The sequence below is a fragment of the Aethalodelphis obliquidens genome, unplaced genomic scaffold (genome assembly GCF_003676395.1).
Source record: "Aethalodelphis obliquidens isolate GAN/ISIS:26980383/991018 unplaced genomic scaffold, ASM367639v1 scaffold70, whole genome shotgun sequence".
NCBI lineage: Eukaryota > Metazoa > Chordata > Mammalia > Artiodactyla > Delphinidae > Aethalodelphis > Aethalodelphis obliquidens.
The window spans coordinates 8,949,724-9,093,902 of record NW_020838014.1 but is presented as its reverse complement, the minus strand read 5'-3'; the positions used below and the strand labels follow the sequence as shown (position 1 = coordinate 9,093,902).

General features: G+C 45.0%; 2 protein-coding genes and 2 long non-coding RNA genes across 5 annotated transcripts in view; 2 read left to right on the top strand and 2 right to left on the bottom strand.

The window, feature by feature from the left end:
* The first annotated feature begins 27,865 nt into the window (after positions 1 to 27,865).
* Positions 27,866 to 44,274, top strand: GJA5 (gap junction protein alpha 5). Its single transcript, XM_027091153.1, has 2 exons — positions 27,866 to 27,958; positions 40,749 to 44,274. Exon 2 carries the CDS (start codon positions 40,765 to 40,767, stop codon positions 41,839 to 41,841), a length of 1,077 nt encoding a protein of 358 aa, XP_026946954.1. The 5' UTR covers positions 27,866 to 27,958; positions 40,749 to 40,764; the 3' UTR covers positions 41,842 to 44,274.
* On the bottom strand, positions 41,349 to 108,998 carry LOC113611796 (uncharacterized). 2 transcript variants are annotated; one of them, XR_003429599.1, is made up of 3 exons: positions 108,858 to 108,998; positions 103,625 to 103,714; positions 41,349 to 41,453 (listed from the first exon to the last, which is right to left on the bottom strand). It is a non-coding gene; the product is annotated as an uncharacterized LOC113611796 (long non-coding RNA). The 2 variants fall into 2 exon arrangements; XR_003429600.1 differs by lacking the exon at positions 108,858 to 108,998 and adding an exon at positions 105,012 to 108,851.
* Positions 108,999 to 109,096: 98 nt separating this feature from the next.
* Positions 109,097 to 127,917, top strand: ACP6 (acid phosphatase 6, lysophosphatidic). The gene is made up of 10 exons (XM_027091151.1): positions 109,097 to 109,767; positions 116,645 to 116,773; positions 116,892 to 117,022; positions 117,606 to 117,685; positions 120,772 to 120,859; positions 121,713 to 121,845; positions 123,090 to 123,190; positions 125,312 to 125,407; positions 126,908 to 127,073; positions 127,718 to 127,917. The coding sequence occupies exons 1-10, from the start codon at positions 109,570 to 109,572 to the stop codon at positions 127,859 to 127,861; spliced, it is 1,266 nt and encodes a 421-aa protein (XP_026946952.1). The 5' UTR covers positions 109,097 to 109,569; the 3' UTR covers positions 127,862 to 127,917.
* A 7,844-nt stretch (positions 127,918 to 135,761) lies between these two features.
* The window catches only part of LOC113611719 (uncharacterized), an 11,205-nt gene continuing 2,787 nt past the window's right edge, over positions 135,762 to 144,179 (bottom strand). The window contains exons 3-4 of the long non-coding RNA XR_003429560.1: positions 139,644 to 139,770; positions 135,762 to 139,242 (exon numbers count right to left, since the gene is read on the bottom strand). This is a non-coding gene — a long non-coding RNA (uncharacterized LOC113611719). The remainder of the gene's footprint in view (positions 139,243 to 139,643; positions 139,771 to 144,179) is intronic.

Sequence of the window (144,179 nt, the reverse complement as noted above, 5' to 3'; positions counted from 1 at the left end):
TTAAACAAATAAATTAAAAAATATATATATATGGTGTGTCAAAAGATGTATAAAGCAAGGGAAGTTTTGGGTGGTGGGGTGTCGCTGGGATTTATAATTTTAAACAAGGTGGTGAAGTATACCATTCTGAGAAGGTGACATTTGAGCAAAAACGGAAGGGATGAGGATGTCTCTAAAAGGTAGTGGGCAGTCTGGGTGGGGGTGGAGCTGGGTAGACAAAGGGTAGAAAAGGTTGTTACCAGGTCCCAGCTTCAGTCCTACTGTCAGTGTCTGGTGACATTGGAGAGAGCCAAGGGCAGTCTTCGTGCTCATGATGTTTTTGTATAGGACAGGTTGGCAGGGATCCTCTCTGCTCCTTCCCGTCACTGCCCCACTGGATCTCTGCCTCTGCTGCCTCTCCAGCAGCTTCACTTTAACAAAGCAGATGGGTGAGCCCTTCTCCGGTCAGATTGCTATGTGTGGTTGTGCAGGTTGAGTACTGTAAGGATGACACATTGAAGGAGGTTCCATTTATACTTTACACATTCTCGATTTGTACACAGTATTACCATTTTCTGGCAGGTGGCAGTAAAGTGTGTGTTCTAAAGAAACCAGTATATTACAGTCCTTTTCTGACGATTGGAATAAAGCATCTCGAGGGCTTCCCTGGTGGCGCAGTGGTTGAGAGTCCGCCTGCCGATGCAGGGGACACGGGTTCGTGCCCCGGTCCGGGAAGATCCCACATGCCGCGGAGCGGCTGGGCCCGTGAGCCATGGCCGCTGAGCCTGCGCGTCCGGAGCCTGTGCTCCGCAACGGGAGAGGCCACAACAGTGAGAGGTCTGCGTACCGCAAAAAAAAAAAAAAAAAAAGCATCTCGAAGAAGGGGGGGACCGTTTTCCCAATTCACATTTAAGACACCTTGGAGCCAAGTGGCAGCCCTGAAGTTCCAGATTTTCAAAAGGTCCCACCAGTGGTTTGTTGGGGATAGATTGATTGGTTAAGTCAAGTCCTTCCTCTGCTGAAAATTCTACTGTGGCTCCCATCGCATAATGAAGAAAATGCCCCAGCGAGGCATATAGCAGTGGAACTTCTAGAATTTCTATGCTGAGGAGGCTCTAGGTAGCAATCTGATTGGAAGGATGGAGAAGCCAAGGAAACACAGGGTGAAGGGGCACTATCGGGACAAGCATATAGTGTTCATTTAGTTTGGGGAGCAGCACAGCACACTATCCCTTGAGCCCAATTCCTTCTCAACTTGGTCTCCGCTACTTTCTCTTGCCTCATCTCTCATTAGCCCTCCACCGAATCTGTGGCCCAGTGGCACTGGCTACTAGAGGTGGCAGATCATTTGCACGCAAGGCGCAAGATATTCACTCCCCTTCCTGCCCCACTGTGGTTGCCTTTAATCATTGCTTCCTCTGCAGAGCCTTCCCTGATGCCCAAATCTCGCTCCATGCACACTTGGTCACTCTATTCTTGTGCTCACAGACATTTTATAATAGTCCCTTTTAAGTATTGTTTTCTCTCTCTGTAATAAAGTGGCAGGTTCATCTGTCTATATACCCCACTAGACTTGGAGCCTGGACTGTGTCTTATCAACCTTGGTAAACCCTCCCTGACCCTGTAGTAGCTCAATAAATGTGCCAACAAGCACTGTTTCTCAAGTACAATTCCTAAGCATCTTCTGGTGATAATAAAGAAAACGATCTTTTAAAATCATACATCTCAAAACTGTGGCACATGTCACAAGCAGCTTCTAAATCCTTTAAGTCCTAAAAGGCTGTTTTTTCCATCTGTCATGTCTGCGTTGAGCCTGATAATTTCTCAGGAACTGAGATATAAATATACGTCAAATGAGTACACATGCAGAGAAGAATAACACCTGCGATTATGGGGTCATGGATCAAATAGCCCAGGCTACAGTCTTCATACCTGACGGTATATGTTCAGCCCCCTTTGGGATTGGAGAGAAATCCCATACCCCAATATGGCAAGAATGGGTTACCGAGAGCCCTGGGTCTGTACCACTGGGCAGCCCCCTGGGTCTCATTGTAGCCGTCTCTGTAGGCCTTGATCACTGGGGAAACGTACAGAGTATGTGGCCTTTGTAACCCCAACACATAAGTCTCTTCGGAAAGTTGCCATTCTCAGGCGTCAAGTTCGTCGATGGGCCAAGTCCCAGGGTGACTCTGGGGCAGAAATATCCCAATTTAAAAATATTCTCCAAGTGGCTTATAAAATGTGTACAAGTTCATTTACTCTCCAGCCCCATGTGCTGTGGCAGCTGGCCTGTCTGTGTTTATTTGTTCCTCTGACTCGTGATTATGCAGAGGGACGGCGTTTGTCTCAGTCTCCCCCATGAGAGGCAGGGAGCCCCTTAGAGCAGAGGTCAGCCACCTCACATGAGTGGTGGGCCCGGCTGTGGACTCTTGTACTTCAGGGGCGGAGGTCAGGAGAGTGTTGATCTTCCTGAGGAGGCTGGGGACAGGTTAGGCAGCAGTGGACAGGGCCGGGTATCATCTAGGTGGCAGTGTGGCCACCAAGAGAGGACAGTGTGTTTGTGTTTTTTCCACTGGCCGTGGAAGCCAGCCCTGGTGCTACCTTAATTCCACTTCCTGTAGGTGGCCAGTCCTGCCTTTGCTGTGTCCTCGGAGACACAGTGGAGGGAGTCAATAGTCTAATAAGGCAGAGTGTCAGAGGATAGTTGGCAAACATGCATATGACTTAAACAATAGAACCCACAGAGTTGAGAACAGAGGGCTGTCTCTACATTCCCTTTGGCTGGCAAGCTGACCTGGGGATAGCTCAGCTAGTGGGCCAGGGCTGGAGAGGGAATTCCTCACCTAAGGTTTTGGGGAATGCCATCCAAAGAAGACGTTCAAATAGGCTGCAAAAAGCAGGGCGACTGGGAAGATCAAATAAGGCCTGGCCTCCGTTCCCCAGTCCATGACCTCAGCAGCCCATAGGCCCCGACTGACCTGAAGGGGTCCTGGACCCGGCTGTGACTACAGCCACCTCAAGTGCCCCTGGAGGGATAAAGGGGCCATATTTTAAAGCTTGCCTACGTGACTTCAGTTGCAATTGATTCTCTACTTCATGCCTCTTCTCTCGTGTTTGATGTGATCCTCGAACTGAACTTCCTGACCTTGGCTTTCAGCTCTCAATGCCAGGGCCGTAGACGTCCCACCTTGGGTTGCTCTGATTTGCTCCTCACCTCTATGTGGCTCATTACTGTTTGTAAAGCCTTTCACATTCCTGACCTCATTTGATCAACACATCAACCCTGAGACGTAGGTAGAATTACTAGCCTCATTTCATGGATGAGAAAAGTGAGGCTTGGAGAAGAGAGGTGACATGTATGAGGTCACTCAGCTGCTAAGCAGTGGAGCCAGAACCCAGACTTTCTATTTCTGTTTTGACATGTCAGTTATGTCTGTACATCACCGATAGCCACACTTTTTTTTAGTGTCGTATGTTTGAGCATGCCCTCCAGTGTATGTATGCTTAATAATCTATAAAGTGTGTGAGGGTGTTAATATAGTAAGTACCTTATACAACACGTAAAAACATATTCAAAAGGGGTTAAAAAAGGAAATAAATAATATTAAAAAAAAAAAAAACCCACAGGGGCCAGCATTCGTTGGCAGGAGCTGGGAACTTGGGGATTAATTTTATTATTTGGATTACTGTTGCATATGTTTGAGATCTTCCATAATAACACTTTAGAGAAAACAAAGAAAGAACAAAGAAACAAGAGAGGACCAACAAACAGCCATGGAAGCTTTGGCCGGGAATCTCAGACGCAGGCCACGTAAACAGAGAGGGCCTAGGAATTGCCCCCGGCACCACCTGGCTTCTGTGTGGCACTCTCGCCGGGCACGTGGGGTGACAAAGGCAAGGGCTCAGTTAATTCTGCTTCTGTGACGTCAGCAACATCACTGGAGTTTGTCTCAGCTCCTCCCTTTGCGAGAGGCTCTGCGGTGTGGTGGTCAAGAGGCTGGACTCCAGTGTTGGACTGCTGGGTCGCTCTGTCCCTCACCAGTTATTTAATCCTGGGAAGTTACCTAACTTCTGGGTGGTTCGGTTTCCTACTCTGCAAAGAGGAGATGGTAACAGTGGCTACTTCACTGGGGTGTTGTGAGGATCAGATGACATACGTATCATTTACATAAATTAACATATAAAGTAGTAAGGCAGGGTTTAAAACATAGTGAGTGCTACATGCACGTGCTATTGTTATGAGTTATTGTTCTCTCTGCCCTTAATCTTCCTAGACATAACGGGATCTGAATTCTCAGGGACTCTGCTTTCCCTGTTTCCATCCCTGACTCAGTCTCTGAAAACGTCTGAATTAAGAAGATGCCAGCCCTATCTGGGTAAGTGCAATTTGGAAAAAGGGAAAACGACTCTGCCATACGTTGCACATCATAGGAAACAAAATCTGGTGGAAAGAGGTAAGGTGGAGATTCAGGAAAGCAGATTGTAATATAAGTTTGGCCCCACAGGACACGCTGTCCACTTCAGTGGGTCCCAGTTTCATCATCTCTGAAGGGAGTGATTTGGAGCAGGTGGTCCCAGAGGTTCCCTTCAGAGCTGACTTTTTTTTTTTTAAAATATTTATTTATTTATTTAATTTTTGGCTGTGTTGGGTCTTCGTTTCTGTGCGAGGGCTTTCTGTAGTTGCGGCAAGCGGGGGCCACTCTTCCTCGCGGTGCGCGGGCCTCTCACTATCGCAGCCTCTCTTGTTGCGGAGCACAGGCTCCAGATGCGCAGGCTCAGTAGTTGTGGCTCACCGGCCTAGTTGCTCTGCGGCATGTGGGATCTTCCCAGACCAGGGCTCGAACCCGTGTCCCCTGCATTGGCAGGCAGATTCTCAACCACTGCGCCACCAGGGGAGCCCCAGAGCTTATGTTTTTTGACTGTGTTCTGGTTTACATTCAGCTGTGATCACTTAAGATTTTGAATTTCAAATACTCTCTTAGGTTTAGAGCCCGATCATAAGCTCTCCCGACCTATGGTTCTGACATAGGCCATGTTCCCATGTGCCCACACACCAGGTTACCCTTCAACACAACAAATCATGAATTATGTATTAAACTTTTGAAAGAGCAAATGTATCATATTTTTTATTATATGTACATGATGATTGATTGATAATGTAGGAATTCATAGCAGAATTCCAAATAAAAATACACATGTCATATAAGCTGATCTCTATTTAGGCAGTTATACATAGCTAGCTATATAAATCTCTATCTACTTATAGATATTTTATGATACATATATTAGTTATATACAGGTTAGATAAATCTGAGATACATATCAGATACCAACCTATTTCCAAGATCCTTGTGTCACTAGGAATATCTAGAATACTGCACTGAAGAAATAAATGGTATTCATAGTTTAAAAAATTTCATGAAAAGTCACGAAGTGTCTATATATCTATATAAATATAGATGTTGATATGTAGATTATATAGATATAATCACTGTTAACGGTGATAATTTCAGGGTGGTGGCATTTCAGGTGATTTTCTACATTCTTCCTTATGGTTTATGTATTGCGGAACTTTTTTTTTACACTGAGTATCTATTATTTAAATAATCAGAAGAAAAGGTCCTTTTTGTGGTGAAAAGTAGAGTATCTAAAGGACACTGATTAGATACTGGTATAAAAGATAAAATTATTAAAGGAAAAAATTAACAAAATGTCTGATGTAATAACTAAACAAAGAATACCAAAATCTCCTGAGGTAAGAAACCTCTAACACATGTTTTTTTTGTTTGTTTATTTGTTTATAATAAGAAACTTTATTTATTTATTTAGGCCACACCGCATGGCACGTGGGATCTTAGTTCCCTGACCAGGGATTGAACCCGAGCGCCCTGCATTGGAAGCACAGAGTCTTAACCACTGGACTGCCAGGGAAGTCCCTCTAACACATGTTGTTAAATGCAGTGTTTCAGACCTTTTTGTTTACGGTAGAGTTCTAGGGCTTCTTGGATCTCTCAGAGGACTGACTACAACTAGGAAATGCTAGAAAATGTTCGAAGCTGGAACAATTTAGCCTTTTGAGGACGATCAAGAACTTTGACACTTGGGTAAAACATTTCTTAGTGTAGACTGCTAATTTTCTTTAGTTTCATGAAAGTATTCAATTTAGTCATTTGTACTGGGTGTTTCAACGTGTTAATACTGGGGCACCCTTACACTGGTCCCCCATCTCAATCTGCCTTCCCTCCACAACACACACACACACACACACACACAGAACTCAGTGCTCCTTTGGAAGAGAGCCCCTCCCCAAATGCAATCCCGCCCCTGCATTGACCCAAGCTGCCATCTGGGCAGCAGTTCCCACAGCCAGGCTATTGGGAGAGCAGTGAGGGCTAAGCAATAGCAGAGGAAACTGGAGCAGCTCTGAGCTGATAGCCTTCCAGACGTTGCATCTGGGGCAGGTGAGGGACCTGGGCACACTTCCTCCACAGTAGAGCTTGTGTCCTTTGCTCCGGAGCAGGTTCTTTTGGGGAACAGAGTCTCGCTGAACAGAGTCTCAGTTCTCTCTGCTCTGGGGGTGGGGGCAGGGGATGATGAGGGCTCACATCACAGGAGCTGGTGCCGCAGGACTGCTTTGGAGCTGCTCATCTGTCCCTTGTGGCCTTGGGTGAGGACCCCCCCCAGAAGCCAATCAGGCAATATCCCATTTGGCGGGAGAAGAATTTCCCTTAGCCTCATGCATTCCTCTTACCTGAACCCACTCTCATTAAAAAAAAAATTCTACGCAAAATACTCATTTAGTGCTTAATATAATAGTAGCAGTGAATATTTACTATGCACTCATAAAGTGCCAGGGGCCAAGGTAAATGCTTACATGTGGGGGCTCATTTAACCTTTACAATAGCTCTATGAGGTAGGAACTGTTATCACCCCCATTTTACAAATGAGAAAACTGAGAAATAGAAGTTGCTTTCTCTAAGTCACACAATGAGTAAGTGGCTCAGTAGAACTCAAACCCGGGTCTATGTTTCCCCTGACCCATGCTCTTAACTGCTGATCTGTGTGTAGCCACAGACTCTGTTCAAAACTGTAAACAAGACAGGCATTGTCCTTGTCTTCATGGAGCCCATAATCTAATAGGAAGAAAGGACCCCCCAAAAAAGAAGAGTTGATTATGTGTGTGAAACAGGAATGAGAGAAGAGAATGCAAGGTTTATAGCACTCACAGTAAAGAGAGCTGACCCAGGCTGGCCAGATGGTTCACCCATATGTGTGAAGGTGAGGCAGAAATGCATGTAAATTCAATATGGAAATTAGGGACTCTCCTGCAGATCCTTTACTTCATCTTGTCCAACAATCTTGGAATTCCATCTGGCAAGGAGAGTGGGGGATTCTTTTCTCTCCAAAACATTTCTTTTGGCAAATATTTGAAGATTCTAAACTTGATCAGTGATCTACTGGGACTTTGTGTGAGAGGAAACAGTCCTCTCGTAATCATAGCACAAGCACAGCCTTTCATCAGTTTCATCCCAAAGCCTCTTTCCTTTCCAAGGCTCAGTGTGGAAGTTTGCAGACCAGAGACATTAGGAAGGGCTAATCTTGAGTGTTGGCCTCCTGGAATAGAAATTTAATTTCAAAAAAGTACATGATTATTCATATTTCTGCCTGTCTCCATGAAAATCAAATGTATTTGTATTCTCAGTACTCTGATAAAGAAATGATTTTTTTCCCCTAATCTTTTCCTTGCAAAGATAGCAGAAAATAGGGTCAAAAGATGCTACATCTGATGGAGCTTCTTCAAGGCAGGAAAATGGATTGGAACTTTATGAAGCGTCTATTAAGGGAATGGTGAAAGTCAAAGGTTTCTCCTGAAGCTTGTAATTGCCAAGTCAACAAGTCTGGAACATTTCAGCCAAGTTCTGTGCTGCCTGGTGAACATGCTTTTCACCATTTTGATTCATTTTAACACTCGTTTATTGAGCCCTTACTACAGAATGCAGTGGGAGAAAGGAAATTTAACTTGCAGTCCAAAAACCTAGGTTCTGAACCCATTTGTTAACGGCTTGGCCTTGATTAAATTCTTTAAGCTCTCTGTTCTTCGATATCTTCATCTGTTGAATAAAGATCAAGCTTACCCGACAAGGTCATTTAAAGGATCAATACAGTGATCTCAAGGGACCCAATAAATGACATCCCCATTTTCTGCCCAAGTTGGTTAAAATGGAAGAAAGAGACAGAGGGACAAGGAGTAAGGAGGACAACATGTCTTTCTTACTGATGAGACGATGTTCGATCCTTAGCTTAGGGTGTATAGCTACAGTGGACTTTTCTTCCCAGTCACCCAGCAATGCTGGACACAGCTGTGCCCCTGTCAAACGGTGAGCATGGAGGAGCGGGCTCAATGCTTGCTTCCCGCCCTCAGGCAAGGCAGCTTCCCAAGAGGAAGGCGGGGAGGGGCTGAGCTACCCACGCCCACAGAGTTGCATCGTAATGTGTGTGGGTAACAGGCACTTTGGCCTTCGGGGCCCTTTCCCCCATAAAAAAAATGTTAAAAATTATATATGCATTGGCATAAAGATGAATATATTAATATTATATTTTAAAACACTTTCTTTGACTTAACCTAGACATTTATTTTTTTCTTATTTTAAAAGAAATTAAAACATTTTTTAGGTTTAGGGTGGGCCCCTAAAAGTATTGTGGACACTAGCCACTGTGCTGAATGGATAAGTCAGCCCTGCATGCCCAGTCCTTGTTCCCAAATTTCCCAACTAGATCATCCCCTCCTGCCGTCTCGAGGAGGATTGAGCGAGGCCAACGCGGAGGCACTAGGTGTTGTTCCAGATAGAGACGTGAATTCAGGGAACAGAAGGCTCCCAGACCCCCATGAAAGTAAAGTGCTAAAGAGAAATGTGTGATGTAGCCTGGACTGTGAATAACGCCAAGGTGAGTAAGACGTTCTCTCTGCCTTCAAGAACTAATTACAACACAAGGCAAAGGGAAATAAGTGCGAACACAAGTCACGTGCTGAGGCAATTTCCAGAAACAAATGCTTGAGGTAGCGATATTTGAGCTTGGCCTTGAAGGATAAAAGACTTTTTCTAGACAAGGTATAGGATGGGGAGAGGTCATTCCAGGCTGTGAGACTGGCTAAAGATCCAGATTCACTAGAACACAGGGATGTTCTGGGAATTGAATTCAAAAAGCATCCACTCACCATCCTCTTCCGGCTTCCGTGGACTGTCTGTTTGTCGTATCATTATTTTATAACAATGGATGGGAGGGAGGAAAGTTATCATTTATTCAATACCTACCGTGTTCCCAGTGCTTTATGGGCATCACCTCATTTAATCTTCACCCCAGTGGTTTGAGGTGGATATCGTTATCCCCACTTTTTTCAGACAAGGAAGTTTGAGACCCTGAAGGTAGAAATGACTTTACCCAGGGCCCCAGAGCCTAGCTGGCATCCGCGGAAGCCAGAACCCAGGGCTCTTGACAGCCAGCCCAGGGCTCTGTTCCCCACTCCTTGGAAACTTCAAAGGGGTGTTCCGAGACTATACAAAGAAGGGTTTTTACAGTAATATTCTAGGTAGAATGTTGTCTCAGAGCTTTATTTCCAGTGTTCCACCATGCATGCTCTCAGACTCCTGGGATGTTTCTCCTCTCCTCACACTGATCGCCTGTCTGTTGACCTTGGCCTCCCATGCAGGATCCAGACCTCTGCTGTTCTAGGACCTCTGCTTATGATTCCCCAGGAGGGGCTCGTTCTAGGCACCCGACCACAGGTGTTCCTGCATGCCGGTCCCAAGACCACCGTGGGCTCGTGGGAGCTAACGTCTAGTGGTCAAGTAGCTAATATTCAGGTACTGTGCTTAACACATTCTTACTCGCTTAATCCTTTCAACATTCCTCTGACATAGGCATTATTAAAATTTTATAGATAAGGACTCTGGGACTCGGAGACACCATGTAACTTTTCCAAGGTGAACTGGAGGCAGGGTTTAATCCCTGCAGCCTGACTCCAAACGTCCACCCTGAACCACAATGGGGTCCAGCCTCTTGTAACACTCAGAGCTTCACATCGAGCCTTTAATATTTGGGAGAAGTTGACCTCCCTGCTTTTCTCCAATTAATTTCAGTTTCTCAAAGTGCTTCAGTATTTGGGATCTTTTCTTTGTTGTCTTTCAAGTTATCTTTCATAGGCATGCCTTTTATTCTCTTAGAATTTTGTCGTTTGAACAATTTCTTGTTCAGAAATTATTCCCTTATATCTGTATTTCATCCATTCCTTTTGTTCTGGTCCTTTTGTTATTTTCTTTTTTCTTTTTTGCTCCTTGCTTTTTTCATCTTCTCCTTGCAATGGCCAGGGGGTAAGGATGGAAACTTGAACGTGGAATTCTTGGGCACAAAGGCACCTCAGAAGTCCTCCCTTTTCCCTCTAGCAGGACCAAGCCATAAGGAAGCATCTGTGGACTTTACCTCTTAGCATCCGTCACCCTTCTTCATCAACACCAAAATTCTGCTTTGGGGGACCTGACCTTTCCCTGTTGATAGTCAAGGAAATGTATCCTGGGGGCGTCACATTGCCTCTGCTTGAATCCCAGCTCTGCCACTAGACCATCTGTGCAAACTTGGACTGCTAGTTCAAACTCTGTGGCTCAGTTTCTTAATTACAATAGTACCTGCCTCCTAGGGTTACTGTGAGAAAAAAAATATGTGTAAATATAGTGCTTAGAACAGGGCCTGGTAGAAAATAAACACACCATAAACATGAGTGGTTTGTATCATTGATCTTTTCGAAGGCTTGGCTGAGAGAATGTTCTTTCCCTGGAATTTGAATCTTGAGCAGAATGACAAAAAGACAGAAAGCCATTAAAGCTGATTTACTTGGATAATTGTGCCCTGAAGAAGTGGTTAATCGGTTCCTGCTCCCTGGATCCTAGGGCCGTCCTAGTTCCGGTCCTTCTTGAACCTGGATCTGCAGAAGTTTCTTTTCTTCTGCATCCCACTCCCAACACTCTGCCAACAAATGTGCCCCCCTCCTCATTTTGCTCTTCCTCTTCAAAGATCTTTCTTCTCCTTCTCCTACTTTCTCTCCTCCTCCCTAGTTTAAAGTAGTAAACGTTGGTATCAGTGAACGTTGGTTTCTGATACTTTTTGCCAAGGAAATTTACCGTGCCAGCATCCCTTGAAAATGGTCCCTTAGCCTTGGCTTAAATACCTCCATAAAACAGCTCTCTCTCTTTTTTTAAATTTCTTATGTTCTCTCCTTTTATTTTTTATACATCTTTATTAGAGTATAACCGCTTTACAATGTTGTGTTAGTTTCTGCTGTACGACAAAGTGAATCAGCTATATGTGTACATATATCCCCATATCCCCTCCCTCTTGCGTCTCCCTCCCCGCCTCCCTACCCCACCCCTCTAGGTCACCACAAAGCACTAAGCTTATCTTCCTGTGCTATGCGGCTGCTTCCCACTAGCTATCTATTTTACATTTGGTAGTGTATATATGTCAATGCTACTCTCACTGCATCCCAGCCTCCCCTTCCCTCACTGTGTCTTCAAGCCCATTCTCTACATCTGCATCTTTATTCCTGCCCTGCCACTAGGTTCATCAGTACCATTTTTCTAGATTCCATATATATGCGTTGTCTCTCTCTTTTTTTAAATTGGTAAACTCTAAAAGTACTTCCTCATAGTAGGCAGAAAGCCCTTATAGGACCCTGGAGGCAGAGTGCTTGGGTTGGGAGCCTGGCACAGTCATTTACTTGCTATGTGGCTTGGACAAGCTATTTAATCTCTATGCCTTGGTTTCCTCATCTGTAAAATAGAGGTTAATAATAGTAACCACTTCACAGTATTGCTGTGATGATTAGCTGTCAGAATACTTGGGAAGCACTTAGATGCCTGGGAAGAATAAGTTGTTAGACCCCTTCATCCTCCTCATTCCCACCTCGGGTCCTAGCTCCAGCCTTTTGAGCTGCCCAGAATGAGCCAAGTCTTCCTCTTCATGCCAACCTTTCAAACACCAAGATGCTCTGTTCCTGTCCCTCTTTCTTGCAGGCTCAGCCCTGCTTCCTCCTGACCTCACTGTGGACCTCCTCCCAGACAGGGCAAGCCCCTCTTTGTGGGCTATGCTGATCAAACTGGAGAGATCCAAACCCTAGTCTTCAACTTGCCTGTCTCATTACTTTATCAAAAATAAAACACAAACAGACATCTTATAAGGCTTTGTGTTAAAATTTACCCACACCCCCCCTACCCTTGGAGAGGGTCTGTGCCAACAACTTCTGGACTCCAGCGTCTTTGAGCACGAATTCAGGAGAAGGATGATGCATGAAGGCGCAGAGGCACAACAGCCGTGGGAAAACCTTCTTCCTTCCCTGCCTGGCTCCACCCTGGCTTGTGCAGAAGCAGATATACTTCTTGCATGTTGCCTGCTCTGCTCTAGAATCATGGGCACGGCTCTGTGCTGAGCTGTTTCTGGTTGCTGACATGCCACTGACAAGCCTGAATGGTTTCCTCTCATAGGAAGAGCTTTCCCCACGACGTGGAGAGCAAGACTGATTGATAATAACATCAGTTGCATGGTACTTTGTAGTTTGGAACACATTAGTTCAGTACAGTATTGTGATGGATTTGTCAGAGCCAGAACAGCCTTTTCACAAAAGGAAGACCCTTTTTACCGTGGGGGCATTGAGGTTTGGAGAGGTTAAAGGACTTGCCCAAGTCACACAGCCACCTAGTGACAGAGGTTGCATTTGAGTTGAGTTTAGAGTTCTTTGTGACATGCCTTGTTCCGAAGGCTTTGGGGCTGCTGTTGGATTCATATTCCTGTGATTGCATCACTTTGCCCTTGAGGCTGCAGGACCTCCAGTAGCCTCTTTCTCCATGGTCAGCAGAGACACCAAAAAGCAGGTGGCCTAAGAGCCTTGGGACCTACAGATTTTTGAATGTAGAGACACAGCTTGTGATCTTAAAGACTCATTATGCTTGGTAGGTCTGCAGGTGTGTCCGGGAGAGAAGAAGAATAGACCGGTGGATTGGAAATCATGTCCTGGGGAAAGTCAAGTTCCATTGTCTGTTCATTATTCCACTTAAGAAGGGAGGCTTCTGACTGAGAGGCTTGTTCTTTGAGATCTTTACAGAGATTTTAGGGAAAATAAGTTCTTTGTTGGCTTCTACTCGGGTTTTCTTGGATTCAGGGCTCCCAGGATGAAAGAGGAGCCCAGGATTCTATGGTGGAAAGGTGCTGGGGTATCCTGCCCAGCTCTGTCTTTGACCAACTATACATCCCTCACCTTCCAGCCCTGGACTGGCAGTAGAACGGAAGTTACCCAGCCCTGAGCTCTACCTGTAATTGCTGGGTGGGGAGGAAGGGGAGACCAGAAGCGAGGAACAGGTGGGCAAAGCAGAAGTGATTTCACATTGGGTGTGATCCAGGATAAGGCAACTGGGAAATCGTCCTCTGGATCTCCGAAAATGGAGAAGAGTCCTGACTCACCCCTTTCCTCAGCTCCCTGCTGCCTGCGGAACAAATTAACGTGGTTTGCAAAGCTCTTAACAATCTGGTCCCACACTTTGGCTTCTTTGCAAGCCAAGCTCTCACATACCTTTCAGTCCATCTGTGTAGAATTATTTTCTGGTCTTCAAAAATGCCAATTTCCTTTCTCGCCTCAGGTCTTTGCTCATGCTGTCTCATGCTGCCTGGAATGGACTGCCCCCCATTCCTCTGCCTGGAGAACTTCTGCTCACTCTTTAAGACAACACAAATGTCACCTCCTCTGGGGAGTTTCCCTGGCACTTTTATTACTTGTTACTTTCTCGGTTCCCACAGCATTCTGATCTTAGCTCTATTTGTAGCCTTTCTCATATTTATTTTGTGTATAATTTATTCTGTCATGTAATTTATTTTGTGGTTAAGTGAACAGACATTGAAACCAGACCGCCTGGATTCAAACCCTAGCTCCACCACTAATCAGTTGGGTGACCTTGAGCAAGGTCTCTGTTCTTGCTTTCCTCCTATGTAAACTGGGGATATAACACCACAGAGGTATTATGAAGATTAAATGAGCTCATGTGTATTAAGGACTTAGGTCACCGTCTGGCACTATAAGTGTCAGTTGTTATTATTATTATCATTATCTATTTGAAGTCACCTGTCAGGGTCCCCTCCTATTCAGGTCTACCTGTGCTTCAACCTTCATGATTTGGCCTCTTGCAGGCCCATAGTCAATAAGCCAGACCTGGAAGTGAGTGGGACTCTCTCTGCACCCTTGCGTGTAGGTGAATAGTTGCCGACATGCATGGCTCCTGATTTCCATTCTATGTTCCTCTGAGATCAGAGCTCCAACTTGATCCCTTCTATGTTCCTTGCCAGTTCCTGCATTGCCCAGCCCCCTCAATCCAGGTACACCTGTTGGATATCAAAATGTCCTTGTAGACTTGGCAATCTAAACCAAGATAGCATTTTTCTTCCAAATAGTTCTCCATGCCTGTGTAACTCCCATCTGGTAACACCACTCAGAGGGGTCTAGGAGCACCTGGAACTTTATTACACCCTTAAGTTTTGGTCTCTTTTAATGTATATGCTATGTTTGAGCAACTTGAATATCTAGTTCTCAGCACAGTACCAAACTCTGCGCATTTTTTTAAATAGATGGATGGATGATGGAAAGAATGAATAATAAATGGATCAGTTATAAGTGAGCCATCCATTAGCATTAACGCACCCTATACATTCCCACCGTATAATGGTGTATGAGGTTGACTGCACCTGGATTTTCCGTTACTGACGGCTGAAAGCATCCTAATTAAAACACACCTCTGAGCGTTTGCTCATTTCTATTCTCCTTATCTGGAATAACCTTGAGTTTTCAACACAGTGCCATCATCTGGAAGGTTCTAAGAACATATTTTGTGCTCCCAGACTGCTGGATGGGTAAGGGAGGGGAACAGCTCCAAGAGCAGAACAGTCAGACATCCAAGACAAACTTCAACTTCTTCCAAGCTCTGGTTTAGTAGGGAGAGAACCAGTCACTTAGAATCATAGAGATGTTGAATTTTAGAACTGGAAGGAACAGTCAATTTAATTTAACCCAATTCCTTCCTTTTACCAAGATGGAAAGTGAGGGCCAAAGAGTATGAGTGACTTCTCAAGGTCACTCTGTTCTCTAAGTGTCAGTTAGGACCTGAGCTCAGGTCTCCTGAGTCTGTGATTAGTGCATTTCTGCCCAGCCTCTCACTGTCCCATCAGCCTCTGTCTTCCACACATGTCCTCACTGCCACAGGCACAGCTGGTACCTCAACCTGAGGGATGCGTGGGAGCTCATGGAAACCTGGGCAGGACTGGAAGCAGGAGGCACTGGTGGTAACTGTTCTGGGGGTAGTGGGCTTAATGGCGGTGGCAAGGGCTTTGACAAAGTTTGGTTTAGCTGTTCAGGATTTAAACACCTACTCCTGTTTACCCAGAGAAGTAATCTCCCAAGATTTTTGAAGGGTTTTCTCAGGATCTGTCAAGGTCACCCTTATCTCTCCCAGTGTTTCGCCACTCACCCAGCACACTTCCTTTTGTGTGTTATGTTGTGGTGGGGAAGGGGTTGTTGAATAGGGGAGGCCAGTATTTTTTGTTTTGTTTTGAATTGTTTTGTTCAGAAATTCTGCTTTTTCCCACGAGCTGTCTGCAAGGCTTTGAAACGAGGGCTGAGAATCACACGGCGTTAATTTTTTTGGGGCAGAGAAAGGAATGTGTCAGCAGCACCAAATTACCTTGTCTTAGAAATTAAAAGTGTGTTACTTACCTTCAACACGGTGATATTTATATTAACAAGAAAGTTGAAATGCCCAATAATAGGGCATTACATGAACTTTGTTAAATCTACAGAGTAAGAAATTATGGAACCCAAGAACTTAACAATAGTTGGAGGGGACATATCTGCTGGAATCAGCCTAGAGGGTCCCACTAGTCTTTGGGAATTCTAGTGCAGTGCTAACATCCTTGTAGAGAGAAGCCACAAACATATTATATTGCCTTTGGGTGCCGTTTCCTCTCACTACACTCCTGATAATCATTAAAAAGGTGAAGATGAAAAAAAAAAAAAGGTGAAGATGATGTATATCTATTGACATAGAAAATGTTCCTGACATATTGTTAAGTAAAAAAAAAAAAGCAGATTACAAAGCAGTGTTCATAATACAATTCTAATTTTGTAAAAATATTATAAGAATTAAAATGTGGTGCATAAAAAAGTAGATATCAATATTTTAACAGTGGTTACAGGTGATTTTAACTCCTGTTTATACTTTTTCTGTATCACTAAATTTTTACAATAATCTGCTATTACTTTTCATAATTAGGAAATACTATAAACGTTTGAAAAAAAATAAAGCTTTCTGTTTGTGGGTGGGCTTAGGGATTGGTTTATGAAAGGAATATTACTGAGGGGGGTCAGTCCTTGCGTTAAGAAACTTAGGTGGGGCTTCCCTGGTGGCTCAGTGGTTGAGAATCTGCCTGCCAATGCAGGGGACACGGGTTCGAGCCCTGGTCTGGGAGGATCCCACGTGCTGTGGAACAACTGGGCCCGTGAGCCACAACTACTGAGCCTGCGCGTCTGGAGCCCGTGCTCCTCAACAAGAGAAGCCGCAATAGTGAAAGGCCCGTGCACCGCGTTGAAGAGTGACCCCCGCTTGCCACAACTAGAGAAAGCCCTCGCACAGAAACGAAGACCCAACACAGCCAAAAATAAATAAATTAATTAATTAATTAAAAAAAAAGAAACTTAGGTGATCAATGAATGTTATTATCCTTTCCTATGAAGAGAGGGAGGCAGGGGGAGGGTATCCTTGGCATAGTGTGGGGTAGAGATTCTTGAATCTGAAATTCTGGAGAGGGAGATGTACTCCTGGAGTCCCCAGTCAGAGCTTGGCATCATTACTTCCCACCCAGAGACCATCTTAATTAGTTTTCTCATCTCGATAGTTAAACATTAGTCCTTAAATAAATGTTTAGGGCCTAGCCTGGGAAGCTAACTACCCTTTAAGACATTATTTCTATGGGAAAATATGTTCCAAATTCCACACCATCAATTCACATTGGAGGTTTTAGGATGCAACCATTTTCAGTTTGGAGCCATACTCACCCCTTTCCCCTTAATTCACTAATTATTTCAAAAATCCCTATCAGTTTGTAAAAGATTGCAAACTTGTGAACAAATCCTTTGGCTTACGCTTCATTTGTTAGTCCAGCACACAGTCAAAGGGTTTTCAAGACCGAAAGGGATCTTAGAGATTGGCACCAGTAACTAATTTTTGAATGAATATTACTTCTCATTGGTTGAGCTGCCCAGGGATCAAGCAGTTATGCTAGTGATTTATGTCTTCCTCAGAATTCCTCCTATCCTTACTATAATAGTTAATTTTATGTGCCAACTTGACTGGGCTAAGGATGCCCAGATAACTGGTAAAATGTTATTTCTGGGTATGTCTATGAGGGTGTTTGCAGAAGAGATTAGCAGTTGATTCAGTAAACTGAGTAAAGAGATCTGCCTTCACCAATCTGTGCCGGCATTACCCAATCTGTTGAGGGCCTGAATAAAACAAAGAGGCAGAGGAAGTTGGAATTCTCTTTATTCTTGAGCTGGGACATCCATCTTCTCCTGCCTTTGGACATTTGGTCTTGGGCCTTCGGTTTTGGGGACTTATACTACCCCCACCTACCCCCACCCCGGTTCTTAGGCCTTTGACCTTAATCTGGGAGTCATACCATCAGCTCTGTTGATTCTCAGGCCTCTGGACTCGGACTGAATTATGCCACTGGCCTTCCTGGCTGTCCAGCTTGCAGATGGTACATTGCAGCATATCTCAGCCTCCATAATTTCGTGAGCCAATTCTCACAATAAATCTTCTCTTATATGTCCATTTATCTCTATATATCCTATTGGTTCTGTTTCTCTGGAGAACCTTGACTAATACACTCCCCTTTCCCCAATTGTTGAGAGAGGCTTTAAAGAAAAAATTCTTTGTTTTAGGCAGGTGCGTTTATTTTCCCAATACATTTACAAATTCACTGAGGTCAGAGCTGGGTCTTGTAATCCTGAAGCTCCTCTAGCATTTGGGACAATTTCATGACCATCTAGAAGGTGCTTAATAAACACTTGGAAATGTTATGAGGCAGTGGAAAGAGTGCTGGATTAGGTGTGATGAAAGGTGGGCTCTGGTTTTGGATAGCTGTGTGAGTTTAGAAAAGTTATAAAAAGGAAGGAGTGGACAAGCTGATCTCATAGGGTTTTTCCAGACCTGACAGATGAAGATTGAACAGAGAAACTCACTTCATGTCAATGGGACAGATTTCATCCTGTTTGCTAAGAGGCTTCTAGGTCAGGGGAGAGGTAGAACACGTTGGCCTCTGTTAGATTTGTCAACCGTTTCAATTACTTTGGAGGTTGGTGGCAAATAACCTTTCCTGACTTTCTAGACCTAGAGCAATGATCTTTGACCTTTTCTGGGGCAAGAGTGTTTTGTGAATCAAATCAAGAATATGGTCCCTCTTCCCCTAAAGCTTTGTGTATGAATATAGGGGTTTCTAGGCTCCATGAAGCCCACCATAAATCTTCTAGAGGTCCATGCATGTAATAGTAAATTAAAATCCTCTGGCTAAACTCCAAATCATCAAGTACATGATTTGGCCAAAGATGTTTAAAAACACCTGAAGATCCAAAGTTTTGCATCTCCTCTCAGAAACCTTCAGGATCTAGAGTCATCTTCTAGCTCTTGGAGACAAGTTGTTCCAAGATCTACAGAGGTCAGGAAATCATGTCTTTTCCCTAGTTTTTTTTTTTTTTTGTTTTTTTTTTTTGCGGTACGCGGGCCTCTCACTGTTGTGGCCTCTCCCGTTGCAGAGCACAGGCTCCGGACGCGCAGGCTCAGCGGCCATGGTTCACGGGCCCAGCCGCTCCGCGACATGTGGGATCGTCCCAGACCGGGGCACGAACCCGTGTCCCCTGCATCGGCAGGCGGACTCTCAACCACTGCGCCACCAGGGAAGCCCTCCCTAGTTTTTAATAAGTTAAGCTCCAGTGACTTTCAGCTAAACGCCCTAGCAGAGGTCAGAGGGTCTATTATCAATCAATTGGCTTGTTCAGTCCCAAGGGAAGTCCCAGGTTTCCTCTATTCTTTGAGAGATCTGGCTTCTGCTGCTGAACTTGGACAAGCTGCTTCCCCACTGGGGGCCTCAGGATCCTCATCTGGTCCAGTCGCTCTTTAAGTTCTCTTCAAGCTCCAGTGTCCTGTTATCTGTGAGTCCTTGATACCTGTGAGACACCCCTCTAAAGGAGTCATGATTCTGGATCCTAACTTTGGTCCACTCCTGCTACTGAGGAGATTCCTGCCCAGAGAAGAATTTCTAGAGCACCCTGCCTGAGAAGCATTTGGCTTCCCAGAGGCCTGCAGCGGGAGGGCAGGCACAGGGCTTTCTTTTGGTTTTCTGTTCTGGGAAGAAACTTACTAAGAGCCATCTCAGAGAGCAGATGTCCACTGGCACGTTTGTATCCAAATGAAACCCTCACCCAAAGGACCAGAAAAAGCAGGCCAGCATCAGGGATTTAGCTATACCCTGAAGAAATAAAAATCTCTTCTCCACTCTCAGGCATTCTCCCACTTCCATGACTCACCTCCTGTCATTCCAGAAAGTCCTGCACAGGAATTAATTTATAGGTCCTGTCCAGAGGTCTTTAAGTAAACAGTGGTACCAGTCCTTTCAGCTACCCAGAGGAGCTTGATTTCAGGCCCCAGGGAGGAAGCTAATGACTTGTAGTTACTTTGCTATTGTTTTCCGAAAACAATTTGACTTCCTTTCTGATAGCTTCAGAATTCCTTCTTTACAAATTAAAGCTCCGGAGCCCGGGAAGGGCTGAGCTCACCAGCTCAGTTGCACAATGCTCCTTGCTCAGCAGCAAGATGTCCATTCTGTGAAAAGTTCCAGAGGCTCCTGAGAGGATGGTGGGCAGGTATCTCTGGGGATGCAAGACCTGTATGAGAGTGGAAGGGACCTCTGTGTCTCTGCCTCTCTCCTGAGATCTCACCTCCAGCCCAGAGCTTGCAATAGTAACAAAGGTGTATGGTGTCCAAAGAACAAATTTGTGAAGATAGTGTTATTATGACCATTTTACAGACAAGGATGTTGCAGCTCAGTAGTTTGCCCAGGATCACACAACAAGTAAGGGACAGGGTTGAGATTCCATCTCCAGCCTTCTGACTCCAAATTACGACCTCAAAGAGGCTGTGCAGTTGCAAAGAGCGGCCAGTTGTCCAGAGCTGGCAGACTTCAGTATATCATCTGAGAACTGAGCCTTCATGTTAGACCAGAATCAACATTTGAAATCCACTGGATTTGGGATTTAAGTGATAGATGCCTGTCCATTCTCCAAAGCTGGGGCTGGGTTGGGTCTGGTGTTGAGGGAGCTATTTCCGAACCTTCCTTCTGCCAGAGAAACTTGATGGAGGTTCTCAGCAGAGTGGCCAGTCCTTTCTTGCCATAAACTATGATCCTCACTGGCTTTCTCTGGCGGTCTGGACCCATTACTTTTTTTTTTTTTTGCGGTACGCGGGCCTCTCACTGCTGTGGCCTCTCCCCTTGCGGAGCACAGGCTCCGGACGCGCAGGCTCAGCGGCCATGGCTCACGGGCCCAGCCGCTCCGCGGCATGTGAGATCTTCCCGGACCGGGGCACGAACCCGTGTCCCCTGCATCAGCAGGCGGACTCTCAACCACTGCACCACCAGGGAAGCCCTTGACTCTTTCTTATTAGGGTGCTTGTGGGGATTTTATTTTTTTATTTTTATTTGTTAAAAAAAATTATTTATTTATTTTTGGCTGTGTTTGGTCTTCGTTGCTGCACACAGGTGTTCTCTAGTTGCGGTGAGCGGGGGCTACTCTTTGTTGCGGTGCATGGGCTTCTCATTGCAGTGGCTTCTCTTGCTGCAGAACACGGGATCTAGATGTGCGGGCTCCAGTAGTTGTGGCACACGGGCTCAGTAGTTGTGGCTATTAGGCTCTAGAACGCAGGCTCAGTAGTTGTGGCGCACAGGCTTAGTTGCTCCATGGCATGTGGGATCCTCCCGGATCAGGGCTTGAACTTGTATCCCATGCATTGGCAGGCGGATTCTTAACCACTGCACCACCAGAGAAGTCCTGGGACTTTTATTTTTGAAGGGAAGTAGACTTTCTCACTTTTTGCCACTGTTGATTACCACTATGCCCCCAACCCCACGACTACCACCACTTAGAAGGAAGGCTGGTAACCTTCTAACCTCTTGCACCTCTTTGGTGCATATTGCTCACTTTTGCATTCATTACACTGCATTCAGCTTATTGGTGCACTGGGCTGTCTCCCAGCCTTGCGGAACATCAGGGCAGAACTTGCATCTCATTTGTCTTTGTATGCTCTGTCCTCACATATAGTAGGTCCTCAGTATACCTTCACTGAATTAATGATTAGTGAATGAATGACTCTACAGAGCAGGTTCTGTTCCTGAGACTCTGGGAGGAGGATGCTGTGAGGGAAGTACGGGTCTGCCTGGAAAAGCAGTCGTCACGTGCTCTCGGGTACAAAGGGAAGGTAATATGTGAGTGGCACTTTTGGATGTGCGCAGTGCACAACCTGCATGGCCATATCTGGTGGCCTTGCTTAAAGGTGGCCATAATAGTTATAGCTATGATAATAGTCCTAACACCATGTTCCACTGTTCATCTTTCATCTCTTTACAAAGTAGTCTCCCACCTATAATTTAATTTTCATCTTCAGAACAGACACGTGACTCATAGTATGCTGTATGTTTGTGTGTATCTATCTATATCTATTTATCTGTCTATCTGTCTACCTCTCTCTATGTATTCTACATGTGTGAGAGAGAATATTTATTTATTTAGCACTGACTATATGTCAAACATGATATACATCTCATTCGATCTTCGTAACCAATCTATAAGTTTGATAGTTACTAGCGTTATCCTTACTTTAAAAATGAGCCAGATGTGGCTGTCAAGGAGAAAAGAAAATTGTCCTCTATCCTTTAGGTTCAGTAATTTGGGGGCATGTGAATTAAACTCACGAAAGAGACTAAGAGCAGAAAAAGAGATTTTTTTCATATGCATAGGGGAGCTAACAAAAGTAGTTAGCTCACTAAATGGTTAAAGTTAGGGGCTTATGTATTTAATTTAGGGAAGAGAGGGGTGGAGTAAAGACTTCTACAGGAGGAATAAATAGGTTTCTTTAGAAAAGACAAATAGGTTTTTAGGAGACCAAATGGGAGATAAGAAAGTTTGTGATAGGGACTTCCCTGGTGGCGCAGTGGTTAAGACTCTGCGCTCCCAACGCAGGGTCCCCGGGTTCCATCCCTGGTCAGGGAACTAGATCCCACAAGCCGCAACTAAGAGTTCACATATCACAACTAAGGAGCCCACCAGCCGCAACTAAGACCCAGCGCAACCAAATAAATAAATAACTATTTTTAAAAAACAAGAAGAGGTTTGAAAAAGAAAAAGAATGTGTGTGATAATGTTTGTTCATGCAAGTAGAGTGGTCTTTCCATCTTCTTCATGGCCATGAAACTCCCCTGGAGAGGGTATTTATAGTAGCTCATTTCCCAGAAGTTTCTGTTTCTAGTCAGATAAGGGAAGCTCCAAGAAGGCTTCTTTCTGCCTCTGATGAATCTCAAATATCTTCCACTTAAAATAATCATTATACCAACTCTGAGGTCCCAAATGGGTCCCCACATGGCAAAAAAGGTCCCATAGCTGCTGAATGGAGTCGAGATCTGAACCCAAGCACTCTAACCACAAGCTCTTTTGCCCCAAGTTCTGTCTGTTCTACCTTGAGTATTTAGCTGACTGAATGTGAGACCAACCTTTGGGGAAAACAAAACAAAACAAAACAGGGAAGAGTCTTCATCTTCTAAATGCCTCTAATCCTCTTCAATAACTTGACCCCAGGAGCCAGAGCTGAATGTAGACACTCATTTGGGAGGAGATGTAAAACTTTTGCTCTTGAATTGGGTTTGGAATGTTACTGGCTAAATTATCAAGACAGGCATGGGGTATTGTATCTCTATTTTACATGCAAGGAAATACCTCTACTTTGGAGCGATTTGTCTCAGGGCACTTGTGTTAATGGCATATTTGACGGAACGTTTCTTGACCTTGTATTTTAAGAGACTGGCCAATAGATCACCTAGCACCATATCTTGGACTTGACTGAAAACACCTTTCAAAATAAAGGTGAAGCAAACCCTTTTTAGTCCTTGTGAGGCGGGTAGGTGGGGGTAGACCAAGGATGCATCATTTGTTAGAAGAGAAAGGGGTGTGCTCCGAGTATACACTGCACACTCTAGTCACTGCTTATAATTCAACCAAAATATCATAAGACTCCCAGTCTTCTTGCTTTCAAGGACTTCCATTCCGATCTAGAGGACAAATGCCGTTCTAAGATTTCCCAGAGGAAGGTCCCAATTTTTGTCATAGGATGCAATTCTTGGACCTGGGACTCACAGAGCCCCAGTGAGGCTGCATCCAGCTGTTGCCTTCATGTCCTGACTTCAGTGGGAGAGAATCAGGCTTGGCTGATACTGGATTCCCCCTCCTCCTTCTCCTCTTCTCATTTCCATGGAGGCTGCAGGCCCAAGCCCACCACAGAGTTCAATTTGTGAACCCAAAAGATCCCATCTGCTTTAAGCCCAAGAAGAGGTATGGGTATGACTTAGACCTTTTCTTTGGGGCTAAAACTAGAGATGTGTGGAGAGTAGACTCATAGGTCAGAGTACCAGGGGCAAGGAAGTCTGTGTTTCTTTTGCTTTCTACTTCTTGGAACAGGGTGTTCTTTCCCATTTTAGCCACTATCCGGAAAGTAAAAGTCTTAAAGGGGACAGCTTATGCCTGTGGTGTCTGAATCTCCACTGGCAGAAAAGTGTGACCTCAGCCCACAAACCAGGCCTCCAATTACCCATTTATGCCCTCCAGTGAGGCAGGGGCGGGGGGACTCATCACTCTCGCACGTAGATGCTGGCAGAACTTATTTGCATGCGTTATCCTGTAGGCACTAAGGGAAGTGGCTCTTTAAACATCTGGACCTCAGCGTCTTGGGAAGGAAACTCATAGTCAGAGATTCATTGGATAGAGGAGACATTGAAAGGTTTGTTCATTTGCCCTCTTGTCTATAAGGAGACGCAACAAAGATGCACTTTTCAAAATGCCATCTTCAAAAGACTCGTAGAAAAGGTGACTGTGTCTCTTCCCGGAAATCTCAGATGATGCTGGACCACCTTCATAGTCATGTCAAAGACAATCTCTCCTGCTAGGGCTGGAGCCCATCCTTCTTGTGCCGTCTGCAGGCCTGTTTGCTCCCAGCTGGAGGGCCCCGTGCTCCCCTCTGTGACCAGATAAACGGGTTTCATGAGAATTTCCTCTACAGCCATGGGGAGAACGTGCCTGGCCTTTAGCATCAGGCAGACATTTTCTCCACCTATTAACTGAATAATCTTGGGCAAGTTGCTAAACTTCTCTGAGTCTGAATTTTCTTTTCTGTAGAATGGAAATAATAACGCAGTGTTGTGAGGTGAGAATGCCTGGTACATAGTAGGCTTTCAGTAAATGTGCCTTTCCCTTTCCCCTTCATTACAGCACAGCAAAGACATTGCTCTATATGAATCTGTTTTCCAAATGATTTTTCCTTACATAATTTAACAGTTTATTACATCATTATGCATTGAGGACAAATACATATAGATACTGCCATTTATACTCATTGTTTTGTCTGAATAGCTCTTTTCTTCAACTAGAATGTCAGCTTCTTGTGGACAAGGGATGGTCTTGCCTCCCACTTAGCATAGGCTGGGCCCATAGGAGTGGCCAATGAATTCTTATCCAGGAGACCCTGATGGATGGTTCAGGTGAGCTTTAGAAGGTCATCTTTCTGTCTTTTCCTCTCCAAGTACAATAATGTGAAGTGTGCCTAGAACAAAGCCTAGCACATGGTGAATGTAGAATGAAGACCATTTTGCCATCCCACTTCTACAGCTTTCCTTACAGGTATTCTTTGACCAGATTTTGGCTTTCTCTCTAAATCCTCTGAGTTCTCCATATGTTTTGAGTGGAACACAGACCTTGGCACCCCTAAGACCCTTCCTTAAGCTGAACGTGAGAATGACGGGGAGGACATGACAGAACCTCCGTGCCCACCCCTGGCTCTTTGCCTACACCTTCTTTTCCGGGGCATCGGGCATCCGCTCACGGCATCCTTCTTAATATGTGGTGATAGCCGGATTCAGCCCCTTTAGACAATCACCTTGGATCTATAGCCCAAATGACAAAAGTTTCCTAACTTTTGTCAGAGGCCTTATGGTGAGGAATAAACCAGAGTTCTGAAGACCTTGCCAAAGCGGCTTAGCTTTGGGCCATCAAATACACTCTGTCCTAGATGCCATCTTGAGCAGAGTACCTGGCTGGAGGGCTGCTCGACTTCGTTGAGCTGGGATGATCTGAGTTCAAGAACTCAGTCTTCTCTCAGCACTTACTTGGACCTCCTGGATCACCTCTAGCAACCCATCCAGTTTCTTCACTGTCTTATTCTCTACCTGCCAAGCAGAGTGGAAGCATTTATTTTCTGTGCCCTGCACTTGCTCCAGGATCTTGGGTGTACCTACATCTCGGCAATTCTTCCCTTCTGGGCACTCAGAGGCAAATGGCATCCTCTCTTCACCTTCAGCCATGCCCTCAGCTGGACCCTCCTTTGACAGCTGATGATCTAGGAGTTAATACTCCACTAAAACTTCCCCACTCTCAGATTATCCTTCAAATGAGACTTATGGGTTCTTTAACTGGCCATCTCCTGGCTGAAGATAATAAGATATTCCCAGGAACCCACAGCCTTTTCGAGTGACTGAGATGTAAGGACAAAGCCATAGTGTGGAGAAAATCTCTGCTTTGGAGAGGAAACTTGATATCACCAGGGCTCCCTATGTTTCACATGTTGAATTCCATCCCAGGAGTTTGCACCAGCCATGGGAAGTACAGGCAGGAGGAGGCAGGCATTACATTGTATTGCATTGCATTGTATTGCATTGTATTGTATTGCATTGTATTGTATTGCATTGCATTGCATTGCATTGTATTGTATTGTATTGTATTGTATTTTGCAGTCACATCCACAACACTTACCATGTACCAGACAGGTGTCTTACACATCTGCATTAGTCCTCATGATGACCTAGGAGGTAGTTATTATTATCCCTAATTTACAGTTGAGGGAACTAAGAGGCATAGAGTTTATGCTAACTTGCCCACTGTTACATAGCTGGTAAGTGGTAGAGACAGGATTCAAACCCAGACAGTCTGGCCCCAGCACCTGCTCTGAAGCTACATAGGAAAAGAGGTGGGGAAACTCTGGCTAAGGAATCAAGAATCTTGAGTTTGTTTTCAGCAGGGCTGCTGTCTCCCGAGACACAGGAAATTTGGCCCCGTGTTCTCTCCCCTCTTGCTGATCCTAAGCTCATTCACCCATGAAAAATATCACCCACTAAAGAAACAGAGTTTTGCAAACTGTTGGAATATTTGTGAATATATGTGAACGTGATGATGTGGAGCAAAGGAATGGATCTGGGTTCTGGTCCTGCCTCTGCCATGTACTATGTGTGACATTGACGAACGGCCTTGAGTCTTCGGGCCTCAGTTTTCCTGGCTGTCCCAGATGATCTCTGGGGTTTTCTTCTAGCTCTCACAATCTGTGGGCTCTTGGTCATTGGTTTGTCTGATTTCAGTCCACTCGTAGTCACCTCTGTCGTTGACTTTTATCACGGTCCAACTGGGTCCATGGCTAAGCATGTAAGTTGAGGAGTTGAGGAAAGTAGTTGAGAATGAGGGGAGCTTGAGGTTAGAGATGCCTCACGGTTTCCAAATTTGCCCACCTGTGACATGTGATTTAATAAGAGACAGCCTTACTTCCGTCAGCTCAGTTCCAGCTGGGAGGCCTGTATGCTTTTGTGGAAAGAGCAAAGAGGTGACTTTTGGCATTGGCTAAAACTTCTAATCCGGACTCTCCCATTTACTAACTGGGTCACCACGATCATGATTTCTCTGAACCTCAGTTTCCTCAAATGTGAAATGTAGAACTGTCTACCTTGAGAACTGGACATCGGAATGATTAAGTGAAATAAAAATATTATATCTAGATCTCTATCCATATCCCTCTCACCCCTAGCCCAGTGCCTGCCACATAGAAAGCACTCTCTTTTCATTAGAGGAGAAGGAGAAAGGAGTCCTGGCCAGAGGAGATGCCCTCTCCCTGCCCCTTTGAGCTTTCAGGTTACCTCTGGTGTCTGTTCTGGGTGTGGGTGTTTGTGACTTGTGAATCTCGGCTCACTCGTGTGGGCATAGTAGAGGTTTCCCAAAAGACCCGCTCTGGGAATGAGCACTCTTTTTTTCTGATGACAGGAAAAGGATGGGGAAAAGGGATCTCCAGGGTAGTGCCAGCTTTCCCGCTGACGCCCTAGGAAAGTGGCCCGGCAGAGGTTGAGCAGGCAAAGACTAGAGAGGCAGCGCACCACCAGCCGGAGGGAGAGGGGGCCAGCGCGAGGACTGTGGTGACGGTGACAGGGGCAGGGCAGGGGGGGGAGGAGGAGGACTCAGTCTCCTTCTGGGGAGAACGCGGCGAGGAGAGGCTGCAAGGAGGTAGACGGGAGAAAACTCATTAAATGAGCAAAGATTCTAGGAGCACAAGAGAGAGAGGGGAGGGAGGGATCTCGAGGGGGAAGGGGGAGGAGAGAGAAAGAGTAGGAAGAAGTGGGCGGAGGGAGGGTGACAGATAGCGATTAAAAAGAGGGTGGGAGAGGAACGACCGACAGGCTGGAGAGCAAGGAAGAGTGGGCAGCGGGGGAGAGGCGGCCAGAGAACCAAGAAGCCAACTGGAATTCCAGACAGGAGGAAAAGAGGAAGGTAAGGGGAAACTTGAACTTTAAGAGATAAAACTACCAGTTGATGGGAGAGAGGCAGAGAGAGAGCCTTGAATCTCCAGCTTTGTTGCTGGATCACAGCAAAACTCTCTCTCTGCACCTGTGGGTTTCCTCCCTGCCCCTCTCAGCAGTCCCTGTGATGGTGAGCTTTGGGTATATTAAAGAGAACAGCTTATGAAGCAGCAGATAAATCACTTACTCAATTTAGAAGGAGCTGTAGAAATGCAAGCGGAGGGCCTTTGCCGTCCATCTACCTCTCACAGATGCGCCGTGCTCCAGGGGCATCTTACAAGCAGGACACCAGGTCATTTCCAGGCACTTTTGTGAAGATTGGCATTGGCCCTTTAAAAACCCAAGCCATCGCTGTTTTACCATGCTTCCTCTAGGCTTGGAATTCTTTTTGAAATGCTTTCCACAGCATCTAGGAAAGTGTTTTGATTTTTCCCCCCCCAGGGCATGTTGGATGGTTTAAAAATATTCCCTGCTTAGTTTCCTATGGAGTATCATGTCCCCGCTGTCCATTGTGAGCAATCTGGTCACTTGCTGTTGGAGGAAAGAGGCTGGTGAGATCCGGAGAGGAAGCCGGGGAGAGGTGCCCACCGCAAGGTCTCCTTTCCTGCTGGGCGCAGGGCAGGAAGGTTCCTGACAGCCCCTTGATCTCCCTTCCGAGCATGTGGTAAAGGAGCCTGGACTCAGGGCCCAAGAGACCTGGGCTCTGGTGCACTGAGGGGCTGTGTGACCTTAGGCCAGACAGTTCCCCCTTCTGGGCCTCAGTTTCCTCATCTGTAAAATGAAAGGTTTGAAGTAGCAGGATCCCTCTGGTTCCCTTCAGCAGTAACACTGTCCAAGGCTGAGATTCCTTAGCTCAAATGCACCTCAGAACCACTACAAAAGGGGAGGCTGACACAGGAGTTTACATCCTTACTGTGCCTTTGTTCACTTTTTCCTTCGTCCCCCCTCTCTCAGTATCCTGTCATAATGGAGGAGTTCTTGGTTCTGACCCGTCAGCATCTCACTGGGCTGTCTCCTGAGCACAGCTCTGGCACAGCGGGCCCGACTGGCCTAAGAGAAGGAAGGGCAGTGTGGGGAGCGCTGGGCAGGGGGTCGGAGGCCGGGGAGGAAGCCAGTGACACTGAACAGAGAAGAAACCAAGGCCACCCCCATCTGCCTGGGGTGGTGGCTTCACGGCTGGGGACACAAGCTGGTCTTTAGAAGCATCCTAGCTTAACTTTCACATCATCAGGCCAAGTGGTCGCCATCTCTTCCACCCACTAATCCTGGAGTCACAGCCCAGCCCAGACCCTGTTCTCGTGGGACAGCTCTCTCCACCCTCCGGCCAGGTTCCCTGCGGTGGCATTGCTGTCCGGAGCCTTCTCCCCTCGCTGATCCTCCAAGCCTTTTCCTCACTCAGCAGCTGTAGAGCAGCTCCAGTGACCACTGGGCATACGGCAGGCAGTACCGGGACGTGTGTTTCCTGGTTTCCAAACCGGCACCCTCAGGGCATCCCCTCCCCGAGACGCGTGAAGTTCAGAGAGCCACGGCAGTAACGCAACTGTGTTGCCCAGCTTGGCCGCTGGCTTGGAACCCCAGAGATGTTCTTGCTGGGCTGTTGAGACTGGTTATTGTTCTTGTCTCCTAACTGCCTCACTCCTGTCCCCCTGCCAGGTACTGGTCTAAAGTCCTAGGCCATTAGAACCGGAAGAGGTCTCCTAGATTGCCAGTCAACTTCTTCTTTGACAAATAAGGAAAACAAGGCCTAGAAAAGGCAAGTGACTTGTTGAAGACGACACAGTGAGTCAGGGCCAGTTGAGTTGGGAGAACATCCCGCTCTGTTCACGCACACCTAGGGCTCTTCTGCCTTCCATCCTTGGCTGTGTTTTCTGAGCCTCCATTTCTCCCCAAACCTCCCTGCTTCCTGCATGGAAGCATCTCTGTAATCCTGCTTCCTGGCAGTGACACCACCTGCCCACCTGCTCCTGCTCATCTCCGCCGGCTGGTGGGGGGCACATGCCGTGGAGGGTCCTGGGCTCTCGCAGCCAGCCGGGCTACCGCAGGGCAGCCTGGCCTCTTGGGTCCTGACTGATCCCCGCTCTGGGCCCAGCCAGTTAACACAGGGCAGGGAGCCTGTCTGTGTGGATCGATCAGGACAGGAACTAGAAGACCTGCAGTCCTTAGGGCCAGGGAGACCCAAGGCCCAGGCTCTGCCTTCCGTCCCAGGAAAGAACTCCCCCACCGGGGAGTCCAGCAACTCTCTGTATGAACTGGCTCCACTCTGGGCTCCAGGATTGAACTGACTGAAGGGGAGAGATGCCCACTTTCCCGGGAAAGCTTCAGTTCTCCTAGGAAGGAAGGTGACTTCCTTTCTACAGTCAGAAGCTGCTGGCTCCTGGCAAATGACCACTTTATGCCACTTCGTGAATCAATTGTTTCTGACATTTTAGCAACTCATGGGGAAGAAAAATTCAGCCTTCAATAATCCACTCACCTTCATAAGGAAAGGGAGTCAGGAGGTCTCAGAATCAGAGGTACTGAAATAACACAGAGGCATCTTAGAGTTTATCTGATTCAGGGGTAAGGCAGAAGGAAGGGCCTAGGCATTTGGAATCACATTTGGGTTAAAATTTCAGCTGTGTAAACCTTGGGAAAATTATTTAATGTCTCCGATCCTCAGTTTCTTCATCTGTCAAAGAGGTTAATAATAAATAATTTCCTTGTAAGGTTTTATGAAGATTAAATAAAATAATGTATTTTAAATGGCTACCCCATAGTAAATGCTCAATGAATAACAGAACAATAGAGTGGAATCCAGGTCACCTGGTGCTCAGTCCAAGTCTCTTTGAATTGAGACTCATTTGATGTAAAGGCCTTTCCACAGTGAAGGCTCACCATGACATGAAATTCTGAGAAGGTACTGCTTGGTTTTTATGACCACAGATTTTTTTTCTGGGTCGACTTTTGCTGACCTCTAAGTTGAGAGCCAGAATATCTGGATTCGCCTCTTGGCTTTGTCACTTTGCCACTAATTTGCCACACCATCGCAATTGGGCGAGTCACACATGTTCCCCAGATGTTCTAACTTAGAGCTGGAAAGGCCTTAGCAACCATCCAGCTCAACCACTTAGTTTTACCCATGAGTGAACTCAGGCTCAGGGAGGGGGAATGTCTTGACTAGAGTCACAAAGAAATAGCTGGAACCAGAAAGAGCCTCTCTTCTGAGGCTCTTTTGTCCACAGAGGACTTAGAGAATCTTAATCCAACCTGGCATCTTCATGATTCAGGACTTCAGGAGAGGACAGGTGTGTTTAGGGGTCAGGATGCCTCTTCTCCTCAGATCACAGAGTAGACAACCTCCTATTTCTCTTTCAAGTAGAACTGAGCTAGCTTCAAACCTACACTTGTGGACATGCCTTTGGATTGGTGATCAGATTCCAAAGTGCTGCAGCTCCTCAGAAGGAGGGAATTATATGAAGCACATATTTTATAATATGGACTCATGTGGAGTCCATCTCTAGGCCCCAAAGCTCGAGTTAAAGAAAAGTTCAGGGGCAGGACAGGCTCGACCAATTACGAGAACACAAGGGACCTGATTGGAGTGGGTTTCTACACCTCCCTTCCTCTCCACCCCGCCTCTCTTCTTTCCACCTAGTGAAATAACTGATTTAGAGTTAAATTAATATCCTTCCCGTTGCCCATGTTTTCCCCACCTCTGATAGTCACCCTCCCCCACTTGGTGGCACATAGGGCGTCCTTGCTGTGTCCCTCTAACCGGCCTGCTGCATGTCAAATGCTGCATCAAGTTGACTAGTTGGGTCATGTTTGAGAGGAGTTTTTACTGGAAACGGCAGAAAAGAAAACAAGGAACTAACATTATTGAGTGTCTACTATGTGCCAATTACTGTTCTAGATGTTTCCACTTACTCACACATTGTTCAATCCCCATGAGTAAACATTCTCCTTTTTTCAGATGTAGAGGAAACTGAGAGGTTATGTTACTTGCCTGAGGTCACACAACTAGAGGGTGATGGAAGCAAGGTTCGATTCCCACTCTTCCTGGGAACCACGAGTCCCACCACCTAACTCTTTCTGTTCCCGTTGCTGTTGTTACGATCTGACATCAGGGGAACACCAGAGCCTGCTGTCCGGCCAGCCAAGAGCCCGGCAGTCGACACGGCCGCAGCCAAGAACACTTACTGGCTAAAAAAGGAAATAACTTTCTATATGTGAATTCTGGCCAAAGGGTGGCAGATGCTGCAGAGTCTGGGAATCCTGACCACTCTGGGCTGAAGGCCTCCACGTGACCATCAATTCTAGGAACAGCATATGCAAGGGACGGCCAATCCACAAGCCAGAGGCTAAAAGGAAAACCCTGGGCCTCTGACGGGAAAAGATCTGCTGGGGGGTTAAGACACTGGAGCTCTGGTCACAGGTTTGTCACCAGCTGTCAGTCCTATCAGTCCTAGGGCCTCTTTGCTTTTCTTTCCCTTTAAGAGACACAGGGTGAGCTGTGACAAAGCGAGAGAGAGGCATGGACATATATACACTACCAAACGTAAGGTAGATAGCTAGTGGGAAGCAGCCGCATAGCACAGGGAGATCAGCTCGGTGCTTTGTGACCACCTAGAGGGGTGGGATAGGGAGGGTGGGAGGGAGGGAGACGCAAGAGGGAAGAGATATGGGAACATATGTATATGTATGACTGATTCACTTTGTTATAAAGCAGAAACTAACACACCATTGTAAAGCAATTATACCCCAATAAAGACGTTAAAAAAAAAAAAAAGAGAGACACAGAGAGAAAGGCAGGAGCCAGGCAGACCAGGTTCAAGTCCCTGATGCAGCATTTGCTACTTGTGTGACTGTACAAGTTACTTAAATTCTGAGTCTCAGTTTTCTTGGCTGTAAAATGGTATAATACTGCTTTCCTAGCAGGGCTGAAGTAATGGTTAGAAAGTAATGTTAATGTCATGTAAGAGTTAGTATAGTTAGTATAGTTATATAATACTATATATAATAACTATATATAGTTATATAATATATATATAGCTATAAAGTATAGTTATAAAATGCTTCACACATGGAAAGCACTCAACTTAGTGATATCTGTTATTATGATTACTTAACTTCCCCGGACCTTTGTCTTCATCTTGTATAGAAATAAAGGGTTGAGTTCGCTTGATCCCTAGATCCTTTTTAGCTCTACTGTACTATGAATCAATGACAAGATGTTGGAAATAATAAAGCATTTCGTAAATATAATTTTCATTAATAACTGCATAGGTATTAATCAACCCCTTCCGGTAATTAATAAAGACCTCCTGATAGTTCATTGTAATTGAATATCTCCATTTGCCAGCCCCTCCCAACCATTCCTTGTAAATATGTCTTCTCCTAACTTTTTAAGAAGAAAATTACTTATCCTCGCATAATTCTCTTTCTCTACTTTGCCTGCTCCCTTCTACCTCCTTGGCTTTGAAACGACTGTCGGCCGGCAGGATCTCTGAGTGGACCACTCTGTCCTTACCATAATCAAATAATAAAATTTAAAGAGGAGTTAATTATCTGCCTTGGCTGGAGTAGCAGGAAGACTAAAGTGATAGTTAATCTCCTCCATCTGTCTCTTTTTCCCTCTCTCTCATCTCTAGCTCCCTCTCCCCTCTCTAGTGGTCAAGGTTCAGGGGTGCAGGCCCCCTCTGGACTTTTCATTCTGAGAAAGTTGCCCACACTGCCCAACTCGGTAGCTGTAGGTATATCATACATCTATCTGGTTGAAGTAGCTACCCCAAACCTAAATCAGGAAAAGAATGAGAATTCTAAATGTAAGAGTTACCCTTAACCCTGCACAAATCAACTCTGTATTCTAATAGTTAGCTCACAACTATCCCTGTGGCAGTTATCTTGTGTAACAGAGGCCAGCTTTCGATGAGTAAGGCTTTTCAAAGAAAGGAACTTAAGGTGAGTTAGATAGAATCTAGTACAGCTCTGAAGGCAGGGGCATCACTGTCAGAAGAGACAACAGCTGGCTTTGGTGACAACTTCACCGCTTACTAGCAAGTCATCCTCAAGTGATTTTGCTCAAAACACCCTCTCTGAGCCTTGTAAGAAGGGGACGGGGGCAGTCCCTAGTTCCTCCAATTACTGTGAGAATCAAATGAGAATACATATATATCAAGAAACTTGCAGAGTGTCTGGCACATAGAAGGGTCTCAATGAGTGTTAGGTTTTCTTATAATTATTGTTATTATCACCTAGATTCAAATTCTCTTTTTGTGTAACTCTGGGTAAACTAGCAAATGAAGCTGAGAATCTCGAAGGATAATAAAGATTGATGAGGTAGCTGAGGACCAAGACCGCTCTCTCATGTAATCCTCCCTACATATCATCTTAGGGAGAAACTACTGGGGTGAGGGAAGATTAGAAAAATGTACATTAGTGAATAAGCTCCAAAAGAGTTCCAAGATGATGGTTATAGTTGGCACTTCACTTTATAAAGCCACCTTTGATGTCTGGTGTAGCATTGGGGCGCACAAACACTTTCTGAACCGAGCTGCACTGACATGATACCATGTCTAAGGCATCCTTTGAGTGAGGCCCTTTGGGTCCTTTTACAACAGAATTCTCTTCATTGGGAAGCAAGTCAACCCTGCCCTTGCCGCATTCCACTGTATGGTGAGAGGAATTAGAGCATGGGCCCAGGGGATTGTTACTATTACTGTGAATAACAATCTTTATTGAGAACCAGAGGTCTGTTAGATACTATCCAGTACATGTGTCATTGTCCAGAATTAGACTCAGCCTCTGCAGAGTGGTCTTAAAATCTAATGTTGACAAACTTGGGTGAGTTTCCCAGTGATGTGGGGGAGGCAGAGAAAGAATAGTCCATGGTGACCAAGTCTCTGCTCTAGACATGTTCAGTCCTGCTGAGCCAAGTGGAGGACTCTCTCATGGGCAGAAGGACGGCTCAGTGGCTTTTCTCTCCCTGGTGTCCAGGTCACCATAGTCATTGTGCAGATGTCCCTAGAGCCAGCTTCCCAGGGAGGTGCCTCTAGTGGCATTAGGTGTTTTGAGTGACCTGAATGCTGTCATTCATCCACTGTTGTTTCTAAAAAGTACACGAGGTCTTCCCTGGTGGCGCAGTGGTTGAGAGTCCACCTGCCGATGCAGGGGACACGGGTTCGTGCCCCGGTCCGGGAAGATCCCCCCAAAATGTATATGAATCGACCTGTCAGGTGCAGGGCAAGATATTAAGCAATAAGGGGGAAGAGAGGGTAAGGTGATTCGGGGGAGGATCCAGTGATGAACAGTTACGGGGCTTGTCTTCAAGGACTCAGGGTTGAGTTGGAGAGATAATACACAGCAGAGCAAATAATTCTCCTTAGGTGTGTGAAATCCCAATGGTTTTACCATTTAACCCAAGGCCCGGCTGCTGACGTGGGGGGCCACAGAAATTGTTGTCAAATCGTAAGGGCTGTTGTATTTGGTTTCAGAGGACAGAATTAGAATCAACAGAAGGAAGAGAATTTTCAAGGCATCCCCATGGTAGCTTCTTGCTCACTTGCAACATGTCTTCTTGAGCAGGAGAGATGGGGGTGCAGTTTCAGCTGTGTGGCGCACCTGTCACCTGCAGCCTGCCTAGCTTATGCTGCAGCCACTACTAAAGGACTGCAACGAGCGGGGTGACCACCGAGTGCAGTGCCTTATGTCCGCACCCCATTTGGGGGCTTTGTCAGAGGTAATGCAATCTTACTGCCAGACCAAACATTTTTTTTCAATTATTAAGAAAGCATTTATTATGCACCTAATGAGAAAGCCTAATGCAATAAGAATACAAAGCAGAAGACAGGCTTTTGACTTTGAGAATTCTACTACCCATCTAAGGCAAAAAGCCGTTAAATCCTTGAGGGCAGGAATCATGCCTGATCTGTTTATTAATCTAACAGATATCGCTGTGTGCCTAGTATTTGCCAGGCCTGGGACCCGTGAGGTATTATTTCAGTACCCAGAACGGTAGTAGACACATAGTAGGGACTCAGAAAAAATACTTGCGGGTTGGCTGTTAGACAAGAAGCTTTTGGAGAACAAGTGTAAGGCAGCACATAACCCAGCGTGGGAATGCATCCTGCCTGCTGCATGGTAATTTAGCATCTTCAGAGTTCGGGAGACGTCCAAGAGGGACGAGAGCAATTTGCAAAGACGTCTCCATTTCCACCTAGATCTGTGGGGTCAGAAGAAGAGGTGCTGGCTATGAGCTCATGTTAATTTGGGTTTTGCTCTAAATTGGTTGTCTTTAAAAACAGTGGCTACCTAGGGTGGCAACAGTGCCCACATGGAGGAGCACCAGACTGGGAACGTAGACCCTGAATTTTATTTCTAGCCATATAATACATGAAGTAAAGGCACAAAATGATTCATGCTCACTATGCACAAATACCTTCCTCTGGCCCTTTCCCTCTTCTCCAGGTGTAATGTTACTATTACCAAAGACGTTCCCTAATGACTTCTCCAAAATGTTTGCTTTGTCCCAGGACATGACGCATTAAAAGAGGATGTGGAAGGTCTTGGAGTAAAGAACGTTCAGAGTTGGGATGTTCTTGTCCAGGTTCTAGGGAACATCTCTCTTTGCCTTGGGGACTTCAGAACTTGCATCAGTTGCAAAGGGCTGTAGAATTCAATTACCCAGGGCTCTATGGAGGGTCCAGGCCCCACCCTGAACCAGAGTCAACCCGCCTTACATTCCCATAGCCCCCTGTGTCTCCCTAATGTCAACACACATCGTGCTTTCTTGCAATTATGTGTTTGTTCTCTCTCCTTAATTAAGGGAAATAAAGGCAGTTAAGCTCAGTAAAGGCAGGGACTCCTTGCTTGTCTTTTTAATTGTTGCATCTTCAGTGCCATCATCACTGCATGATACCTGGTAACTGGTAACCACTCAACAAACTTATTAAATGAATGAACGAAAGGGAAGGACATCGTAGGCAGAGGCAACATGGGGAGCCAAGATAAAGAGGTGAGAAACTGTGGGCCATGAATACACGTGTGGGGAGTTGTGTAGCTTAAGTACTGAGTATGTGAGGGGAACAGCAGAAATAGAATGGATGAGGCTGCGCCGTGGAGGGTCTCAAGTGCAAGTTAAATCGTTTGGACTTTATAAGCAGTAGGAAGCCAGTGAAGGTCACAGATAAAGCAGTGGGGTATACTACCATTTTTATTTGACAGAATTTATTCATGGCATGGGCGGCTGCCTTTGCCCCTCCTAACACACTTCCTGCCAAGAAATGGATAATAATCTACAAAACGTTTTATGTGCTGTACACCCAGAAAACTCAATCAGTGTCTAATCTACAAGTTTCTTTGGCTGAGTTTGTCGGGGGTCCAAAGGGACCCAGAGGTGTTGGGAAACTGACTTCAGCCGGGGACCTTTCATATTATAAGCTGAGCAGCTGGTACATGATAGCAATGTTAAGTTTCTCTGACCTTGTTTGAGTCATCCAGGATGCAGCAAACGAGAGGTTTTTCACCCTATATACTGCTGCCAGGGCCCACGGGGTCTGCCCTAGCCCACACCTCCCCAGCTAGTTAGTTTCTCTTGTTCTCTCCCGATGAGGCATCCTAAGACTGTCTTTCTGATATTCTGCGACGTTCCTTTCTTGTACCTGTGTTTTACTTCTTCCAGGTGGGACTCCTTGGGCTACAAGTGAGGCAGTCAGCAGGCAAACCTCTTGGCAGACTAGACCAAAGCATCACATTCTTTGCCTTGAACTATTTATATATTTCCTTGGGGACTTGCAAGGAATGAGTGACAGAGTCAGAAGATCAAGGGGAAAATCTTCAGAAGTTGAGGAGAGTTTGGAAAACTTGCCCCAAATCCTGGAAGAATATAACATTTGTTTCTCTCTTTCTTTCTTTTTGATTGCCATTTCTCTTTCCTTCTGGCTTTCTCCCCTTCTTCTCTTCCATCTGTTTCTCTCTTCTTGGTAATGCACATCTCTCTACCTTCCACTTTCTCCTATTCTTGTCCTGCCCCACCACTTTCCTTGCTAGTCATGGCTGCCTTTTATTCAGTTCTTATATTCTGAGCACTGTGCTAAGTGCTTTTCACCTATCGCCTCATAATACTCTATGAGCTAAATGATAGTATATCCATTTCACAGGTGAGGAGGTTGAGACACAGATCCAGTAACTTCCCCAAGCTCAGCAGATATTCACAGGGATTTAAACTCCATTTAGCTAACCCCCAAATTAACTTCCCTTAATGGTTACAGGATCTCTTTTCTCCCATTTCCAACTCCCCCTTGTCTTTTCCCTCTTTTTGCTCCTCCTCTCTCCCCTTCTCTCCCTCCCTTCTCTCTGACACTCGCCACATCCTGGCCTTCACATGCGTGCTGATGACCCTGAAGGTGCTGAACACTGCACACGTGCCCAGAAGGGATCACAGACCATTCAGACTCTTATCTAATCAGTCATTTTCCTTTTGGACTAACGCGCCACAATTTTCCACTTTTGGAGGCGATGGAGGGGGCCCTTCATCATGTGAGGAAAAGGGCAAATGTCTGATCACAAACCAGAGGAAAGGGCTCAAGACTTGGAAGGGTCTTTGATATGGAAGGGAACAGAGATAAGGCCCTTTCCGCTTACTCATGGACTCTCTCATTCCCGGGGACGCTGTGTACTCTCAGGGTTGGGGAGTGGAGGGCTGGGAGAAGACAGAGCCGGGAGGCTGGTCTCTGTCAAGGTATCAACTCAGAAGCCAAAGCCTGGACCGTGAAATATGGAACCTCGCCCTGTCCCTCCTCATATGCATAAGGATAGGAACTGGGATAGGATAGGAATCAGGGGCACACTGGCAGCAAAGATGTGAAGGTTAAAGTTTGAACTTGACAACCTCTAAGGTCCCATCGTTATCAGAGGTTTTAAGATTCCAAGAAGAGAATATTTACCTTCAATTCCCACCCCCACCCCCACCCCCGCTTTTTTTTTGGTCATTCTGTTGATTAGGACTGGTTGATTAAAGGCTTAAGCCATGAGGACATTTATTGTTCATCAAGTAAGAATTCTGGAGGTAGAAGATTCAAGAGTTGATTCAGACGCCTCAGGGCACTGGTTGGCATTTCTGAGATTCTCTGGGAAGCTTCAGGCATCTTGACTCACACAAACTGTCCACAGGCAGGAAGTCGTGGGGGTGAAGAGGACTTCAAGTGAGGCTCTATTTACTGGGGATGGTAAAACATTTTCTAGAGCAATCCTTCCACATCAGACTCTCCCCACACCTCACAGACCAGAACTAACTGCAGTGGAGGCTGAGAAAGTGATAGCTGGCCTTCTCATCCTGCTTATGGGACACAGCAAGGAACAGGGGATTGGTTTGCCACCGGGTAGAAAACACCAGTGCCTGCCACCCCCTCCTTCATTCACTCAACTAAGATTCACTAAGTACCCACTCTGGGCCGGGTGATGATGGTACAGAGGACAAGAGAATTCCTGTTCTCAAGGAGCTCCTACTGGAAGAACACAGACAGGCAGAGGATCACAAAACAAGATGGCAAGTGCTGGGAGAGGACTGAGTGTCCCCAGGGCCACCACAGAGCTGAAGACGCTCAGCTTGAGGAAGCAGGGAGGGCTGGGAAAGCAATGACTGGGTTAAGTTTTGAAGGGTAAATGGGATGCAGCTAGGGGTGAGGGAGCATGTAGGAGGTGGCTGAGCGGAGAGCATTTGGGAACCTTCCAGGACTTGGCATGCTGGACACAACAAAGGCAACTGAAGGGGATAGGCAGGAAACGAGGCTGAAGAAGCATGCCAGGACCTGATGAGGGAAGGTTCTGTGTGGGACTTAAAGGTTTGGGGCGTTTATTCTGGATGTGTGGGTGAGCAGGTCTGTGTGTGGGAACCTTCTGTCTGCAGAAAGACAAGCCGAGCTGTACAGCTGGAATGGCTGCACTGCAGTGAAGTGTAGATCAGCACTGCCAGCTGCTAACCAGCTGGGGGAACCTGTGAAACCTTTGAATGTTTTTGTTTCCCACCTCCCGATAGAGTTGGCCCATGCTGGATGGCTCTGATCGTTACTGAAATAGAAATAGAAACAGAAAACGCTTCCTAAGGGGCCAAATTTGCCTCTCCCACCCTCACCTTTTTCTCTTCCACCTAGTTCTGGCCTCTGGAGTCAGAAATATATATATATATATTTTCCACCTGACAGCAGCTCAAACACATGGAACACGTGAATTATGATTTTCAGCGTATCACATACCTCATCTCATTTACCCCTCCAAGTCCTCTGGTGTAGCTCTTCCCATTTTACAGACAAGGAAACAGACTCAGTGAGGTAAATGTCCAGAGTCACATTTGCAGGCTCCTGTCCTGTGCTCTTTCCACTACTCCAGTGTTTCTCGGGTGAGGTCCTTGCACTGCCTGCATCAGAATAATCTAGGCTTCTTGCTGCAAGTCCAGATTCCTGGGGGCCATCCCAGACCTCCTGGAGTAGAATCTCTGGAGATAACAGCACAGAATCCACATTATAACACACATCTCAGGTGATTTCTAGATCCATTAAAGCGTGGGAATCATGCTCTAATCTTGCTATCATGACTGCTTTGTCTTCTCTTTCATTTTTGCTGCGGGTGGGGGAGGAGGAAGAGAGCTTTTTAGGTGAATCTGACTTCTAAGCTGCACTCTGTTAAGGAACGCATTGGTATGGGTCAGTGGAATCACAGAGCATGATTGGACCTTCCAGATGTTTGCAGAAAGCATCCCTCTATTTTTCTCTCTGTCCCGTTTGCAGGAGTCTTGGCGTCAAGATGGGTGACTGGAGCTTCCTGGGAGAGTTCCTGGAGGAAGCACACAAGCATTCCACGGTGATCGGTAAGGTCTGGCTCACCGTCCTCTTCATATTCCGCATGCTGGTGCTGGGCACGGCTGCCGAGTCCTCCTGGGGGGACGAGCAGGCTGATTTCCAGTGTGATACGATTCAGCCTGGTTGCGAGAACGTCTGCTATGACCAAGCCTTCCCCATCTCGCACATTCGCTATTGGGTGCTGCAGGTCATCTTCGTCTCCACACCCTCTCTAGTGTACTTGGGCCACGCCGTGCACACGGTGCGCATGCAGGAGAAGCGGAAGCTACGGGAGGGCGAGAGGGCCAAAGAGGCTCGGGGCGCTGCCTCTTACGAGTACCCAGTGGCCGAGAAGACAGAGCTGTCCTGCTGGGAAGAAGCGAATGGAAAGATTCCGCTCCGGGGCAGTCTGCTCAACACTTACGTCTGCAGCATCCTGATCCGCACCACCGTGGAGGTGGCCTTCATCGTGGGCCAGTACCTCCTCTATGGCATCTTCCTGGACACCCTGCACGTCTGCCGCAGGAGTCCCTGTCCCCATCCTGTCAACTGTTATGTGTCCCGGCCCACGGAGAAGAATGTCTTCATTGTCTTTATGCTGGCTGTGGCCGGACTGTCCCTTTTCCTCAGCCTTGTTGAACTCTACCACCTGGGCTGGAAAAAGATCAGACAGCGATTTGTCAAGTCACAGCAGGGCATGGATGAGTGCCAGCTTCCTGGTCCCTCTGCCCGCATAGTCAAGAGCTGCACACCACCCCCTGACTTCAATCAGTGCCTGGAGAATGGCCCTGGGGGGAAATTCTTCAATCCATTCAGTAACAAGATGGCCTCGCAGCAGAACACAGATAACCTGGCCACTGAGCAGGTGCGAGGCCAGGAGCAGATTCCTGGGGAGGGTTTCATTCATATCCGTTATGCCCAGAAGCCTGAGGTACCCAATGAAGGCTCCCCAGGTCACCGCCTCCCCCATGGCTATCAGGGTGACAAGCGCCGTCTCAGCAAGGCCAGCAGCAAGGCCAGGTCAGATGACCTATCAGTGTGACCCACCGGTGTGGCGGAACCAGGACCAGGTGGGAACAAAGGAGGCTCAGAGAGGGAAGGTGTGTCCCTTCTGACCCCATCTCTCTCATTCTCATCACTGCTCTACTCAGTTTTGGCCCTGGATCTCAATGGCATTGCTCATTTTTTCCAGAAGCTATGACCAGGTCTTTGTGGGTGCAGTAAGAGACATGGCTACCTACCCAGGCTCCTTCACCCTCCACTCAGAATCCTCAGTGAAGCCTTTCATATTACTCAGCGAATGGGATAGAGGAGGGGACGGGGACCATGGCAAATCTGACCTGGGAGGGACAGCCAGGGGGATAGGATGACTTTCTACATACCAGCCGCACACCAGATGGATTCTCTAAGCCCCTCTGGCGTCCTTGACCCGATCACCCTTCCTCCTGCAAGGAAGAGCCCAAAGTTCCTGGCCAGCAATGAGCATGAATCAAGGAACTTGCATTATATGTGCTCTTGAATCTGTTGTCTCCTTGAACCATACCTTGGGGTGGTGGTCAGGTTGCCATGGGATGCCCTTGGCTGCCCCTCCCTCTACCCAGTCTTACTTAAAAAGAGGCCCTTAGAACTCGACCAGCAGCCTCAACTTTACAAGTGCCTTGGTATGTACCTCTGGCAAATGTCTCACCTTGATGATGTTGCAGCCTTTCCTTCTGCCAGGGTGTACAACGAGGGCGGGGAGGGGGGTGAAAAGCTCTCCTAGGGAGTCACTGTGCACACTGACTCCACCGGCATTCCTGCCACCACGTATCAACCTGCAGCTCTTTTACAGTTCAACCTGATGGTAGAAACCATCCCTTCCAGTCCTCCCTTGGCTGTCCATCCAGTGCTCCCCTAAAAACCTTATTGACCAGGATGCCCAAGAAGCCATCATCCTCTCTCACATTCTGACCAGATCACTAGCCATGGAGGCCAGTGGAATTTCCCCAGGTCTTATTAAAACAAAGAGGGCATTGTGCTTCTCAGATTCCCCTTGGGAAAAAAAAAATAATTCTGCTGTGAAGATAAAAATGAAAAAGGAGAGAAAATACTGGAAAACTATTTTTCCCTCCTGTTTGCTTCCTTGCTGACTGCCAGCTTAGAGTGCCAAGAGGAGGTGTGATGACAACTATGGAGGCCCCCATATCTCTCTTTCCCTGGAGGATTTAGCAGGGGCACGAAAGCAGAAAGGGAATCTCCAGCTCTCTTGGCAGGGCCCTTGTTTAAGAGCACAGAGATGCCTGTGTCTCCCCAGTGCTCCTAAAGAGACTGCCAAAAAAGCAGTGGGGACTGCAGAAAAGCCCTGCCTTCCCAGGGACTGGCCAGGTTTCTCTCTTCAGTCCATCTGTAATAGGTGGTTGCCATTTTGGATGAAGGTAAAGGATGCTCAGAAGTGGCTGCCGAAACTTGTAGGGAGACAGTTACTTTTTAAGATGCATGTGTGTGTTTGTGTGCGTATGTATATGCTGATAAGCTGGGGGAAAGGGAGGGAAGTCCTGAAGTAAGGAAAGCATGCCTTAGAGACACTTGTGTCTTCCTGCCCTTTCCTCCAGATGCCTGGCAGAGGGGCTGAGTCTCACTGTTTTCAGTGTCATTAACCTAAAGAGAGAAGCATGAGAGGTCGGGACAGAGGCTCAGAAGGAGGCTTCAGCCTCTGCCCCACCTGCCCATCTCTGGGCCCCTCTGCTGATACTTGGTTGTTATTGGTGGGTGGGGAGAAGGATGAGGGTAGAGGGGTGGAGGAAACTGACTGGGATGCCATTTAGGGAAGAATGACTGGTCATCCCAGGTTCCTGGAGGGGACACCTTTTAATCTATTCTCTGGCACTGGCATTAAGACTCTCTCTCCAAAACAAAGCAAAAAAACTCTCTTTCCTTCCATCTCTGAAGTGTGTTTGTTTTGTGAAATGAGTGTTCTTGGATTAGAAATTCTGTGAGATCAGTCCTGATGATGGGGCTCTCAGGAAGGAAAAAGGAAATAATATGTGTCGTTTGTCCTAATAAAGTCTGGCCCTACATTTATCTCTCCTTTGTGTCCCTTTCATGCTGTGACTACAAGAGACTTGGTGGGGGAGGGGAGCATTTGGAGCCAGTCACCAGTCGATCAGTATTGCGAAGAGCTTTGGAATCACACATGCCAGCGTGAAAATCCCAGCTGCTGATTTGCAGCTGGACTCCAGCAAGCTCCTTAATCTCTGAAGCTTGGTTTTCTCATCTGTAAACTGAACCTAGTAATATCTACCTCATAGGTTGTTAAATGAGATACTATTTATAAAGAGTACAGCAGAGTGCCTGGGAAATAATAGTGTCATTAAATGGTTATTATTGTTATTATCTTCATTATTTTTGTTGCTATGTTGAATACATAGTATTTGAAAACCTGGGATGCTGAGGGATGGTTACAGAACTTGCCTTTATGGAGCTCACAGTCTACCTAAGATGATCAACTAAACCACATAGAGGAAACAATTAGAATAGAATGAAATAGGAATTCATTGATTATCAATTCTAGGAACTATAAGGCTCCAGGAAGTGATACATAGGAAAATACTAAATAGAAGAGGACAGACCTGACCTGAGCCTTAAAGAGTGGCTAAGGTTTTAGAGAAGTGAAGACCTCAAGGATGACACTGTGAAATAGGTCTGGGTATCCCCATTTTACAGACATGGAAGCTGAGTTCCAGGAAGTTTCTCTGACAGTGGGCAGCTTCTCACTGGCTTCTTTGGGTGAAATCTCATCTCTTTGGAAGAGCAAAAATGATTCTTGCTCCAAACAAAGGGTCCAGGGACCACTCAGTCCTTCACCAGCAAATGGGTACCATTTCCTAGAGGAAGAAACAAAGGCTGGGAAGAAAACAAATGGAAGTATTATCTGAACTACCAAGTGGTCTTGTCTATCAGGGCAGGAAAGCTCTTATGGGGACTTCCCTGGTGGTCCAGTGATTAAGAATCCATTTTGCAATGCAGGGGACTCCAGTTTGATCTCTGGTCAGGGAACTAAGATCCCACTTGCTGCGGGGCAACTAAGCCCACGTGCCGCAACTACCGAGCCCACGTGCCACAAGTAGAGAGAAGCCCACACACCGCAATGAAGACCCAATGCAGCCAATAAATAAAAACATATTTTTTAAAAAAAGAAAGCTCATGTAAACAGGGTTAGCAAAGAGGTCATAGAACACATCTTGTGACACCAGTGTTGAGATTCAAGGGTGTTCCTAACATCTGGAGTCTATCCAAGGGTAAGGTGCTCAGCCCAAATGTGCCTGAGCAGTCTAACTGGAAAATGCACCTGGGATCCATTTTTCTTCCTAGAAAAGAAGTAGAGAATCTCTTGGTTTTATAAACATAGCTATTAACATTTGACAGTTTGTGTAACACCGAGACTGCAAAAGCCAAGGGACTTATTTTATAGTGAGTAAGATTTCAACCTCATGTATCTACTCTCATTTTATTTCCTTTCCCTCTCTAAATGTCCACCACTAAAGAGGTAAGCTGAGTACTAATCTAATGAACACACTTTGGGTTGTAGGCTCCTACAGGCCCCTTTCCTTAATTTCCTTCCTCCAGTGCCAGATAAGACCAGAATTTCTACCACTAGTGTTTCACTCCTATGACTGAAGTGTTTAAGTGGTTAATGTTAATAACACTACTATGAAGAATCATATTATGAATGAGTTTTCAGATTTCTTCTTAATAGCAGATTTTGATAGCAGAGGGGAAAACGAAAGAACAAGGGCACCAGGTACTTGGCAGGTGTCTTGAAGGATTGCTTTCATGACGTAGAAATGAAGAAAACAGCAAGACTAAAGAGGGGAGCCAAAGATAAGGTGCCCACTTCCCAGTCCCCGGTAGATCCTGGAAGCGCCTGCATTTAAGTCCATGATTTGGCCCTTACTGTCCATGTATTGGACAAACAAATTTACAAATGACAGCTACGTAAATAGAACACGATCGACAGTTTATCCCCATTGGTCACCTGATGGTCAGCAGAGATGAGTATGGTCTATAGTTTTTTCTTGTCATTTCAATTGGAAAAGAGAAAAACTTGCATTCAACAAATATTTATTGAGCACCTACTTTGAAGTGGCACTCTGTTGGGCTTTAGGAATACAATTTTATAGAACAGGTACGGTTCCCTCCTTTTGGAGCTTATAGCCTAGTGGGGAAGACTCCCTCACAGAAGTAAATGAACAAAATAATTACAAATTGTGATAAGCGCCTAGAAAGAAACAGACTGGGGGGCGGGGTAGCTAATAAAGGTGGAGGGAGAGACCTTCTTCAGATAGGATGGGCGGAAAGACCTTTCTGAGGAGGTAATTTGAGGCTGAAATCTGAGCTGAGAAGAAGCCAGCTACTGATGAGTAGGAGAAGAACTCAGGTAGGGGAACGCAAGTTCCTTCCAGGAAACTGCAGAATCCAGCTGTCCCTGACCTCAATCTGGTCCAACATTTTTGAAAGACATAATTCAAGCAGCACCTAGATAGCACCTAAAACAACACTGTTGGGCACCAACTGTTGCAAAACACACCAAGCCTCAAGGGACAGAGAAGTCTTTTTGCTCAGAGAAGCAAAAGGAACATACAAAAGGTCTTAATTAAAACAACTAAATATCATATGTTAACATTCTAGAAAGCCCTATATGATGTTGCAACTATTATTTCCATCAGTATCAATTCCTGTAACATACTTGGGGCCTTCTAAACTAGGCCTGTTTCCTAGAGTCCAGGCTGGTAGGCAGAAGACTGTGTCCAAAGGGGCTCGGAAGGAGCCAGCAAGGCATGGTCCAGAGGAGCCTTGGCATCAGAGGAGTCAAAACAGCAAAACATCGAGTGCACAGAGAGGGGGAAGTGAGGAGGGAGGGGGAGCACATCCGCAGGGAAGCCAGGCTACAGCAGCCGTGCAAGACGCTGGTCGGGCAGGCCCCGCTGGGACATCTTTCCGCTGGATCTGGATTTGGAGCTAAACCTCCAGACTCAGAGGAGGCAGTTGACATGGGCAAAGCAGGGCTTCATCCTAGGGGCTGGATTACTAGGCGGACCATCAGGACAGAGTCTTGGACAGAGTACAAGGTGGGCGCACATTATCAGCCTCAGTAAGGTGCTGATAAAGTCATTGCCAGTAATATACATGATTTAATAGATGCCTTCAAAACCTTAAACCACAGGAAGGACCAATCGTGAGACTTCCAGGCACCTCAGCAAGCATGGTGGTGGGCAGGGAGATGATTTTTGGCCTGGAACCTAATATTGCTCTGAAATCACCCCAAGCTGGTATCTACTTCCTTCACCTACACATAAGGCCAGCACAGCCCTGGGGAAGTCATGGCTTGGACACAAGGTTTAAGTCCCCTCTGTCCCTTCAACCTTTTCCATTACCCCCATTCAAGACCCTTGTGTGAAAGGGCACCCGTACTTGCTAACAAGGGCTTCCTCAGAGAGCAACTGAGAGCTATGTGAGAACCCATTCAGGAGAGCGCATCGCCCTGGGCACTGCAGCCTGGCCACTGCTAAATCCCCTTAGGTGACAGCTGCTGTTCCAACAGGGGACGTTCAGGGCAGGGTGGAATTGCTTTATGCCTTCCTGGGACTCTTCTTCAAATGAGCGGGAATATAAATTGGAGGGGTTTAAGCTTACAAATGTTTGAGGTAAAATTCTGCATTCGAAAACCAATGTAAAAAATGTTTGGGGTGTGACTTGCTAGGGAAAAGTCCATTTTAAAAACCCTCATATTTTGATAATAATTATGAAGCACGCTTGTAGTTGTTAAGTGCTAACTCTTTTCTAGGTTCTGTGCTGAGATTTCATGAATTACCATTTCATCCTTACGCTAATCCTACAAGGTCAGCTGACCCCACTTTACAGATAAGGAAAAAGAGTCAGTAACCTACACAGCTAGTAGGCGGTAGAGCTGGGTTCCAAACACTCATCTCTCAGTCTACAGTGTGCTTCACTTAAATGCTTATCATATATTCTTAAGTAAAAAGGCGAGATACAAAATTGTATGTACACCATGATTACAATGAGTAAAATAGGTATTTATAAGAACAAAGACCTGAAAGGAACAAACAAAAATGAAAGCAGTTTTGCCAGTATGGTGGATCTGTGGGGGTGCTTTAATTCTCCTTATTTTCTAAACTATTTTAATATTATCATGCTATTTTTGTAATTAAAAAATTTTAATTATATTTATATTCAACCTTTGGTCTAAATTTGGTGTTCCCCTGGGGCGGCTGCCAGGAGCTGCCTCTCTTCGTTTCCGCAGTTCTCATGCCTGGGAACATTTTTCTTTCTTTGGGCTCTGACTGCCACCCTTAAATGGAATAAGATTAAGCAGGAGGCACCCACCCCAGGGTCTGGGCTACCGACCGTGTGACAGTGGATGGTCTGCCTCCGGAAATAGCTGAGCATCAGAGGGAGGGTGGAAGGCACCGTGCGCACCCATGAGCTCCTGCACACCCTCAGTGTGGTGGGTGTGGACAGTGTCCGCTCCACGTCAGGTCAGGGCCATGAACCATGCACTGTTTGGGTGGTTTAGAAGGATATCAGCGGGAGAGAAGCCTGCCCTCAGATGCTCAGACCTAGTAGGAGAGGAGAATGGTGCCAAAGCCCAGGGGACAAGCTCAGTATGGTAAGCACGAGAAAAGCAGCAGTGCGGTTCTCAGAGCAGGGAGGGGACCTCGGGAGAGGGAAAGCTCGGGGAAAGCTTCACAGAGTAGGTGCTGCTTGAACTGGGCTGTGAGAAATGAATAAGGTTTTATTGGGCTGGCCAAAAATTTCGTTCGGGTTTTTCTGTAACAGCGTATGGAAATACCCGAACGAACATTTTGGCCAGCCCAACATTACATAGAGAAAGAAGACTTTCTAGTGAGAAGAAATAGCGTGGTATGTTCCAGGAGCTGGGAGGAGCTGAGAGGGGAACACTGGGGGAGATGAGGGCAAGAGGTGGGAGGATTCTTGAAAGTGTGCCTTTCACCTTGTAGGTGGTAAGGAGCTATGGAGTTTCTTCGGGCATCTGGGGAGTGGGGTGATCAGTTCCTGAGGTCGCCTATGGCAGCAAGACGCTGCGGAGGGAAGACCCTGGAGGCTGATTATCCACGAGGCTCCCTTTAATCTGGGGATGAAGTGAGGGGATACAGACAGAGCCTCAGCCATTGGGACTTGGTGACTGGTGAGGAATGGGGTGAGGATGGTGGTAGGAGAAGGAAGCCAGAGATAACTAAGAGGTTTCAGGTCTCTGTGAACATTTATTCATTTATTAAACAAAATTCACTCCAGGAGAGGGTAATGGGTATATTAGACCACTTTTATGTATCACTTCAGATCCTCTCAGTCTTACCTGCCTCTTATTCCAGCTGCCCGTGGGTGTGGACCAGCTGCACACAGGAGCATCTGACCTCCCTCCAGGGTGCACCTACTGACACAGTAGTAGAGATCTGCTCAGCACCTATGCCGGCACATGGACACCCAGAAGTAGGGGATAATCAGTGCAACACAGGGCAAACCTCTGAACAGGGGGAAACAGAAGCCCTTCCTCTACCCCTGCTACCACTACCCTGGTGGTTCCAAGGCCTGGTTATTAGGGCTTCTCCAGGGTGTAGCCCTTTGGATTGAGCACCCCACTTAGCAGTGCCCGGTTCAATAACACATCTTCCTATGGGCTCCACCTCCTTCCCTGCCTCTCTCTCCTTGCTCCCAAACTGTACACCATGATGAAGTGTAAACACAACAGTTCTGCCTCAGGCTCTGCTCCCTGGGGAATCCAGACTGAACCAATGATTCCATTTTGAAATCTAGTGGTTTTCACTCTACTCAGAATTGTAGAACATTCAGACCAAGCCTGGAGCATCAAGGTTGGTAGCGATACTGCACTCCTAGAACAAGTATCGGTATGTAGGTCACAAATCCTGACATTTGATAGAATTCTGAAGTCCAGCATTTATAGGGATTCTCATAGTTTCTTGTGTGTTAGTCTTGTCCACCTGGATAGATCTTCACCTCCAAGACTCTGTACCTCACAGCATTTAGGACAATGTTGGGCAGGCAGAAGATGCTAGAAAACATCTGCCAAGTTGAACTGCACTTGTTCTCTTTTATTTCCCTGAATTCCACATAGTCTTCAGCCGCCTCACTTAATCTACAAACTAGTTTCCAAAAGGGCATGTCCTTCTCTTTGTACTGCTAGCGCATGGTGAAATGGCACCGACGGAAACTTCCACTGCGTCAAAGTGTGACGTGACTGCGCTCCAACAGACACTGTGTGATTATACAGTGGTTTATCCAAAGAGCTCCCCTCCCCGTGGATCTGGAGCTTCTGCCTGGGAAATATCCAAGCTGGTTGCGGCTATCGTGCCCCTGCGTCCCTCTTTCCAGGACATCCCCCCTCCCGCCCACCACTGACACACCATGACAGCGCCCCAGTTTTGTTCGAATTTTCAGTGGGAAAGGAAGTTAAAAGTGTAGAAAGAAATTATTCTCCCCTCCTCAGTTAACCAAGGACTTCATTGCCACTAACTTGTCTCTCTTCTTCCCCATCCCTTAAATGGTCTCAAGATTTGGGGAAAATAAAAAATTACTACACACATACACATACACACACGTGCGTGCATGCACGCGCACACACACACAACGGGGCCTCTATCTTAACATTTATAGCAGCCTTTAACCCAAAGGACTTTCTGGGAGAGGCAGGCAGCCAAAGCGATGCTGGCCTTTCTCTGGGCCTCCTGTGTCAGGCTCAGGCAGGAGACCATGAGCATGGAGGTGTTGAGTTTGGACCGTCAGGGCACTTCAGCTGGTAGAGAGTGAAAGGCGCCCTCTGATAGCTGGGGCTGGGGGCTGTCAGGGCGTGGAGAGAGCTGCTCAGGTGGCAGCTAAGCTTTCAAAGGAAAACACCTCTGGCTTTTCAAACGCACACTCTTTCTGCTTCCTTTTCCTGGCACCCACTTAGACCCTGCCATTCCAAGTCCCCTGCTCACTCCTTCCAACACCTTCTGTCCACCCTGCTGACTTTCCCTTCCCACCCAGCAGAGCACTGGGTCATGGGCAGATGGATTCATGTGCATATGACTCGTCTTGCCGACTAAACCCCAGGACGTCAGAGTACATCTGACATTTCTTTTCTGTTGCTCACTGTCCCTAGCATAAGAATCATAGGATTTTTAAATAGGGAGAGGCCTCTAGCAATCAAACTTAACTCTTATTTTCCAGGAAACTGAACCCTGGAGAATCAAGGGTTCTAGAACCTCAGTGCTGAGCTGCCATTCAGCCCAACCTCCTGATTGCTGCTGTGACCTTCTCTCCACTGCCTGCCAGAGGTCGTCCAGCTTCTCCTGGGCACTTCCATTGGCAAAGCCTGCGAATGGTTAGGTTTAATTGGCCTGGCTTCCCAGACCCAGGGTCAGAGCCCGGATTTCTACTTACATGACCTCTTTGAGCTCTATGAAATAGTTTAATAGTATTTAACTCATAGGATTGCTGTGAAGAATAAATTAAGCAAATAATACCTAGTATCAAATGATTACTTAATAAATGTAAGTTATCATTATGCCATTTTCTAAGACGGCCCAGCCTGTCTTCAGATGGATCCGTTAGAAACTTAGTTTTCTTTTAGTTAAAGTCTTTTTCATGTAGTTTCCATCTTGTGTGAGTTGCCCAAAGTCACCCAGTGAGTTAGTGGCAGAACTGGGACCAGAACCCAGATCCCTTCACAGGCCAGGCTCTCTCTGAAGCACCTGCTGCATAAATGAAAAAGAAAACAATCTGCCATAATAAAACACTGTTATCATTATTCCCTTTTTTTTTTTTTTTTTTTTTTGCAATATGCGGGCCTCTTACTGTTGTGGGCTCTCCCATTGCAGAGCACAGGCTCCGGACGCGCAGGCTCAGTGGCCATGGCTCACGGGCCCAGCCGCTCCACGGCATGTGGGATCCTCCCGGACCGGGGCACGATCCCATGTTCCCTGCATTGGCAGGCGGACTCTCAACAACTGAGCCACCAGGGAAGCCCCATTATTCCCATTTTAAAAGGTGAGATAACAGAGTGATTTTTGACTAGCCTCAGAGCTAGTTAGGGACAGAACCGGTAACCATCGTCTCCTCTCTAGTCCGGTGCTCAGTCCCACTACACATGCAGCTTTAATGGGGCTCTCTCTCCCCCTACCATCTTAGCAGATCACACAGGATGGCATTTGTACATGTAGATAGATAGCAGCCTGCCCTGAGATCACACCCATCTCCCTGCACACCCTTTCTCAGGCTGGTGAGTTGCTTAAAGAACAGGAATAGTTCTGGCCAGCAAGTATGTTGGAGAGACAAGATTAGTCCTTCAGTTCTACAGGTGGTCTTGCATCAAAACCATAAATAATATTCTGCTTACAGCTCTATTTAAGGGTTGGCCCTAAAGGACTGTAGGAGAGAAATCCTTCCACTGTGCAGAGCTTTGACTGGTTCCTTTCATGGTGCACCTTGTCTAGAAGGGGAAATGACCTGACATCTGGATCGAAGACAATTCTAATGACTGATGATTTGGAAAAATAGGGAATTTGAAGGGATAAGACCAAAGGATGTATGACAAAGAGTTCTGGGAAAGAGGTATATGAATGGACCAGTCATAATGAGCCCAGGATGTGAAAATAGGTTTGTTCCATGAGAATGTTCTCCCAAAGGTGTCCATAGTGCAGGAGGCTCTCAAACAGTGTACAAGATATCCTGCCCTATGAATGTTAGTCAGCCTCTTTCCCAGTCACCTCAGTATTTGCTCAGTGAGGTTATGAACCTCAGCATGGTGGCAGGGTTAAGCTTATAGAAAGTCTACAACATGCAATAGGCTTCATCTAGGCTGACCTGGCCACAATCACTGCTGAGTATCCAACTTCCCAGAAGCACTGACTAACCTTGAACCCTCAATATGGTACCACGACCTAGAGGTGCCTGTCTACCACTTGCCTGGAAGGCTGACTACATTAAATCCTTTTATCATGAAGGGGGCAGAAATTTGCTTCTCGTTGGAATAGATATTTATGCTTTTGCCATCTCTGCCCACCATGCTTCTGTCAGGAATATCACTTGTAGGCTTAATGAATGCTTGATTCAGTGTTGTGGAATTTTACATGAAGTTGTTTCTAGCATTATGGTAATGCTAGTTTCTGTAACAAAAAAAAAATAGTAGTTTAACACAAATAAATATCTCTGTCTTGATCATGTAATTGTCCAATGTACATGTTTCTTCTTGGTGGGTTGCAGAATTCCTTCATGTAGTGTTTAGGAGCTAGCTTGTGGCTCCACTCTTCCCTAGAAACTCAGAGTTCTTAACGTTCACGTGGCAGACAGGAGAAGAAAATATGGATTTCCGCCGTCAGCTCTTAAAAGTCTCAGCCTGGAAATGACATCATTACTACTCATATTCCATTGGTGATAGCTAGGTACATGGATACAAGGGATGCTGGGAAATGTAGTCTACCCCAGTGTCAATTCCATACTATATGAATACTGGGTGGACAGCTAGCCATCTAGGTCTAATGTTATCAGTCTGAAGGCAGGTAGACTGGTCATCAAATATCAGCTCATATCTTTCTTCCCATAGTTACACACTTAATGCGTGTACACACACACACACACACTCAAAATCCCATCTAGTCACCTTATCCAGCTCAAAGTCCAGGATGTCTGGGTGAGGTACAGTTCTCTCTTGCAAGTCTGGATATACCTCCTTGTGGTTCAGAACTCAAAGACAAGTATCTTCCCTCCACTAACCACCACTCAAAATACAATGTGGAGGCAGAAACAGGACAAATGCAACAAAATTCCCTTTCAGAAAACAGAGGAATAGGAGCCACATGGTAATCACTTGTTCATACCAATGATGAAATCTTGCTGGGTAGACACAGTAAGGACTGTCTGCTCCAGTGTGTGGGTGAAATTCCTTGCTTAGACCTTAATTCTGATCTCTGGAGGAATTTCCTTGTCCATTGTTCTTCCTGGTACCTGACTTCACCTTTGGAGGGTTTGTCCATGTCCATTTTCCTCCATGGTCTCATCAGCAGTGAGTATTGCTGGGCTGGCCATCCTTGGGACTACACAGCACTCACAGATTGCTTTCAGCTAGTACAAATTTGGGAGCCTAAGACCTATTTTATATTACAAGGTGGTTTTTGGTTTTTGTTATATTTTTGCTTTTGTGTTTAGGTGGTCAGCATCATGATTTCTCTGACAATGCAATTCTCTTAAAAACAGTAGTCTTGTAATCTATTTGCTTCCAGTCAATTTTATGTGCCAGTAGCCGTACCCAGAAGTCTCTCCTAGACATAGGTCTCAATGCTGCCTTATTTCTTTGTTTCTTCATCCTCATGCTTCTCTCAACTCATTGGCGGCTACCCTGAGGTACTCTGAAGCAATAAACTTGAGTACAGAGGTAATAACTTGATCTTTTGAATAGACTACATCACTCTATGTAACTGAAATCTGAATGAAACCTTGTTTCACAAATATATTTCCATCTTAACTCCCATTGTTTGAGGCCCAGCTGGATTTTCCCATCCCTGCACAACATCCCATATCTCTTAATTATCCTTATCAGCTTTAATTTCCACTTCATTAACAGATCACTAAACCGAAATCATCTCAGTGTCTGCTTGTGAGAAACTTGACCTAAGATCCTGGTGTATGTCTGTCTCCCTTTTAAGATGGAAGTTTCACCATGGCAAAGACTTACTCTGTCATGCTCATTACTCAGTGCCTAGACCAATATCTGGCATGTTAGTTGAGGTGCTGAATAATATCTATTGATTGAAAGAATGGAATAGGCACAACTAAACATTTATTTAGTAAATGAATGAAACAAATTTAGTGTTCTCCTTGAGACATGTTCTGATAAATGTATTTTCTTTCATTTCATTACATTCAGTGATGGTTTACCACCCAGTAATGTTTTGGCAACCCTTGTAAACGGCACTTTGGAAATCTGCCTGGTTGGCCCATGCCCAGCCCTCATTGAGTGAATGAACATGGTGTGGGCCTAGGTCTAGGAAGAGCAGAGGACACACAATGGGGGGAAATGAGGTCAAGCAGGGCTTGCCTACTAGGTTCAGTCCAGTTGGGGCAGCTCCACCATTGGCAATCAGTATGGAGAGAGAGCTTTCCAAGCTGCCACCACCCCTCAGTACAAGGAGCCTCACTTCCTTCTGGCCAAGCAAGGAAAAGGCAGGTTTCCTTGAGGAGATGTGGGAGAGAAGGGAATATGGCAGTTCTAGATGTTCCCCTCTGATAAGATTAACCTCTGGGGCCTGATGTCTGGTGCCTCTTTAGAACTTTGCAGAGGGTGGAGCAGGGCTGGGTGCAGTTAAAATTGACTAAAAATAAACGCTGAAACAGACATTGTCAGGAACAGGTGCTTCGGGGAAGTAGAGTTTGACTCCTGAAAACAAGTACCTCATAGGGCTTTGTGCGGGGAGGCGGGGCACCTGGCGGCGGCAGTGAAGTTTGCTTTCCTGCCCAAGACTTTCATCCCACCCTCCACCTCTAACACCACCACATACCACGGCCCCACCACGGCTCTCCCCCCATTGCTTCACCACCTCCTGCCCAATATAGATTCCCGAAGCCATCACCTTCTGACACAAGGATTATAGAGTTTCTCAAAATAAGTTGTACTGAACAACTGCTGTCCCCAGAAACAGACCGAGTGGAAATTCCAAGGCCCTTGGACAGGGTCTCCCACTCCCTCATGCTTAAGCCCCTGCCCCCGTGCCCCTGTAGGCGCCTGACCAAGAAGCAAATGGAAAGAGCAGGTCTTTCCAACCCTGTACTTCCTTTTTACATCAAAAAGAGGTTGGTCAGGTCTAGGTCAATGCATTGAAAGCCCTTTGGTAGTGTGAAACTCTTTAAATACAATGTCCTGTAAGCTCATGTATAGAACTGGCCGATCGGAGCAGCCCTGATTGAATTGTGATGCAGAGAGAGATGTGTGGCTGGGCCTCACCCACTTTGCTCCATCTCAGTCTCTCCCTCCTGTGGGCCTGGAGGAGCTATAAGGATCCCTTCCATCGTAGCTCAGGGAGGGAGAGTGTGAGGACCAGACTGCCCCAGCAGGAAGGAAAACACCGAACAGAGCCAGGAACTGGAACTAAATTATACACAGGCCAATCTTCCTACCTTGTGTCAGGATTGTACCAAGGAAGCTGGGCTGAACTGAGCCTTCAAGCCTCTGTGTGTGTGTGTGTGTGTATGCGTGTGTATGTGTGTGCGTGTGTGTATATGCATTGCGTGTGTGTATGCATGTGTATGTGTGCGTGTGTGTATGCGTGTGTGTGTGTGTATGGTGGGGGGTGCAGATGGGGTGTCAGGTGGCCTCGGCTGAGGGGAGAGAGGCCTTCGGGGCCAGGAGCCCAGGCAGAGCCAGAGATCATGTGCGCATTGTCCCAGTCCAAAGAGAACTAGTGTTCACAGTGTCAGCACTTGCAGACAACAGTGAGGAGGCCGTCGTGAAGGAACCAGTTAATGGACAACTCTGAAGGTCAGTAAGGGAAGCCTGGATTTGATCCAATAGGCAATAGGGCACCACTGTAACTTTCTGAGCAGAGGAACACCTCATGAAAGGGTGCCCAGAAGAACAGTGGCTGTGCTCAAGTAGAATCAGCTCTGAAGAGGCACATGTCTGGACTGGAACAAGCACTTCATGGTGTCTCTTCTTCCCTTCCACCATTTTTGCTTGTCTAAGTTTAGATGCCCAAATGTGCTGCCTAGGCTTTTGCTCAGAGGTCCAGCTTCCATCACCCAATATGAGTCCGTCCTCCATCCTGATGCTGTGGTGATTCTCCTGAAGCACAGATGTGGCATGACATGTGCTCCCTCCTTCAGCTCCTTCAGTGGATCCTCACTGATTACATTCCAACTCCTAAGCCTGCTCTCACCTCCTCCACAGTTACGCTACAGCCTCCCTTTCCAGTTTTCTTCTGGGCACATCTACCCACACCTGCCCGTCGACGCCCCTCACTCCGGCTCTCCCCACCTTTCCGGCTGATTCATGCTGCACCCTCCACCTACTCTCCTTCCCTTCTGCAGCCTCCCTTACCATCTCTCAAGCCTGCTGTTGAAGATCTGTTCTTCTTTAAGGCCCAGTTCTAATCTCATGTCCCTTGAAAATCCTTTTAAGATCCTCTAGTCTGAAATAGTCTCTCAAGACACTGCATTTGTATCACCACTGTATCTAGTCTAGCACTTATCTCTCTGCCTAGTATCAGAGTTATTTATAAATGTCTGTTTCTCCTATTATGCTGTGCACTCTTAGCATGCAAAAACAGAGTTGAAATAGATACTTGAATGTCCTGTATTAGCTAGCAGAGTTTATAAACTTTTGGGGGGAACAGCTCTATAGATATTTGAAAACTAAGCACAGCCATTCTGAGCCCAGGACACTCTGAACTTTCAAGCCCCAAACACTTCCTACCCCTTGTTCTATGGTAGGTGAGGTCAGCACTAGATAAGAAATGCTGCTGAGAAGGCCAAGCATCTCCTGCACCCCTCCCAGCCCAGTGCTGTGTCCAACAGTGGATCCAGGCTGGCGATTTGGAGAAAGGCGCGAAGTCAGTATCCAAACACTAGGATGTGATCCACTGCACAGCTTGAGTCCCTTGGTTCCCACCCTGGATCTATAGCCTGAGGCTGACATGCTGCTTAGTGTATGAAGACTTTGGAGGGTGGGGGGGACACAAGCACTTGGCAACGAGGAGAATGGTTATTTAAGAGAAACAGCAGAGGTCATTTATCGAGCATGCCTATATGCTGGGCTCTGAACCAGAGACTATGGGAGACATAACCCTGAGAGATTAAGAATGATGGTTAAAAAAAAAAAAAAAGAATGATGGTTATGTACAAGTCTGCAGCCTACAGATAGGTTGTGTTCCTGAACCACATGTGTTGAAACTTAGCATGCTTGCTTCAAATAAACTATGAACAGGAGAGTGAACTTCGGGTTATCCCACAAGAGCCAGTTGAACTCATAACGCAGCTAACTGTAGTACCTGAACACTACAGAACTCAAGCAGCCTTTAAAATCTGATTCCAACAGAAAAAGTCATTTTGCCTTCCAACATGGGATTCCCTCTCCACCAAGCACAGCCCTAGCCTAGGCTTGGAGGTCCTTTCCTCTGCACAGGACCACTTGCTGTGGCAGAAATTCTGAGTGCCTTGGACCCTCAGCAAGTATAAATGGAAGGGAGGGAGAGTCTCTGAAGCTTCTAGTGTTTAAGTGGGTGCCTAAGTGTCTCTAGCAGCAAGGAGGAGAGGGGAATTCAAACGCTTCCGTCTGAGGTGGGAGTCCTTGGCTGGAATGGCCATCTGTATGGAATGGACGTTCGCCGACCATGACTTGTAAGCCGAGAAGAGCCTACATACTTAATTAGATGCACTGAAGAATAACAGAACTGAAAAGGTATTTAAGATCAGCTAATCCACTGAGGATTTTATCGAGGAGGAAACGGACACTAAGGAAGTTAGATGACTTGCCTGTGGTTACACAAAATGAACGGCACAACCAGGCTGTGAACCCAGACCTTCCACAGGTGAGCAAATCATTTCACCTGAGTTCAGTTTCATCATCTGCTGGGTGGGAATGATGATCCTTCCCCACTCCCAGGGCTGTTGGGAGGTGTGCGTGAGGACATCCTTAAGAAATCTTTGTAAACTGTAAAATGCCATGCAGGTGGAAGTTACTTTTATTTCCTCTACTCCCAACTGCCTCTCATTCCTCTCTTCAAACTTAGTGGTGCAATGAAGTGATACAGGAGCCAGGATGTGTGGAGGCAGGATACCCAGAGGCAGCCCCAAATCCTCCTGGTCTACCAGCCTAAGAAGCTGTGTGGCCTGTTAACCTTTGTCCCCTGTTTTTCCTTTCTTTTACCCCCAAAGCTGACATTTCTCTTTGGACAGGCAGTAAAAAATATATGCTCACTCTTCTGACCCAAGCAAGAGGAGCCCAATTTCCAGGAGAAGGTTTCCAAGCTTCAAATAAGATGCGTGCTTGCAAGAGACAACACTAGAAACACCCCCAGGTGCCTTTAAGAATGGCACTGGGAGCCCCTTGGTGTCTCCCAGTAGGAGGCAAGAGAAAGCAGGGAGTCCTCAGCAGAAGGCCCTTGGGAAACAAGCCGCTTTCCCCCAGGTACCCCCTTTGCCCTTTTGAACATGCTGGTTTAGGGTCTGCCTATGTTCCATCCCCTTCCACTTGCAGATATTCTTGCAGTAAGTTAAACACTATTTTGTAACTGCTTGCCATCGATGGGTCACTTTTTTTTTTTTTTCAATTGCTCTATGCCACCTTCAGAAGTGTTTCATCCACTACCAATGTCCAGTTATGGAGTTCCGATAGCTGGTGGGAGCCCATACATCTGGGTGCATGTGGCTTGTAAGGAAATCCTTGCTGAGTTCTGATTGGTTGATTTTCCTTGTGACCCAGTTGATCCCAACATCTCTCTGAAGGCAGGTAATGTAATTTCTTGGTGAAGTCACATGGCAAGTGTGTTTATCTCTTGCAAAGTATAGAACAGCTGTAAGTAAAAATCATAGTGGGAGCTAACATTTATGGTGCAGTGAATGTGCCGGGCCCTGTGATGCGCTTGTTACTTGGAAGAACTCATTTAATCTCACAATAACCCTCCGGGGTGGGTTAGCTATTATTACTCGCATTTTACGAAGGAGGAAACTGAGGCTTAAATAACTCGCCCAGGGTCCCACAGCCAGTAGGTAGAGGAAGTGGGATCTGGTAATGTTCATCTAGGTCAATGGACTTGGGCTGTGAAATTCCCGGAAAGTGACTTAAAAATAAAGGTATATTTAAACTATTGATACTTTGTTTATGAAAAGTGCTCTTGTGTGCATAAAATGGAAAAATGGTCATCCTTCAGTGTTCTGAGCTCAGGTCAGGACCTACTTTACTCTGGTCTGACATGAGTCCTGCAGTCTGGAGAGGACCTTGCATGTAGCAGGCTGTGGATGGTCACCAAGTTCTGATGACAGTAAGGTCACCTCTGTACGCCAGTCTGAAGTGCCCCCAGAGGTCTGAGCTGGATCCCTCTCTGAGGTCACGTGATTCTGAACAACAAGAAATTATAGGAGAGTTCCAAGGAGCACCCTCCTGCCCCAGGCACCCGTGCCGTTATACTTGTGAGTGCCCATCCAGTCTCTGGGCAGGAGCTGTGTGTGCTCCTGCAGGTACCGTGTCTGAGCCACACTGGCCATGGCAGCACGTGTGACAAAGCGGATACTAACCCTCCTCGCTCCCTCCTTCCCCTCTCCCGTGGCCTCCACCATCTCCCTTGCCTCTTTCAGGCGGCCACCTGGGGGATCTGTTGCTGGCATGCTCACTGAGTAGGGAACAGTCAGGAGAGGGAAGTGAACGGGACTGTGGCAGTGTCCTTGTCACCACAGCACAGCTGAACCTGGGCCTTATCCAGTCACACTCTTAGCTGCGGCTGCCACGGCAACCACACCCTCAGCTCTGTTTCCAAAAGTCAAAGTGGTTGTCCCCAGTGACCCCTTGGGGACTGATAGAGCTGAAAACTCAGAGCGAAAGTGACTCAACAGAAAATAGACTGAGTCAGAGCTTAAAAACTATGCCTTTCTCAGTCCCCCACCCCAATTCTTTTTTTTTTTTTAAATAATTTTATTTATTTATTTATTTTTGGCTGCGTTGGGTCTTCGTTGCTGCGCGCGGGCTTTCTCTAGTTGCGGTGAGCAGGGGCTACTCTTTGTTGCGGTGCACAGGCTTCTCATTGTGGTGGCTTCTCTTGTTGCAGAGCATGGCTCTAGGCACGCGGGCTTCAGTAGTTGTGGCACACGGACTCAGTAGTTGTGGCTCACGGGCTCTAGAGCACAGGCTCAGTAGTTATGGCGCACGGGCTTAGTGGCTTCTCAGCATGTGGGATCTTCCCGGTCCAGGGCTCGAACCCATGTCCCCTGCACTGGCAGGCGGATTCTTAACCACTGTGCCACCAGGGAAGACCCCGCACCCCAATTCTGCTTCTATCTCTGTCCCTTATCCAGTAGGTGTGCAAGCTGTCTGTTCTATGCAGTGGAAGGATACCACATGTATGAAGTGAAAATGTTACGATGGTCCTTTAGGACTTCTCTGGAAAGAATCCCAGTAAACGTGTTGCAGACACACAGGGAAGCCCAGGAGGCTATAGGCCTATGTCACACAGATCATGGGGTGATCTCATGGCCTCTGCCAAGATTTGAGGCTCTGTTAAATATTAATCCACAAAAGCGCATTTCCTCTCCTTCAACAGGGAATAGCATGAAGAAAACTCCAAATATCTAAAGAGATCTGGAAAGGAGGATATTGCCAAATTACCGAACAAAAACCTTTCACTTCAAGGTGAAACTGTATCCTCCTCTCGACCCTGACCAGCCCCACTCCAGCTCTCTTACAGGTGGTCATGGAATCTGTAAGTAGGGCTGAGAGTGTCTGATGCAACCTCATCTCTAACCTCGGACGTGATCCTCCAGGCCGAAAAGGGGCAAAAGGCAGTGAGCCCACAGTTCTGTCTTCCTGTGATCTGGAGAATTCCTCACTCTTCAGGAGATGCTGAGACCACTGCACTTCACAGACAAGTCTCCATGACGAGAACAAGGCAGGTACCAGGGAGCCACTCAGCCCACGTTTTCTCCTTCTGGTGAACACCTTCTGCATCGCGGCTTGGCCCATTTCCTGATTTGTCAGTAAAACAAGGTCAAAGTAACCAGCTCAGCCTGCATTGCCATTCTGACCAGTCCTCCAACCTAGATCTAATAAATGTACGAAATGTGAATGGAAAGGATAGATGTTAAAAACACAGGAGCAGGGACTCATGGGGCAGAGGAGAAGACTAGAGAGGGGATGAAAGGGGAAACAGAGAAAAGTGTAAAAGGTCCTTGAATAAACCAGTAGTGCTGAGGAGCCACGCACTGGGGAGTGTGACCAACTCAGTTCACTGTACCTGAGATCCCATGGAAAATAAATGGATGAATGAATAAGGAAAGTGTGTCTCAGAATTAAATTCTGAGAGAGTGCTGTGGATTGAGACCGAAAGATGGCATCACTCATTCACAAAATAGACAGCCCACTGGTTATTTAAAAACTCACCCGTATTGGGTCTGATTTGATATATTTGAAAACGTAAAAAAAATTCCCCTTGCAATTATAATACACTGAAAAAAAGTCCAAGTTATTGCAGAAAATTCTACAACTTTTCTTCGGTCAAACGCATAGAGATATAGTAAAAATGCCAAGAAAGGAAGAAATAACCATGTGTGTGCCTGGTACACAGCAAGTGCTTAATAAATATTTATTGCATAGTGTACTAATTCAGTAATGCGTACCTCGTCTACTGTATATACTATATACATACACTCTTGTGCATGCTTTATGTATATTTACTTGTATTTTTTTAAACTGATAAAATTTCCTTTATTTTCTTCATTTATATAACTCAGGCAATCTTCTCTCTTTGGGGCTTTTCTTGCTTTAGTTTTTAAACTGGCATTTGCTTTCACAAAATAACCTCAAGGAACTTCCTTATTTCCCAAGCCTCTCTTCTCAGTGTATCTCAGTTCTGTTTTCTCCCTTTCCTCCTCACACATAGTCACACAACACACAGCACAATCTAATTGCCTTTATTTAACTTCCTATAGACAGCTCAACATATACCTCTTTATCAGAATTTAACAGTTATCCATAAAACATTAATAATGTTTTATTTATTTACTCATATATTTTATTACAAACACAATCTTGTACTTAACAAGATTAATTAAGTCCCCAATGGGGACTTCCCTGGTGGCACAGTGGTTAAGAGTCTGCCTGCCAATGCGGGGGACACGGGCTCGGGCCCTGGTCTGGGAGGATCCCACATGCCACGGAGCAACTAAGCCCGTGGACCACAATTACTGAGCCTGTGCTCTAGAGCCCACAGGCCACAACTACTGAGACCGTGTGCCACAACTACTGAAGCCCACGTGCCTACAGCCCATGCTCTACAACAAGAGAAGTCACCGCAAATGAGAAGCCCCTGCACCGCAACGACACTTGCCGCAACTAGAGAAAAGCCCACGCGCAGCAACAAAGAACCAACGCAGCCAAATAAATAAATTTATTTATTTAAAAAAAAAAAAAAAAAACAAGCCCAGTGATAAAAGTCTTAAGAGAGCAACATACGGTTATTAATACATTAATACATATGTTTTTGATGGCATAAATTGTTTCTATAAAAACGACTATTCCTTGACAGATTTGAAATATGTTCAATTTTTTAAAATACTTGTATGTACTGTATTACACAAAATGGGTGATTTATAGGAATTCTAAGATTATTTTCAAGAACACAAGGTAAAAAATGCTTCTAAATAGAACTTCTTACCTGTTAACCTGTCAATTTCTAAACTATGGTTTTCACGGTTACTGAATGTCTGCCTATTCATTGGCTTGGCTAGTCACCTGAGAGCCACACCCCACTGAGTCCTGGGGGGAATATACTTAAATATTTCAAGTAAAGCAATGCCTTATAACAGTACTTGATTCTCCTCAATATGGCCTAGCGTGCTGGTCTCATCTTCAATTTTTCACCTTTGTCCTCCCTTGAGGTCCAGCCACCTCTGACTATGAATGTTCACAGCCTGGAATGCCCTGAGTAATTTGGCTGACACTTACTTCAGGGTCCAGCCTCAATGCCACTTCCTCTGTAAGGCGGCCTCAGTAACCACGACAGAATTAATCACTCTCTTCTCTGTGTTGCCTGGTGCTCCCGTGGCACTTTTCACCCACGGATGTGAAAGTCACATATTTTTCCCTATGTGACTTCTCCTTTGGCTTCAGAATTCCTTGAAGACCAGGATCAGGACTTATTTGGCATTATATTCCCCCCCAGGGCTTGGCATATGGTAGATAGGCAGTAAATATTTGTTGAATAGACTGATTAAGGCATTTCTGGCCTGCATTCAACATCTCTTTTTATACCTCTGCTAACTACGATGCCCAGCAGGTACGGTCCAAGCCGACCCCAGCCTCAAGAAGCAGAAGCTGAATGTCCTAACTCCTTTGTTGGGTCGGCTCCCTTGGCAACAGTGAGCACCCCCTAGCTCCCCCAATCTTCTTTTTCAGTTTCTCTTTTCTTTTTTTTTTTTTTTTTTTTTTTTGCGGTACGCGGGCCTCTCACTGTTGTGGCCTCTCCCGTTGCGGAGCACAGGCTCCGGACGTGCAGGCTCAGCAGCCATGGCTCACGGGTCCAGGTGGTCCGTGGCATGTGGGATCTTCCTGGACCGGGGCACGAACACGCGTCCCCTGCATCGGCAGGCAGACTCTCAAACACTGCGCCACCAGGGAAGCCCTCAGTTTCTTTTTTCTGCTCATCTCTCTTCTGTGTTTCCCCAGAAGTGAGAATAGGAACAAAATCTCTAATACACACTGTATAAAAAGGCTTACGTTTTAAAAAATATTTCTGTAGAAATGCAATTAAGCTACATCTTATATACCTCTGTAGCTCACCCCGCAATGCCTAGCACAGTTCTTGGATCAAAAAATATTTCATCAGCTGATACGTGGTTTTATTAATGATTTAAAATACCAGGGAACTTCAGATATTTACGATAGTAAAAATGATTCATTATTAGGATATCATTTTTGCGGGGCACCTAAGTGAGGTTAGGAGATTAAGTGCCTGAAAACTCTGTGCCTGCTCTATTACTGCCCCCATAAGCTACTGGGAGACTTGGCATATGCTACTGTAGTTAGCAAAACTTGTTTCATAAACTCAGTAAAGATGGACTTCAGTTCAACCCATGAGAAAGTAACACCAATTTTGAATGACAGCATCAAAATGGCTGGAGGTTGACTGTACTGTGCACAGAACCACAGACAGCCCCTACAAGCCTCTTCTGGCTGGATCTCCAGCCTCTGGGCATTTCAACTCAGCAACCACACAGGGATGTCACAGGTTTAGAACATTTGTGGAATAGAAGGGACTTTAGAGATCATCTAGTCAACTTTTTCCAGCCCAGAGAACTTAGACTCTCAGGAATACACTAAAGGGACAATGGGAGAGCCAGAGCTATTTTCAATACTTCAAAAAGTCCAGTGGAATTCATGCACTTACCAAGAATCCATGACAAAAGCTCTCTCTTTTTTAAAAACTAATTAATTAATTAATTTTTGGCTGCGTTGGGTCTTCGTTGCTGCGTGCAGGCTTTCTCTAGTTGCGGCGAGCGGGGGCTACCCTTTGTTACGGTGCACGGGCTTCTCATTGCGGTAGCTTCTCTCGTGGAGCATGGGCTCTAGGCACGCGGGCTACAAGGGCTGTGGCTCACCAGCTCTAGAGCGCAAAGTGGCGCACGGGCTTAGTTGCTCCCCGGCATGTGGGATCTTCCTGGACCAGGGCTCGAAACCCGTGTCCCCTGCATTGGCAGGCGGATTCTTAACCACTGCACCACCAGGGAAGCCCGACAAAAGCTCTCTTTAAAAGTCTGATTTATGTTTGCTTTTCATTAAGCTTTGTCAGTTCTGTGTTATCAATCTCTCTCTGGCTGTTTAAAGTCTCTGATTAATTACATATGGAGAAATAATTCTTTAAAACTCAGGGGTTAGGGGAGGGGGAGATCAAATCTTTCAAAACATGAAGTCCGTGCAGAGAGAAACAATAAAAGAGGTCCGTAGCGGTGAGAAGTTTGCAAACTACTGACCTCATCCAACACTCTCACTTTCTGACCCAGGGAAGGAAACCGAGCTGGAGAGTTTTGCCTGGGTCACACAGCAGGCTGGTGGCAGAGTCGGGGTGAACCAGACCTCTCTTACCTGGACCAGTGCTTTCAGGGTTCCTACACTGTAGCATTCTCAGTTCCTTGCCCCGAATCTGTCTTTGCTTCCTGATTTCCTAATATCACTGGATGGCGCAGGGAGAAAGGAGCACGCTGCACCCAGAGGGAAGGAGACCAAGAAGAGCCCCAAGAGAAGAAAAAGCTGGAGACTAGCGACCCCCACTGCTCAGAGTGTGATGAGAAGTGCAAGTGTTCTGGGCAAAGGACCTCAGGACAGGAGCTCAGAACGGTGAGGAAGACAGACGGAGGTGGCTGAAGGAAAGTACACTGGACAGGAATCAAAGATAAAGATGGCTGTTTTCTGGAGGCCAGGCCTTCCTTATGAAAGGGGCATCGAGGATGCGAGACACTTACTCCACTCGCTCGTGATGGCAAATCATTGGCCCTGTGGGGTGGGATGAGTAAGGACGTGGTTTAGTAGAGACCCAGGAAAGACAAAGGGAAACAAAGGCAAAAATGCAGAATCGCCACTGATTGTGTAGGGGACACACTTGCCTATTGAGATTTCCCTGGTCTCCTCTCCCATTGTACCTATTGCCTGTCTCCATAGCTCAATTAGTAATAACAAACAGATACAGTCCATCCTAGGCAACTCACTCTAGCCTCACAATGACCCTAGAAGTAGGTATTATTATTATCCCCATTTTATTGATGAAGAAATGGAAACAGAGAGAGGTTAAGAAATTTGCCCAAGTCTCACAACTAGTAAGTGGCAGAACTGGGATTTAGATCCGAGCGGTCTAGCCCGAAGTCTGCACTCTTAACCACTTGCTATATAATTAACGCCCCCTGTTGAAATGTTCCTTGGCCCTCTCAGTCTCTGACTGTGAATTCCTGAAGGTCAGGAACTTGGTTTTACTCATTATTGTATCCACTCTACTTAGTCAAGTGCCTGACATATGGTATATTCTTAACAAATGTTTGTTAAACTGAACTGAAATCCCCCTCTTTGTCTTCAAATCCTCCATATTTCTAAGATTCCAGTAGGTCCCCTAGCTGACATAGATTTTATTCAACCATCTCCACCCTAATCCCTACTCACCCAACAGGCTTCTTCTCATGAGCAGTGTCCCCACTTAGACTACTTTTATTTCTCCTCCCCTCACACCCCTAAATTCTACAGGGCCTCCCATTTGACAAGATTCTACACCCAGCAATCAGAAATATTAATTTGTGCTAATATTAACAGCTTATAACTTGTTGCCTCTCCTAGTGGGATTTCCTAACCCAAATGGAAAAACACAAATTCATTAATTCAGACAATTCAACAATTCTTTACAGTCTGATTCATGGAAGGTTAGGGCAAGGCAGGATTTTAAAGATCATCATGTTCGGTCTCCTCTTCCTATAAAGGAAGAATCTGAGTCCCGGAGGGAGAAGTGACTGGTTCTCCATCATGCTGCCAGTTAGAAGCAGAGCCAACTCTCTTTACTGATGGATAGGAAATGGTCCTTCCCTTCAAGGACTTTGTGATGGAAAGATTGCTGCAGGTACTAGTAGGGGTGGTGTTGGGAGTAGAAAGACCTTGTCAGACCATTCCATGTAGGTGGCCACCTACTTGGTTGTCCCCTGCTTTGGACACCTAGTGGTGGTTCCTAGCATTCTGGTCTGGAGTTGGGGAGCCTGCAAAAGTAAGGAAGCTGTGATAACAGCTAGAAGCCAAATATTGCAAGGACCTCACTTAATGTGTGATTATAGTTTCAGTACAAGTAGCACCAACTTCCTGCAAACTCATTTTAAGATCTTTGAATTGACAGAACAGATCAAGAAGCAGGCATTTATTTGTTTCAAGTCTTGGGTTTTGGGGAACATTTCAGTTGAGTAGGTTTTTATTTTAGCTAGTCCTCTCTGTTGGCTCCCTGTAAAATCCTGTTTTTCTTCATGGCTCCATTCCCGTCTTTTCACTTATACACTTTTCCTGACTGCTCTCATCCATTCTCATGGCTTCAGCTTCTGACTTGGCCCTCAAATCCTTATCAACTGGCAGTTTTCTCCCCTGAGCCCCAATCACTATATTGAATGCTTTCTGGACATCTTCACCTGGGTGACCCACAGTCTATTAGACTCCATAACTTTTAGGAAGGCTTCATCAGTCCTTTTCTCCAAGGCCTACCCTATACCTACTACTCCAGATTGATCAATGTCCTGTGATGTACTCTCATAGCACTCTGTGCCTACAGTTTATTACTATTGATAATAGTTGTGATGGTCAATTTTATGTTTCAATTTGACTGTGCTATGATGTGCCCAGATATTTGGTCAAACATTCTGGGTGTTTCTGTGAGGGTGTTTTTGGATGAGATTAACATTTAAATCGGTAGACTGAGTATAGCAGATTGCCCTCTATAATATATGTGGGCCGCATCCAATCAGGTGAAGTTCTGAATAGACAAAAAGCCACCCCTCTCCCAAGTAGGGGAGAATTCTCCTGCCTGATGGCCTTTAAACTGGGACATCACTTTTCCTGGTTCTACAGCAGCCTGCTGGCTTTGGGACTTGAATGGGGACATCAACGTTGCAGATTTTGGACTTGCCAGCCTCCATGGTCACCTGAGCCAATTCCTTACAATAAATTTCATATAGTCTATTGATTCTGTTTCTCTGGAAAACCCTGGCTAATACAATAGTGAGAGCTATTTATTGCCCTGTTTTACTATGTGCTATAAGCACAAACACATCCTAACTGCACTTAACATTCTCTACAACCATATGTGGCAGGTATTATCTCTATCTTATAGATGAGGAATCAGGTTCAGCATGGGATATTAAGTGTCCAATGTACTCTCATTCCAAAGTCCAGCACTAGGCTGCACTGAAGGACTCTTCAATTTTCTGGTTACCTGTGTGTCCCTTTCACTGAACTGGAGGTTTCCTTTCGTCTCTCTGCATCACTCAAATTCATTAAATTCTAGAAAAGAATATTTTACCTTGTCATCCAAGTTGCTTATGACAGATATTCCAGTCATCTGAGGAAGAGAAGTTAGGGAAAGTGGTAGAGAGCACGAGAGGCCCTAAATTTTGGGTATGCTGTAACGTGTTACCACAGAACTCTAAATATAAAGTGAAGGAAATGTCCCATGACCAACATTCTCAGCCCAATGCTTCATGCCTACTAATGTCTTCCTTGCCAAGATTTTCAAGTCTGTCCATTAATGAACTTTAAAATTTTAACCCTGAGAACTCTAGTTTTATGATGAAAGTCAGTGGAAAATAGAAGAAGCTTCACTCATTTATTTACTTATCCATTCATATCTACTGAGTCACTACCATTTGTAAGTATTGCGCTAGGCATTGAGGTTGACAAATATTTCTAAATTATTGATACAGGTAGATCTCTTTTAATGAGAGTATATGTTCCTCTATGTTACCAGGCATACTTTATTTTCAGAAGTAGAAATGAAATGAGATGTGCTATACAAACATAAGATATGTTTTTTTAGGAAATTTGAAGACATCGAAGGTTTTTGAGCAGTATCTGAAGTCTGGCAGCATTCTGCAGAATGAATTAGAGAAAAGAGAGAGAGACTGACGGCAGGGACATAAATTAAGAAGTAATTGCAATAAGTTGGAGAATGTTGTAATTAGGCAACAAGTTAATAATGTTCTGGCCTCAGGTACTGAAAGCAGAAATGAAAAGGAAGTGGGGTGGGTGAAAAAGTATTGCAAAGGAAGATTTGGCAAGATATGGTGACTAGCAGATGTTAAGGGAAGGAAGACAAAGTGACTCTAGGAGTTTGTGTATGGGTGACTAGAAGAATGGAATTTTGGAAGGAGGGAATGGTTTGGTGGCAAAAGCCCTGTTTCAGACACACTGAGTATGTGGGAATGTGGTCTCTGGGAGGGGCTTCCCGGTGGCAGATTGGTGAGGTGAAATGTAGGATTACCCAAACCATGTCTTCCTCTTCCATTCAATTACCCCTTTAGTTGATTTACAAGAATACTATACGATCATTTAAAATGATGTACTTGGAAATATATTTATTTATTAACATGAAATGAAGTTTGCACATTAAGTGGAAAAAACTAAATAGAAAAGTCTGGAACGGTTTACCCCAAATGTTAACAGTGGTTGCCTTTGGGTGGTAGGATTATGGTGATTTTTTCCCCATTCTTTATGAATGGCATTTTTAAACTAAATATGCTATTTTGCCCTCATCTGAGACCAGTCCCAGATCAGGAACTGAATGAGCTCTGCTCTTCCCTTTAGTCCGTGTGGCTCACATCCTCCTGGGCTGGTGTCTGAGAGCTTCCCACAACTCTCCCCCTGAAGGACGTTCCCACCCTGCTCACGGGGCAGCCAACAAAACTGCAGTGGCCACAGCTCAGCCAGCCTCGGCATCAGTCCCCTCCCTGATGGCAAAGCTCCCCACGTGCAATGTGTGGCTGGGACATCGTTGGGGCTGTCATCCTAGGAGGCGGCCTTCTCTTTGAAGAAGTCAGGCTAAGAAGCCACGTGAGAAGAAGTGATGAGGGGACCCTGTCAGAACACAGGAAGCTCAGAGCCTGTTTCTCCTGAATGAGCAACAAGACCTATCAGTGGCCTCAGGTGGCCCTGCCCAAACTCTCTTCTCTCTCCCCATTACCCCAAGAACTCTCTGAGTGTGGAAGACTTTCCCCAGGCCTTCCTGATGCAACAGAAGGAGTGCGGGATTGGCACCAAAGCACGAGAATTCGCATTCTTGCTCCCCCATCTCCTAATCGAATGTGTGCCAGGCGCCATCACTCTATGTGTATTAACTCATTGAATCCTCACACCACCCCTAAGAATCTGGTGACTATGATGTTACTGTTTCTCCTGGCCCCAGAGAACTGTTGACTTCTCCCCTCACCCTGACCTTCTCTCTGGCTGCTACCCTACAGTGCTCTTCCATCTCAGCTAAGCTCCTGCCCAAACTGTCTCTAGCTTCTCGCTCAAGTTTGCTTCTCATCCCACTGCAATCCTCTTCCCTCCAACTCCCCCAGTAATCTTCAGGCTGCCAACTCCTATGTATATTTTTCCTCACTTTACATCATCTCTCTGTGCATTTGATTAAGTTGACCAGTATCTCTTATTTGGCTTCCAAAATATTCTGTTTCCCCCTACTCCCTCACCCTATATTATTAACTTTGTTGAGACTCCACGTCTCTAGGAAACCATCTCGGATCCCTGCCTACCTTCTGTCGAGCCAATGACACCCTCTTCTGTGTTACGTCTGGACCTTGCACATGTCTTCTTTGTTATACTTATCACATTACATTATAATTTGTTGACCTGTGTCCCCTATTAGGCAGAGTGCTCCTTAAGGGCAGAAATCATACTCCATTTCTCTCTTCTAAGTATTTAATACATAATAGGTCCTCAGTAAATTGCTTATTAAATAAATAACTGAGTAAATTGATGAGGACGGCCAGGCACACAAATAGCTCATTTAATAAATTTGCTAAGGAAAGCCAAAAGGTGGTTGCAAGTAGGAACAAATGGTAGAGAAATGTGGTTTTGCGTGTGTGTTCGTTTTATTTGGGGGGTGGCTAAGACCTGAGAAAAAGTGGTCCCAGGAGAGAGAAGAGGTTTTTAGGATAGGGGAGAGCTAATCATGTTTGCAGACTGAGGGGGAAAGCCCGTGGTGAAGGAAGAAGCAAGGAACGGGTATGGGGAGAAGGCTGAACAAGGGCTTGTAAAGAAAATCAGGATGGGCCCCAAAGCACAGGTGGAAGGATTAGCCATGGACAGAGGAGAAGCCAGGGCTGTCTCCTCACCAGCTCGACCCTGCCCTTCTCAGCGGCCACCGGCCCCTCTACCAGCCCCCTCAGCTGGGGCTCCCACCTCCTCAGGCACCAGCTTCTCTGCTACCACCTCAGCTGCCTGCACCGCCAAGACCCAGCAGGGAGGGAACAGGTGGTGCTTCTCTGCTCGGTAATTCCTGAGCTCTAGTGGCACGGTAGCCATCAGATGCTAATAATTCCTCTCTTCGACCACAGAACAAGGCCTTGGTTCTCTTACAGCCACCCGAACCCCAGAATGCCTTCCTTTGACTTCCTCTTACTTATTATCATTCTCTCCTTAGCTCTTAGCCCTGACAAAATCAGAAAACATTGTGGGTGACACCCTATTACTATTATATATACTGGGCATGAAACGGTCAAAGAAAACTCTTAGTGTGTGTGAGAGAGAGAGAGAGAGAGAGAGAGAGAGAGAGAGGGAAAAAGAGAGAGAGATGGTGGTGTTGTTGGGGGGGTGGGTTCCCATGGTGAAGAATTTGTTTTTAGCTCAGATCTCAATCAGGAAGTTATTCACTCCAGCAAAGGCACTAAATAGATTGGGTCAGAAAACAAAGATGGGTCACTGAATGCTCAGAGAAGTGTAAAGAGCCGTCTGGATCTGCAGCCTCTTGCAATTTAAGAGTGAGAAGCTGCTCCAGAATAATAATCAGGGTGGGCAGACGGGATTTTACAGAACTTTATATCCAATCATTCATTTGACAAATATCTGAGTGCTTACTATATGCCTGGCACTGTGCTAGACACTTAGAGGTAGAACTCTCAACAAAACAGATCAAAATCACCACCCTCGAGGAACATACATCTAGTGTGGGGAGACCAAAAATAAACATCTGAAATAGGTAAATGATACGGTGTGTTTGAAGATGATGAGTACTATGGAAATCCATAGACTCCAGCATGGCCCCTAGTGATCCCACCTCCTGGAAACACAACTTGTGTCTCCTCCCACACTAAATAGGTCTGGCCTGTGAGACTGATTGGATACTGCAGAAATGATGGCATGTGACTTCCAAGGCTAGATTATAAAAGACATTGCAGCTTCGGCCTGGCTGTCTCTTAGATTGCTTGTTCTGGGGTAGCGGTTGCCATGTCATGAGGCATACACTCAAGCAGCCCGGGGAGAGGTCCACGTGGGAGGAAACTGAGGCTTCCTGCCAACAGCCATGTGAATAAACCATATTAGAAATGAAGCTTCCAGCCCCAGTCAAGTCTTCAGACGACTGCACTCTGGGGCGACATGTGACTTACAACCTCATAAGAGATCCCAGCCAGAACCACCTAGAACTCCCTAATTCCTGACCCACAGAAACTGTGAGAGATAAGACATTTCTATTGTTGTTTGAAGCTATTAAGTTTGGGGGTTACACAGTTACTGTGTAACTATTACTGTTATACAGTAATAGTTAATACTATTATTAACTATTAGTAATTGTTATATAATAGTAATAGTTATTACTATTATAATAGTTACTGGGTAACTACTACTGTTACACAGTAATAGTTGACTAATAAAAAAAAAAGTCAGGAGTGACAGCAGATGGGATGGGGGTGCAGTTTTAAATAGGATGGTCAGGGTATACCTCGCTTCAAAGGAGACACTTGAGCAGAGATTTGAAAAGCAGTCTGGGAAATAGGCAGGCAGATATCTGGGGAAGAGCGTCATGGGCAGAGGAAACAGCCAGTCCAAAGCCCTGAGGAGAAAAAATTCTTGGAGGATTTGAGGCACAGTAAGGACTGTGTGGCTAGAGGGGGAGAGAAGTTGGTGATAAGGTTGGAGAGGTAATGGGGGAGGGGCAGTGGCTGATCATGAGAAATGAAAAATGACTATTGGATTTAGCTCCATAGAAGCCACTGTTGACCTTGATAAAAGTAGTTTCAGTGAACTAATGGAGATGAACGCCTGCCTGGAGTGGGTTTCCAAGATAATGGGAGAAAGGAATTGGAGGCAGCAACTCTTTCAAGGAGTTTCAAGGGGAAAAGAGAAATGCAATGTAGCTGCAGAAGAAAGTGGGTCAAGAAAAGATTTATTTTTTAGATGGGAGAAATAACAGCATGTGGGCATGCTGGTGAGAATGAGCCAGTGACAGTGGATGATGGGGAGAAGTACTGGAGTGACGTGCTTGAGTAGGTGAAAGGGGACAGGATTGAAGGCATACGTGGAGGAGCTGGACTTACAGAGAAGACGGAGGGTTCGTCTTAGGAAACGTCGGAAGGCAGAATATGAAACAGGTACTGGAGGAGGGCAGATGGCATGGTGGGAGGCTGTACAGTTCTCGTCTGATTATTTCTCTTTGCTCACTGGAGGAAGTCAAAGATTATAGTAGCAATACAATGATAAAAACTGTGTATAAAATGAACCAGCATATAACAAAGATAGAATAAAGGCCCCAGCAGAAGAAAAACACATCTCAGTACAGCCTGTTGTTTAGAAACAAAGGCATGGAACATAGAAGAGAATCTACAGAACTGGGATAACAGAATTACGACTTCAACAAGAACACAGGGGAATCTCTCAGCCAGACCTAAGGACTTGTACCAGTTCCTTAGAGAGTCTCCTTAAAACCTTCACAGTTTACATATGCACTTACATGTGAGTTAGCTATATGGTAAGACGTATGAAGTTTAATTGCAGAATGTGAGTTATATCATTCTTAATTTTCACATCTTCATCAAGACCTAAGGTCAAAAGATTTTTTTTTAGGTCTTGCTATAGAAAGATATCTGGATTGGATGGATCTTACCTGGTTTTGAAGTCAACACGTGGGTGTCCAAAGTTCTTGTCCTGAGGTTTTACCAGGAAGGTATACTCTACTCTATATCATCATATAATGTTATGCTCAAAATCATCCCTCCAACTCACCCAAACAGCATCCTTGGATTGAACTGGTACCCTTGTCTGTCCCTTTCCTCCAGGTAAAATGTTCTAGTTTGGGACCTTCAAACGTATCCTTCTTACTGCCTGCAATTATTAAAATGAGGACCAGTCATTAGCTCTGACTGGTCCTGGTCCCCTCTCCCTTTAGGTTCATTAAGCCCACATTCAAACAGAACCCATGGCCAGATGCCCTAAGTGCTCTGACATGCTTTGATATGTTTGAGCTCCCTAAACAGGCAAGCAGCTCAGCTCTTCCGTCCTGGACACTCCCACACCCTTTTGTTCCATAAACTGAGGGTAGGATAATTCTTTTTTATTAAGACCCATCTAGGATAAGTTAAATAGCCTGCTGACTTCCCCCGAAATACCATGAGTTATTTTCAAGTCTCCTTAGGTAGCACTGAGGGAGGCTGGTGGAGAAAGAGGCAGGGGGAGTGTTTGACTCATGTTTGAGAATTGTTCTACAATAAAGAGATTTTTAAAAAAATAATTAGATTCCTTCTGTATGTGACTTTCATTCAAACACAAAGCTTCTCTTTAAGTAAAAAAAAAAAAAAATCCTATTACGCTTACAATTGTGCACTACCAAGAGCCTCAAATTAAATTGCAGGAGAATTGAGAAAATAGGGCTATTAAAATATTTGAGTTATTTACTGAAGTTGAGTAAGGAGGAAAAAAGACTGTTCCAGCTTCTTCCTACCTTCTATCCCCCTCTCTCCCACACACTCTCTTCCTCTGTCTGTCTCTCACATTTTGACAGGGGAAATAGCTTTGGAGGATGATATTAGGGGACCTAGGGAACATGATCCTGCCATGGCTTTAACTGGCTGCCATACGGACCCTCAGATGAAGTGTAGAGTTTGTCCTCTATCCTGCTCTACTCCTCCTTTTCATATCATTCCAATTGGAATCATCCGTTCCACAGGTACTGAGTTCCTACTATGTCTAAAGCACTATGGAAAGACATAGTCTCCTTAGAAGGAAAAACTACACATGAAATAAGTAAAGCACTAGATTTTTCAAGTCTATACATTTAAAGACACCATATTATGTTACGAGCGGAAGACAGAGGAGAGCTAAGATTTTTCCTTTGCCTCCTATTTTCCAGGCACAGAGCTACAGGATTTATAATCTCTCATTTACTCTTCACATTAAAACCATGACATAGATACAGCTCACTTTTACAGTTAGTGGGAAAAAGCCTTGGGAATGATGAAGAACTCACCCAAGTCCGCACAGATGGTAAGAAAAAAGACGTCACTTTCAATGAGAATAGATGAATATGCAAGAATTTTAAGGATCCACAGGAAGGAGAGAGGAGAGCAACCCAGGTTAAGCTGAGGAATTCCTGGAGCCAGCTGTAAGCAGTGGAAGGATTCTGTCAGGGAACAAAGTCAAAAGTCCATTATTTACCCCATAATGGATCCTACCCACAGTGCGACATCCATTATGGGCTAAAGTCCTGCCCTTGCTGGAAAACACAACCGCTAGATCCAGGACTTGTGAGGGAGAAGAGTCTCAAACTCATCACCATCCAACATCTATTAAAATCTAGACCAGCAGATCTTACTGAACTGGTCCCCTGGAGAACTGCTTTTACTGAACTGAGCTTTGGTATGGTCACCCCAAACGAATTCCATCCCAGTGTAGACCATTAGAATTGTCGAGGAACTCCCCTGTCACATTATATAAGATCTTTATGAGCTTGAGAAAAATTTTCTTTCTGGTTTTAGGAATAAGTTGAATATAAATATATATTCCTGATATCTATAACCTATCAAGAATGGGTTGTGGGCTTCCCTGGTGGTGCAGTGGTTGAGAGTCAGCCTGCCGATGCAGGGGACGCGGGTTCGTGCCCCGGTCCGGGAGGATCCCACATGCCGCGGAGCGGCTGGGCCCGTGAGCCATGGCCGCTGGGCCTGCGCGTCCAGAGCCTGTGCTCTGCAACGGGAGAGGCCACAACAATGAGAGGCCCGCGTACCGCAAAAAAAAAAGAATGGGTTGTTATGGCTTGTTTTTACCTCATGACCCCTGTGAGCTGGGCAGTTAGTTAGCTCCTCTCTTTCTGATTGATCTCCAGAAAGCCTGGACCAACTGGCAGCCTACCAGTAGCCAAGAGTTGGGACTCTTAGGAGTCTATATATATATTTGTATCCCCCTTATTCCTCATCCTTATTTTTCCTTTCTTTTATTAATCTGCTTTTAATTTAATATTTTACATAAATTTAGTATCTTATCTTGATCAACTGTATCTCTATGAGCATCTTAAATCCTTTTTCAGAACAGGGGAGAGAAGGAGGAAAGAAGGAAGAAAGGTGGAAGTAAGGAAAGAGAGACTACTAAAAGTCCCAGGATACCATGAAAGTCTAAACGTCAGAAAGGGCAGCCAGCTCTTAACAATCACAGGGTAATGAATAGTACAGAGACAAACAAAAGTCAAGAGTAGAAACGGAATCAGATTTCTATTTCAGCATCAGAGCTGGTCCATCGCAGGAGCCATGAAGCAAGATGCACTGTTAGGAGGAGCACTGTGAGGCAAGGGCTCTGTGACCCCACCCAGATTTCCCAGTGCAGCAAGCTGGGGTGGGGAGTGGGGAATAGAAGAGATGAAATGTCATTTCTTCATTGCTGGTCATTAATAATGATTTGGAAATGCCAGATCGTTCATATTATCCTTAGATTAAACTTCTGCAAGTTTCAGTGATTTTGTTAGACCTATGGCATGGAAGTCTATATTTATATTTCCATAACCTGGAAATGCTCAAATTCTCTGGCTTTTTAACACCCCGATAACAATCGCCCAAGCCCCTGTCCTCTATGGCTGCAGGAAATCTAGCCTCTTATCAGGCTCACCTTCTCAAGTATTGAGAAGTGGTCACTGAGAAAAGCTTACTTGTCCCATAAATCTTCTCTGTCACATGTCATCTCAGCCAGAGCTCTTGCCCCAGAACATCAAGGTGCCAAGACCCTGCTTTCACCTCTTGTCATCTCAGAACTTGATCTTCCAGGAATAGCGGCTCACTCCACACACTGTGTCTCAAGTGTGGGCACAAACATGTTCTTTAACTCCCCAAACATGGCTCACACTGGACAAGGGACGTGCAACAGAGAGAGTAGCTGATACATGCCATCACCTCTCCATGCTCCGAACCTCAGCCCCACCTCCACCAGACCCAGAGCTCTCCCCTCTTCCGTCCAGAGTCCACCTCGTTTCTCTGCCTCTCCAGATGGGAACATCCACTGTCTTCTGCCCTCCTACAGGGTACATTGTGGTTCTTCCTTGGTGACAAAAATGGCCTGTTTGGTATTAAATAAAAGCACACAGCACACCAACCACCCAGTCCAGTTTGTTCCTGGTGTGTAGCAGGAAATCAGGCTTGTGTGGCCCAGCTGCTGTCCCCTGGTTCCCCGGCCTCAGAGTGTAAATGCTTGAGCAAAAACCCCATCCATGCCTTGCATGCACTCCATGTCTGAAGCAGGCTTCCCCAGGGACAATGAATGGATACTTGTCTTACAGCTACCTGACCAAATCGAGCACTAAAAGGACCCTCTCAGGACAAGAGCAGGTATTCTCATTCTCCAGCTTCCCCACCCAAGAGGCAGAAGCTGCTGCCAGTCCCCAGCTGGCTGTCGTCCAGCTCCATCAGGGTTAAAACCCATTCTCTACCAGGCAACATATTACCCCTTTATGACTCCTTCATTGTGTCTATTTCTGATTCTGGTTCTAACATTCTTTAAGGGGCAAAAGATCTCACATACCAAACTAGGATATCTAAAAATGTCCAAACCTACCGGTAAACTAAATCTTTAGCGTCACAAGCAATGCAGTGGTGCTTGTGATATGTTGTTACTTATGCTTTTTTTCAATGTGAACTTGATCATTTTAGTTTAAGGCTGTGTCTCTATATATAGTCAGTTGAATATGACAATAAGTAATTGTTTTCTAAACTTCATAATTTTTAGTGACTGAGTAATGGATCAGTCTCTGAGTGAGTCATTCCAGTTAACCTAATGACTAGAATAACTATATGAGTTTCGTTGACTTCAGTCAGGCTTCTAAAGTTTGCATGCTCTTGGGGTACTGATAAGATAGGCCCCCCAAAACTGAAGACCACCCCCAAATTCATAATGAGCTTCCCAAGTGCAGCCACGGTTTGAGGACCTTCCTGAGCCATCACTCGCCTCTCTGACACCTCTTTAACGATAGCAGCACTCAGGTGCCAGTTAAGGATACTTTTCACCGAATAACAAGGACCTTTCATCAAATGTGGTTTGACTAGGTAGAACACCCACAGAACATCCTAAGATTTATTTTCAGCTCTTGACCACTTGTTTCTGTTTGCGTTGGCTCATTTATCGAGCTGCTACGTGCCAATCTCTGTGATAAGCTATTATGTATGTTATCTATAATCTTTAAGAAAATCCTGTGAAATGAACATCATTTTCCTATTTTACAGATGATAACATGCAATTCATAAAGTTTAAATGCCTTGCCTAAGGACATATAGAAGTAAGTGGCAAAACCGGGATACAAATGCAAATCTTCCTAGATCCAAAGCTTTCACTTCTTCTTATTTCTGTTCTGGGTATTTCCTGCTGGCTTATCAGAGAATAAGTATTAGTGGCCACCTGTGTAAGTCAGTGTGCGATAATGAGAGATACCACACAGTAATTTGAACAGGTGAAGTTTAATATAAAGAATTATTAACTACATCAGGAGATTGGAATAATGAGAAATTGTCTAGTAAAAAAGTAAAGCAGAACTCTTATATCTCAATGATAAGACAAACTACTTATTTCTTTCTAATGGGCAAAGAGTTTGAATAGATATTTCACCACAGAAGATATATGAATGGCTGGTAAGCACATGAAAACATGGGAATGTAAGATGGTGTGGCTACTTTGGAAAACAGGGTGGCAGCATTTCTTAAAAAGTGAAACAAAAAAAGTGTAACCCAGTGATTCCATTCCTAGGTATTTACACAAGAGAAATGAAAATGTATGTCCACACAAAGACGTGAACGTGAATGTTCAGAGCAACATGATTCACAATAGCCAAAGCCTTGAAACAAATCAAATGTCCATCAACTGGTGAAATACTAAATAAATGGGATCCACCCATACAGTAGACTATTATCCAGCCATAAAATGCAATGAAGTACTGAAACAAGTTCAATGTGGATGAACTTTGAAAACATTCTGCAGAGTGAAGGAAGCAAGAGACAAAAGATCACATATTGCATGATTCCATTTATATGAAAAGTTCAGAACAGACAAATCTGTAGAGAAAAAAAAAGTAGATTAGTGGGTGGCTGGGGTGGAGAATGGGAATTGACTAAAAGTGGGTATGAGGGATTTTTATGGGGTGATGGAAATGTTGATAAAGTTGGATTGTGATGATGGTAGTACAGCTCTGTAAATATGCTAAAAATTATTGAATTTTACACCTTAAATGAGTAATTTTTTTAAAGTAAAGAGAACTTTAAAGAATACAGGAAAATTAGATATGAGGAGCAGCCACTACCACAAGGGCTCAGAGCACCCCCAGAGGAGCACGTCCCACACCAGCCACTCCACACCCTCAGCACTCCTCCCGTCACCTGCCTTGCCTCCAACTTCAAAGAAATTTGAAGCAATCAGACATGAATTCCAACTTCCCACCTTTTTACTTGCAACCTCCTTCTCCTGTTTTCTCCAGACCCAGAGGGTGAAGGGTCCCTTTTCCCAGTCTAAGCTGGTCACGTGCTCCTCATTCCATCCTGCGCTGTCCTCCCGGGCTCTGCTCCACACTTAATCCACCACCACCACCCACCACCACCCCTCAAAGTCAGCCTCTCCTTCCCCACTGCCCTCTGCCCCATATCAAAATGCACACACCTCCTCCATCCCAAGAAAAAGAAAACGCCCTCTCCAATTCTGCCACTCCTTCCACTACTTCTTTGTCTTCTTTCCTTCTTAACTTCTCAAAAGAATGGTTGGCAACCACGCATTTCCATTCTTTTCCCACTTATGTGTCAATTCACAGAAATAAGGCTTCTGCCTCTTACCCTTCAACTATTGCACTCTGAAAACAAAAAATGACCTCTTCCCAATTGCCCAATCAAATAGATTCTTTTTTCAGACCTCATTTGGTTTGCTCTCTCTGACCGCTCCCTTTGAGACGCTCTCTTCTCCCAGAGTTTCTCCTGGTATTTGCCACTGTGCCGACTCTCCTTCTGCCTGGTGCTCCCTAGTATTCTGACTTTGGTCCCATTCTCTTCTCAGACCACATCCTTCTCCAGGGCCCTCTCTTCACTTTCATGGCTTCATCAACCACCTCAGGGCTGGTGGCTTTGCAAACTCTGTCTCCACACCAGGCCTCACCACTGAGCCTGGGAGTCAGAGAACCAACTGCCTTCTACATCTCTCCATCTGGGTGGTCTCCCAAAACCCGCTTCTCCTCCAGGGCTCCCTCTACCCATGAATGTCACCACTAGCTACCTAGTTTCTCAACCAGAAACCTTGGGACAATCCTAGTCTTCTTTTGCTCCCTCACTCCCCATAATCAAATCAGTAAAGTGTATTGTTTTTATAATACAATTCGAAAATCTCTCTTTAAAACTGACCCCTCCTTTCCATCCTCAGTGCCACTGCCTGGGAAAAAAGCAATATCACTTGCAGTGTGTGTGTTGTTTTTTTTTAAACCCAGACATGGAATTATCACTGGTGCAGAATTGATCACCTCTGAGGCTGGAGCCCCTTCGGTAATGCTGATGGGGAGCCTGGTTTGGACCCTCTGCACTGGGTCAGGGTTTGTCACAGAACAAGAATCACGAACCCAGTCTAGAAGATCCAGGCAGGTCACCCTCACTGGGGTGGGGTAAAGCTGGGGAGGCATGCAGACAGCGGAGAGGTAGGGACGGAGCTGAACTGGAAAACACGTGCCCTGTCTGAAGGCAACGATGTTCGTTTGCTCTAGTCAATTACAATGTGGAAATGCAGGCCTAGAGTTGCCAATTTTCCCCTCAAAGCTAGAAATTCAGATTTTTATCTAAAAATCTCCCTTTTACAATGTTGGAAATGAATTCAAAAGATTTTTTTTAAAGCATCATGTAGTCAAACAAAGTATATCTACAGGCCTGAGAGGACTTCTCTGTGACTTCCACCATAGAAGGTTTTCTATCTGGGGAGGGACGTGGGAGAAGCAGTGTTTTGGGAAGACGTTTCGGTAGCAGTGTGGTCTCCACCGCAAGGAAAAGGTGAAGGCAGGAAAAACTAGCTGCGAGCCCAGGTATGGAGAGCAGTGGACCCGGACTAGAGGATGGCAGTGGAGCGCGAGCATGCCACGGATATCTCCCACGCCACAGACCAACCGAACAAGACCCAACCAGAGATGAGGACTTCGTGGCATCGTTTTCCAAAGGAACCCGGTGCAGTCTGAGTGCCCGCCTCCATTTTGAAGTCCACTCACCTACTGACATTTGCCTGCATTCCTCAGCCCCACCCCCATCCTTCTGAGGCGCCCGAGGGACGACCTTGGCGCTGTCCACGTGGCACTGACCAGGAAGCGTGCCCGCTGGTCCCAGAAGTACCATCATCTCACTCCGTTACCTTATGCAAATGGCAGGCTCGCAGAGCCTGCTTCTCCATCTGGACACCCGAAGGAAGCCTTCTGGACAGCCTAACCTTCCTTTCAGAGACAGTGAACAGAGCAGTGAGGAAACGTCCGCAAAGCCTCCACACCCACCTGTTTGCCGAGGGAAGGAGAGTTGCTATCTAAATTATTAAGGAGCCGGACCTGAGCCGAAGGGAGTCATGGAAACTTCATTATTATGCGTGGTGTGTGGCTGCCTTTTGAATATTCTGCTTGCTTGGTTTCTAATTTCCTTTTCCTACGGAAGTCTTTTCTCGCTCATAAATCTTTGCATCTCAATGTTCTGTTCTTTCTTCCTTTGTGTTCTGAACTGGGAGTTCTCACAACCCCTCCAGGGTTAATCTACTCCTCCCAACATTGCTGGCTCTGAGCGGCACTGGGGGCGATTAAGAAGAGTCCTGGAGGGAAGGGAGTGGAGGGGGCGTTGAGGAGAGTGAGGTGGGCAGGGAACCCTCCCATCGCACCCCCTGCCTCTCCCAGCTGGCCAAGGAAACACTCTCCAACCGTTCTCCAGAACAAACAAACCAAGTACCACAAGCGTGTTGTGAATGTGACAGCAGGCTGATCACAGAAGCGTGACTTACTATCCGCCCCGCCCCCGCCCCCGCCCCCGCCCCCGCCGAATGGCACGTCGCCCAGAGTCAGCAGCAAGTGCCCTCTAGTGGGAATCGGCGGCACACTACCTGAGAGGCAAATTCTCACGTCCTCTCTGAAACGGGGACTCAGAGAGCCTTGGCATATGACGCTGATAAATGGAGTATTTACAAATGGAATGGAATATTTATAAATAGAATATTTCCTGCCATGTCAATAAACAAAGGATGTCACAGTCACCAATGATTGCCACCCTCCAACGTGAGCTGGTGAGCCCTGAGGAAACTCAGGGCTGAAAAGAATACCTGCCATCTAGCAGCCATCAGACTGCAGCCACTCCCTACGGTGAGCACGGAGGAAACTCAGGATGTGAAAATACAGGCCCCAGATAATCTAAGGTGCACATCAAAGGAATGATTTCAGTGAGCCCAGACTCTTGCCTCTTCCCCTACACAGAAAAGCACTAAATTCCTTAACTTGAGATAGCTAGTTTTCTTTATATAACAATAATCTTTTGACGGTCCCAATTACCTGCTCTTTGTTGCAAAACTCCTATATATCCTGGCTCTGCTCGGAGCAGTTTCTCAGAGCCATCTGAAACGCTGTCTCCCAGGCTGCAGTCCTCATTTTGCCCCAAATAAAACTTAACTCGCAACACTCACGTTGTGTGTATATTTTTTAAAGTCAACAATACAACAAACAAACAAACCCCCCAAAACTGGTCTCTTCATCACTAAAAGCCAGAGAGAAAGGCGTCCTTTGGTATCAAGAGGAATCTCACGTATGAGCAAATGTGTGCCACTCTAATTAGGTCACATTCTCTGGCAGAAGCAGTACGCACGGGAGGGACCAGTGGTGACCCCTGGGTGGGGTGCCAGTGTGGGGTCACTCCACTGGCTCACTCTGGGAATCTGCTCCCCCTTTTCCCTTGCCTTTGAAATGTCTTGAAGCAGACACAGCTGTTTAAACTGGCATCCCTGTTCATCTTTGTGTGCCCAGTGCCTAAGAGTTAAATGCCTGAACGGACTTTAAATTGCTGTAAGCTTGTTAATTGCAAAATAACAGAAAATTTTCAGGGAGATCGTGGTTGCGGCTGCATTTCTACCACTCTGCTTTCTTATACAGACATCCCACTCCCCAGAGCTTTGGCCAGATAATCAAAAGAGGGTTGGTGTTAGGCTTAATTTTTTATGTCCTGAGGGTCAACATGGTGTAATGGGAAAATCTTGGGTTTTGCAGTTGGATGCAACTAGATTTCAATAGGAGTTCCTCCACTTACTAGTTGTGGGACCTGTAGAAGTTTTGAAAACTTTCTGCACATCAGTTTCATTAGTACCTATTTCAGAATCTATATAGTTCATTTAGCACAATGCAAACTAAATCATGCATAGACCCATATTTAATGACATGGAAATTGTCGTGGTCGGAATGCGGGTTGGAAAAGAATTTCCAGACATAAGGCAGAATGTAAAGAGGACAGAATTTATTAGAGGGACACTGCCAGAATAAAAGGCCGACTTCCTAGTAGTCTGGGAGACTACTTCCAGTTTGGGCTCAGCTTCCTAGTTGAGCCCGAACATGTGGTAGTGATCAGTCTTTATAGCCAAAAAACAAAGGAATGGTCAGAGGTGAAAATTTCGTTTACTGATTGGTCAAGGCACATATACCTTCCTTATATAGGGTGGAAGTGGGACAGCCCAGATGCCTTTCCTTATTTGGGACAGGTCCCGTAGCCCAGGTGGGCATCGCCCAGGTGGGCTCAGGAATTTCATAACCATGCAACCTGGTGCGGAAGGCTGATTAAGAGTCCGGCAGTGGTGTAATGCTGACACTTTTTCAGGCAGGGCTGTCCTTTGTCCTTGAAGCACCATTGTCCTTGGAGCACCACAGAAATTTTATGACTCGTTAAGCAAAAAAAAGAAAGTTACTTGGGAGATTGGGACTGACATATATACACTAATATGTATAAAACAGATAACTAATAAGAACCTGCTGTATAGCACAGGGAACTTTACCCCACTTCGTTGTACAGTAGAAACTAACACAACATTGTAAAACAACTATACCCCAATTAAAAAAAAAACATCATGGGCTTCCCTGGTGGCGCAGTGGTTGAGAGTCCGCCTGCCGATGTAGGGGACACGGGTTTGTGCCCCGGTCCGGGAAGATCCCACATGCCGTGGAGCGGCTGGGCCCATGAGCCATGGCCGCTGAGCCTGTGAGTCCGGAGCCTGTGCTCCGCAACGGGAGAGGCCACAACAGTGAGAGGCCCGCGTACCGCAAAAAAAACACAAAACATTATAGAAAGTGTTACAGAATGTCACCATTTTGTAAAATGAAATAACATTTTATTTTGTGCAGTTGTCCCAAGTATTCTGCTGTGTTTGGGTCCACTGCTACCACATATATGTAGCATCATGATAGAAACAGGGGGACCACCTAGCCCATGGGTCCCCTTCCACTGCTGCAGTCTCTGCCCAGCTGGTTCTTTTTTTTAAGCCTAATTTACTTATTTTTTATTTTATTTTTATTGTTATTATTTTTTTGGCCGTGCCACGTAACATGAAGGATTTTAGTTCCCCAACCAGAAATGGAACCCATGCCCCCTGCAGTGGAAGCGCAGAATCTTAACCACTAGACCTCCAGGGAAGTCGTTTCCCCCACCCCCGCCCGCCCCGCTGGTTCTTTTTAAGGCCCCTCCCTTTGTGATTTATCTCTAATGATTCCACCGGGAGGAATCTCTGCACTGTTACCATCACTACCTACTCACCTCCTTCCCCACAAAAGCATCCTCTGAAGATTGGCATTCCATGCGTGAGTGTAAAGAATACTGGTGAGCTGATGAGAAGAGCTGCTTTACACTTTTAGGTTTTATACGCATTTTGGGCTAACGAGAATTAATGTAATCTAAATTCACAAATTCATCTAAATTTGTGACAGAGACACTACACTGTCACAAATTACTATTTAACCAGTAATTATCTTGTCTATAAAATCATAGAGAAAATGCACTGAAATGGAAATGCCACTGCCATGTTGTACTCTGTTAATGATAGTGAAAGCTGGTTCAACCCTCTGAAAAACTATCCAACAAAAGCCTTCAATATGGAGTACCCTTTAACCCAGTAATTCTGCGAATCTATCCTAAGAAAATAATTTAGAACACATAAAACCTTTATGCACAAAATGTTTATTATAGCATTATTTATGCTAGTGAAAAACTAGAAAAAACTGGAAACAATAATAATCGTTTAAGAGGTAAGTAAATTATGATACACTCAAAGGTTGGAATAGTTACTTAAGATTGTTATCACCAGTCTCCAAAGGTGGTGGCCAATATGCATGATTTTTATTTCTTTCTACATAAATATTTACCTATTCTACAAGAAGTGAGAATAGTTTTGAATTTGGAAAAAATAATCTTTATTATCTAAAAAAGATAGAGTTCAGATTAAATCATCTCTAAGGTTGGGTTCTTTGGAAGCAGATGTTGAGATGGAGTTTGGTATAAGATGTTTTAGGGGTATCAGCACTGTAAAGAAAGGGAGAGGAAGAAGGATTAAGCAGAGGAAGACATTAAACTGTAGTAAAGACCTGAGAAAATCTTAGCCACCTCAGTAGGAAGTTAAGAGCAAGCAATGCCCACAAGAGTGTCCCACATTGGGTCAAAATGCCCTGACCTTTATTCTCTCAACCCTCTCAATCACCAAATGCAGACTGCATGCAGAAGGGCATGACCTCTCTGTTGATCACACTCCCTGCAGGTGGGCAGTAAGTCTTCCTGGAAGAGAGATCTAGCTGGTGTATTTCCATTTATACTACATCCCTCCTAGGTCCAAGTTACTATGCTCCATTTTTATATGCTTATTTACTGAACAAACATATTAATAACAATAATGCAATCTTACATAGCACTTTTATAATGCTTTCACATATGGCATGCTTCCCTAATTTACATTTCTGAACCAAGAAGACTCTGAGGGATGTTTTTTAAAGGCACCCCCTCACAGCTTTTTCATGACAGTTGCTTTCACCTTACTTCAATAAGACCATTTCATCTGTTAGTGCTTCCTCTTCTCAACACATCTCTCTCCCCCTACCAGGAACCCTTTTCCTTTGCCCTGTTGGAGAGCTATTGCTCTAGTACTGGCAAAAGTCCTTTCACTCATTGTGACATCCTACCCCAACCTCTTCTTCAGGTACCTTCCTCTCTTTTATCTACAAACTGACTGCCACCGGCTAAAGTTAGAAAATGACCAATACATTATGCACACATGTTCTAATGACTAATGATAAAGCACTGTTCTTCCAAATACACTCACATTTCAAACATGATCACCAGATATCACACCAAAAGCACAGGCAACAAAAGAAAAAAATTAGACTTCAAAATTTATAACTTTTGTGTATCAAAGGACACTATCAGGGCTTCCCTGGTGGCGCAGTGGTTGAGAGTCCGCCTGCCGATGCAGGGGACACGGGTTCGTGCCCCGGTCCGGGAGGATCCCACGTGCCGCGGAGCGGCTGGGCCTGTAAGCCATGGCCGCTGGGCCTGCGCGTCCGGAGCCTGTGCTCCGCAACGGGAGAGGCCACAGCAGGGAGAGGCCCGCGTACCTTAAAAAAAAAAAAAAAAAAAGGACACTATCAACAAAGTGAAAAAGATAACCCACAGAATGGGAGGAAATATTTGCAAAGCATATACCTGATAGGCGACTGATATCCAAAATATATAAAGAACTCCTACAAGTCAACAACAAAAAACAAACAACTCAGTTCAAAAATGAGCTTTTTGTTTTTGTTTCTGTTAGTTTAGTTTTTATTGTTTGTTTTCCTTTTTAGGTTCATTTATTTGTTCGGTTGCTCTCTTCTTTTTTGTTTTCTAGTTTTTGTGTATGTGTGTTTCTTTGTGTGTTTTTGTCTGTTTGGCTTTGCTTTTACCATGCGTCTTGGGGGTTTGTTTGTTCATTTTCTTTCTTTCTTTTTTTTTTCTTTTCTTCCATGCTGTGTGGCTTGCAGGGTCTTGGTGCTCTGGCCACGGGTCAGGCCTCAGCCTCTGAGGTGGGAGAGCTGAGTCCAGGACGTTGGACTGACAGAGAACTCCTAGGCCCAGGGAATATTAATCAGCAAGAGCTCTCCCAGAGGTCTCCATCTCAACACCAAGACCTGGCTCCACCCAATGGGCAGCAGGCTCCAGTGCTGGATGCCTCATGCCAAACAACTACAAGACAGGAACACAACCCCACCCATTAGCAGACAGCCTGCCTAAAGTCATACTAAGCTCACAGACACCCCAAAACACACCACCTGACGTAGCCCTACCCATCAGAGGGACAAGATCCAGCCCCACCCACCAGAACTCAGGCACCAGTGCCCCCTACCAGGAAGCCTACACAAGCCACTGGAACAACCACACCCACTGGGGTCAGTCACCAGAAGTAAAAGAAACTGAGACCCTGCAGCCTGCAGAAAGGAAACCTCAAACACAGTAAGTTAAACAAAATGAGAAGACAGAGAAATATGCTACAGATGAAGGAGCAAGGTAAAAACCCACAAGAGCAAACAAATGAAGAGGAAATAGGCAATCTACCTAAAAAAGAATTCAGAGTGATGATAGTAAAGATGATCCAAAATCTCGGAAACAAGCAGCCACATAGCACAGGGAGATCAGCTTGGTGCTTTGTGACCACCTAGAGGGGTGGGATAGGGAGGGTGGGAGGGAGATGCAAGAGGGACGAGATATAGGGATATATGTATATGTATAGCTGATTCACTTTGTTATAAAGCAGAAACTAACACACCATTGTAAAGCAATTATACTCCAATAAAGATGTTAAAACAAACACACACACAAAAAAAATCTTGGAAACAGAATGGAGAAAATACAAGAAACATTTAACAAGGATCTAGAAGAACTAGAGAACAAACAAGCAGTGATGAACAACACAATAACTGAAATTAAAAATACTCTAGAAGGAATCAATAGCAGAATAACTGAGGCAGAAGAACGGATAAGTGAACTGGAAGATAGAATGGTGGAAATAACTGCCACAGAGCAGAATAAAGAAAAAAGAATGAAAAGAATTGAGGACAGTCTCAGAGACCTGTGGGACAACATTAAATGCACCAACATTCGAATTGTAGGGGTCCCAGAAAAAGAAGAGAAAGAGAAAGGGTCTGAGAAAATATTTAAAGAGATTATAGTTGAAAACTTCCCTCACATGGGAAAGGAAATAGTCAATCAAGTCCAAGAAATGCAGAGAGTGCCATACAGGGTAAACCCAAGGCGGAACACGCCGAGACACATATTATTCAAACTATCAAAAATTAAATACAAAGAAAAAGCAGCAAGGGAAAATCAACAAATAACTTACAAGGGAATCCCCATAAGGTTATCAGCTGATTTTTCAGCAGAAACTCTGCAGGCCAGAAGGGAGTGGCAGGATACATTTAAAATAATGAAAGGGAAAAAACTACAACCAAGATTACTCTACCCAGCAAGCATCTCATTCAGATTCAACGGAGATATCAAAAACTTTACAGACAAGCAAAAGCTAAGAGAATTCAGCACCACCAAACCAGCTCTACAACAAATGCTAAAGGAACTTCTCTTCCCACTTCTCTTAGTGGGAAACACAAGAGAAGGAAAAGAACTACAAAAACAAACCCAACACAATTAAGAAAATGGTAATAGGAACATACATATCTATAATTACATTAAATGTGAATGGATTAAATGCTCCAACCAAAAGACACAGACTGGCTGAATGGATACAAAAACAAGACCCATGTATATGCTGTTTACAAGAGACCCACTTCAGACCTAAGGACACATACAGACAAAGTGAGGGGACAGAAAAAGATATTCCATGCAAATGGAAATCAAAGGAAAGTTGGAGTAGCAATATTCATATTAGATAAAATAGACTTTAAAATAAAGACTGTTACAAGTGACAAGGAAGGACACTACATAATGATCAAAGGATCAATCCAAGAAGAAGATATAACAATTATAAATATATATGCACCCAACATAGGAGTACCTCAATACATAAGGCAAATACTAACAGCCATAAAAGGGGAAATTGACAGTAACACAATAGTGGGGGACTTTAACACCTCACTAACACCAATGGACAGATCATCCAGACAGAAAATTAATAAGGAAACACAAGCTTTAAATGACACAATAGACCAGATAGATTTAACTGATATTTATAGGACGTTCCATCTGAAGCAGCAGAATACTTTCTTCCCAAGTGCACACGGAACATTCTCCAGGATAGATCACATATTGGATCACAAATCAAGCCTTGGTAAATTTAAGAAAATTGAAATCATATCAAGCATCTTTCTCAACCACACTGTTATGAGATTAGAAATCAATTATAGGAAAAAGCTGTTTAAAAAAAAACACATGGAGGCTAAACAATATGCTACTGAATAACCAAGAGATCACTGAAGAAATCAAAGAGAAAATCAGAAAATACCTAGAGACCAAAAACAACGAAAACACTATGATCCAAAACCTATGGGACACAGCAAAAGCAGTTCTAAGAAGGAAGTTTATAGCAATTCAATCTCACTCAAGAAACAAGAAAAATCTCAAATAAACAATCTAACCTTACACCTAAAGGAACTAGAGAAAGAAAAACAACAACAAAAAAAACCCAAAATTAGTAGAAGGAAAGAAATCATAAAGACCAGAGCAGATATAAATGAAATAGAAACAAAGAAAACAATAGCAAAGATCAATAAAACTAAAAGCTGGTCCTTTGAGAATAGAAACAAAATTGATAAAACTTTAGCCAGACTCATCAAGAAAAAGAGGGAGAGGACTCAAATCAATAAAATTAGAAATGAAAAAGGAGAAGTTACAATGGACAACTGCAGAAATACAAAGATCATAGGAAACTACTACAAGCAACTCTATGCCAATAAAATGGACAACCTGGAAGAAACGGACAAATTCTTAGAAAGGTATAACCTTCCAAGACTGAACCAGGAAGAAATAGAAAATATGAACAGACCAATCTCAAGTAATGAAATTGAAACTCTGATTAAAAATCTTCCAACAAACAAAAACCCAGGACCAGATGGCTTCACAGGTGAATTCTATCACACATTTAGAGAAGAGCTAACACCCAACCTTCTCAAACTCTTCCAAAAAATTGCTGAGGAAGGAACACTCCCAAACTCATTTTATGAGGCCACCATCACCCTGATACCAAAACCAGACAAAGATACTACAAAAAAAGAAAATTACAGACCAATATCACTGATGGATATAGATGCAAAAATCCTCAACAAAATACTAGCAAACAGAATCCAACAACACATTAAAAGGATCATACACCATGATCAAGTGGGATTTATCCCAGGGATGCAAGGATTCTTCAATAGACGCAAATCAATCAATGTGATACACCATATTAACAAATTGAAGAATAAAAACCATATGATCATCTCAATAGATGCAGCAAAAGCTTTTGACAAAATTAAACACCGATTTATGATAAAAACTCTCCAGAAAGTGGGCATAGAGGGAACCTACCTCAACATAATAAAGGCCATATACGACAAATCCACAGCAAACATCATTCTCACTGGTGAAAAACAGAAAGCATTTCCTCTAAGATCAGGAACAAGACAAGGATGTCCACTCTCACCACTATTATTCAACATAGTTTTGGAAGTCCTAGCCATGGCAATTAGAGAAGAAAAAGAAATAAAATGAATACAAATTGGAAAAGAAGAAGTAAAACTGTCACTGTTTGCAGAAGACATGATACTATATATAGAGAATCCTAAAGATGCCACCAGAAAACTAGTAGAGCTAATCAATGAATTTGGTAAAGTTGCAAGATACAAAATTAATGCACAGAAATCTCTTCCATTCCTATATACTAATGATGAAAAATCTGAAAGAGAAATTAAGGAAACATTCCCATTTACCATTGCAACAAAAAGAATAAAATACCTAGGAATAAACCTACCTAGGGAGACAAAAGACCTGTATGTAGAAAACTATAAGACACTGATGAAAGAAATTAAAGATGATACCAACAGATGGAGAGATATACCATGTTCTTGGATTGGAAGAATCAATATTGTGAAAATGACTGTACTACCCAAAGCAATCTACAGATTCAATGCAATCCCTATCAAATTACCAAGGTCACTTTTTACAGAACTAAAACAAAAAATCTTAAAATGTGTATGGAGACACAAAAGACCCCGAATAGGGCTTCCCTGGTGGTGCAGTGGTTGAGAGTCTGCCTGCTGATGCAGGGGACACGGGCTCATGCCCCGGTCCGGGATGATCCCACATGCCACGGAGCGGCTGGGCCCGTGAGCCATGGCTGCTGAGCCTGCGCTTCTGGAGCCTGTGCTCCGCAACGGGAGAGGCCACAGCAGTGAGAGGCCCACATACCGCAAAAAAAAAAAAAAAAGACCCTGAATAGACAAATCAGTCTTGAGGGAAAAAAACAGAGCTGGAGGAATCAGACTCCCTGACTTCAGACTATACTACAGAGCTACAGTAATCAAGACAATATGGTACTGGCACAAAAACAGAAAGGTAGACCAATGGAACAAGATAGAAAGTCCAGAGATAAACCCATGCACCTATGGTCAACTAATCTATGACAAAGGAGGCAAGGATATACAATGGAGAAAGGACAGTCTCTTCAATAAGTGGTGCTGGGAAAACTGGACAGCTACATGTAAAAGAATGCAATTAGAACACTCCCTAACAACATACATAAAAATAAAGTCAAAATGGATTTGAGACCTAAATGTAAGACTGGACACTATAAAACTCTTAGAGGAAAACATAGCAAGAACACTCTTTGACATAAATCAGAGCAAGATCTTTTTTGATACACTTCCCAGAGTAATGGAAATAAAAACAAAAATAAACAAATGGAACCTAACGAAACTTAAAAGCTTTTGTACAGCAAAGGAAACCATAAGGAAGACAAAAAGACAACCCTCAGAATGGGGGAAAATATTTGCAAACGAATCAGTGGACAAAGGATTAATCTCCAAAATATATAAACAGCTCATGCAGCTCAATTTTAAAGAAACAAAAACCCAATCCAAAAATGGGCAGAAGACCTAAATAGACATTTCTCCAAAGAGGACATACAGATGGCCAAGAAGCACATGAAAAGCTGTTCAACATCAGTAATTATTAGAGAAATGCAAATCAAAACCACAATGTGGTATCACCTCACACCAGTTAGAATGGGCATCATCAGAAAATCTACAAACAACAAATGCTGGAGAGGGTGTGGAGAAAAGGGAACCCTCTTGCACTGTTGGTGGGAATGTAAATTGATACAGCCACTATGGAGAACAGTATGGAGGTTCCTTAAAAAACTAAAAATAGAATTACCATATGATCCAGCAATCCCACTACTGGGCATATACCCAGAGGAAACCATAATTCAAAAAGACACATGCACCCCAATGTTCATTGCAGCACTATTTACAATAGTCAGGTCATGGAAGCAACCTAAATGCCCATCAACAGACGAATGGATAAAGAAGATGTGGCACATATATACAGTGGAATATTACTCAGCCATAAAAAGGAACGAAATTGGGTCATTTGTTGAGACGTGGATGGATCTAGAGACTGTCATACAGAGTGAAGTAAGTCAGAAAGAGAAAAAAAATATCGTATATTAACGCATGTATGTGGAACCTAGAAAAATGGTACAGATGAATCAGTTTGCAGGGCAGAAGTTGAGACACAGATGTAGAGAGAACAAACGTATGGACACCAAAGGGGAAAAGCCGCCCGGGTGTGGGGATGGTGGTGTGATGAATTGGGCGATAGGGATTGACATGTATACACTCATGTGTATAAAACTGATGACTAATAAGAACCTGCTGTATAAAAAAATAAAATTAAAAAATTAAAAAAAGAGAAAAAACAAATATATATATTAACACATATATGTGGAATCTAGAAAAATGGTATAGATGAACCTGTTTGCAAGGCTGAAATAGAGACACAGACGTACCGAACAAATGTATCGATACCAAAGGAGGGAAAAGTGGGATGAATTGGGAGATTGGGATTGACGTATATACACTAATATGTATAAAATAGATAGCTAATGAGAACGTGTTGTATAGCACAGGGAACTCTACTTAGTGCTCTGTGGTGACCTAAATGGGAAGGAAATCCAAAAAAGAGGGGATATATGTATACATACAGCTGATTCACTTCGCTGTACAGCAGAAACTAACACAACACTGTAAAACAACTGTACCTCAATAAAAGTTAAAAAAAAAAAAGAAAAAGATAAAACAAAATGAGCCTTTTGACTTAAATACAAATTTCTCCAAAGAAGATATACAAATGGCCAACAGCATATGAAAAGATAATCACCATCATTGGGGAAATGCAAACCCAAACCACAGTGAGATTCCTCTTCACCTCATTAGGATGGCTATTATAAAAAAACAAAAAGAAAACAGAAAATAAGTGTTGACAAGGATTTGGAGGAATTGCTACTCTTCTGCATTCCTGGTGGGAATGTAAAATTGTGCAGCTGCTATGGGAAAATATTATGGTGATTTCTCAAAATATTAAATACAGAACTACCATATGATTTAGCAATTTACTTCTGGATGTCTCCCCAAAAGAACTGAAAGAAGGGATTCAAATAGATATTTGCACACCCATGTTCATAGCAGTACTGTTCACAATAGCCCCCAAAATGGAAATAACACAAATGTCTATCAATGGATGAAGCGGTATATACATACAGTGGAATATTATTCAACCTTAAAAAGGAAGGAAATTCTGATATGTGCTACAACATGGATTAACCTTGAAGACATTATGCTAGGAGAAATAAGCCAGACGCTGAAGACCACATATTGTATGACTCCATTTATATGAAACGTCTAGAAATGGCAAATCCATAAAGACAGAAAGTAGATAAGTGGTTGCCAGGGGCTGGCGGAGGGGGAATGGAGAAAGACTGCTCAGGAGTATGAGGTTTCTTTTTTTTTTTTTGCGGTACGCGGGCCTCCCACTGCCGCGGCCTCTCCCGTTGCGGAGCACAGGCTCCGGACGCACAGGCCCAGCGGCCACGGCCCACGGGCCCAGCCGCCCCGCGGCATGCGGGATCCTCCCAAACCGGGGCACGAACCCACGTCCCCTGCATCGGCAGGCGGACCCTCAACCACTGCGCCACCAGGGAAGCCCATGAGGTTTCTTTTGAGGGTGATGAATGTTTTGGAATTACAAGGTGGTGATGGTTGCACAACCTTGTGAACATACTAGAAATCACTGAATTGTATACTTTAAAAGCATGAACTTCATGATAAGTAAATTATAGCTCAATTTTTTAAAAAATTCAAGTAGTTCCAACTTCATGAAGACTTCCCTGAGCCTCCTGCTTAGTTAACCACTCCCTCCTATGCACAACCTTTAGATCACACCTTTATTGTAGACTTATGTAACTTTTTGTAATATACCATCTCCTCTTCTGATTATGAGTGCTTCTAGACAGGACCCTGTCTTGTCTGTGCCTGTATCCTCAACTGGCCACAGTGCTTAAAACTCAGGACGGTAGATAGAGGTTGAATTGGAAAGATTATCTACTTTCCAAGACTTTACCATACACAGCAATACTGAATGATCCCTTTCTTGGATATAATAAATATCATTTACATACTGTAAGACTTTAGTGATATAAAAACAAAGATGCATAGTGTCTACCTTAGAGGAACTTACAAATTTTTGGTGGAAATAACTGTACTTAAGTAACTACAATACAAGGCAGAAAATAAGTACCATGTGAATGGCATAATGATCCACACCTAAGAGTTTGGCAAAGTAGAAAATTACTACCTTGGGGCTGATCAGGAAGATTTTGTGGAGGTAGAGGCATGAAAGTGACCTCTAGGGATGTAACAAGATGTTAAAATAAAAGCTTCAGTTGAGGCACATTCCAGAGCTATGTGTTGGACCAAAACATAGATGGTAAAAAGGGGAGAAGGGAGAGGCAGGTAACTCTCAAATGGTCACCCACATTGACGGCATAAAGGGATGCTGATAGGAAGCTTTTTGAAATGGATTTCTTTGGAAAGAACTACTGTGTATGAAGAATTCTACCCTCCTCACTAAGGGTGAATGAGGAGGAGAAGGGATATCTGCTCCTTACCTCAAACCAAAGGACAGGACTTTGAGGGAACCATCTGCGGAGCTTAATGTGTGTCTCCTACAGTTTGAGGGACACAAGTCTGCTGACTGGATCACACTGGAGAAATCAAAATGTAGAGGGCTGAGGTGTGGGGAGGTAGCTACACTCCCAGAGTCTGTCTGGGTGAATGGTGTTTCCTATGGACCAAATGAGGGTCCATTCTCCATCAGGGATGAGGGAAAGGGAATTGACATGGTTATGCTTAGACCCTGGTCGAAATGGCCTCCTGTGGGGATGAAAGCTGGAAATGAACTGCTGCTGGACGTGTAGATGCTGCAGAAGTGGGGAAAGGGAAGGTCTCTGAGGAACCCATGAAAGTCCCTCAAGAGGGAAACTGGCTTCAAACATCTGCAAGGTCCAGAGAGCACCAGCTAGATCACTTCCACAGCATCGATCAACCAAGAATTCTATGAATCCACGAATTCCCCTCCCCAGGCTCCAGACCCTGAAAGGGCCAAAAACAAGTTTGTAAGATGGGAGAAGAGAAGAAGGAGCATGAGAGGAGGAAAGAGAGAAGCCAAGAGCCCCTCTCCCCCTGATCTTCAAATTTCAGACTTCTAGCCTGCAGCCAGCTGAAGCTGGAGGAGAGGACACACTTCAACTGTAAGTTGAAGTTACAACAATTCTCATCTCGGACTCCCATTTAAATGCCTGGTTGACATTTTGTGCCCTAAAAAGTGACAGCACTGTTATTACCTCTGAGGGACAACCTTTGTCTTTTCTAAATGTAAGAGAGAAATAGCCCCTTGGTGCAGACTTAAAAAGATAGTGGGAGACAAAAATGAATTTGCTTTAAGATTCCATTCTACCAGTTGTGCTCGTCCCATGTAACCTTTATAGGTAAAAATTGAAGAAGGGGCCTCCAGCAAAGGAATAGAGGTGACTGGATCCAAGCTCTACTTGGAAAAGGAAACACAGATAAACATACCCATCCCCGGGATGGGGATGCAGGAGGGCGGCTGGGACTGTAGACAAGGGGCTGACAGGAAGGGCCTCCAGCGCCAAGCTAAACAGTCATTTAAATACTGGATAAAATTTCAGGAGGTTTTGGTACTTATTTCACATATTAAGTACCCGAGATCAGGAAAACTAAGTATTTATTACATTTCAAATATAAAAATTCATAAGCATAAATGCAAATATACTGAAATATATTAACCATATCACTTTAATATAAAAATAAAATATTGCTTAAAGGAAATTCTACATAAAATAGTTTAATTAGGGTTTAAAATGAAGTAAAATTACAATTGTTTTTAAAGTGATATTCGTCTATCAACGATATCATCAAGCTGTGAAAAACTTTCCAGTTGCTAAAAAATTCTGAATGTATGCTGGTTAAGGGAATGATAAGGAGATAGTTATAAGACGTTCTTAAATATCAGTATTTTCTCTAGTTCCTTATCTTCAAACAACCCTATCTCTTGGTTAATAAGTTTGAGGAGATTTTTCGTGGGGGGCAATATTTTCTTTCTTTGCAGGGACAATAGTTGTTTGTAACAAGCTGTTTTTGTCTGTTTGCTTCAAAGAAAGTATTTCTCACTTGTCTTCATCTTCCTGTCTCATCTTACATAAATGGAGATTCTAATGTGGACACCATATTAATACCAATAGTGTTCTGTTCCTATTCCATTTGTTGGAAATCTTTGTGATAGATAAGAACTATTCTTGCATTAGAAGCTTTGCTTTGGTGGTTGTTATTTTCTTCTTTTGCTTAACGATTATGAAAGTATAGAAGATGGCTTTCTAAACAAGCGCACTTATATCTGATTCAAGATTTTAATGAAGCATGTCTCTGTGTATCAAGACATAAATGATTCAGACTTTTTAAACTCCAAAATAACCGTATCACACCAATAGAAATGCCAGTATTCCAGGACTTTAAAACAGCATGGAAGACCAGAGTGGTGGACCATCAAACACTGATATTGTAAATCATTCTTCCGTGGGCAATGTGGAGCCAATAGAGACATTTAAACAAGGAAATGATAAAGATGTATAGACACAGATGTGACCGGTAAGAGTTGTATAGAGTATTAAGCCCACCTTCTTCTGCCAAAAGGTCAGCAACTTCAGCTTGAGTCACTGACATCACATAGGAAGGTGATTAATGAGGGGAAAAAAGCTGGGAGAGAGGCATGCAAACATCCGTTGTTTCCCCCTCATCATCCAGTCACACTTTTCTGGTAAAAACAATTCCGAGTCTTCTTTGAAGAACTACCTGTACCCCTTTAGCTCATGTGCGTGGGTTTGACTTCCCCTTCAACTCCAGAGATGGTTGGAAATGATTTCTTATAACTTAAAAAACACGTCTCATCTTGCAAATGACCGAGGCCCAGGACTTGTTTATATGGGGGGAAATCTTTGTTTCTAGATATACTGAGTGGTAAAGAGATAGAACTGCTATAGCCATTGTGTGACCCAGGGAGGAGCTAGGAGTCACCAGATAAAGTTTCACGGAAAAGGCAAAAGAGTGAGAGATGGAGCTGGAGGCTTCAAAAGAACCAGAAACCATTATTATCTGAGCTTCTACCCAGCTAAGCCTTCTGACGTTTTCAATTACATGGGCTAATTAATTCTTTTTCTTTTTTCATATTAAGCCAGCTTGAGTCAGTTTTCTGCCATTTGCAACAAAGTTCTAAATGATATTCAGGAAAAAAAAGCCATCAATCAGGACTGAAGTGATGGTAGGAGGAAAGACTTACGGGTGAGACGTCATGAAGGAAAAACAGTTTCAATCTCCCATGCTACCATGTTGCATGGTATCATCCATGCAAAATGTCACACAAATTACTACCCCTTCCCCAATGAGTTGAGCAGTATAATATCTGTGGCTCATAGTGTAGGCTCAGATGTCAGACAGACATGGGTCCACATTCAGACTACCTAGACTCTGCCCTTAAGATCTGTGCATCCTTGGACAAGTTACTTAACTTCTGTTCTCTAACCTCAGTTTCTTTCTCTATGAAATGGTGATAGGACCTTCCACTTAAATTACTAGGAGGATTAAATGACACACTGCATGAGAAAGATTTAGCATAACGCTAGGTATAATGTTATTGATAGTTTCTCTTTTCCAAGCTTGCTGGAGACTATCACATATAATGTTATTGATAGTTTCTCTTTTCCAAGCTTGCTGGAGATTATCACCGGGGAAAAATTTTGTTGGAAGTGAAACTACCAATGTTACCTGCCTCCATGTTTATCTTACCTCCTTTCCCATCTTAATGGAAAGAGGTGACCCTTAATGAAAGAGGATTTCAGGCTTTCTCTGCCTAAGGCTGATCTTAGTTGGAGAGGTGACACATCTCCTGTCCAAGACTGATCCTTCCTCCTTTCTTCTTTATCACAACTCCCTTTTCCTTAGCGATTTTGTCCCATCAATGATAACTTTTTGTGTTAATTGTCCCCCCCCCGCCCTCGCAGCTGGCAATTTTCTCCCATTTTGTAAAAAACTCTCCCAGAATAAAATAATCCCCTCCTATCAGTAGTTCTCGAAGTGTGATCTGAAGAACTCCTATATCAGAATCACCTGGGGACCAGCTAAGCCTCTGGTTACCTCGCCATCACCCTCTCTCCCATGTATGCTGTGGCTATTTCACTTTCCCATGTTCCTCAAATCTTCAAGAAGTACCAAACCTAACCCCCACCCCACTGATTCTGCAGAAAAAAAGAAACTGTCCCCCCACAAACCCCTCTAATTCCCACAATATAAATGTAACTCCACTTATGCCTGTTCTTTCTTCTTTCCCACCTGTCAACATTGACAATATGTACCTTCTCCTTCTGAGGCTAATGACTTTTACATTTATTTCTCATCTTTTTCTACCCTCTTAAGCACTTCACTCGATTATCCTGTCTGTTGTATTTTCAGCCTCTCCCTATCTATAGCCTTCTTTCTATCAACATTTAGACATACATAGAAACTTATCCCATCTTCAAAAGACAGTTCTCCCTTAACTTCCTGAATCAAACACCTCCCGATACTGTATTTGTTCACCTCCTCTTCTCAGCTAAACTTCTTGAAGATGTCTACACTTACTTCCCACTCACTACCCACTTCTATTTAATTTTCACCCCACTATTTCGTTGAAACCGCTCTCACTTTAGTGACCAAAGAATATTTTGTCAAATCCAGGAGACACTTGGTCCGTCCATCACTTGACTTCTCAGTTCCATTTGACACTGCTGTCCATTCCCTTCTTCTTCGAACCTTTCTTCTCTTGGCTTCCTTGATACCTAAGTCTTTTCTATCTCTGCCACTCCTTATCATTCTCCTTCTCAGGCCTCTCTTTCTCTGCCCTTCCCTTAAATGGTGGTGTCCCTACATTACTGAGCAAGGGCTCGCTGCCTGATGTACACAGAAGCCAGTACTATGGCACTGATTTTTGAGAAAAGAAAGAGCTTTATCACGAGGTCGACTGACAAAGAGACAGGAGGCAAGGTTTTCAAACCTGTCTCCTCAAGCCGGAGTCTGGGGTGAAATTTAAGGGGTTAGTGGAATTTGAAACCTGGATGGTGATTGGTTTGTTTTGAATTAGTCCATATGAGCTACTCAAGCTGCTGGAAGTCAGCTTTTCCCTACTGAAGGACTTCTTACTTTGTAAAGGGCTCTGGTGGCAAGATTTCTATTCTTTGAGTTCTGTAGACTGAAGATTCTTGGTTCCAAGGTCATCCTGGAGACACAGGTTCCTGTCTTGCACAGGCACAGTGCTATCTCTGTAAAATAACTCCAGCTTTGATTAATCAACAACCTGTTTTAAGGAAGTTAAACCAGTTTAAGCTGGTGCTATTTCAGTTTGATTAATCAACAACCTATTTAAAGAGACAAAAACAGTTGAAGCTGGTCGATGTTTTACGTACCATTTAAATTCCCCCCTTTTTCTTTGTACATTCCTCAGTCTTTTTTTTTTTTTTGGTACGCGGGCCTCTCACTGTTGTGGCCTCTCCCATAGTGGACCACAGGCTCCAGACGCACAGGCTCAGCGGCCATGGCTCACGGGCCCAGCCGCTCCGCAGCATGTGGGATCTTCCTGGACCGGGGCACGAACCTGTGTCCCCTGCATCGGCAGGCGGACTCTCAACCACTGCGCCACCAGGGAAGCCCCATTCCTCAGTCTTGAGGCAAATAGGGCAATGACCATTCTAGCTGTTCCTGCTGATTGGGGGTGTGAATTTTTATAACAGGAAGGAAATTGTTTTGCATTTAATTATAAATATTTGCAAATTCTAGCTTGAACTCTTGTCTTGAGCAATCATCATGTGAGTGGGGGAGGCCTTTTTAAATATACATGATAGTAAGTACAAAATCTGATGAGTGAAAGGATTAACCCTAAGATACACAGAACTATGACTCCTAACTTTAACAGTCCTTCAAAAACAGAGCTTACTCCTTTGGGAATCCATGTTATAGTATCTAATTCTTCTACAATATGAGCTACTCATGCTACATGATCATTTTCAAAACTGCAATAATACTTTGTCTTAAGGAAGGGTTTCCCACATAACATTTCATAAGGGCTCATTTGGAGCTTCCCTCTAGGGGCTACTTTTACCCTAAGCAGGGCAACTGGTAAGACCTTATCCCAAGTTAAGTTGGTTTCTTGACATAATCTGGTGATCGTCTCTTTTAAGGTAGGATTCCTCTTTTCAGTCTTTCCCGTAGACTGAGATCTCCATGAAGCATGTGACTTTCACTATATTCCGAGGGTCTGAGACACCCCTTGAGTTATCTTGGCTATGAAATCTCCTCCACTGCCACTTTGAAAAGAAAGAGGCAACCCAAAAGGAGGGATGATTTCTCTTAGTAGGCCTCTGTTACCTCAGAAGCTTTCTCTGTTCAGCATAGAAAGGCTTCGACCCATCCTGTGAAGGTGTCCACAAATACGAGCAGATGTCTATTATTTCCCATGGTTCTTGGCGTAACAGTAAAGTCTACTTACCAATCATCTCCTGCTTTTGTCCCTCAGGTTTGCACCCCTTTCATTATCGGGCGTGGCCTGGTTTTAGGATTGTTTCTGATGCAGATCAGGCAATTTTTTATTACTTTTTGGATGGTCCTTTGAATTTGCGAACCAACAATAAACCTTTGTAGCCAATGAGAGGTTGCATCCCTCCCATAATGGGCTCCTTGATGAAGATGAGTAATAATTCTTTCCATTAAATGCTCAGGTGTAAGCACTAGTCCCTATTCATTATAAATCCAGCCTTATTTGGTTGTTTGGTACCGAATACCATCTAAGTCTTCCGAGAGTCATTGTGAAATCCCCATTAGTCTGCTCTCTCTAGATCCGTTTCCATTTCTGACTGCCTGTTTTAGAGCCCGATCAGCCAAATTATTTCCTTTAGCTATATAACTTATCAGTCTTTTGGTGGCCCGGGCAATGTGCTATGGCTACTTCTTTCAGCATTATAACAGAGTCTAATATGGCCAGTATCTCCTCTCCGTGTTTCTTTTCTTCCTGATATTAGTAGACCTCTCTTTCCATATGGCCCCATGGGCATGCACTACAGAGAAGGCATACTTAGAATCAGTATAAATGGTAACCTTGGGGACTTCCCTTATGTTCCAGTGGTTAAGACTCTGTGCTTCCACTGCAGGGGGCATGGGTTCAATCCCTGGTCAGGGAACTAAGATCCCACATGCAACATGGCGTGGCCAAAAAAAAAAAAAAAAAAAAAAGCAAAAACACTATTAAAAATAAATAAATAAATGGTTACCTTTTCCTTAGCTCCAAGGTGCAGGGCTCTCATGAGGGCTATGAGCTCTGCCTTTTGGGCAGATGTACCTGGAGGAGGGCTTCTGCTTCTAGGACTTCCTGATGAGTTACTATTGCATACCCAGCCTTTCAAAGTCCCCAGTCCATGAAGTTGCTCCCATCCATAAACATTTCCACGTCTGGCTTTTCTAAAGGCTGATCAGTCAGGTCAGGTCTGCTAGAATAGACTTCTTCAATTTTTTTATGGTATGGAATACCTTACGGCATTCCGGAGTGCAGCCTAATGGTTCATGGTCATTTCCTCTAAGTGCCTCATATAGGAGTTTGGCCATGTGTCCAAAGTTAGGAATCCAAATATGACAAAACCCAGCCATTCCTAAGAATCCTTGCAATTGCCTTCTGGTGGCGGGTACAACCACCCTAGCTAATGCTTCCCTTCGATCCGGCAGTCAGTTTCTTTGTCCTTTTGATAACTCAAATCCTAGATATTTTACAGTTGGTTAAGAAATTTGCACTTTCCCCTTGGACTTTATATCCCTGGTCTGCCAAAAATTTTAAGTGAGGATTGTATTTTGGTCTGAAGCTTCCTTAGTTTTACTAGCATCCACATATTGAAGGAACATTCCCTCATTTAATTGGAGGCCCCTTAAATCCTTGGCTAAGGCTTCCCTGAAGATGGTGGGAGCATTCTTAAATCCTTGCGGGAGTGCCATCCAACAATATTGTTGTCTTATGTTAGTCTCTGGATCATCCCATTCAGAGGCAAACAGTTCCTGGGACTCGGGACTTAGGGATATGCAATAAAAGGCATCTTTTACATCCAGAATTGTAAACCAGCAAAGGTCTCCAGATAAAGCTGCCTAAGGATTTGGCACACTGAATGTATCCTCTACAATTTGGTTAATGGCTCCCAAATCCTGCACAAAACGATAATCTTTTGTCCCGGGTTTTCATACTGGCAGGATTGGAGTGTCATATGGGGAATGACAAGGTCAGATTAATTGGGATTTAAGACAGGTGGTTAGCAGAGGCTTTATACCTCCTTTCGCATACCTCTTTAAAGGGCACTGCTTTAAATTTAGAGCCTTGGTGTCTCGACAGAGTTCTGCTACTATTGGGTCAGCCCAAACGTATGCTCTTACCTTTTGTAGAATTTCTTCAGGGACTTCTGGTTGAGGCTCGTCTCCCAGTTGTAATAGTGCAGCTTGGAGGGCACAGGCTTGTTTTTTCTGCTGAGAAAGTCATTTAATTTTGTTAGTAGACCTTGCCTCAACAAGGGAGTAGGACATTCAGGCACATATGGAAAGCTGTGCTTTAAATATGCTTTTTTCCAATTATACAGATCAGAGATAGAAAAGGAGGAGGGCACATATACAGATCCCCTGGGTTGACTTGGTCATTTAGACCTGTGGGAACTTGTCTCCATGGATATTGCCCTGCCTGAAGCAGAGTACCCCCTGGGTCAAACTGAGTACCCTCGCAGGTATGCGGAGGGGAGACCCTGTTGATAATCTGGTAAGGAAGGGTACAGGGCTGGGGCCAGACCTGGGGCTCTAGGAGGATTGCTGATGGAAGCCTTGGCACCACTCGGAGGGATTTCCCCCTTCATAAGGCAGGGGAATGGCGGGAGGCACCAAAGGAGGAGACAAATGTAGTTGAGTTGAGATCATCACTGGCTCTGACTCAGGGAAAACAGGTTTTTTCTGAGGGCCTTCCTCTGAACCATAACTTTACATATCGTCTGCAAATTCTTATTCTGATATAGAGACTCAGGTTTCGCTGCTGAGAACTGTTCAGCAGTTTTAACTGCTGAACAAAATAACTTAGAAAAAGCAGTCGAGGTCAAACGTCGTGAGCCCACTACCTGTGCTTGCCTACTCCTGAAGAAAGTTGATAACCACAGTGCAAGGCAGAGCTGATGGTAGGACTGCCAAGGGTTCTCCATCTGGGAGTTCCTTCTCTGAAGAAAAACAAGCCCTTCATGAAGTCTGAGTTTTGTAGCTGGCTGACCAGATTTCCTTCACTATATTGCTCAAAATAGTATGTGTGTGTGTGTGTGTGACACACACACACACACACACACACACACACACACACTTAAAAGCAGTTCAATGCTAGCTCCTTGATAGCTTGGCTCATACAAAAGAGGGTTAAAATTCTCAATGAAGACAAACTAAAATGTGTCTAACTGTAAAAGACTCCTCCCTTGTAAGAAACAGGGATAAAGCTGATTTTGTCCCATTTCTCCTCTCTTTTGCAAACCAAGTCTAATTGTAAAATAGTCCTACAATTAGAAGACCCATTCTTGGGCCATTTTCCCCTGACCCCATTTGATACTGGGCCAGGCAGTGGTACAAAAGAAAATCATTTTCTTCTTTTTCATAACTCCAGTATACCATATACAGTAGGAAGTCAAATAGAACACCAAGAACATAATACATTAAAAATTACAGAACAAAAGCACATCACTAAAAGAACCATATTGTTATCAGAAAGGACAGGGACAAACAGAACAAAGCACAAACTTACTGATAGAGATCTATACCCAGATGACTCTAGTTATTATCTGCATTAGAAACATTATCTCCATCTTCAAAATACTTCAACCTTCTCAGGCCATTCTCTAGATGTATTTAAGAGCTATTTTCTCAAAAATGTTCTTGTCAAGTTTTGCTTGTGTTTTGGAAGATTTTTTGCTTTATTTTACAGTTGGCTAAATGTAGGCCAAGTTTGACTACTGTATTTCTTATTTAAACTGCAAGTAATTATATATTGTAAAATCACTGTTTGTCCTGTTACTACCTTAACAATCTCAACCTTCCTAAAATATCTATTTGTCTAATAATGTTGCCCCACCTGTTTTGTTTCTCTTTAATCTGTCTTTCATCAAATCACTCTAAAGACACAAAGCTTTGCTTTTTAATCCATGCTGACCTCCCATTTGGAAATTGATGATTTCTCCTAGCTCCCATTTCACTGATTTTACTCCTTATATTTCCTAATTACTTTTACTGTGCTTACTCTATTCCTTAGACTGATATTATCATAGTTTTTTTTTTCTTTTTTCCTCCCTTCCTGTTAAATTAGCAGGGGTACTGTTAACATTCCCCATTTTGGAAGTGTTTTCTCGTCAGGATAACCAGAGCAAAATGACAGGAAGCAGATTCAGCAAAGCTTTGCTGCAGTCATCCAATAGTTAACCCTATTGGCCAATTCCTCACAAATAAAACAGTCACCGACAAACACAGACAAGCAGAGAAATCCAAAGACCGCAGGCTCTAACCCAGGGTTTGGGACGCTAATCCTTTGAGTACGTCAGCAGCTGTAACCTTTTATATGGGCTCCCTTAGGGTGGGGCTTGAACCCACAAACCTGACTTGCCTCCGGAAATGTTGCCACCAGAGCCCTTTGCAAAGTGAGAAGTCCTTCAATAAGAAAAAGCTGGCTTCCAGCAGCATGAGTAGCTCATATGGACTAATTCAAGACTAACCAATCACCATCCAGGTTTGAAATTTCTCTAACCCCTTAAACTTTGCCCCGACGATAGATCAAGGAGACAGGTTTGAGAGCCTTGCCTCCCGCCTCCTTGTCAGTCGACCTCAAGATAAAGCTCTTTTCTCAAAAGCCAGTGCCATAGTATTGGCCTCTATGCGCGTGGCACAGCGAGCCCTTGCTCTGTAACACTCAAGAGTCCTGTCCTAGCCCCCTGTTTCTCTCCTACTCGACTCACTCACCCTGGGAATCTTAACCGCTCCTAATGTTTCAATTAATAACTATGCGTGGAGGAGTTTCACCTATATATTCCTACTCCAGATTTATCCTGAGTTCCAGATCCATAAAATCTAGAGGGCATTTGTATTTAAATGCCTCACAGGTAAACTTACAATGTACATATTCAAAATTAACTTGCTAATTTCTGCTCAACCTCCTTCCGGTAAAAGGCATCCTCTGCAAGTTGCCCGACCCAGGAACTAAGAAGTCATCCTTGACGCCTTCCTCCCTCTCACTCTCTATTGTTAACTCTGCCTCCTAAAGGTTTCACACCTGGAAGCCTGCAACAGCCTGACCTTTCTCCAGTTTTGCCCCCTTCCAATCCAGGGTGATATCCTGGAGGAAAAGATCACAGTTACACTAGCTATTAGGTTCTAAATATTTGCTGTGGTTAAGTTTAAAATTAAGCTCCAAGCTTCCTATCAGCCGAGGCAAAAATGAAGGAAAAGTAATGTTCATACGTTTTAATGTTTGTTCTAATGCTAACACTACAACAAATTTCTCAAGGGAGCAATAAGTGATGTAATGAACAATGTCCTCAACAGCATTCCTACGATATATTCTATAATTTCATTCCACAAGTATTTATGGAGTACTTATGACTCAGGCACTGTGTTCACTACTGGAGATAAAACAGTGAATGTGGTTGTTTCTTATCTCATAATTCAAACCGAGTTTTGGCATAATATTAAAGCCAACCCTCTGAGGACAATTTGGTGGGAAGAGGGCTTATTTCCCAAGCCAAACCTGCCTGATGGTAAAGCCAAGGTCACAATATCAGTGGCTCAGTCCCCCACGGCCTACCACTCCCCACCCTTGCCACTCTGCAGCCCCAGAGCATGATTTCAGGATTTTACCCTTTCTTTTAAATTGCAATTTACTAACACTACCAGCACCACCATACATAACACACCAAATATTTACAGGGCTTCCCAAGTGTTGTCTCCCATGTGCTGACAAACAGTGCCACATGGAATCTGTCATTTTCCAACCTCACTTGCTCTGGCTTCCTGCAGAGATCTGTTGCTAAGACAGTCACAGCACTGCTCCTCAACTACACACGGGCACCCCGGCAGCACAGGCTCATCCAGGTCAAAGGTGCTGCTCGTGATGCCTGACAAGTCTGTGCTGAGGCTGCCAGGGTAAGGGTGTGGACTAGGGTGGCCTGTCCATTATGCAGAAGGGAATGGCATCCAGAGGCCAACATTACATTGCCTTGAAGATGCTCTGATGTGCTAGCACAACCAGGACTGCTGAAGCTGCTCAAACACCAGGGCCCTTCTGCACTAAAGTTATACCATGTTTTCACTCAACTGCTGAGAACAGCTTTCCCCACTGAGGTTACATTTCATTACACAGGTTCCGAAGCTGAGTTGTCTGGTGCTCCTGATACCTTACTTTAGCTAGAAAAACAGCTTTCAGTTTTTAATAGCATCAGGACACACAGTAAGACTCTGAGAAGTAAGTCCATGGGCTAGGCCAGGGGGAAAACTGTGACAATGTGCAGTGTTCCAAACTGACCCTTCCCGACAGTAGGACATTCAGAATTTTCTAGGTTAGTGAACTAGTTTAGACTCAGGTCAGGAGCCATACTCCATAAGTATGTTGCCCTCACATCTTGCCCAGTTTGATTCAATGACAGAATCTAGAATGATAAAAGAATTGGTTGGATGGTGTTAAAAAGAAAACCACAGGCCCAAAGTGGCATCACTAGTGCTAAAGCCCATGATACCAAACCTAGATTTATTATCTAGGTTTAGTACCCATGTCTAATTGCAGTTTCTGCCTCCCCCAGAAATGTAATGTTAAGGGACCAGTATGGAATTTTCTGGTTAAGCACCAGTAAGGTAACCTGTCACGTGGTCCCTCTCCATCAACCCCCATTCCCACCCCCAGAAGAGGCAATCTGCATGATAAAACCCTTGCGGGGGGGGGCGACCTTCCCAGAAAGGGAACCCATCTTTTCTTTTTTTAATACCTTCTTGCCCCACCCTCCTGCCTATTAAAAGCCTTCCATTTTGTACAACCACTCCCAGCATTCTTCTAGTTGCTAGATGGGATGCTGCCCAATTCATGAATAGTTGAATAAAGCCAATTAGATCTTCAAATTGACTGAATTTGTGTTTTTTTTTTAATGTAACATATTCAGACTCTCCTCACAACTTGACCTTTGCCTTGAGCTAGACACAGATGCTTTCATTGTGCCCTGTTGCAAAGATCTGGAATAGTGGTTTGGGGCCGCTGTATATGCATGAGAAACCAGACCAGCAGGTGGTTGAGGCTTAGCTAAGGTGCTTAGTCACTGGGACATCTGCACGCAGAGCCTGGATTTTTCCACAGGAAATATTCTGGATGTAAATAAACACATCAATGAGCTTGAAGTTCTATACGTTTGCAACGATTTAAGCCTCTAAACATAGAAGGGAGACAGCAAATGAAAATTAAATATAAAGCGCCTAGTGCCGCCCTTCGCAAACGGTACTTGGCTCTTAATTCAGGAACCCCAACTTCCAGGACTTCAAGGAAGTCTTCTATACTCAGTAGACTCAAAATAAATCGGCTCCACTACCCAATTCTATCTCCCCCTGCCTTCATGTCGCCTACCCAATCCGCTTGGCAAACTCGCGGACTCACTCCTACACACGCTGACCGCCAGCTCCTGGAGACTTCCAACCTGCCGGCCTGAGGGGCTAGGCCCGCTGCCGGGGGCGGGGTAATACCTCCCGGGGAGGGCCAGCGGCGCGCAGTATTGTGGGAGTTGTAGTTCTCGCAACTCAGAGCCTCCGGATAGGAGTCACCGCGGGACTCGTTTTCCCGTGCTCCTCTGCGCGGGTCCGCTTGGGGCAGGTCCCCGGGTGGGTGAGAAAGTGGGTGGGAGCTTGCTTATAAAAAAGTGGAGTCGAGTGTTCTGTGTTAATGGAGTCACTGCCGCCCAGGAACTCTGGGCAGGTTCCTGTCCCGTCAAGAGTGCTGGAGGCCGAACTTGGAATCCAAGTTTAAGGTTCCCTAGAGGACGAAGGATAAGGAGCTGAGCTCCCCGCTCCCCCTCCCAGTCTGCGGCGGGAGAGGCGAACCCCGACCCTGGTTAAAACTCCCGGGGAGTCATCGCTGCTCCCACCTCCGCTTCTTTCCCCACGCTCCCACTCGGGGTCCCCTTCACAGCTGGGAGTCGCAGCGGTCGCAGCTTGGGCGGGTGGATGTGCTCGCCCACCGGTTCCCGGGAACTTGGGGGTGGCTGCTGAGCCCCGTCGATCGCGGAGGACTTGTATTCGCTTTCTGCACCCTCACCCCGGAGAGGAGCCGAGGGGTTTCCCCCATGATCTCCCGGATCTTCAGGGTGCGCATGTGGGCCCCTGTCGGCGTCCTGACCTCGCTGGCGTACTGCCTCCACCAGCGGCGGGGGGCTGACGACCAGGATTCCGTCGACCGAAGCCTGCTGGAGCTGAAAATGGTGCAAGTCGTGTTTCGACACGGGGCGCGGAGCCCTCTCAAGGCGCTTCCGCGGGAGGAGCAGGTGAGAGTTCGGCGGGGCTGGTGGGGCGAGGACTGTGTGGCCAACCAGTGGCGGGCCGGGCTCTTCGCCCCAACACACACTACCTTTGGAATTTTACGCTCACGGAGCGGGGGTTCGGGCTGGGTCCAGACAAAGGGAAAACAGTTTGAGCAAAGGTGCTGGCCTGGTGCCCGCCCCTGACCCCCCAAGACCCCTCGGACTCTCGGATTGTAGGACAGACCTGAAACTTCCAGTTACGCCCCCCGATGGCTGTGACGAAGCACAGCTAGAAGTAGTAGTGTGCTTCCCACGGTGCGTATAAATCTCCTAGGATCTTGTTAAAATGCAGATTATGATTCCGCCGACGTGGGGTAGGGCCTGAGATTCTGCATTTCTAATAAATATTTGTGGGAACTTGAGTACAAGGGTGTAGTGCATTTATGTGTGACCATTTTGGCAGTTGTCAAAGAGTTGCAGGGACCTTTGTGCCAGGAACCACCCTAACTGGGATCACAGTGGATAACAGAGGTTAATACCTTTGGGAACAGAATTTACTGCAGCTTTCTCTCAGGGTTTGCTGGATACCATTTGAGATCCTGAAGATTTTTTTGGTAATAAGTGCTGTATCTTGGAGCTCTCCCTTTTTATTTTGGGTTCCTAAACCTATTGTGGAAGGAATCTGAGGTAGGAAAAATAATTTTTAATTGTTCAGTCTTGTGGCTTATGTCTTAAAATCTACCTGGTTTTGGTCAGGATAATTATGATTAAAGTACAAGTAGTCAGTTTTGAAAATGATTACCCTTTCTGGATTTGATTCTTGGGGAGAGCCAGTAAAGATCTCTGGCCTTTCATAGCAGGCAGGCCTGTGATTAAAGAACTGTCTTCCTAGTGAAGATAAATAGGAAACCTGAAATCCCCAGGCACCCAGGTGTCAAACTTAACCTGTGGGGTGCTTTTGCATTGTTGGTTCTCCAGGTTGATGTTGGAGCAGGTTCAACAGGATGTCCAAATCTGATACTAGATAGACATACTCATGGTGATAGCTGCTTTTAAGAAACCCTCAAGGTTGTACAGCTCACATTGTACAACTGAAAACCCAGTTTTTAAAGCTGGCCACACATGAAATCAAACCTCTAAAGCACTTCCCACAGAAATGAATAAATTTTGTCAGGCATTTAATTCTATTATCAGATTTCTAGTTAGCCTTTCTATATGGCTATACCACATTCTATCTGGTGCCTGAATTCCATTCCTTTCCTTCTCTTTCTTTCTTTCCTTTTTTTGTATACTTTGACCTTTTTTTCAGTCTCTTACTTTGCCTTTTTATATTAGGTCACTAAATTTTCCTTATAGTTTTGTACATAGCCCATCTCTTGTGTACTCTCCTTTCTTCGCCATTTATTCTCGGTACAGAAAGGCTGTATGGAAAATAACATACAAGAATAGAAGACAAAGTTATCAGTGGTGGCAGTGAATAAAAGTCTGAATGTCTAGGCCTGGGCCTCCTACAGACAGTATATGTGCTCCCTAAAGGACCCAGAAAAAGATTTAGATTCTTTTAGGGCTTTCTCCTGAGCCAGTGGATGTGCGATGGGTATCTTCTGCCTTTATGCTGGAAGCGGCAGTTGTAGCTCAGGTAGACTGCCAGCTTCATTCAATTTCTGTCTTTGTAGCCACAAAATATAGAGAATCTGAGTCCTCGGTGTTATTTTGCAATTAGATAAGGCACATTACCTCTTTTGCCTGCTCACATTCTCTAGATTTTAGGCAGATGCACTGAACGTCTTTGGTTATCTTGTATGAAGTCTTGTGCATAAAAGCGAGGGGTAGAACCAACTCTTGTTCAACTTAGGCTATGAGCAAGTATCATCAGCCTCCTGTAACTTGTTTCTGGATATTCTCTCTCAGGTTTTTTTTTTTTTTCAAGCTCCAATTTAATAGAGGTTGTTATTGGGATTTTCTAATCTTTTTGGTTCTGCTATTAATTATAGTCAGAAAGGACTTTGACAACATTCTAAAACTAAAATTGCCTTTGGTAGATATTTCCAGACTTCTGACTAGTTTATAGATAAACTTATGTGACAAGTCAATCCATTCAGTTATCTCACAAATCCTCAGAAAATATCATTGTTTAAAACTAGTTGTTTTATTGAGTTGTTTTCTTATGGCTTGAGTGGCTGATGAATTAACCTATCTTCCTAAAAGTTGTATCTGTGCTCTGGAAATAAAACTCTGGAACTTGATTGTTCATTTCTTCTGGTTGTTAGATTAGATCCTGGCCCTACTTTTGGATTTCCCTCAGCGCCTCTCTCTATGATGGCAAAATAGCCCCCAACTCAGGAAGATTCCTCAGTTTTTATAAAATAAAGTCCGACCCATTCCAGCTCCACTGTTCATGAAGACATTTGGGTCCATATTTATTTGATAGTGTAGATGAGCTAGGAAGGATAATGTCAGTATCAGTGTTGATTAATACTTATTCAAAACTCAACTAAGAGCAGCCGTTTTCAGGAAGCATTACACAAAGGATGTCCCAGTCAATCCGTCCATTCCTGTGCAGTGGTGGTTCTTAACCTTGGTGGGACCTTGGACTGGGGAGCTTTAGAAAATACTGATGCCTAGGTCTGTCTCCCAGAGATTCTGATTTCATTGACCCAGAGCCTCCAGATATGGTAAAAGCTCCTCTGGTGAAGCCTTAGAGTCATCTGGACTGGGTAGCATTTAAAAAATGGAGGCCCCATCCCCAGGAGATCTGGATGTCATTAGCCCAGGAGGGGGCTCAGGCATCAGTAACTTTACAACAACTTCCCAGTGATACTACTGTGCAGTGTGCAAGGTTTCAAATCATTAGTTTATTCTAAAATCTACACCTGCAAGTTCTTGTTTACTTTTACGTAGATTTTTTTTCTTTTACCTGAATGTAGCGTATCGATCCCAGTGTAGTACCGTCTTCACGGAAATGTGCTTTGGTGAGATGCTATCATTCTGTGTCGAGGGAACAATGAGAAGCAATCCCACAAAACTCATTGCTGCGACTACTGAAAAGATGTTCATTATATCCTCTTTATGAGGACCCTTGGGAGGAATTTGTCTGTTAGCATGAGAAATGGTGTGCTTCTCCTGAACAGTTGCCTTGCTTTTATCTTTAAGCTTGTCTAGCTGATCAAGTTTCTCCTTGTACATAAAAGCCAGAAAGCTTAGTGCTGACTCTTTTGGCCCACCTACAGTAAGTATATGGATCTTCATGGCATGTATTTTTTTGAGAAACTTTATTACTCTATCCATATTTTTGGGCCCTATATACTCATTTGCTTTTGTCTTTCTTGTCTACCTTGAATTGCTTATCTTACTATATTTTAGGTATTGCTACCACTTACTTTAAGTTAATTCTTGAAAATGGAGTGTAAATAAATAAAATTATAAAGTTAGCCTTTGCCACTAACTCCGAAGCTGAGAAGCAGGCACGAGAATGAGAGTGTGTATGTGGGATGGACACCGTGTATGGAGCTCATGTACCATCCATCCTTGAAAATTTGAAAATGTGTACTCTAGACTTGACATCACCTAGACCTCAGGAGTCATCTCCTAGGAAAGCCAGAGATCCTCTCCTGGTGAATGCACCTAACAGGAGGAGGTTTCATAGTGTGGCTGAACGGGCCCTGTGGACCTGGTACCAGGACCTGTGCTTAGACACTGGGCTTACAAGGATGGATAATTCGATCTCAGCTGTAAAAGAGAGAAGAGTTTACAATGTGATGAAGGAGAGAGACAAAACAGATTCCAATTATAGGAATATGCGGGGAGTGCTGGGAACTCAAAGGAGGTGTCTGAAACGTAAATCGTACAAACCTGAACTCAGTTTGTCAGCTGTTCTTCTGTCTTGGCCTTAGTTTTAGTCAAGGAGTTCCTCCATTACCCTTTACCACCTTAGACACCCAGACTCAAAATCAAAGTCATTTTCTCTTTATTCTTTCTTGTTTACCTACCAGTATAGCCTCCAAATAAAGCTTTTATCTACTCACTTGCCAGGTTTGACTCAAAAGTCTTGAATCCACCCCTTCTATTCCTGCTGCCTTAGATGAGGCCTTAGGCTCTCACCAGCTCTATGGCAGACGTCTTGAAATTGGCTTTTCTGCGTTGAGTCTTTCCATTTCAATTGTGATCTATACTGATGGCTTTCAAACTATTCTATGGAACCTGCTGGCGAAGGGGATGCTGAGTGGCTAGGGTTCTGAGTTCCCACTCCCACTTAAACGAGAGGAACTCCAGTTTTTGCCTTTAAATATACAAATCTAACTCAACCTGATACTTGCTAATTTAAAAGTTTGAAAACCACTCCCACGTTCAGGCAAACCAAGCCACTTCTTTCCTCTATATATTCTTCCCCATCTCTGCTTTGCTCAAGCTTCCTACCTATTCTTAGAATTCTGAATACCACCCTCTCTTCTTACCTACCTCTTACTCTCAAGTCCTGGTCTCTGCTTGTCTAAATCCTATTCATTTCAAATACCATTCCTTTCATGAAACTTTTCCTGAATCCTCAGCCAGAAGAGAAGGTCTGTCTTGCCTTTGAACTACTATGGCCTTCCTCTGGTTTCTTGTAGCACATAGTTTCTATTTTAGTTCTGCTATCATTTACATACATAGCTTGCTGTCTCTACTAACCGGAAAATCCAAAAAAGGCAGGGTCATGTTATCTCAATCTTGGTATCTTCCACAGGATCTAGCAAATCGTTGAAGCTATTTTTTCCCCACCTTGGCCGCGCAGCTTGTGGGATCTTAGTTCCCCAACCGGGGATGGAACCTGTGCCCCCTGCAATGGAAGTGCAGAGCCCTAACCACTGGACTGCCAGGGAATTCCCTGTTGGAGCTGTTAATTATGCCTACTGTGTGCCAGGCCCTTTGTTGGACATCCAAAATGCAGAGGTCCGTAGATGACACAGGCTCTGCTCTCAGGAGCTAAGTCTACTGAGCAGGACAGACTAGTAAAGGGACTTGTCTAATACAGTTTGGTAAAGGCTACCGAAAAGATCCACTGAGGCTGCTGTGAGAGCACAGGGCCAAGGTCACAGCTTCTGGGAACATTTAAGCTGTTTTGTGGAATGAACAGAAGTCTTTCCAGACGAAAGGGAAAAGAAAATTCCAGGTAGAAGGAACATGAGGTTGAAAGGCCAGGAGGTGTGGGGATGGTGTTCTAGGAAACAGAGTTGTGCGGCTAGAGAAGAAGTGTGTAGGGCAGGGAAGAATTGGTGAAGAGACAGAGGCAGGGGCCATCATGCAGCCATGAGCCCTTGAAGGGTTTTATGAAGGGAAGTTATAGTATTAGAACTTTGAAAGGAGGAGCAGTGATTAAAAGATTGTAGGAAGAAGGTCTCGGCTCTGAACACCCAGTCTTCTGATATCAGTTGCTGTAGCACCAGCAGGGGAAGAAGCTCAGGTGTTTGGAGACCGGGTGCAGGTGAGGCTGAGACAATGCCTTTTGGAAGAATGGACCTGGGACTCCCAGTAGCCGTCTCCTGGGATATTTCTGGGAGGCACCAAGATAAATACAATGCTGTGTGACATCGTAGGTTTTCAAAAGTTCGTCTTAAAACAAAATGAAGCAGTAAGAAATTGAGTTATATATTGTAAGTGCTGTAGGAATTCAGATAAGAAGACAGCCACTGAAAGCTGAAGCAGTCACAGCTGGGGAGGTAAGGCTTGAGCTGTCATTGAACCTTGCAGAGAAGCTGGATGGACAGAGACGGACAGGAGTCCCTCCGAGCAAGGGAAGCAAAGCTGAAAGCAGATGTAGAGGAAGCAGTGGGTATGGTCTGGCCTGGGTAGGGGAAGAGAGAGGCGTAGTGGCAGTATAGCTGGGGACAGAGGCTGGGCCAAAAGTCCTGAAAGGCAGACGCTTCTCTCTTGGAACATTGGGAAAAAGCTATTGATATGATGAGAGTGGCCCAGCAAGATGAATCGGGTGGTTATGTATGTATGGTTTGGGGGGTGGGAGGGAGAGAGCCTGTCACAAGACTTTGCCTGAGGTAATAAGGTTTTATACTCTAGTAATAAGATAAAAGAAGGACCAGTGGGAGTAACATTTTTTCTAGCCAGTGATCCACGGGGTTTGGGGTGGGGTTGGGGGAGCAGCGGGGCGAGTCAGAGGTTTGAGTCTTGGCACCTGGGAGGATTGGGGTAGCCTTGAGAATCATAGTCAGTTGGGAAGAGGGGCTGGTGTATGGGATTAGAAGAAAAAGACTTTTGTTTTTAAAATTGAAGGCATCACATCGGACTCAGTGCGTGTAAGAATTTTATGGGCAGTTGGCAGTTGGAGCTGTGAGGCCTATGACTACTTGTTATGTTTCGAAAATCAGTACAGTTGGGGCAGGAGCCAGACTGCAAGGAAAAAAGGAAGATGGTGAAGAAGTGAAGGTTTCTTAGAGGGCAGCTACTTATTTGAGAAGTTGGATGAAAGGAAGGGAAATACGTAGTAGTTACAAGAGTCCTTAAGGAGGGGCCATAAAAGCCTGCAGGTGGATTTCTTAAAAATTCTTAAGTATACGGTCACTGAGATTATATCATATTCATTCACTTATTCCGTCATTAATTCATTCATTCGCCACGGCACTCTGGCTGCTTCTCCCCTTTACTTCAGTCTGGGCTTAGTGCCAGAGCAACACCTTAACAGTGAGTACTAGTGTAGCAATAACAGGACTTGGGCTGAGGACGCTTGGAATAATAAATCGCAGTCTTTTCTTCCCTTAATTGGAGCTGGAGTTAAAGTTTCTTTCCTTCCTTCCCATAGGAAGGTTGCTTGTCTAGTGTCAGTGTGATTCTAGCTATGTGCTGCTGGATATTAATGCTCTAAGTTTCAAGAAGCTTTTAAACAATGTGTTGTTTTTTGTGGTCACAACAGGTAGAGTGGAAACCCCAGCTACTAGAGGTCCCACCCCAAACTCGGTTTGATTACACAGTCACCAATCTCGCTGGTGGCCCGAAGCCACATTCTCCTTTCGACTCTCAGTACCACGAGACCACGCTGAAGGTGAGCGATGCTTCCCTGCTCTGGGAAGCCCCCTGCAGAGCTGTGATGGTTTGCTCTGGCCTGAGGTTAGCAGGCCACCAGATGTTTTCATTCTCCTCTCCTTCCTCCCCCACCTCAGGGGGGCATGTTTGCTGGACAGCTGACCAAGGTGGGCATGCAGCAGATGTTTGCCCTGGGAGAGAGGCTGAGGAAGAACTACGTGGAGGACATCCCCTTTCTTTCGCCAACCTTCAACCCACTGGAGGTCTTGTGAGTCACTTGAAAAAGGGATGTTGCACCCAATGTAAGGTCCTGAGCATGAGAAAACCTGCCCTGATGCCCCAGGTGGTTCCCACTCTCATCCAAGGTAGTCTGGGGGGCTGTGAGGGCGATCTGGCTGTGACATCTGTCATCTCATTGATCGCCAGGGTTTGATTCTGCTGATCTGGCTGGCTAGGCGGGTGTCCCCTTCCTCTCGCACCTCTCCATGTGTGTCCCTCCTGAAGCTGCACGCTTGGTCGAAGAGGACGACCTTCCCCGATAGAGGAGGACCATTCTCCCGGTCAAGGGTATACGAGAAGCTGCTGTCCCCTGTTAGAACATCCAAGGTAGTCTGGGAGCAGTTACCCTAGTACAGTAGGATTCAGTGAACAAGTGGTCACCGGAGGTCACATTCATTGGCCTTCAGGTCCCTTGGGCAGCCATCCCACAGAGAGATAAAGGACACTTCCCTGCCCTATAGCTCCCCTTATGTAGTCTTGAAAGCCTCCCAGCTGCTCTGTGGAATAAGGTGGAGTGTACATATGAATCTTCCTTTTATGAGTTAATCTACCTTTTTGGTTTTTTTTCCCAGCATTCGTTCCACTAACATATATCGGAATCTGGAGTCTACCCGGTGTTTGCTGGCTGGGCTTTTCCAATGTCAGAAAGAAGGTTTGAGTTTGGGCTCTATGAGTCAGCCCCTGTCCCTGAGGAGCCTCTTCTTCTCATTTCTAAAGCCCCGCTCCCTCTTTCTTGGTATCTGTCCCCTTGGTCTCTCTCCTCCTGCTCAGGTAGCTTCCATGGTGTACCTACTCCTCTGGCAGGCCCCTCCCTGTCTGGCCTGCTGCTGCCCTTGTCAGCCTGGCCTGCACACCTGCAGCAATGCGTCAGCTGCTCTGATGCGCCTCTGGCTCCTGACTTCTCCTCTCAAGCGTCTGCACAAGCTGCGTGAGGCAGTCCCAGCCAGGTCTTGTGAACAGTCCTGGGGCCTTTTTGTTTAGTAGAGACGCTGCTGAAAAGGAAGGAGGGCAGGAGGGACACTCTGCTGGGACCCGGGTCTGCTGCTACTGCCCTGTCTTGGTGATAACCCACAGCGTGCCCCAGATGGTATTAACAGTACTCCGTACCGCCTTTCCTAGTTTAGAAAGTCTGTCGAGTTTGGGTTTTGACCTGTTCAGCCAGTGAATGAGCACAGCTAGTGATTCTCAACCTTTTCACCACCAAGAACTACATTTAGTATTTTCCTTTATGGATCTCATGTGTTGAGGCCCTTTGACTATCAAATGAAGCCATATCTTGTCATTTGTAATTGATTGAAATTTACATTGAACTGCTGGTCTGAGTTTCAGATCATCATGACCTCACCAATATTAAAATACTAAAACGATGCCATAAGGCAGAGGTTCTTGTTATTTTCTTTAGCTTCTGTAGCAGTATCTCAAATAGAGATAAAACTTCCATCAGGCTTTTAAAAAATTTGTAAAAATACAGAACCTCCAGGCCAAAGGAGGCTGGCCTTGCCCCCAGCTGGCTTGGGTACTTTTGCTAGTTCTGGCTGAAGTTGGCGGAACACAAACAGCGAGCCTAAGTAACATAAAGCAAACAGGATGGGCTGCTCCTTACCTCTTGGGAGCCCCTGAGTTTAGGAATAATCCATAGTGCCTGGCCTTCTGAAAGCTGTTCACTTGCTCAGCTTCTAAAAGGCAAATGTCCTCTCCTCAGAACCACCTAAAGTGTAACTGAGGTAGGAAAGGGGTTTCTTGGTGCAGGGAAGGAAGTGGTATCATCACCAGCCTCTGGTGTGGCTGCCTGGGTAGCCGCTCCCTGCACTGGACCCAGACATCCTCACAGTCCAGTTTGACTCCTGTCACAGCTACTTCCATGCCTTGGCCAGTACCAAGGGATTTGAATAGACCTAAGAACCCCACAAGGTGCTACCATTGGTGGAAGTGGTGCAACTTTGGGATATTGTTTCAAGAGTAAAATCCTAGAGAAGGCCCAGAGGGTTTTGAGTAAACTACAGAGAATCAGGCTGGTGGGGGGAAGCTGGAAGGTGTTGGTCTGCACCATTTGGTCTTTCATTCATTCAATGCGTATCTGAGTGCCAGCTCAAATGTGCCTTATTTATCATAAACTGTAGGTCCATTATCCAGACACTAATGTCAGGTACCAGGTAGGAATTATCATGTGTTAATTAGAGGTTTAAATCATAGTTACTATTATTCTCACATTTAAAGGACTTACTATACATCAAATATTGTTCTAAGAGCTTTGCGGATATTAACTTGTTTAATTCTTGTGATAACCCTGTGAGGTAGGTAACATTATCCCCATTTTACAGATAAGAGAACTAAGGCACAGAGAGGCTAAATGACTCTCTGAGGAACACAAAGCTGGTAAATGGAGGAGCTGGGATTTAAACGCTGGCAGTCTGGCTTCACAATCCATACCCTTCCCTCTTGTGCTCTCCTGCTTCTCAGAAAACATGTGTATCTGGAGAGGGCCTCTGATCATTTGGTCTATTCTTTTTTACAACGTTTCCTGCGGAACCCCAGGATTCTTCAGAGGGGTCAGAAACTACAGAAAAGGAGGGGGTTGGGGCATGCAGGTAGACTATACTTTGGACCCCTACCTTGAAGCCATCAGCACCTTTTCTTTTATTACCTTATCTAATAGTGGGAGAAAGAAGCTTCCACTGCTTTAGAAACAATTGAAAATTGCTGATACTAGTCTCATCCCTTCGATTTACACATGAGCCCCAGAGAAGGGAAGTGACTTCCCAGGGCCATCCTCCTGGTTAGTTATAGATTCAGGCCTAAACTCATGACTTTCAGTCTGATTTCCTTTTTCTGTCCAGACCAACAAAGTGTGTCTGAATACTGGTATTCTACTCAAGTCACCATAGGCTACTGTTAAATACTGAGGTTTTGACCATCAATAATTTGTTCGGAAATAATAGCCCTTTGGGGTTTAGATTCACCTAATCACTCCATGGATTGACCTCAGTGAATTCCAAAAAGCTTCTCTGCCATCAGAGAAGGTGAGGCTTGAGCTGGGTAGAACAGGGCGCTACCACAGGCCATTGCCATCTCTGGCACAGAGCAAAGCATGGGAAGGTGCTAGAGCACTTTTCTTGGGCGTTGTTGGACGGGACAAGGGTACTCGTGAGCTCTGCACAGGAGCAGGCTGCTGCGAGGCCTGTAAGAAACACTGTCGTCTAGTCTTTGGTTCCTGGTAGTTCATCTGGAAGCCTGGGTTTTCTTTTGGGCGAGGCCATGGGGTCTGAGAGAATTTGTGACCCTGTGGCCACCCTTCTCAGATTGTCATGTCAGTCACCATATTGGCCTATAGGATCGGACTTTGGGAAGCAAGAATGTCACCTAGTTCTGATAAAGTGAGGGAGGACGCATTCTTTATTAGAATCCCCAGGTACTGGTGGTACCTCGAGGCGACGTTTTTTGGACTGGGTCATGGACGTGCCAGTCTGATCGGCACCTGTACCTGCTCTCGGCTATAGGTGGCCCAGCAGGAGAGGTTGTGCTGGACAAAACAAGGCTGCTACTGCTTTCTCCATTGCTCAGACCGCAGCAGGGCTCCTGTTGGCAAGGCCAGGGCATGTTGAAGGCATTCACTGTCCTTAAGGGGATGATCTGCCTCTGGGAGCAGCTCCGTCTGTATAGACAGAGAGAAGGGAGTGGAGCTGCTGGGAAGAACAAGCTGAAGCCTCTTCCCCCCTGTGCTTCCCACATTCCTTCCAGGACCCATCATCATCCACACTGATGAAGCAAGCTCTGAAGTCTTGTACCCCAACTACCAAAACTGCCAGAGGCTCCGGGAAAGAACCAGGTAACTACCCCTGATTCTTGCTCACCAGGGGTGAACCGGCAGCGTTTTACCGCCTTAGCTGGCAGGCGCTCCCTGAACTGAGGGCCTGCCCAGGCTGGCCGTGCTGGTGGATAAGGAATGAAAGAGATTACATTAAGCTCAGGTCTGCCATCAACTGTCCAGGAAGTGAGGCAGCTCTTACTCACAGTGACAGGCTAATAGTGAAGGTACAGGATGTCTGGGGAGAGCTACACGCTGGGCTGGAAAGATGGTGTATACAGCCATGCGTGGGGCTTTGCCGTTTGCCAAGCGTTATCCTCTCTTCAATCGTTCAATGCTCTCAGATGGGGCAGATGAAGAACCTTGCAGAAAAGATGATTAAATAAAGACGAGTAAGTCAGTCATCAAACTGCAAATCCAGATGGACGAGCAGAAGAAGACACAGCTTCCCCTTTTCTCACCAGCGCTCTGCCGTGTAGGATAGATTGGTTTGGGCTGATAGCACTTCGCCGTTTTCAGGTATTTCTGGTCTGCACTGAAACTATGTAGTATGTGTTCCCCCAGAAGAAGGAGAATGCTGTTTTCAAGCAGACCTGGCCATGCTTGCATTGTTTTTGATAATGCTAGAGTGGGATTTGGAAAATCCAGGTTATTATTCTAGTCCTGGTACATACTAACTTCCTTTTACAAGTCATTTGACCTCATAGAGTCTTAGTTTATTCATCTATACCATGGCAATAATACTAGCTAACCCCAGTGAGTCGTCGTTGAAGGTTAAATGAGATCCCAAATGAAGAATGAGATACACTTTGTCAACTGTTAATCACTATACAGTATGATGAAATATAAGGAGTAACTTTTTATTTTTTGGCAGAGGCCGGAGGCAGGCTGCTTCTTTGCAGCCAGGGATCTCAGAGGATTTGAAGAAGGTGAAGGAAGGGATGGGCATTGCCAGTAGCGATGGAGTGGACTTCCTCATCCTCCTGGACAACATGGCTGCTGAGCAGGTGGCCTGGCTGTCCTCCTCAGGCCCTGGGGGTGGGGGACCCTGGGGGAGGCTTGGTGGGCTGCCTCCTGAGTTCGAACTGGGTGGAGAGCTCCTGGCTTGGAGGCAGCTGTGATAGGACTTGCAGACAGAATGGACGTGGGAACTGAGGGATAGGGAACAATCAAGGAGGACCCCTTACTGGGTTGGGAGCCCAGACATTTAACTCTCAACCAGAGTTTCTTAAAGCACATTCACCAGAATGCTCATGATGTGAGTGTGTATTACGTGGGCAGGCAGGGGTGGGGTGGGTGATGGTAGGGAGAGATTATTGTCTAAAAATTTTGGAATCCCTCTTTAATGTATCACTTTTTGGAGAGTCTGTACACATGTCAGCATATTAAAGAATCTGAGAAGCCTGTAGTAAAGAAAGTTGGTTCATCCTTAAGTCTGTTTTTCTCAAACTTGTTTAGCCATAGAATCTTTTTTATCTAATAAATACTGAAGACCGCACAATAGGAAATGCTGTCCTAGATTCAAAAGTCGGAAACCCGGGCTTTCCTGGTGGCGCAGTGGTTGAGAGTCCGCCTGCCGATGCAGGGGACATGGGTTCGTGCCCCGGTCCGGGAAGATCCCACATGCCGCGGAGCGGCTGGGCCTGTGAGCCATGGCCTCTGAGCCTGTGCGTCCGGAGCCTGTGCTCTGCAACGGGAGAGGCCGCAGCAGTGAGAGGCCCGTGTACCGCAAAAAAAAAAAAAAAAAGTCGGACACCCAAAGGCAGTATAGCCTGGATCTTCCTTCCTTCTCTTGTGAAGTTGATGGTGTGCCCTGAAGGCAGAAATGCACCTTGTGCTTATGTGTAAAATAGGTTTAAGTTTAATAAGCAAGAGTTTGCATATATAACATATTTATATGGCATACCTTTTAGAAATCATCTTGGGGAAAATGAAGGCCAAGTAGAAATTTACGAATTCCTTGCCTTGTATTCTATTCAATTTTTTGTTTTTTTTTTTAGCTTAAGAAAATACAAATTTTTTTTACTTTGGGGTAGATGAGGAGTATCAGAAAAAGGAAAAACAATTTTTTTTCCTGGGCCTTTAGATCTCGAGGAATAGCTTCCGACAGGCCTTGGGGACATAGATTTTTGAGCTGATAAGGCTCTCCCCAGGAGAAGACAGGCCCCTAGGGCTCCATGGAAGCTGATTGGCTGCCAGGCTCAGTGGATGAGAAGCATTTCTTTCAAAAACTGTACCTTGGACCTTTCAGGTGCACAGCCTCCCGAGCTGCCCCATGCTGAAGAGGTTTGCATGGATGATTGAGCAGAGAGCAGTGGACACAGCCTTGTACATCCTGCAAAGGGAAGACAGGTAAGGAGCCTCTTCAGCTGCTGGCATAAAGTCACGCTTGGTCATACCTCCCAGTGTGTGGGGAAGGGGGCTCATCAGGCCTGCTCACACTTGTTAGCTGGCGTCTCTGTGTGCAGAGGCCGAGATCACCCCATTCTCCTGGCCTTCTGAATGGACTCGGCCCTAGGTCCTTACATTTCCAGAGCTGGGACTAGTGACCTAGTGCTTCCATTCACTGTTACACAGACCCGGGAGCCACCACTCGACTGGATTTCTCTTAATCACTGACTTTTTCCTTTGCTTTAAGTTTCAAAAGATTGGGGTGGCGGGGATGCTGAAGGAAGAATCATTATTGCTACTTTATTCATCACATTACAATTTACAAAGCACCTTCCTGTTCTCGCTGTGAGGTGGGTGTCATTATCCCTGACAAGTCCAGGTCCTCGCTTTAGAGATGGAGAAACTGGACCTGAGAGATGTGGGCTACCTTGCCCAGGCTCAGCTAGCAAGTGGCAGAGGCGGCACTTGAACCCAGATCTTCTGACCGCCAGTCCTGTGTTTTCTCTATTTTACTGGTACTTAGGGCTCTGTTTTTAGAAGACATATTTCCTGACTGCCAGAATGGGGAATGCCTCTCTTACCAAATTTCAAAAAACACCTTTCTGTGATTGGTTCAAAGCATTCAGCTTGTCCTCAGAATAGGTGACTTGGTAGAGAGGGGAGATGGGAAGTAGAGGAACAGTCCTGGGGAAGATGAGTGGGAGGAAAAAGCAGCTAACATTTCAAGAATTTGCTTGGTCTTGCATAAGCATAGGAGCCTCTGCCTGCTTTTCTCCCACGCAGAGTCAGTGTGTCCACTTTGCACTTGCCTCGGGCGTCTGGAAGGCTCCAGTCGCGCCACTCAGCTTGCTGCCACTCCCTGTGACTTGTCTCCTTCCCTCAGCTTTTCCTGAAGTGGCCCCACTGGACCTAAATTGTCACTCACTGCCTTCCCCTCCACCAACACATACACACATATTTAGTAAATATAGCTTTGCGGCCCGTGTATTGTCCGGGGATCCGCTCATCTCAGCCCGTGTAGCGTGAAAGCAGCCACAGATCATACGCAAACAAGTGGGCACGACTGTGTTCCAATAAAACTCTCTTTACAAAAACAGGCAGGTGGGTTGGATTCGGCCCATGGCCATAGTTTGCTTTCTCCTGGTAAAGCGTTTCACACAAGACCTGATCCATTCTCCTTTCCGTTAGCCCTGGTTTCATAAAACTGGTGTTTCTTCAAGGACAAATGGTTACGACTCCACAGTGCCATCCAACTTGGCTTGGCCTGCACACGTTCTTCTGGAAAGCGTATCTGCATACTCCTCAGCTATTGCTTCAACTTTCCTTGATGTATAAAGGTGGCCATTTACCCAGGCACCATGAGTAAAGATTGGTCTAAGCCAATCATGGCAACCCCGTTTCCTTTTGTCAGTGATTGGGTTCTGGGAATTCTGGGAGAGGTTTTTTTTTCCTCTTTGATAAAAAAGTGTGAGGCACCTAAACCAAGCCTTTTTGCTACTTACTAGCCCCCATCTTTCAGCTTCATTTGCTACTGTGAGAAGACATGCTCTGAGTAGAGGTACCACCTTGTGATCATGAGGTTGACAGTCCTGAGAATGAAAGTGGTGGACCCACAGCGCCAAGCCTGGGAGCACTAGTGTTGAACTTCTTGTTAAACAAACGAGAAAAGTCCTTATGGTCTAAATTCCAAAGAAGCGTAGGAAGTGTAGTTCAGGCAGTTCCTTTGGATGACTTTTCTAAGGGCCTTCTGGAATTCCGGGAATTCATTACACCGTGTCCTTCCCAGTTTTGTTCTTTTAACCGTGAAGGCCTGGTTCTCCATGACTTATCCTGTCTCAGCTGTGTTCTTACCAGGTCTATATCCTGCTGCTGTTATGGTTGGCAGTCTTTGCACACAGAGAGCCCTCAGACTTGTGGCAGCGCTGTTTTTCTCCTTACCGCCTGTCACTGTCCCTCATGCATCCCTTGTCTTTTCTCAGCTCTGTCTCATTGGGCTCATGAGGTTCAAGGGGGCAGAACTAGCCTGCATCCCTTGTGTGCCAGGTGTCCACTGGGTACTTAAAGATTGTTTACTCGCCACAGGGAAAGCCTTCAGATGGCAGTGGGCCAATTCCTCCACATTCTGGAAAGCAACCTGCTGAAAGTCGTGGACCCTGCCACCCCGCCCGGCAAGACCAGGTACCTGGCCCAGCAGCTCAGCTTGGTGTGGCTGGGGGCAGTGGGGGTGGGGGTGGGGGCGGGGTGGCGTCTGGCTGCAGGGAGAGAACCCAGGTTCTGGGAGGGCAAGAACGAGGCTGTCAGTGACTGAAAGTAGATGTTTAAGAGGCCACGTGTCCCAGAGACATTCACAACATTTCTACCTTTCTTCCTGCCACACCTGTCCTACCATGTTCGGAAATTTTATTTTAGTAAAAAAGAACCCTAAATTTATTTTTCCTTTTTTTTCTTTTTTTAACTAATTGAACATGTGTCCAATGGAGTAGCTAATTAGGACATCACACTGATTTGGTATTATAATAGCCCCAAACACTGATAATTGCTTAATAGATTGTTTGAACACCTTCATTGAGTATACAGGAAGGTAGGATTTCTACTGGGCATTTAAAAATGTTGGAAGTGGCTTGTGACCACTGCCACTTTTGGAGTGCCTGGAACCCCAGGTTAGGGACCATGGATTTGGAACGTTGTGTGTCCTGGGCACTTGCTAAGCAAAGTGTGGTCTGCAGATAAACAGCTTCACTGTCACCTGGGGTTGTTAGAGTTTCTGGCCCCAGCCTGACCCACTGAATCAGAATCTGCATTTTAACAAGACACCCAGGTGGTTTGTAAGCACCCTAATATTGGAGAAGGACTGTTGTAGACTGCCTTCTTGAGAGAAAGAATTGTACGTAGTTAGAAATGTGCGATGAGTGTGGGAAAGGTAGGGGACAGTGAGTTGAAATAGGAACATTCAGGAACTTTGGGCCTAGATTTATAATAGCAAATCATGTGAATGACCTTCCCTGTCCTTCACAGACCTGCATTGACAATATATTTCTTACTGACCTTTGCCACCTTGCCCCGCCTCAGCCTTGTGTCTGTAGAGTACTGTAGGGTCCAATGCTAGCCTTCTAGGTTGAGGGTCAACAAATAAAATCCTCAGTGTTTCCCAAGAGACAGATACAGGGTTCAGGTAGATATAGATTAAAAGGCAACTTTATTACTGATTAAAGCCCATTTAGAGAATGTATTGAGGGCCAAACAGGCATATTAATGAAATGGACTTAATTCCCCCAAACTGCAAGCTTCCCCAACAAGGAGAGCTTGCTCTGCTAAACTCATCACACAGCTGAGAGTAGGAAGAACATTTGCTGTAGGCAGGCGGGTCCCGAAGAGAAGAGAGAGGTAGAGCTGTGCCACACATGCCCAGTTTCTTCTTCAAAACTCACCGGGGGAGGAGTAGGTGGTTGGTCGGGCCCGAGGAGGCCAGGAGAGCTACTCCAGTGGGGATCCCTCCTCATGAAAACAAGGGGCATGCGGATGAGGGTCCTCCCCACGATCTACTTCAAAGGAGCTTTTTAGTAGGCTCAGCTGATTCGTAGATGTCACCGGTGTCCTCACTCGCGAAGGCAGCAGCGTCCTGGCCTCCAGAGTCCTAAGGTAAAGAATTAATTGTGAAGAACTGTTTTCTTCTTGCAGAAAGCTGTACCTCTATGCAGCTCATGACGTGACCCTCATGCCTCTCTTAATGGCCCTGGGGATTTTTGACCACAAATGGCCCCCGTTTGCTGTGGACCTGACCATGGAACTCTACCAGCACCGGGAGTCTAAGGAGTGGTTTGTGCAGCTCTATTACCGCGGGGAGGTAAGAGCTCTGGGGTGGGGTTGGGAAGTGGCTGGGCGACCCCACCCGCCCGGTTTAGCACCAGGTCTCCCTCCTCGGGCCCAGGGAGTCTCCACTGGCACCTGAGCTCTCTGAATCCTCTCAAGGCTGTGGCCCAGGGTTAAGGCAGAACTGGGCATATAGTGGCAGGCTGGGACTTGGGCCTTATCCCTTATCTTCTAAGAATAGGGCCACCCTTCTCTTCTCCTGAGTGTCTCTGCCAGGATGTAACACCCTGACTGTGAGGCCTGCTTTGAACATTAATGATGGTGTCTCTGGGAGGCGATGTTTACGGTCAGTACGCTTGGTGCCTCGGCTGCTTCAGCAGGTTGCTGTCCAGGGCAGGGGCAAGAGCACTCCCCACGGCTTAGACCTTTAGCCTTCCCAGCTCAGGAGTAAACATGAGTGTGTTTTCCCAGTCAGTTCAACCAACCGTTCTCGAGGGACTTTCACAAGCAGGGCATAGTGCTCTTCATCTGGAAGTTGACCAGTTAATGGGACCTTCCTGGCTGTTATATGTGTGTATACACACACCATTGGGTCAAAGCCTTTCAGAACCCTGGGCACAGCTGAAAACAGCCAGGCAGGGTCCTCAGTGCCCCTGCTGAGTTCTGTCTCTTCCGCAGGAGCAGGTGCCGAAAGGTTGCCCTGACCGGCTGTGTCCGCTGGACAAGTTCTTGAACACCATGTCAATTTATACCTTGAGCCCAGAAAAATACCACACCCTCTGCTCTGAAGCCCAAGTGATGGGACTTGGAAATAGAGAGTGAGTGATTTGTACAAGTAGGATGTGTTGATTTTTTGAATAAAATGCCTTTATACAATGCCTCCAGCTGTTGTGTTTGGGAAAGGCAGGAACAAGGGTTAAGGTACTTTAACGTGAGGGAAGGGTATTTCCCTCCTGTAGGTGTATTAGGGTCTCTTCTTGAAAGGAAAAGGCATGTAATGTTGAGACCAGAATGATATATCCTATTTTGTGGCTTGATTTCCATGGCCAGAAGCAGCTGCCTGTGACATAGGCTGGGGACATCATGACCCTGTAGAATTGAGTGTGGGTTTGGACTTCAGTTCTTTTTTCTTATCTTCATTTCACAAACATATATTGAGCACCTACTAAGCAGTGATCATTATAAAGTGAAAGGTTACTGCCCTCAAGTTGTTTCAGTCCAGTAGGAGAGGCAGATAAGTAAATCAGTGATGACAATACAGTATATTTCATTCTGTGATAAGGTACATCAGGGTCTACTTGGGTACAGAGAAGACAGCCCCAGCCCCAGTTGGCAGGGGCTGGGGGGAGCAGTTAAATGCTTCTTGGCAAGTTCTGTCCTGATCTGAATAGAGAAAATGAGGGAGTAGGAGTTAACCAGGTAAGCAAGAAGGAAGTGGTGTTATGTAAAAGGCAGGCTTGAAGGTCAGGGCACGTTGCTGGGCAATGAGGTGCAGCCCTGCTGTGGGGACCTGGCAGGAAGGGCACTGGCTTCTGGTGGCTGGAGCTCCAGGAGCGTGGATGAGGGCTCGCTTGGCGGGTCGGGACCACTCTCAGCATAAGTCCTCCACCTTGACCTGGGTCCCCAAGGTTACCTGGTGATCCCCCTCTTTCCTTATCAATTTTCTTGTTCTTCCCCAGAATCTATTTCAAACTTCCTCTGATCTCAAGCCACCAACCCCTTTACTTCTCAGAGAAAATAGCAAGCACAAAAACCCCTCTGCTTCCTATCTTTATGTTGTTGACTCCCAGATCTACTTCTCTAGTTCAAGTTTTCTCTTCCGAGCTTCAGACACTTACGTCCACTTGGATGTCCCACAGACACAAAATTTTCCCTCTCTCCTCCTAGATCTGCTCTTCCTACAGCCTTCCCTATTTGAATGGAAGACGCCTCCACCATCCACTCAGTTACTAAACCAGAAATCTATCCTTGTCTCCTTCCTCTCACACTTTTCTACGTCTAATCAGTTAAGTTCTATCAGTCCTACCTGTTTATTTCTTGAATATGCCTCCACCATCCACTCAGTTACTAAACCAGAAATCTATCCTTGTCTCCTTCCTCTCACACTTTTCTATGTCTAATCAGTTAAGTTCTATCAGTCCTACCTGTTTATTTCTTGAATATACTCTTATCTTTTTTCCTCGATCTTCAATATCCCCTCACCCTACTAATTGCTCTATTTCTTATTTCGCTAAGAAAGTAAAAGCAATCAGAAGAGAACTTCCATATCCATCACGCCACCCCCAACCTGCTAACCCAGCTGCATTGGTGCCTATAAGGCCCTCCTTCCTGTTACTAAGAATGAACCATCCCTACTCCTATCCAAGGCCAACCCTCCAGCTTTGCAGTAATTCCTACAATTATTTCTTTCCCTATTGTTAATTTTCTCTTCCTACCAGTTATTCCCATTAGCTTACACATATGCTCTAAAATCTGTCTTAAAAAGTTTTCCCACATCTTTGAACTACTATGCTCTTTTCTTCTTCCCTTTGTAGCAAAACTGCTCAAAAGAGTTGTCATACTTGCCGTCTCTGATGCTTCCCTTCCCCTTCTCTCTTGAAGCAACTGTGATTTGGCATTCACCCCTCCCACTCCACGGAAACAGCTTTGTCAACATCATCAGTGACCTCTGGGTGCTAAATCCGTAGCCAGTTTTCAGTCTTCGTACTCAGCTTCTCATCGGCACTCTTGGAATATTTTCTTCATTTGGCTTCCTTGACAAATACTCTCTCGGTTTTCCTCATTTCTCAAATTCTCAGTTTTTGCTGAATCTACCTTCTAAAAATCTCTAAGCGTTGGAGTATCTCGAGGCTTAGTCCTTGGACCTTTTCTCCTACACTTACCCCCCTAGGTGATCTCAAGCAGTTCCACAATTTAAAATATTATTTACATAATGTCTCCTAAATTCATACCTTCAACCTGGACCTTTCCCCTGAATTCTGGTTCCATTTCCAGCTGTCTACTCAACATCTCTGCGTGGATATTTAAGCTATTTAATATGTACTGAACTTCCCATTGTCCATGCTAAACTCTCAGTTCTCATGCCTCTTCGACTTCTCCCACACGCTTCCCCATTGAGGTAAGTGGCATCACCATTAACCCAGCCGGTTGGGCCAAGAACTTTGGAGTTACCCTTAACTCCTCTCTTTTTCTCCTGTACTACATCTAATCCGACAGTAAATCCTACTGCACCTCTCTTCAAACTTTATCCAGAATTGACCACTTCTCGAGACGTCCATTGCTACTACTTTCATCCCAGCATCACCTCTCACTTGGATTATTGCAAAGTCTCCTGTTTCTGCCCTTTCCCTCTCTGCTAATTTATCCTCAACACAGGTGTTGCTTTTAAAATATGAGTCAGATCATGTCACTCTTCTGCTCAAAATTCTCCCCGGGCCTCCCATCTCAAAGCGAGAGCCAGTCATAATGGTCGTCAAGGCTTTTATGTGACTTCTCTCCTACCTGTCTCTTCTTACTTTACGCCGGCTGCACTAGCCGCCTTACCGTTCTCGTCTGCCAAGGACCCCCAAGTCGTGTCCTCACCTCAAGCTCTTTGCACAAGCTCTTCCCCTCTCTGCAGTGCTCTCCTAGACATGGGCATGGCTAGCGCCCTTTCTTCATTCAGATCTCAGCTCACTGTCATCTCAGGGAGGCCCTTCCCTGTTGTCCTACATAAGATATTTCAGATCCATCCCTCACTGTACCTCCAGCCTAGTTACACTCTATCACCTTGTGTTATGGGTGGAATTACGTCCCTTCAAAATTCACATTTTGGAGTCCTAGCCCCCAGTACCTCAAATGTGACTATATTTGGAATAGAGCCTTTAAAGAGGTAGTTAAGGTAAAAAGAGGTCATATGGGCTTCCCTGGTGGCGCAGTGGTTAAGAATCTGCCTACCAATGCAGGGAAAGTGGGTTCGAGCCCTGGTCCAGGAAGATCCCACGTGCCGTGAAGCAGCTTAGCCCATGCACCACAACTACTGAGCCTGCACTCTAGAGCCTGTGCAGCACAACTACTGAGCCCACGCATCACAACTACTGAAGCCCGTGCACCTAGAGCCCGTGCTCCGCAACAAGAGAAGCCACCGCAATGAGAAGCCCGTGTACCGCAATGAAGAGTAGCCCCCACTCACTGCAACTAGTGAAAGCCCACGCACAGCAGCAAAGACCCAACGCAGCCAAAAATAAATAAATAAAGTAATTAATTAATTAATTTTTAAAAACCATATTTCTCAACTTAAAAAGAAAAAAAAGAGGTCATATGGGTGGGCCCTAATCCAATATGACTGGGTAAAGAAGAGAACATTAGGACTCTGACACAGAAGGAAGACCATGTGAAGACACAGGGAGAAGATGGGCATCTGTAAGCCAAGGAGAGAGGCCTTAGCAGAAACCAACCCTGCTGACACCGTGATCTTGGACTTCCAGCCTCCAGAACTGTGAGGAAATATTTCTGTTGTTTAAGCTACCTGATCTGTAATATTCTGTTACAGTAGCCCAAGCAAATCCAGGATCCACCTTGTCCTGTTTTCCCCTGTGGTATTTCTCAGTGCTTGATATTACACATCTGTGTATTTATTTATCTCCCTCATGAGAATGTAAACTCCATGAAGGCAGACTTTACCTTGTTCACCGATGTGTCCCCAGCACTGAGAATAATGCCTGGCATGCACTAGTGCTCACACGTTTGTTGAGTGAGCGAGCACCTCTGACACTGCTCTCCTGGGCCCATAATCATCCTCCCAGGTTACTCAGTGCCTTCCTAACAGGTCACTCCCTTTTTTGTGCTCCGTTACCCTTTGAGACGTGGCCCCTGCTTATATCTCCAGCCTCGTCCCTCACGCCCCCTCATGCATCGCCCCCCGGCCAGACTGAACTCTTTCAAGAAAAGTTAGTCCCGCTCCTCTGGCTCTTGTGACACACTGTTTCCTACCCTGGCCCCCAACACACCCTCCCTTTGCCCATGTATCCCTCTCATCTTTTTTTTTTTTTTTTTTTTAATTAAGCAATTTTTTTTTGAGGAGAGAGAGAGACATTTATTTTAAGAAGTTGGCTCACACAATCCTGGAGACCAGCAAGTCTTTAGGAAGTAGGCTCAGGTAAGAGATGGTGTTGCCATCTTGAGTCTGATGGTCTGTCTTGAGAATTCCTTCTTCTTCTTTTTCTTTTTTTGGCCGTGCCTTGTGGCATGTGGGATCTTAGTTCCCTGATCAGGGATCAAACCCTTACCCCCTGCATTGGAAGTGTGGAGTCTTAACCACAGGACCACCAGGGAAGTCCCTATCCCTCTCATCTTGATGCCTCCCGTGTTTCTGTTTGTCCCTCAGTAGGGGGCTGCCTGTCTTGTCCATTATTGTGTTCCTAGAGCCAAGTACAAGATGTGGCACAAAGTGGACTTCAGCCAAGATTTACTGAATGGATTCTGACCTCTCCGTCTCCTTGTTTCCGCTTTGCACAAAGGGGCTTCTATGTACTCTTCCCCACTCACCACCAGGGGGAAGCATGGAGTAAAGAAAACACGCGGCTTCTACTGGGTTCAAATTCTGAAGCTAGTATTTGTGACCCTTGGACAGGTGTCTCTGAGCCTGTTTTTCCTCTCATGTAAAACAGAGATAATTATACCTACTAATTAGGGTTGTTGTGAGAATTGAGTAAATATAAGGGCGTTCAAACTTTCCTTTTTGCCCTTTGGCTATTTCTTCCCCACTAGATTCTTAGCTGTAACAGGTTTCCTCAACTAGTAGGAAACTGGGATTGTTCTTTCCAGCCACCCTCTCCGTAGGCAGTGTCTGCCCTTACGGAGAAGAGTGGGCCTGTGTGTGCGGGAGAACTCTGGCCCCTCGCCCACCAGTTGTGCAGCTGTGGGCAAGTCATTTAACTTCTCTGAGCTTATGCTTTCCCAACTATAAAACAGTGACGTTGCTATTTGCCTCCCTGACGATTTGTTCTGAGGATGGATGTGCAAAGCACTTCATAAACTCCTAACCAGCCCTTGCCCTTGACTCCTTTCTCTTAATGCTTTTGAAAATGAGTGTTGTTAAGGTTAAAATAATTTCCAGAGGGGATCTCATCCTTGGATGGCAAAGTAAAGGGCCTCCCAGGATAGAGGAGAGCGGTCACTCCTCTTCCCCCACATAACTGGGCTTGCTCGGGTAGGCTGATTTCATGGGGAACTCACCTGCCAAACCCTCCTGAGGGCCTCATGGCTTATCTTACTCAAGAGCTCTTGGTCTGGTACGCAGTGGGATGAAATAGCTGTTAGTAGACAGGGCCAGGCATTGCTATGTGCCGGCACCCCTTTAATAGTTGCATGTAGACAGTTTAAAAGAACAGCAAGGACATCAAAACTCTGAAAGTTCCACCTGGAGAGAGGGAGGAAGAAAGAGCTCCCACCCCACCCCACCCCCAGACCTCAGAGCACTGGGTCTTGGCATGGTGACCTGTTTGTATTTATTATAAGAAACTTGGGTCTTTGTAAGTGATACCTGGCCCCCCTTTTCCTTAGCTGGACTCCTCTAGGGCACTGCCCGTGTACCTGCGAAGGAGGCTGGGAGGGGCTAAGAGCAACTACTTTGTTTACTATATGCCAGGGACGTATCATTCTTCAGCTTTGGGGCCAAGAGCTATGGTTTGCTGTGTACCCTGGGTCTGCTAGGGCAAGTGTGAGTCCCTTTGGCTGGCTGGAGAATTGTCTGGGGAGAGGCTTTGTGCTCTGTTCAGACCCTGCCTTCTAGTGGCCAAGGGGACCAGCCATGCAGTCCTGACCCTCTCAGTCCACCCCGCCAGCCTCTAGGAACCTGGTCCCTGTCCAAGGGTGAGTGGAGAGAGGGGAGAAACACTTTCCCCAATAAAAAGCTGGTCTTCCCTGAGCTCCTTTCTCTCCACCTGGCTTTTGAAATGTACACTTCCCTGAAGGTGGGAGGTGGTGGAAGAGGGCTGGTGGCATGGAATCTCCATTTCTGAAGCAAAAATCCAAACTAATGTGTAAGGACTTGAGAGAGAACTGGTCTTGGAGTCACGAGCTGTGAGTTCAAGTCCTACCTCTGTATGTACTTTCTGTGTGACTTTGGACATTCTGTTAACTTTCCATTAACAAGCCTGCGTATCCTCATTTGTATGGTGGGACTCAAATATAGCGCCTCCCTCACAGAACTATCCCAGGGGTCACATATGTAAAGCACTTCATAATGTAAAAAGTGTTATAAAAACGTGAGGCATTGCTCAAATTATTGCCAGAAAAGCCTCTTTGTGGCTCCTTCTGAGTGTTCCTCAGGCAGCCGTGGCAGTGGGCGCCCCATCCTAGATGGCCTGCCACGGGGGGTTAAGATCCTGGTGACTGTTTTAGAGGCACTTAAGCCACTTGTGGGATGGTAAGAGAGCACCCACCTTGGAGTAAAGAACCAGGGACTTGAATTCCAGCTTTACCACTTTCCTGGGCTCTGTGACCATGTGCCACTCACTTAACATGGCCAAGTCTCTCTTCATCTGTATATTGAGGATGATGATACTCTCTGCACGTTGGAGAGGGAAAGGGGTGGAGAGTGTAAAGCAAAACCACTATATAAAAGGATCTGGAACATGGTAGCTTCTTAAGTACAAACTTTGAATCTGCATCTTCATGTACTTGGGGCTTAAAGAAACTACAATTCAGCAGCTTGTTACATGCCCTGAAGTTTTGAGTTGCTCCTTGTGGTGTAGGGATGTTTAGAGAGTGCAAGCATGTGCTTTGAAATCAAAAGTAGGGCCTAGGTAAACCAGTAAAGGAAGTGTGCTGCGGGGTAGGTCTGTTTATATTGGTTGGAAAGCAGGGCATTTTTCCCTGAGGCAGGTTTTCCATGGAGGAAAATCTGGATCCAAGAGAGATTAAAAGTCTCAAAGGTAAAGGAAAGATGTAAGAAAATGGCCTGTACTGAATCACTGCAAAGGACAGTATTCATCAGGGAATTAATTTGGAAGGAAATAGAGTGTGAAATAGCAGCAAGGCTTTCAACTCTGGCCTTAGAAACCCAGTCGGTGCTTCAGAGGCTCGCCAAGGCCCAGCCTGGGAGCTACCTCCAGAAAAGCAGCCGGGGGATGCCCAGAGACCACAAATTGCTGAGCTCGGGAGGAACTGATTGAGTGTGTAATTAAGGGGAGGGTTGTATAACACTTGGGTAAGTAGAACTTGATGGGGTCAAACCAGCAGGGCTTCTGGGAGATGAGAGAGCAGTCCCTGGAGCTGCTAGTAATGGAAGCCAGATGCATCATGTTAGACACAGCTTACCTGGGCCTGTGGGGAGAAGGATGGAAGAGATCAGGAAGGAGAAAGGTTGAAAGAGTGATTGCTCCCTAGATCAAAGCGTCCCCAGATGCTTAACACCCTAGTGGCTCAGTTCTAGGTGTAAGGTGGCATTCTGGAGCAATGGGCAAAATCCCCAGAAACTGAAGATCAGAGAGGCTGTGACTTGGCCAAGATCACATAGCACGATGCAGATGCAATGGATGCTGAATCTTGACTGTGGGTCCAGAGTGTGTCTTGGTATACGCCAGTGATGGTGACAGCTAGGAGGGAACTGTCAGAATGTAAAGGGGGCATCTTTGATCACGTGTAGGGATTAGGAATGGAAATCATTCACCTTTTATTTGTGGAAAAAATGGTCATGTGGAGGCTGAACACTGAAGCAATTAGGCACATTTAGGAACGCTTGAATTCCTATAGCTGTATCCCTAGCATTCCCCTAGTACAAGAGGCCCCTCATGATAGGCCCTCTGCCCACCTCTCCTACCTCTTGCTCTTCCCTCAGTTCTTGAGACGTTGGCTCCCTCTCGTCATTCAGACCTCAGCTTAAATGCGACTTTTTCGTATGAGAATATTTCCTTATGTGTTTATGTGTATGTTTAATTTAGTGTTTATTTCTGCAGAGACACAATAGAAACTCAGTGGTTAAACAGACAGGCTCTGGAACCAGACAGCCTAGGCTGATGCTCCATCCGTTAGGATCTGTGTGATCTTGAGCACGTGTCTTAACTCCTCTGTGCCTCAGAACACTTAATCTATAAAATGGGAGTAATGATAGTACTGTATTTACTTCATAAGATTTTGTGAAGAATAAACATGTAAAGTGTTTAGAAAAATACCTGGCCCATAGGAAATGCTCGATAAATGTTAGCTAGTAGTAGTAGTAGTATTAGCATTATCCTGTCTCTCCCTCTATAATCAGCAGGAACCTTGTCTGGTTTGTTCACTGCTGTGTGTTTCTCCAGCACATAGATCATGACCTGGCACGTGCGGCCTCAACACATATTAATTGAGTGAATTTTCTGAATTAATAAAGTAACTAAATCAGTGGTCAGTCATTCTTCAGGGAGATGTTTCATGTTGTACGGTAGGCCTCTGCCCTTTTGGACATGTTTTTCAATGGTTTGCGTAAAAATATAACTGAATAAACATAGAGTGCAGGCTAGTCACATTTACTAAGTGCATAGAACTGGGAGGAACAGGTTATTGAATGAATGAATAAGAGTGAATAAATGATAAGTATGTTAGATATGTCCAGATATGTCCATGTTGATATCTTTCTTTTGTTCCTGGGCCAAATATTACAAGATGTAACTTACTGGGGATAAATACGGAGTTCTTGATCTCACAGTCAGTTGCCCACAACAGTATAGGGGTTGTAGTGAGCAATTTGTTCAGTGTGAATCAATAATATGATATGTTCCTCAAAATTCTAAGTGTGCTGTGTCTGCACTCGTCCCTGAAATGAAGGAGGTGATGGCCCTGTTTTGTCCTGTGCAGCCCGGAGCACACCCAGAGGGCTGTGCTCAGATCTGAGAGCCAGACTTGGTAGCAGAGACAGACAAACATGTCAACTGGAAAAGGACCATCAAGGGGGAGGAATGGAGGCACTGAGGGAACATCGAAGATTTTTTTATGTGGATCCCAGGGACCACACTCAGACCAGTATGTAAGCTATAGGGACATGTAGACTTTAGATCAATATAAGGATAGTCGATGAAGTAATCAGAGCTGCCATGCATGAACTGGGCTGTCACTGGAGGATTTTGAGCTTATGCTGGCATTTTGCCAGACTATGGAAAAGGGTCGCACACCAGCCAGGTGGTGGAATAAATGGCCTTCAAGTCTCCACCCACCCTGAGAATCTGTGCTCCTATGATTCCACAGCATCCTTCATTCCCTGTGAACAGTCTGAGTCAGAGGCAGGCCTCGTTTTGTTTTTCATGTGGTCAAGGATGGGGTTTGGTCCTCTAATTTGATGATTCTGAACTTTAAAGAAGAGGGGAGTGCTTGAGAATCTGGTGACCTCAGTATAACCCTGTTAAAAGTGTTGCTACCATCACCTTGGGCCGGTTGGGCTTTGAGACTCCAGGGAATAGTGGCCCTTGAAATAGTACCTTCTTGCTACTGCTCAGAATTTACACTCTGGTGCTTCTTTCTCTAAGGCTTTTCTGTGCTGCCTTTCAGTGCCCAGGAGAGCAGCAAGAGGGCTCCCTGGGTCTCTCTTCTGAAAGAAGAAACACAATTTCCAGCTCCAGCTAGAACCTTCCTACTGCCCAGCCAGCACACATCTTGTGAACTTTTGAATTTACTCACTAGCGCCGCCATTTCAGATCTTCTCTTTTTGCATTGTGAGCCCCGGGATGAATCTCAAAAATGCTTTGATAACTCAGCTTGTACAAGGCATATGCATGTATGTTACCTGATATCAGTCTCATAAAAACTCTGTGACATCCAAACGTAAAGCTGCTGGCTCCGAGGGAACAAAGCTCTGAGGGATCAAAGTCAGTGTTCCAGGGAGAGGCAGAGGCAGGACTCAGAGTCCCACCTTGCACCTTGAGGTCAGCTTGGTTTTCTCCCCATATCCCCATACCTGTCCTCTGGGATGTGGCTTTCCTTTTGCTTTGCCTCCTTCACCACATGTGGTACCTTCTTCTTTTCACTTTCCAGTATCTTCCTTTCTCCAAAGCTTACATCCACCTGTGCTCTGGTTCCTTTTCTGCTTCTTGTGATCTTCCTGCCAAGGATGGTAGGAGTACTCTTGCATCCTCAGTCCCTCCCACTCAATTGGTTCCTTCCTTTCTGTCTTAAAATAGTAATATTTCCATTATCTTAAACTTTATTTCTCCTTTCCTTCTAGCTATCATCTTATTTCTCTTGCCTAGTAATGCCAAACCTACTGAGTGTATTATAACTCACTATCCGTCTCCTTGTCTCTTTCACACTCAAACCCTTTTCCCTGATACTTACCCTTGCAATCTGGCTTCCTTTTTTTTTTTTTTTTTTTTTTGCTTTATCAAAACTGTACTCTGGAAGACCAAAGCATCATTTAATCAATTTTGAGGCCCATCCTTAGTGCCCTCTCATTCTTCAATTCCTCTGTACCATTTGGCCCTGTGCACCATCTCCTATTTCTTGAAAACCACTTTCCCACCCTCTCAGGACGTATACAACTCTATACATTTGTAGCTATTCCACTGACTGATTCTTTTTTATCTGGACAACAATTTCCTCATCAGTTACACGAGAGAGGTGGGCTAGATCATTTCTAAGCTTTCTTCCTATTCTATGAATTTCAGTTTCTTTGGTTGAAACTTCTCCCCGCTTCTGACTGTGCCAATCCTTCATGACTTAGTTCTTGGCCTTCCATGCGACTCTCTTTTCTCCCACTTCCATGGATAGATAATCTATACTCATCTCCATGTGGAAAAATTCACATCTCCATAACCAATCCAAACCTCTCATCCCCCTGCCTTTACTTCCAGCTGTGCACACACAGATGCCACATCATCACTCACTTCATACTCAGCACTTCCTCAACCCCCAACAAGCACTTCTCCCCAACTCCCCCAATTTTTATCCGTGACACCCGAGGCTTGGGTAAGGTGGGGTGAGGAGGGGAAGCTAACTGCTTTTAAACTATATTCTGAGAATATAATGAAAAAGTAAAATATAGGCCCAAGTATCTGGGGGAAAAGATTTAATAAAGGAGAGAGACAAAATGAAATCACTTAACTCCAAATCTCTTTGCTATAAAGGGAACCAATCTTCAAGCCAAAAATGGCCAAACAAACATGGTTAGGAGGGATCAAAACCTTAAAGAGGTGAGCACATAACACCAGGTTGCTTTTAATGACTTCAGATCTTCCTATCCAGTGAATAATACCCTGAGGTAGATAAAGAAGTTCTAAATGTTACTTCAGAGAATTATCTATGAGAAATTAAGATATTTTCAGATTTTGAGTCTCAGAGAGCCAAAAATACAAAGGCAAATGTGGTCCTAGTTTTTTAAAACCCGTGAAATGTTAGATTCCAGAACCTGAAGACCGAGAGCTCCTTGGCCCCCGGTAGAGCCTAGAGTGGACTCTGAAACTAATAAAAGTCTGTGAGCACTTAGAGAAGAAAGCGATAATTACCATTCGGAGTCAGTAGTTAGCTAAAGTATTTCTTTTGTTTGGGTTAATAGACCAATAAGTCAAAGATTCCCAAGAAATTGATAAAATCTTTTTGGTTAGTTTATGTTTCTCAGTCTTACATGTTGGCAGTTTCCTTTTCTTTCATGTCATACCTGTGCTTGTAATCACCTGTTCAGTGTCTGGCTTCTTCAATCAATAGGCTATGAGCTTGGTGAGGGCAGGGTGGGACCATTCCTGACCACTTCACTGCTGTATCCATAATTCTTAGCTTTGTAGGTACTGATTAAAAGAATAGATAAAAGGATTAATTGCTTAACGGGTAGTTAGAAAATGTGAACTGGATGATGATAGATTTATAAGTGATTGCAAAAGTATACTTAAAATATTAATGAATTACTCAATTGATGCCAATCTAAAGATTAGCTCTAACTATAAAACTCTTGGAAGAAAACAGGAGGAAATCTTCATAACATTGGATTTGGCAATGATTTCTTGGATATGACACCAAAAGCACATGAAAGAAAAAAAGTGGATAAGTTGGACATCATCAAAATTTTAAAAGTTTGTGCTTCAAAGGACACTATCAACAGTGAAAAGGTAGCCCATGGAATGGGAGATACAAATCATGTATCTGATAAGGAATTGATACCCAGAATATATAAAGAACTCCTACAACTCAACAGACACAAACAACCCAAGTCAAAAAAGGGCAAAGGTGACCATATGTGTGTGTGTTTATCTCTTAGCTTTCTATCCTGTTCCATTGATCTATATTTTTGTTTTTGTGTCAGTACCATACTCTCTTGATTACTGTAGCTTTGTAGTATAGTCTGAAATCAGGGAGCCTGATTCCTCCAGCTCCATTTTTCTTTCTCAAGATTGCTTTGGCTATTCAGGGTCTTTTGTGTTTCCATACAAATTGTGAATTTTTTTGTTCTAGTTCTGTGAAAAATGCCATTGGTAATTTGATAGGGATTGCATTGAATCTGTAGATTGTTTTGGGTAGTATAGTCATTTTCACAATGTTGATTCTTCTAATCCAAGAATGTGGTATATCTCTCCATCTGTTTGTATCATCTTTAATTTCTTTCATCAGTGTCTTACAGTTTTCTGTATACAGGTCTTTTGCCTCCTTAGGTAGGTTATTCCTAGGTATTTTATTCTTTTTGTTGCAATGGTAAATCGGAGTGTTTCCTTAATTTCTCTTTCAGATTTTTCATCATTAATGTATAGGAATGCAAGAGATTTCTGTGCATTAATTTTGTATCCTGCTACTTTACCAAATTCATTGATTAGCTCTAGAGTCATGTACCACAATGTCCATTGCAGCTCTGTTTACAATAGCCAGGATATGGAAGCATTCTAAGTGCCCATCGACAGATGAATGGATAAAGAAGATGTGGCACATATATACAATGGAATATTACTCAGCCATAAAAAGAAATGCAATTGAGTTATTTGTAGTGAGGTGGATGGACCTAGAGACTGTCATACAGAGTGAAATAAGTCAGAAAGAGAAAAATAAATACCATATGCTAACACATATATATGGAATCTTAAAAAAAAAAAAAAGGTTCTGAAGAACCTAGCGGCAGGACAGGAATAAAGACGCAGACATAGAGAATGGACTTGAGGACACAGGGAGGGGGAAGGGTAAGCTGGGATGAAGTGAGAGAGTGGCATGGACTTATATATACTACCAAATGTAGAATAGCTAGCTAGTGGGAAGCAGCCGCTTAGCACAGGGAGATCAGCTTGGAGCTTTGTGACCACCTAGAGGGGTGGGATAGGAAGGGTGGTAGGGAGACGCAAGAGGGAGGAGATATGGGGATATATGTATATATATAGCTGATTTACTTTGTTATAAAGCAGAATCTAACACACCATTGTAAAGCAATTATACTCCAATAAAGATGTTAAAAGAAAAAAAAGGGCAAAGGACTTGAATAGACATTTCTCTAAAGAAGACATACAGATGGCCCATAAGCACGTGAAACAATGTTCAGCATTACTAGTCATCAAGACAATGTAAACCCAAACCACTTCACACCCATTAGGATGGCTATTATTAAACAAACAAACAGAAAATAACAAGTGTTGGCAAGGATGCAGAGAAATTGGAAGCCTTGTACATTCCTGGTGGGAATGCAAAATGGTATAGCCACTGTGGAAAACTGGCAATTCCTCAAAAAAATCAAGCTTAGAATTACCATATGATCCAGCAATTCTACTTCTGTAAGTTAATGAAGTTGACTTACATTAAGGATTAGTTAAAGGGCTTCCCTGGTGGCGCAGTGGTTGAGAGTCCGCCTGCCGATGCAGGAAACACGGGTTCGTGCCCCGGTCCGGGAAGATCCCACATGCCGCGGAGCGGCTGGGCCCGTGAGCCATGGTCGCTAAGCCTGCGCGTCCAGAGCCTGTGCTCTGCAACGGTAGAAGCCACAACAGTGAGAGGCCCGCATACCACAAAAAAAAAAAAAAAAAAAAAGATTACTTAAAAAAAAGTTAAAGCAGGGACTCAAACAGATATTTGTATACCCACGTTTATAGCAGCATTATTCACAATAGCCAAAAGATGGAAGTAACCCAAGTGTCCATTTCCAGAGGAATGGATTAAAAAAAATGGGATATATACACACAATGGATTTACTCAGTGCTAAAAAGGAGGGAAATTCTCATACATGCTATAACACGGATGAACCTTGAAGAAATTATGCTAAGTGAAATAAGCCAGTCACAAAAGGACAAATACTATATGATAATTCCATTTATTCAAGGCACCTCGAGCAGTCAGATTCATAGAGACAGAGAGTAGAATGGTGGGTGCCAGGGGCTGGAGGGAGGAGGAAACAGGGAGTTATTGTTAATGGGCACAGAGTTTCAGTTTTGCAAGATGAAGAGTCCTGGAGAGGGATGGTGGTGATGGTTGAACTACGATGATATACTTACTACCACGGAATTGTACACTTAAAAATGGTTAAAATGGGGGCTTCCCTGGTGGCAGTGGTTGAGAATCTGCCTGCTAATGCAGGGGACACGGGTTCGAGCCCTGGTCTGGGAGGATCCCACATGCCGCGGAGCAACTAGGCCCGTGAGCCACAACTACTGAGCCTGCGCGTCTGGAGCCTGTGCACCGCAGCAAGAGAGGCCGCGACAGTGAGAGGCCCGCGCACCGTGATGAAGAGTGGCCCCCGCTTGCCACAACTAGAGAAAGCCCTCGCACAGAAACGAAGACGCAACACAGCAAAAATAAATTAATTAATTAATAAACTCCTACCCACAACATCTTCTTTAAAAAAAAAAAAATGGTTAAAATGGTAAATTTTATGTTAGTTCTTTTTTAGCACAATAAAAAGAAATAGGTGAAAAAAAAAGAGTAACTCTAATTGTGAACTTCAGGACTTTATTCTGGGCCCTTTCATCACTTGGAGAGAACCAAAACAAACAATGTTAGAACAATTTTCTAAGGACTTTAAGATTCTGGAATAATGGATTAAAATTAATATTGAAATTAAAGAGGAATAACTGTAAAATTCTGAATGCAGAATATAAATAAGCAAAATTTATATAGGATTAGGGCAATGACTTATTTTACATGAAAAAGATCTTGGCGTTTTCATTTCCTAAAATTCCAAAGTAACCCCACAGCAGAAATATATTTTTTTTAAAGATAACTTTCCCCTATTCATAGAACCGTGTTCAGGTAAAAGGAAGTAACAGTCTCACTGTGCTCAGTGCTGATCAGACAAGACTGGGGCACCACTCTCTTCAGTTCTCGGTACTGTACTTTCAAGGCGTTTATAAGCTGTAATAAAGCAGGATAAAACTGTGAGAACTGTTAGGGAACTCAAAACCAGATCTCACGGTTTTTGGTTGATGAATAAGGGGATTTAGCCTGGGAAAAAGAAAATTAAGAGGGACAGAATAATTGTTTTCAACTATCTGAAAGGCTGGCCTGTGAAATAAGGACTGTCTTTATTCTGTATTTACTCTTAAGAGCAGAATTGGGATAGACAGAAAGCTAAAAGAAGGCTGATTCTTCGTGTGGCAGAATTTTCTAAATATTAGAACTGATGACATTCAGTAGAATGGCCTCCCCGGTACTGGGTGGCCACCTGTCAGGAACGCTGTAGGGCAGTAGGTGGGTCCTTTCCGACACCATGATTCTAGCTTCCTTTCATTTTCTCAGTCTTGGCATTGTTTGACTCCTCCTTCTTTCCTCCAATATCTAATGACGTTTTCAGGGCTCTTCCTTCACAGCCCTCTTGGCTTTACCCTTTACTCTTCACCGCCATTGCCAGCAGCCTGACTTCCTCATCCCTGGATGACTTGTGCGTGCTGCCAGTCAGCTCTTCCAGCTTTAGGGCTGCTTGCTTCAATCCATTCTGCATGCTCCTGCCAGACTCATTTTATAAAATATTTACCATGTAATTCCCCTGATCAAGACCAAAGAGTGGTTTCCCAGTGCCTCCCACGTCAAAATGAAATTTCTTTTCTTGCCTTTTGGGGCCATTCTTCTTTCCCTGTCTTTTCCACCTCACATTCTATTACTCAAATGATCTATTTTGGTTAAGCTGTTCGCTTCAATGTCAACTAGCCTGATTGTCTTCACCGGTTCATTCCCACGCCATTCCCTCATGTGTGCTGTCCTTCTGTGTATCCCCCCCCCCCCACCGCTTTATTATAGA

Coding starts and splice junctions, on each gene's coding strand:
- GJA5 (XM_027091153.1), top strand. CDS start 40,765: ATGGGTGACTGGAGCTTCCTGGGAGAGTTCCTGGAGGAAGCACACAAG.
- ACP6 (XM_027091151.1), top strand. CDS start 109,570: ATGATCTCCCGGATCTTCAGGGTGCGCATGTGGGCCCCTGTCGGCGTC. Junction 109,768..116,644: donor CGCTTCCGCGGGAGGAGCAG/GTGAGAGTTCGG, acceptor TGGTCACAACAG/GTAGAGTGGAAACCCCAGCT. Junction 125,408..126,907: donor ACCCCGCCCGGCAAGACCAG/GTACCTGGCCCA, acceptor TTCTTCTTGCAG/AAAGCTGTACCTCTATGCAG.